Source organism: Phocoena sinus, chromosome 6 (genome assembly GCF_008692025.1).
Source record: "Phocoena sinus isolate mPhoSin1 chromosome 6, mPhoSin1.pri, whole genome shotgun sequence".
NCBI lineage: Eukaryota > Metazoa > Chordata > Mammalia > Artiodactyla > Phocoenidae > Phocoena > Phocoena sinus.
The window spans coordinates 869,321-995,146 of NC_045768.1; the positions used below are offsets into that span (position 1 = coordinate 869,321).

General features: G+C 61.7%; 10 protein-coding genes and 1 long non-coding RNA gene across 16 annotated transcripts; 3 read left to right on the forward strand and 8 right to left on the reverse strand.

Moving 5' to 3' along the window:
- Positions 1-16,192: 16,192 nt before the first annotated feature.
- C8G (complement C8 gamma chain) lies at positions 16,193-18,149 on the reverse strand. 3 transcript variants are annotated; one of them, XM_032635581.1, is made up of 8 exons: positions 17,887-18,149; positions 17,551-17,713; positions 17,334-17,470; positions 17,096-17,166; positions 16,917-17,024; positions 16,561-16,662; positions 16,436-16,474; positions 16,193-16,350 (listed from the first exon to the last, which is right to left on the reverse strand). In XM_032635581.1, the coding sequence occupies exons 1-8, from the start codon at positions 18,018-18,020 to the stop codon at positions 16,337-16,339; spliced, it is 768 nt and encodes a 255-aa protein (XP_032491472.1). In that variant the 5' UTR covers positions 18,021-18,149; the 3' UTR covers positions 16,193-16,336. The 3 variants fall into 3 exon arrangements, with proteins under 3 accessions (XP_032491472.1, XP_032491471.1, XP_032491470.1); XM_032635580.1 differs by having other exon boundaries at positions 16,193-16,662; positions 17,334-17,463; XM_032635579.1 differs by having other exon boundaries at positions 16,193-16,662.
- Positions 18,150-18,318: 169 nt separating this feature from the next.
- On the forward strand, positions 18,319-22,631 carry FBXW5 (F-box and WD repeat domain containing 5). 3 transcript variants are annotated; one of them, XM_032636117.1, is made up of 9 exons: positions 18,319-18,476; positions 19,303-19,518; positions 19,682-19,839; positions 20,198-20,372; positions 20,561-20,709; positions 20,784-21,189; positions 21,388-21,535; positions 21,621-21,815; positions 21,887-22,631. In XM_032636117.1, the coding sequence occupies exons 2-9, from the start codon at positions 19,326-19,328 to the stop codon at positions 22,128-22,130; spliced, it is 1,668 nt and encodes a 555-aa protein (XP_032492008.1). In that variant the 5' UTR covers positions 18,319-18,476; positions 19,303-19,325; the 3' UTR covers positions 22,131-22,631. The 3 variants fall into 3 exon arrangements, with proteins under 3 accessions (XP_032492008.1, XP_032492006.1, XP_032492007.1); XM_032636115.1 differs by having other exon boundaries at positions 18,320-18,476; positions 21,603-21,815; XM_032636116.1 differs by lacking the exon at positions 18,319-18,476 and adding an exon at positions 18,506-18,796 and having other exon boundaries at positions 21,603-21,815.
- A 6,401-nt stretch (positions 22,632-29,032) lies between these two features.
- TRAF2 (TNF receptor associated factor 2) lies at positions 29,033-49,863 on the reverse strand. The gene is made up of 11 exons (XM_032634800.1): positions 49,803-49,863; positions 42,489-42,705; positions 41,953-42,031; positions 41,690-41,788; positions 37,223-37,384; positions 36,348-36,422; positions 34,758-34,832; positions 32,973-33,299; positions 32,314-32,491; positions 31,620-31,768; positions 29,033-30,973 (listed from the first exon to the last, which is right to left on the reverse strand). The coding sequence occupies exons 2-11, from the start codon at positions 42,674-42,676 to the stop codon at positions 30,755-30,757; spliced, it is 1,551 nt and encodes a 516-aa protein (XP_032490691.1). The 5' UTR covers positions 42,677-42,705; positions 49,803-49,863; the 3' UTR covers positions 29,033-30,754.
- Positions 37,383-42,031, forward strand: LOC116755388. The gene is made up of 3 exons (XR_004350354.1): positions 37,383-41,533; positions 41,718-41,810; positions 41,909-42,031. It is a non-coding gene; the product is annotated as an uncharacterized LOC116755388 (long non-coding RNA).
- A 12,039-nt stretch (positions 49,864-61,902) lies between the features above and the next one.
- EDF1 (endothelial differentiation related factor 1) lies at positions 61,903-65,570 on the forward strand. Its single transcript, XM_032636027.1, has 5 exons — positions 61,903-62,089; positions 63,589-63,640; positions 64,007-64,167; positions 64,456-64,549; positions 65,119-65,570. Exons 1-5 carry the CDS (start codon positions 62,012-62,014, stop codon positions 65,178-65,180), a joined length of 447 nt encoding a protein of 148 aa, XP_032491918.1. The 5' UTR covers positions 61,903-62,011; the 3' UTR covers positions 65,181-65,570.
- Positions 65,571-66,025: 455 nt separating this feature from the next.
- MAMDC4 (MAM domain containing 4) lies at positions 66,026-75,283 on the reverse strand. The gene is given in 35 exon segments (XM_032636026.1): positions 66,026-66,699; positions 66,828-67,006; positions 67,384-67,492; positions 67,598-67,725; positions 67,828-67,962; positions 68,142-68,288; positions 68,442-68,532; positions 68,618-68,736; positions 68,848-68,985; positions 69,088-69,307; positions 69,378-69,514; positions 69,653-69,787; positions 69,956-70,049; positions 70,051-70,073; positions 70,626-70,688; positions 70,691-70,756; positions 70,919-70,958; positions 70,961-71,017; positions 71,019-71,047; positions 71,155-71,337; positions 71,429-71,513; positions 71,732-71,905; positions 71,991-72,079; positions 72,170-72,307; positions 72,480-72,605; positions 72,756-72,840; positions 72,924-73,054; positions 73,220-73,328; positions 73,330-73,346; positions 73,426-73,440; positions 73,443-73,598; positions 73,672-73,735; positions 73,738-73,781; positions 74,441-74,591; positions 75,234-75,283. Coding segments are annotated over 34 exon segments (3,414 nt in total). The 5' UTR covers positions 74,487-74,591; positions 75,234-75,283; the 3' UTR covers positions 66,026-66,657.
- Positions 75,284-76,068: 785 nt separating this feature from the next.
- Positions 76,069-77,623, reverse strand: PHPT1 (phosphohistidine phosphatase 1). The gene is given in 4 exon segments (XM_032635308.1): positions 76,069-76,336; positions 76,888-77,012; positions 77,383-77,431; positions 77,433-77,623. Coding segments are annotated over 4 exon segments (378 nt in total). The 5' UTR covers positions 77,544-77,623; the 3' UTR covers positions 76,069-76,243.
- Positions 77,624-78,197: 574 nt separating this feature from the next.
- AJM1 (apical junction component 1 homolog) lies at positions 78,198-83,272 on the reverse strand. Its single transcript, XM_032635429.1, is given in 16 exon segments — positions 78,198-80,126; positions 80,128-80,562; positions 80,565-80,951; positions 80,954-81,013; positions 81,015-81,122; positions 81,125-81,187; positions 81,189-81,449; positions 81,451-81,717; positions 81,720-81,928; positions 81,931-82,048; positions 82,050-82,082; positions 82,084-82,143; positions 82,145-82,293; positions 82,296-82,784; positions 82,787-82,876; positions 82,953-83,272. Coding segments are annotated over 15 exon segments (2,928 nt in total). The 5' UTR covers positions 82,824-82,876; positions 82,953-83,272; the 3' UTR covers positions 78,198-79,874.
- A 2,812-nt stretch (positions 83,273-86,084) lies between these two features.
- Positions 86,085-106,118, reverse strand: RABL6 (RAB, member RAS oncogene family like 6). Its single transcript, XM_032635193.1, is given in 19 exon segments — positions 86,085-86,631; positions 86,634-86,721; positions 86,833-86,877; positions 86,879-86,892; positions 87,679-87,850; positions 88,180-88,402; positions 88,485-88,700; positions 89,588-89,738; positions 89,945-90,066; positions 90,068-90,126; positions 90,128-90,266; positions 92,347-92,450; positions 93,926-94,031; positions 94,604-94,744; positions 94,894-94,985; positions 95,928-95,980; positions 98,261-98,308; positions 99,561-99,695; positions 105,748-106,118. Coding segments are annotated over 19 exon segments (2,142 nt in total). The 5' UTR covers positions 105,878-106,118; the 3' UTR covers positions 86,085-86,527.
- Positions 106,119-106,547: 429 nt separating this feature from the next.
- CCDC183 (coiled-coil domain containing 183) lies at positions 106,548-115,454 on the reverse strand. The gene is given in 16 exon segments (XM_032635145.1): positions 106,548-106,660; positions 107,314-107,410; positions 107,481-107,621; positions 107,677-107,756; positions 107,759-107,844; positions 108,037-108,179; positions 108,798-108,898; positions 109,306-109,387; positions 109,499-109,672; positions 110,783-110,905; positions 113,401-113,505; positions 113,703-113,870; positions 114,075-114,152; positions 114,621-114,742; positions 115,281-115,334; positions 115,421-115,454. Coding segments are annotated over 16 exon segments (1,701 nt in total).
- Positions 115,455-117,598: 2,144 nt separating this feature from the next.
- Positions 117,599-119,560, reverse strand: TMEM141 (transmembrane protein 141). Of its 2 annotated transcripts, XM_032635190.1 has the most exons (5): positions 119,440-119,560; positions 119,096-119,162; positions 118,809-118,892; positions 118,441-118,548; positions 117,599-118,042 (listed from the first exon to the last, which is right to left on the reverse strand). In XM_032635190.1, the coding sequence occupies exons 1-5, from the start codon at positions 119,491-119,493 to the stop codon at positions 118,029-118,031; spliced, it is 327 nt and encodes a 108-aa protein (XP_032491081.1). In that variant the 5' UTR covers positions 119,494-119,560; the 3' UTR covers positions 117,599-118,028. The 2 variants fall into 2 exon arrangements, with proteins under 2 accessions (XP_032491081.1, XP_032491079.1); XM_032635188.1 differs by lacking the exon at positions 119,096-119,162 and having other exon boundaries at positions 118,441-119,095; positions 119,440-119,557.
- Between the last annotated feature and the right edge of the window lie 6,266 nt (positions 119,561-125,826).

Genomic DNA, 125,826 nt, shown 5'->3' on the forward strand with positions numbered 1-125,826 from the left:
TATGCCCTTAGGCAAGAACCGTTCTGAGAAACGGGCGGCTTGTCCTAACCAGTAAACCGCAAAAATGTTGAAACAAACAAGCCTAATCACGCCCACCCCTCCGCACTCCTATAGATGCAAATAGGGTATTCTATAATAAACCAATAAGATTCTATGGCTAAGCTGTAATAAACCAATCAGGGAAATGCACGATATGTTAACCAGAAACTGTAACCTATAAAAGGTATGTAATTTTGCTTCTCGGGCTTCCCCATCGGCCTCCTGCGTGAGGTTCAGGGAACCCCGGTGCATCGGCTCCTAATAAACCTCTTGCGTGTTGCAGCGGCTCTCGACTCTTGGCGGTTCTTGGGCGAGTTGGAATCCCTCGGAGACCGTTTGGGTCTAACATCTGGGGGCTCGTCCGGGATCCCCAACTCGCCCCTGGGTCACAAGAACATCGGGAGTCGGAGGTATCAGGTAGGCTTGAGCCTAATTGTCTGTTTGTCTGTCGCCCGTTTTTTTGCTAGCCGCCGTTAGGAAGAAGCCGTGTGAACCGGCTTGCTGTGAAATCTGTATTGGACTCCTGGCTAGGCAGACGTGCCGATAGCTGGTGTCCACGGACCCCGGGGGACTCCCTGGTGGTCCATCTGGAAGGAGAAACAAATCTTGTCTCTCCTTCATCTGGTTCTGGCAGGTTATACAAGCTGCCATCTGAATTTGAGTTGGTTTCAGTTTTAAGCTTGCGGCGGTCAATGTGTGTCTTCTGAAAGTTTATTGTTTTTCTGTACTATTATCTTTTTTTCGACGGACGACAATGGGACAAACTATGACGACTCCTCTTTCTCTCACCCTAAGCCACTGGACCGAAGTTAGGGCTAGGGCCCACAACCTTTTAGTAGAAGTAAGAAGAGGAAAATGGCAAACGCTGTGTACCTCTGAGTGGCCTACATTTCAGACAGGGTGGCCACCCGAAGGATCTTTTTTGTTAGATAAGGTCAGGCTAGTTAAGTCTAGGGTCTTTAACGCAGGACCCCACGGACACCCAGACCAGATACCATATATCCTGGTCTGGGAAGATCTGGTTCTCTCCCCGCCTCTGTGGGTCCGGCCCTTTGTTTCCTCAACAGGCACGTCTGCATGTGCTCCAGCACGGTGGGAAGTACTGGCCCTAAAAAAAGCCCCAGACGCCGAAAAGCCATTTGCAGCCCCGGCCCACCAAAGGCGATATATCCAGACTTGCAGTCCGATCTGTTTCTTTTCGATCCCCCACCACCTTACCCTCCAGCCCTAAACCCCGTACCGCCTCCCAATCCCCCAGCTCCACAACCCTCCGCACCAGTAGGGCCACCTGTTATGGCAGAAGGGGAGGGTCCCTCGGCGGGCACCAGAAGCCGGAGGGCTGTTTCCCCGGACTCTACCGCTTTACCCCTTAGAGAATATGGCCCCCCCCGATGACCACGGGAATAGGCCCCTTCAATACTGGCCCTTTTCCTCTGCAGATCTTTATAACTGGAAGATTCATAACCCTACTTTCTCTGAAAATCCACAGGCTCTTACTGCTCTAATAGAGTCTCTTGTCTTCTCCCACCAACCCACCTGGGATGCTTGTCAACAGCTCCTCCAGACTCTCCTCACAACTGAGGAGAGGCAACGGGTTCTCCTGGAGGCTAGAAAGAATGTGTTAGGCGCCAATGGACAACCTACCCAGTTGCCTAACGAGATTGATGCCGGTTTTCCACTCGTCAGGCCGAATTGGGACTTTAATACCCCAGAAGGTAAGGAGCGCCTAAAAATGTATCGCCAGGCTCTGGTGGCGGGTCTCCATGGAGCGGCCAGGCGCCCCACGAATTTGGCTAAGGTAAGAGAAGTAATTCAGGGGCCCCAGGAATCGCCAACCGTGTTCCTAGAACGCTTAATGGAGGCTTTTAGACGATTCACTCCTTATGATTCAACTTCTGAGGAACATAAGGCCACCATAGCAATGGCCTTTATTGACCAGGCGGCCCCAGATATTAGAAAAAAATTACAAAGGCTGGATGGCCTGCAAGGTTTCTCCCTCCAAGATTTAGTAAAAGAGGCAGATAAAGTATATAATAAGAGGGAAACGGAAGAAGAAAAGGAAGAAAGAAAGCAGAAGGAACAGGAGGCCCGTGAATTAAGGCGGGACAGGCGGCAAGCGAAAAATTTGAGTAAGATATTGGCCACTGTAGTCAGAGGAGAAAATATTAGAGACAGAAATAGACAGGAAGGATGGGCAATGAACAGAAGGCGACCATTAGGCAAGGATCAATGTGCTTATTGTAAAGAAAAAGGTCATTGGGCAAGAGAATGCCCTAAAAAGAAAAACGGGGGAAAGCCAATCAGAGAAAAAATTTTTACCCTGGAAGAGGAAGATTAGGGAAGTCAGGGCTCGAACCCTCTCCCCAAGCCCAGGGTAACTCTTAAAGTGGAGGGGGAACCCGTCCAGTTCTTGGTGGACACCGGAGCTCAGCACTCAGTCCTCGTCCACTCAAAAGGCCCCCTTTCAACTAAAAGGTCCTGGGTCCAGGGGGCTACAGGAAATAAGCAGTACTCATGGACCACACGAAGGACAGTAGACCTTGGGGTGGGACAAGTAACCCACTCATTCTTGGTCATACCTGAGTGCCCATACCCTCTACTAGGCAGAGACTTACTCTCTAAGGTGGGGGCCCAAATCCACTTTCAACCAGAAGGGCCCACCATAACTGACAACCAAGGCAGTTTCCTAGAAGAAGGTAAGCGTCGGGCGGGAGCAGCCGTAGTAGACGGGAAAAAAGTCATCTGGGCAGCCGCATTACCGCAAGGGACATCGGCCCAGCGGGCTGAACTGATCGCCATGACCAAGGCATTGGAACTAGCAGAAAACAAAAAGGTAAACATCTATACAGACAGTAGGTACGCATTTGCTACCGCCCACATTCATGGGGCCATCTACCAACAAAGAGGGTTGCTCACCTCGGCGGGCAAAGAAATTAAAAACAAGGAAGAAATAGTGGCCCTGCTAGCTGCCCTCATGCTCCCCACTAAAGTCAGCATCATTCATTGCCCCGGGCACCAGAAGGACAATACCCCGGTGACAAGAGGCAACAACATGGCAGATAGGGTGGCACGAGAAGTGGCTCTACGGGAAATCATACTAGAACTATCAGACAAGAGTCCTGGGAAACCAAATGATAGGAGAGCAATTACCCCAGCCATAACCAAAGGAACATTATCTCCTCAACAAGCAAAATCCATGCTACAACAGATTCACAGATGGACGCACTTGGGAACCAAGAAGATGGTGTCCCTACTACACAAGACAGGTTATGATACCCCTGGACTAACTAAGTTAGCTGAACAGATTGCACGAGAGTGCATTCCATGCCAACAGGTAAACTCCCATAAAGGAAAGCTTGAGGTCGGAAAAAGGCTCAGAGGAGACCGCCCAGGAGCCTATTGGGAGGTCGACTTCACTGAAATACGCCCTGGAAGGTACGGTAACAGGGATCTTCTAGTTTTTATAGATACCTTCTCAGGATGGGTAGAAGCTTTCCCGACGAAGAAGGAGACAGCTACTGTGGTGGCCAAAAAGATCTTAGAAGAAATTTTCCCCCGGTTCGGGGCACCAAAGGTAATAGGATCAGATAATGGTCCCGCCTTCGTCGCCCAGGTAAGTCAGGGTGTGGCCAAATACCTGGGGACTGATTGGAAATTACATTGTGCCTATAGACCCCAGAGTTCAGGACAGGTAGAGAGAACGAATAGAACTCTAAAAGAGACCCTAACTCAATTGTCCATAGAGACTGGCGGTACAGATTGGACGGTGCTCCTTCCCTTAGCCCTGTTCCGGGCTAGAAATACCCCCTCCCGCTATTATCTTACTCCATTTGAAATACTATACGGGGCCCCACCTCCTCTTTTTACGCTAAGGAAAATATTAAGTCCTGACTGTCAGAATAACACTGACTTATATGCTAGGCTGTTGGGACTCCAGTTGGTCCAAAAGGAGGTGTGGTCCCAGCTGGCAGAGGCTTACCGACCAGGAACACCAGCAGAGGCTCATCCCTTCCAAGTCGGAGATTCCGTGTACGTCCGTCGGCACCGAACCCAGACTCTAGAGCCTCGGTGGAAAGGACCATACATCGTCCTGCTCACCACCCCCACGGCTATAAAGGTAGACGGCATCGCTGCGTGGATCCACGCTTCACGCGTGAAGGCCGCACCAGCATCTGCAACATCGGAATGGCGAGCCCAAAAGACCAGCAGCCCGCTCAAGCTCAAGCTTCTGCGATCATCAGATTTATAACTTTAACTCTGTTACCCCTACTGACTGAGTAATTTTAGTCCTCACCTGCCCCAGCGTTTAACCTGGCAGGTAATTTCCCAAACTGGAGATGTAATATGGTCTGTTAGCCATACTGCCGCCCCATGGACCTGGTGGCCAGACCTTTTTCCTGATGTATGTAAATTAGCTATAGGGGCACCTGGGTTCAACGGAGACTTATTAAGTTATTATGACCAAAACACAGTTCCGAACCAACCTGATTTTTGGGACCCATGGGGGGAAGGATGTTCTGACCTAGGTCGAAGAAGTAGGCTCAGAGCTCTTCCCTTCTATGTATGCCCTGGATTTCATCGCCCCAGGTCCCTTAATTATAAATGTGGAGGAACTGAAAACTTTTATTGTCGAAGCTGGGGATGTGAAACCACAGGAGATACCTACTGGAAGCCCTCCTCCAGCTGGGATTTTATTAAAGTAATGGCCAATTACTCCCATTCAACAGGTGGATCAGGTTTCTCAGGCCAGGGCATTCCCCTACCTGAATGCTCGAATTGGTGCCATCCCCTTAAGATCTCTTTTAGTGAACCAGGAAAAAAGGATAAAAACTGGATAAATGGCCATTCATGGGGAATTAGGTTTTATAAAGAAGGATATGATGATGGATTACTGATGACCATCAAACTAAAAATTGAAACCCCTACTCCAGTTCCTTATAGGCCCCAATCCTGAGATAGGGCACTCTCTGCTACCTTTGGCCCCTCCCACAGTGCTACCAGGGATAAGAAACCAGACTTCTGGGCCAAAAGGAATAATAATCAAACCCAAAACCCCCCGGGACCGAATGCTCTCATTGGTCCAGGCGGCTTTTGAGGTTTTAAATGCCACAAACCCGGAGGCTACCAAATCATGTTGGCTTTGCTATGCTGCTCCTCCCCCTTATTATGATGCTATAGGATATAATTCTAATTATAGTAATGTTAACACTCCAGATCAACGTCGATGGAAACAAGAAGGAAATAGTAAATTGACCCTGGCCTCGGTATCAGGCAACGGTACCTGTGTGGGAAAACCCCCCCCCCATCACATCAACATCTCTGTACCAACTCAAGCCTCCCACAGGGCTCAGGGTATCTCCTCCCACCTCTGGATGGATGGTGGGCATGTAACACGGGATTGACTCCATGCATATCCTTGGAAGTCTTAAACGCTTCAGCTGATTTTTGTGTGCTAGTTCAATTAGTCCCTAGGCTTATTTACCATTCAGATTCATCCTTTCTAGATGAATACGAAGGCAAAAGAAGGTTTAAGAGAGAGCCCATAACCCTCACCCTGGCTGTACTCCTAGGACTAGGAATGGCAGCCGGGGTGGGAACGGGTACAACAGCCCTCATCCAACAACCCCACTATTATGATGCCTTAAGACAAGCTGTAGATGTTGACCTCCGGGCATTAGAAAGTTCCATAACTCAGTTAAAAGAATCTCTCACCTCGCTTTCAGAAGTAGTAATGCAAAACAGAAGGGGACTAGATTTGCTATTTCTCAAAGAAGGTGGATTATGTGTCGCATTAAAAGAAGAATGCTGTTTTCATATTGATCATTCTGGGGCTATCACCAAAACTATGAACAAACTCAGGGAGCGCCTGGACAAAAGACAACAGGAAAGAGAAAGTCAAAAAGGGTGGTTCCAATCATGGTTTGATAAATCTCCCTGGCTTACTACTTTAGTTTCCACCTTGTTAGGGCCCCTCATTATTTCATTGTTGCTTTTAACTTTTGGACCATGCATTCTGAATCGCCTGATAGCCTTTATTAGAGAGCGCATCAGCACTGCACAAGTTCTAATGCTAAGACAACAGTACCAAAATCTACAAACAGAAGAAACCGTAATTCCATCATTGAAATTAGTTACAAAAACAAAAAAGGGGGAATGTGGGGCCAAAAAGTCCTCTGGGGATTTTCCGTTACTCCACGGTCCTTGCAAAAACAACTTCTGACCCCACTCCCTCCCGTTTAAATAAGGAACTTGTCGATCGGGTACTTTCCAGGTGCATGAAGCCGATATGCCCTTAGGCAAGAACCGTTCTGAGAAACGGGCGGCTTGTCCTAACCGGTAAACCGCAAAAATGTTGAAACAAACAAGCCTAATCTTGCCCACCCCTCCGCACTCCTATAGATGCAAATAGGGTATTCTATAATAAACCAATAAGATTCTATGGCTAAGCTGTAATAAACCAATCAGGGAAATGCACGATATGTTAACCAGAAACTGTAACCTATAAAAGGTATGTAATTGTGCTTCTCGGGCTTCCCCATCAGCCTCCTGCGTGAGGTTCAGGGAACCCCGGTGCATCGGCTCCTAATAAACCTCTTGCGTGTTGCAGCGGCTCTCGACTCTTGGCGGTTCTTGGGCGAGTTGGAATCCCTCGGAGACCGTTTGGGTCTAACACACACAGACCTAAGAAATCCAATAACTTCCTTCAAAACAAAATAGCTCCCGCCAGGGCGTTCCTCCCTGAGCCTCAGTGCATCCCGCCCCCCGGGGAGGTGCGTGAACACGGTAGAGACGACGCTCCAGCGCCCGCTCCCGCCCCTGCAACAGCCTGGGGAACCGGAGCGTCCTCGCCGTCCTCGCCGGGGGAACAAGGTGGGCGGTCAAACCCTCCCCGCGGTCCTGCGGGCGCCCCGGCCTCTTGGTCCCCGGTCTGGTTCCACAGTGGCCGGAGGCCCTCCGCTCAAGCCCACTCCCGTTTCTAGTCTGCCCGGAGGACACCAGAGGTGGTCCCCAGGATGGCTGCCCGGGAGGAGCCCTGGGTGCCCCTTGTCTTGCTGTCAGCCACGGGTGGTGGGTGACACTGGACACCCTGACATCCAGGCCTGGGACAGTGCAGCCTGAGCTCTGGCCGCCGGGCACCCTGGCCTCGCAAGCCTTCTCCAGCAAGGTCACCAGCGAGGAAAGAGGGGTGTGATGGCTCTGGGGTGCTCCAGGGCAGGGGTCAGGAGGGCCCTGCCTGCTGGGCTGGTGGTGCGCCTGTTCTCCCTCCGGCTCCTGGGAACCGGTCAGCTGACAGGGTGGCGGGGCGGAGGGAGCCTGGCCTGTCAGCCCCCGCACTTCCCCTCTGTGCTGGGATCCAAGCCCCTTGGGTCTGGTTCCTTGGCCAGGTCAGAGGGCCTGCAGAGGTGGGCAGCTTGGTGGGGGCCCCTTCCCAGGCCGAGATTGACCCTGGAGGCCTCACCAGCCCCGGTCCCTGGGAACCTGCCCCGTGGACCCGCCTGGAGGTGCACAGAGCCCCGTCCACACAGCGCTTCCCCTTCTCTCTTCCCAGCAGAGGTGTCTGGGCTCCTTGGGAACTGGGAGGACGCATCTTCTGGTCCTCCCCAGGCCCCAGGGTGAACAGAGGGACTCCCCAGGTTACCCTGTCACACCTGGACTGGGTGGCCCCCCAGCCACGTGACACCATCCTCCTCAGGGGCCCTGTGTCCTCACTGTCTGCGTCGGGAGGTCCATTGGGTGACTCTTCGGGAACCAGGCAACCAGGCCCAGGTTACCCTCTGAGCGGGTGCTACCGGGAAAGGTGCTTCCCCAGGGGCCAGAGTGGGCGCTAGGCCTCAGGACCCAGAAGGGAGGGCAGAGGGCAGGGTGGCAGGGGCTCCAGCTCAGCTCTGCACCCACAGATCCCGTTCCCCAGGGCTGACCACTCAGGACCCCGTCACCCTGGCCCACCTTCTCTCTACATTCCTCTTCCAGGAAACAGGCAGCGTCAGCTCTGGAAGCGCCCAGGGGGCTGGTCCTGGGCCCAGCAGGCCCAGATGGTGATGGGGGCTCTGGGGCCAGGATGAAGAGACGAGCCAGCTGCCCACAGGGCCTGAGGCCATGGCTTGGGGCCCACAGCAGGGGCCGCACGGCTCCAGCCAGCAGCTCCCCGGGTCCCATCATAAGCCCCTCAGGGGCCAACATTCCAGGACGAGCTCTGCCTGGTCTGCCCTCCCCCCGTCCAGCTCAGCCACCCACCATGGGACCTGAGCGGGGAGGTGGGCACTGGGGGTTCACACAATCCCGTCCCCACGCCCAGGCCCTCCCTTCCCCGACGCCTGGTCATGGTGTCCATGTACGGGACGAGGGGGGTCAGGCACCTGCCTCCTTGCCCTTTCCTGATGCCGCTTGGGTTTGATGGTCAGGCCACATCGGGTGGGTCCATATCCACTGTCCATACCCACGGGATGCCTTACCTAGGTCCCAGCATTCTGCACAGGAGGGAAGCACGCAGGGTGGGTTCCTGCTGTGGACACCTCCATCCTCATGCAGTCCCTGTCCCTGGAACTGTGGGCTGGCTTCTGAGGACTGATCACAGTGACAGCGGGGGCAGTGCCCAGAGGATGGCTTCTATCTCAAAGGACGCAGGGAATGTTTTCAACCTGGCAACATGCGTATGGTGCCAGGGGGCCAGGAACCAGAGGTGCAGGGGGGATTGGTCACTAACACATTCTGTGACCTACCTCCTGTCCGGGCAGGACACCTGCTGCTCCTTCCAGGGGACACAATAACAGAATTAGAGAAGGTGACTGCCCCCAGCAAAGGAAAGGATTCTCCTATTGGCTACTGACCCCAGGCAGGAGGGGAAAGTGGGTTTCTGTACAGAATGAGGGCCAGGAGAGCCGCGTGGGAGCACGGAGCTCCCTGGGGGCCGCCTGGTACTTCCAGGTCTGCGGGACAGGCTGGTGGGACCATGGCCACCAAAGACTCAGCCGCCTGGGGGATTGAGAGGGGGGATCGTCCATCAGGCGCAAAGCCAGGCGGGCTGCGGGGCGGGCAGGGAAGGCGGAGCGGGCAGCGGGCCGACATGCCTGGGGTGCGTCCACCCGGCCCAGGCCAGCTGGGTTAGAATCCCACCGCGGGGTGTGGGACGCGGTCTGTGGCCCTTGCCCACGTCTGCCCCTGTCTGGCACACAGCTGCCACACTTCCAGGTCTGCAGGGAGGGCTTGGCTGAGAGAGATGGGGGGCGGAGCCCATCTGGGGAGTCGGGTCTTCTGATGTCTCCGTGCCTCTAAAGATCCAGGTGCCAGCGAGTCTGCGTCCAGGGCTTGGCTGGACCACCCGTGTCCTTGGCCTCAGGGCCCCCCGTTTTGACTCTACAGGGTCTCTGCTTGTCGAAGGGCAGAAGGTGGGGTTCCAGGCGACACTGACCCATCCTGGGGACAGGCTGGTAACCGGGCTGCCCAGAGCGTGGGGAGGGATGTCCAGCCAGGCTCAGAGAGAGGGTGCGGGTGGGATGGGTGAGGGGGTGTCCCGGGCAGCCGGCCAGCAGGACAGCTGTGGCAACACTCAGGCCGGCAGGGGTGGGCGGCGTGCTGTTCACGGTGACTGTTCAGGCTGTACTGACGCTGAACAGCTACTCCTTGACTTGGCCAAAGTCAAGCCACTGGGAAAGGCAGGGCCCCTGCGCTCGGAGGACAGGGCCGGGTAGGAGGGTGCAGCGGCGGGAATGTCCCGCAGGGCCCCTGCGCTGCTGTCACTGAGGGCCGGGCCCTCTCCCCCTGCCCGCAGGCGTGGGCAGCTCAGGGCAGAGCTTGCCCTTCAGACTCTTAAACGCGGCACCTCTGTCCTCCCACCGTGACAAATACAGCAGCCGCAGGCCCGGCCGCACGCTTGCGGCATCCTTCTCTGTCCAGCCCCGGCTGTGCCCCGCAGGACCTGGGCGCCTGTCCCCCGCCCCCCAGCCGTCCTCGGGGGTACAGGCCCCGGGTCCTCACGCACCAGATCATGGCATATGCCACTTCCAAGAGGTGGTTTTCATTTAGCGAGAACGTTGCTGTGAAAGGGCTCAGCAGGGACCTGTCTTCTGGCTTGTGGATGCTGCCCGCTAGGCCGAGGACAAACCACTCGCCCTGAAGCTTCAAGGGGCTGGGGGTAGGCAGAGTCTAGGAAGGCCCAGAACCCCCCGTTGCACTAGGCGATGGCTCCCAGGCTGGGCCTGCCCCGGTCACACAGGCAGGAGCCCGAGGCCGCCCTGGGCCTAGCGGGGACGGTGATCCTGGCCCATGGCTGGCCTCTCTGGGCCTCGGTTTCCTCCTCTGCGCAGAGGGACTGAGATGTCTCCACCTCTCAGGGACGGGTGGGGATTACGGAGGGAATCCAGGGTCCTCTTCTGCTGGCTTCAGGGGTGCATGGGGGTGCCGAGAGCAGGGCTGGCCGGGCTGGATTCCCCGCACCCGACTTGGCCGGCCCCCTCCCCCTCCCTCCCAGCCCCTGACCTGGCTTTCCTGGAAGCTCTGCGAAACTGAGCTGGGAACTGTCCGTGGGGGTGAGGTCTGGCCCTTCAGGGCCCTCGGCAGGGAGAGTAGTACCCACGGGGCACACCACGGCCCCATCCCGGCAGGGACGGAGGGGAGAGAAGTGGCCATCAGTGCTGCCGACGCAGGGACTCCCCTTTTATGGGCCTGCTTGGCAGGCGCCCCTCCCTGGGGGTGTATCTCCTGCACTTTCCTCCTCAGGACCCTGGCGGGAGGAGAGGTGGGTGCAGAGGGCTTGGGGGTGGGCTGGGCAGGGGCGGGGCCCACCTCAGCGGGGGGAGGGCATCTGGGTCCCAGCCTGGGGAGGTGGGGTGCCCGCTGGGTCCAGCAGCTCCCAGGGAGGGCCCCGACCTTCCCATTCAGATTCCTGAGAGCCAGGCTCTGCACCGCTTTGGCCCCCATCCCGGGCACCCCACGCTGGGGATCAGAGGCCTGCAGTGTCTCCCCTGCAGCCTCACCCCAGCTGCACTCCACCACCGGTGGAGGACAGAATGCCCCGTCCCAGGACGGGAGCATGACGTTTCCTTGCCCGACGGGTCAGGGCTGGGGCATTCTCGCTGCAGGAACATGGCGCAGAGCCTGGGCCTGCCAGCCTCCACGCTGCTGCTCCACAGTCCCTGAGGCCAAGGTGGGGGTCCCTGCAGTCACAACCCAGAGGGAGGGCAAGGGGCAGGGCAGGCCAGCCTGGCGGGTCCTGGGGACTGGGGGATAGTTGGGGAGGGCGTGGGCAGCCCCCAGAGAGCCCCTTCTCCCCACTGGCAGCGGAGTGCGTGGGTCCTGGGCTCCATCGGATAGCGGGAAGGACCTGTACTTGGCCCGTGGGCTCGTCCTGAGTCACCGCCTCCCGCCCTTGGCCCGGGGCAGCCTGTCCTAAACAGGAGCCCCAGCCAGGCCACTGGGAGAGCCCAAGGCCCAGGGCTTCAGGCCCTGGCTCTGTCCCAGGCCCCCTCTCCTCTGGGAAGGGCCTGGCCCTCGCTGGGGCCCTTCCTTCCCCGGGAGTGTCTCCCCGTTGCCAGCTGGACGGCTGCCAAGGCCTCTCCAGGTCAGCTGCAGGCCCCGGGCGGGGAAGGGCCGGGGGTCTGGGCAGCCGAGCCCCCATGCCTTGACCTCCCCGGGCCTGGCCAGTTAGCACAACTCACCTGCTTCCAGACTCTGGCCACAGCGAGAGAATTCGCAGACAACAAGCTGGTTTTCCTGGAACTTCCCAAAGGACCCGTCACGCTCCAACAGAAGCTGGGGCGGCAGCTCCCCCAAGACCTGGCCTCCACCTCCCACCCTGCAGGCCCCAACGACCCCGCTGACCCCAACGTGATCCTAAACCCCCCCGAGATCGTGCCTAAAACCCGCCCCTCTGCACCCCTCCCGGGCTGGGGGCGCTCTGCCCCCCTCAGGTGGTGCCCTCCCACTGGGTGCTCTGGGGAGATCTTGAGGGGCAGCAGTCGGCCCCTCCACAAGTACGCCCACCCCTGCGACCACCTGGCCTTCCCTGGTCAGCAGCGGAGGCCAGGCGGGGTCCCCACCCCACCCCAGGCCTGAGTGGTGCCCTAGGCCCAGGGATCCCACCCCCAGGCCCTGTTCATCTCCCTGGTGTGCGGCCAGCAGAGCAGGGCAGTGCTGGGTGAGCGCAGGCAGCGTGGGATGACCTCCCTGAAGGCCCCCCATGCGCTGGGGGAGCTGGAGGTCCCCTCTGCAGTGAGGGAAGTCTGGCCCCGTCCCCACATTCAGGGGCCTGGCCCATCTGTCCACTGGAGCTCCTGTGTGGACAGGTGCCCAGCAAGAAGGGCCAAGCAGGGGCTTCCCTGGTGGCGCAGTGGTTGGGAATCCACCTGCCGATGCAGGGGACACGGGTTCGTGCCCCGGTCCGGGAAGATTCCACGTGCCGCGGAGCGGCTGGGCCCGTGAGCCATGGCCGCTGAGCCTGTGCGTCCAGAGCCTGTGCTCCGCAACGGGAGAGGCCACAACAGTGAGAGGCCCGTGTACCGCAAAAAAAAAAAAAAAAAGGGCCAGGCACAGGGAGTTCCCTGGTGGCCTAGTGGTTAGGATTCGGGACTTTCACTGCCGTGGCCCAGGTTCAATCCCTGGACTGGGAACTCCCGCAAGCCATGTGGCAAGAAAAAAAAAAAGAGAGAGAGAGAGAAGGGCTAAGCATAGAGCACCTGGTGGTCCCATGACAGGGCCAGCGATGCACCTGCTGTGGGACCACGGCGCCGGGGGCCTGGGACACGGCAGCCTCACGTCCAGGCGAGGCCAGTGCGCTCCAGGTCAGTGCTCCTTGGGCGTGAGCGGCCCCTCCACGTTCCCCGACTAAGACTGCCAGTTAGAGGGTAGTTTCCATAGAGTTTTCAAGGTTTTTCTTTCTTCTAAGATATTAAAAACCACCTCTCATAATTAAAAGGCCCAAACAAATTATAATTAATAAATATCTTTACATTAAAAACGATTCATCTGGGGCTTCTCTGGTGGCGCAGTGGTTAAGAATCCGCCTGACAATGCAGGGGACACGGGTTCGAGCCCTGGTCCAGGAAGATCCCACATGCCACAGAGCAACTGAGCCCGTGTACCACAACTACTGAGCCTGTGCTCTAGAGCCCGCAAGCCACAACTACTGAGCCCGCGAGCCACAACTACTGAAGCCCGCGTGCCTAGAGCCCATGCTCTGCAACAAGAGAAGCCACCGCAATGAGAAGCCCACACGTAACAAGGAAGAGTAGCCCCCATTCGCTGCAACTAGAGAAAGCCCGCGCGCAGCAACAAAGACCCAACGCAGCCAAAGATAAAAACAAATAAATACATTTAAAACAAAAACGATTCATCTAGAGCTACAATTGTTTCACCCAGTTTTTGAAAATTTAATTAGAGCTTGTTAAACATTTTAGCAAAAGCAAAATGCGTCGCGACGGTAGCCCTCTGTTCCCCACCGCCCCCTCCCATGTAAGGAGCCAGCTGCGGGTGGTGCTGGCCTGCTCTGTGGCCTCGCCCCTTTGATCCCTTGAGAGGTCCTGGCGTGGTCCCTGGGATGCTCAGCTCTGCTGGAAGGACCCTTTATTCCCCAGAAGCTCTGAGAGGGGCCTCTAAGGAGCCTGGCCTGCCCACACCCCAGAGCAGAGGCCCTCCTTTCTGTCTGGGGGATGCGGCGCCAGGCATGCAGTGGTCTCTCTGGGGCCCGGCCAGCTCTGCGCTGCGGCCCATGTGACACAGGTGCCTGTGTGGCCTCCAGCTCTGCTCTGCGGGGTCTTTGTCTTTCCCTTTTCCCACCAGCCCTGTCTGCCCTTCTGGGAGGCCGGTGCCGAGGGACACCGGGTGGGCACGGCCCAGACTGGGGTGTCGGGCACAGTCCCTGCCCACTGTGGACACACCAAGCCCTCCAGGGCTGCGGGCTCCTGCCAGCAACCGCCACCCCAGGCCTCCTGGTCCGGACTGGGTCAGCGGGTGCGGAGGGCAGGTGGGCATGCAGAGGTGGGGCCAGGGGCCTCTGACCCTGCTCTCCGGGGACCAGGCAGCGGTCCCTCCCATTCTGTGGCCTACAGCTCACCCACGGAGGCCTGGTCCTCCCCGCAGCCCAGGGAAAGAGGCTGCTGGGGGCATGAAATGGGGCTGGGGTGGGGGTCCAGCTCCCAGGTGCCCCCTCAGCCTCGCCATCGTCAGGGAATGGTGAGCACTGGACCTCAAGCTTCCGGGGTCAGGAACCTGCCACCTGTGTGCCCAGAGGCTGGCATGCAGTGGGCATTTCAGGAATGCTCATCAGACAGACCCTAAGGCTCCCCAAACAGGGCGACTTGGGGCCTTCTCCCAGGCCTGGCTTTGGCCAAGCCGATGACCAGCTCCCTGACCCTCCAGCCCCGGTCTGGCCCAAGCCGGGGGCTGCCATTTGCCCTGAAGCTCTCCCCAGGTTCTCTTGAGGGAGGCTGCCCCTTCTCCTGATTGGGGGGGGGCACAGTGGGAGGGGGACAGGCAAGCACACAGTGGTCTGGCTGGGCAGTGTGTACCAGGCACAGGCGTCCACAACGTCCTGGAGACAGCGCTGACTGGCCGTGGCTCTCGCCCAGCAGGGGCGGGGGCGGGGTGAGGGAGGGAGCGGGGCGGGCATCCTGGGACCCAACAGGGCGCTGGGTGGGTGGGCGTGCGTGGCGGGCAGCACCCTCCCACGTCCCCAGCGCTGTGGGAATTGGCCGATGTCCTCAGCTGTTTAACAGGACGGGTCTGGACAGGCGAGCTCTCGTGGGCAGGGGCCGGAGCTGAGCCCACGTGGACCCTGGCACCGCAGGCGAGAGCACTTCCCTCCCTACGGCCCCCGGCAGCGGTCCCTGCCGGTGGGAGCCCCAGGCGGACCCTGGCTGGAGGGACGGAAGGACGGCTGGATCCCGGAGTGATTTGCTCTGTACTCGCGCCCTTTGGTCTCTGTTTCTTGGGCATCGGATGGTTGCGACCGCGGATTTTCTCTCTGGCGTTTCTTCCACTGTCAGAGACCCTTGGCAAGGGATGGGCGGGTTGGCCAGGACATTGGTGTGTGGAAGGGACCCGCAGTCTACGGGGGGGTTGGGGGTGTGTGTGGCCCTGTCCCAGCACTCGACCCCCTCCCAACAGTCCACAGTCACTCGGAGGGGCCCCTCCAGGCAGCGGTTGGAGGGGCAAGGACATCGTTTCCAGTCCCCGCCTGCCTCTCCCTGGGCCTCGGAGCTCCCACGTTCCAGAAAGGTCTTCTCGACAGGCCAGAGGTCATCTTGTGGGCCCTCATGGCTGGTGACCTTGGGCTGACACTGGGTGTGGGCTCCTGGGGGCAACCCAGTCTGTCCAGGGGTCCCTCCCTCTGCACCTAGAGCTCCCGTGCTCACCCCAGTACTGGCAGGCCTGCTTCCCCCAGATTGGGGTAGAGACCCCCCCACCTCTCTTTGTGCTTCCTGGCCGCTCACCCACATGATCTCCCCTCAGGGGCACCCGATGCCCGATGCCAGGAGTGGACTCAGCGCCGGGGTGGTCGGTCCCAATCGCTGGCCAGTCTTGTGCCTTGTCTGGCCCTGCCAGCCCCTGTGGTGGCTGTGAGGGGCAGCTCAGCCTCACATCCTCCTAAGACAGATGCCAGCTCACCCCAGGCTCAGGCACCACCCAGGAAATGGAATGGAGCCTCCCTGCCAGCCCCCTTGAAACTGCCTACCCTCCCCAAGGGCCTTTCCTGCCTTGGCCACAGGGCCCCCTGGGACTCTGGGCCCCTGCCTCCCAGGAGGGCGCTCAGTGGTCAACAGGCGACAAAAAGGATCTGAGGGGCGGGTTCCGCATCCCTCTAGAAAAGGCCGACGTGTCTGGACGAGGCGAGTTCAGGTCCTGGGCCCACCCGGGGCAGCCCAGCGAGGCCAGCAGGGCAGGCGTACACAGTCAGGGAGCAGGAAAGACAAGGACAACCACAGCGCGATGGCCAGAGGAGGGGACACTGGGGACAGGGAGTCTGGGCACTCTAGGCCTTGAGAAGGAGCCACTCCCCACCGCCACCTCCCTGGGGAGGGCTCTTCACCAGGAGACAAGCCGATGCCCTCCTGGCCCACCCGGGAAGCAGCCCCACGTGTCCGTGAGATGACAGGTGGGCAGAGACCCCGGCCGGGTCCAGCGTGGAAAGGAAGAATTCAGGAGCTGAGACTGACAGCGTTTAATGAAGGCAGCACCCCGAGCTCCTGGCGGCGAGGCGCAGCTTCGGGGGCGGACGGGAGAGAGTCCCCCGCTCAGCAAGGGGGCGGCCGGTGCCGCACCTCCAGGGCCTTGGCTGCTGGTTGGTGCAGGGCTGCCGCCGGCCTCACCTCCTCACTTCTGCAGCACAGACGAGACCCAACCAGGAGGGAGCCGCGCGCTGCCAGCCCCCTGCCACACCGCCCCGCCGGCGCTGCCCACTCACCATCCAGGACGTGAAACTGGTCCGCGGCCTCGCAGAAACCTGGGGGCCGGGGCTGGGGTCAGGGGTGGCGGGGCCGGGGCGCGGGGGAGGGCGAGGTGGACCGCGGGAGACGCAGGGACACTCACCATACTTGGGGAAGAACAGGGTGTGGTCCTCCGTCAGGTTGGCACCCTGGACCCGCTGCTCAAACACACTCAGGAATGATTCGCTCACGGGGAGCGAGCGGGCTGTGTGCGGGACACACGGGGCTCCTGGGCGCCCGCTGGGTGGGTGCGGGCTGGGCGGGCAGGGCGCTCTGGGAGCTGGGCTGTGTGCCGGGGGCTGTGATCTGACCCCTGCCCCCCACCCCCGGTCTCCTCTCTGTCCCCACATCTGGGCCTAACGGCAAGGGCAGGGGAAAGGGAGGGGAGCGTCCATGTGCCCATCCGGGCCCACCCAGACGGCCCTGCGCGTGTGCAGACCCGGTCCCGCGGGGACGTACCGTACAGCTTCACCGACAGCTGCCGCGCCCGCTCCAGGTACAGGATGGCGAAGCCCCGGTAGTCCGTCTCCCCAACGACCACGTCCACCGCCCCTCGGGCGCCTCGGGCTGGGCGGAGCCAGGTCGGGGTCAGCCTCACCCCCAGCCCTGCACCCTTGTCCCCGTGGCCCGAGCCTCACCTTGGAGCAGAAAGCGACCTGGGAGCCCCGTGTCACCGTAGAGCTGCCGCACCTGCCAGCAGATCCCATCCCTGGGGGTTGGGGGTGGGAGGAGGCACAGCAGGCTTGGGGACCCCAAACTGGGTGGGGCCTCCCGGGACCCTGGTCCCAGGGCCGCAGGCCGCAGCAGGGGTAGGGTTGGGGGCCGGGGTGGGAGTCAGGAGGCTGGGTGGGGGCGGGGCTCCGTGCCGGGACTCACAGCTTCCGGAAGGTGCTGACAGCCATGGCTGCACCCTGAGGAGTCACATGCAGTGTGGTGGCCTCAGCCCGGTGGCCCTGCTCCTGCAGGGAGCGGCACGCAGAGGCCACGGCCACAAGGAACCAGGTCCCTGAAAACTGGAACAGGCCCCGTGAGGGCACGCGGGGACGGGGGCTGCAAAGCTGGGCGCGCGCCGCTCCAGCTCCTCCAAGCCTACCCGCTGCGCGTCGAAGTTGGCCGTGGGCTGGATGGCGCTGATGGGGGACGGGGGCCGAGGGGGTCTCTGAGCCCTCTGACCCAAGGAGCCGACGGCCAGGAGCAGAGTCAGGAGGGATGCCGTCCTGGGGGGCAGCATGGTGACAGCAGCGACGGTGACAGGCCTGGGGGAGGCGCAGGGCAGGATGGTCAAGTCCCGGGTCGGAGTCCACTGCCCACTGCTGCCCAGCCGTCCGGCCCGGGAAGTCTGTGTGCATCCCCCACCCCCCCGGCCCTGGGGCAAGCAAACGGACCGCCCCCTGCCCCTGCCCCGGCCTCCTCACGAACTCAGCCTCACCCTGCACATCTGACCTTGGCCCTGCACTTCCCGGCAGGGCTCCGCCGCCATGTCCTGTGTACAAAGTCCGAGTTGACCTCTGGCTTCTTCCCCACGTGACTTCCAGTGTGGCTGGTGCTCATCCCTTTGCACATTCATCTCCCTTAAACCGCCAACAGCTCCTTGAAGTACGGACTAGTCTTATCCCCACAGCGAAGAACACTTGTGCCCGACACTGGGAAGCGCCGGAGCCGAGTCTCGAACCGGAGATCTCGAGCCTCGCCCGCAGCCCCGCCCACGACCCACGGCGCTCGGCCGCCGCCCCTCCCGGCCGCCAGGGGCGCTGTTTCTGGAGAGAGCGAGCAAACACAGGCGCACGAGGAAGCACCGCCCGGGCCGCGGGGCCTGAAGCGCAGGCGCAGTAACAGCCAACGCGGGCTGCTGGGCTCGGCCCTCGACAGCCATCGATGCCTCGGGGCTCGTGACGTTGGCCTGGCGGGCTCAGTCATAGAGACGCGACGGCCGGAGCGGCGACGGAGGGCGGAAGCGGGTCGGCTGGCAGAGGCCTGGCGCCGGGGCGGGGGCAGCGCAGCCGGGCGGAGGCGGCCGCGGTGAGTGGGGCCGGCCCGGCGGGCGTCGACACCAGCCATGTCCGAACCCCGGCCCGGACCCCAGCGCCCTGGCCCCGGGGAGCGTCGTCACCCCGCCCCGATCCCCGGCCCCCGGCCCCAGCTCACCTGGCAGTGGCCGCACTGGCCCGTCGCCCACCTGGCAGGGCTCTCCTAGGCCAGAGGAGGGCAGGGGCCAGGGCCGGCTGGTGTCCCTGGCGGCGTCTGGGGCAGGCGGGCTGGCCCTCGTCCCGCCGGCCCCAGGTCTCTCCTGAGAAGGATCTCTGTCCCATGTTGACAGCTCCGAAGCCTGGGGCAGCAAGGTCAGAGAGGCAGGGTGCACAGGGGTCACCGACCCTTCGTTTCTCGGCCTCAGAGCGGTCACCAGCCCTGCCAGCCAGATGACTCCCTGGGATCCTGTGGGGGGCGGTCAGAGGGACCCGCCCGGGGCCCCACTCAGGACAGAAGGCCTGTCCTGAGGAGGGGGCTTTTGGGGTGAGGGTGGGTCTGGGGTCCCAGGGCCCGCCGCCAGCCCCGCCTCAGGCTGGACGAGGCCCGGAAGCTGCCTGTTCCGGGGATGACTTGGCCTTTCCGGGGACCCTCAGGAGCGTGGGGTCCAAGCAGCGCGGCTGTCCAGGAGGCTTGCTGAGGCTCTTGCATCCTTGGCCACGGGCGTTCTCCGCACGCGCTTAGCCCCGTGGAATTCCCAGCGGGGCAGGTGGCGGGCTGCCTCAGCTCCACCGCAGGCCCCTGCGCCTCTCCTTGGGCCTGGGGGCTGGTGTCCTCCCTGGTCCAGCTGGCGGCTAAGGGGACCGTGCATGGGTTTCAGGGCCGCCTGGGCAGAATGTCACGATGGACGAGGGGGGCATACCCCTGCTCCCCGACAGCCTCGTTTACCAGATCTTCCTGAACTTGGGCCCGGCCGACGTGCTGGCCGCGGGGCTGGTGTGCCACCAATGGCAGGCCGTGTCCCGGGATGAGTTCCTGTGGAGGGAGCAGTTCTACCGCTACTACCAGGTGGCCCGCAACGTGCCCCGACACCCAGGTCAGCACCTGCACTCCGCCCCGAAGCCCCACTGGTCCTTGTGCTGGTCGAGGACAGCCAGGCTGTGCCTCAAACCGCAGGGCCTGGGGGGAGGCCGGAGGGTGGGCAGGGCTGGCCCCCGAGGCGTGGGGCCCCAGTGCGACACGCCCATACGCACACACAGCGGCCACATCCTGGTACGAGGAGTTTCGGCGGCTCTACGACACCGTGCCCTGCGTGGAGGTGCAGACTCTCGAGGAGCACACCGACCAGGTCCTGCACCTCAGCTTCTCCCACTCAGGCTACCAGTTTGCTTCCTGCTCCAAGGACTGCACCGTGAAGGTGAGGGCGGCTAACCCTGTAGGGAGAGAGGGCCAGGCCACGAGTGACAGCTGGCCCGTCTGCTGCATCCGCGTGGGGAGGCCCGGGACCTGGACCACTGGCCTGGATCACCCGGGCTGGGAGGCTGGGGCTGGGCGGCCCTAACTGCCTACAGAGAAGAGAGGGTCCTGCTCGCAGCTGCTCCAGAGCCGGCCCCAAGCTCCACGTACTCGCATCGCTCCGGCGGTCTGACAGCCAAAGACAAGGGGCCCCCACCAGATGGCGGTTTCCAAGCACTGGCTCAGCCGAGCCGACCACCGGGAGAGGGGCCCCGTGCAGGGCGGGATCACGAGGTGCGCCTGCACGGCTCTCCATGCAGATCTGGAACAATGACCTGAGCATCTCGCTGCTGCACAGCGCAGACATGCGGCCCTACAACTGGAGCTACACCCAGTTCTCCCAGTTCAACCAGGACGATTCTCTGCTGCTGGCGTCCGGGGTGTTCCTGGGGCCCCACAACTCCTCCTCGGGCGAGATCGCCGTCATCAGCCTAGGTGAGAGTGGGCCGAGGGTGGGCAGCCCTCGCACCGGGGCTGTCCCACCCAGGCCCCCGCTCCGTCTCCATCTCTGCCCCGACAACCCCGCCCCTAAGGCCAGCTCCATCCCCTGCCTGGACAACCCCACCCCATCCCTCCAGCCCCGCCTCCCCCCGCCCCCCGCCCCATCCTGCTGCTCCCCGCAGACACCTTCGCCTTGCTGTCCCGGGTGCGCAACAAGCCCTACGACGTGTTCGGTTGCTGGCTCACGGACACCAGCCTTATTTCGGGAAACTTGCACCGCATCGGGGACATCACGTCGTGCTCTGTGCTCTGGCTTAACAACGCCTTCCAGGTGCGCGCTGGGGGGCCCTGCGGCCGGCGGCAGCCCCCAGCAGCCCGTGCCCACCCCTGCGCTCCTGCCCCCAGGACGTGGAGTCGGAGAACGTGAACGTGGTGAAGCGGCTTTTCAAGATCCAGAACCTGAACGCTAGCACCATCCGCACCGTCATGGTGGCCGACTGCAGTCGCTTCGACAGCCCGGAGCTCCTGCTGGACGCCGGCGCCCCTGGCGCAGGCCCCGGCCGTGTCTTTGACCTGAGCAGCGACAGCGAGGACCAGGCGGTCGACCCGGGCCCGGCCCGCGCCAAGGGCTTGCGGCGCGTCCTGGAGGGCCGGGCCCAGCCCCAGCTGTCAGAGTGCGCGCTGGAGACCAAGGCGGCCGAGCTGCTGGCCCAGGGCCACACCAAGCCCCCCGAGCGCAGCACAGCCGCCGCCGGCAACAAACTCCTCATCTTCACCACGGGCTGCTTCACCTACTCGCCGCACCAGATCGGTGAGGGGCCCGGGCGAGGCTTCCTGGGGTGGGGCGGGGCCCGTCTGTGCGCAGAGTCCCTTCCTCCCTTTGCCCTGAGGGTGAGCGCTTGTGCAGCCCGCCGGGGCGCACCTTCGGATCCAGGGGCACAGGGCCCGTGGCGCCGCGGGCGTCTGGGCGCTCCCAGGCACCGAGGCGCTGCCCACCCGGCCCCCACAGGCATCAAGCAGATCCTGCCGCACCAGATGACCACGGCGGGGCCCGTGCTGGGCGAGGGCCGGGGCTCCGACGCCTTCTTCGATGCGCTCGACCACGTCATCGACGTGCACGGACACATCATCGGCATGGGCCTGTCCCCCGACAACAGGTGGGCGTCTGTTGGCAGCCTGGGTGGGGGCGTCCGCAGGCCCTTACTGAGCAGCGCGCCCATGCAGGTACCTGTACGTAAACAGCCGCGCCTGGCCCAGCGGCTCGGTGGTGGCCGACCCCATGCAGCCGCCGCCGATCGCGGAGGAGATCGACCTGCTGGTGTTCGACCTCAAGACCATGCGGGAGGTGAAACGGGCCCTGCGCGCCCACCGCGCCTACACGCCCAATGATGAGTGCTTCTTCATCTTCCTGGACGTCAGCAGGGACTTCGTGGCCAGGTCCGGGGGCGGAGCCGGGTGGGGAGGGGCCCCAGTGGGCGGTCGGGGGCTCATCCCAGGCGTTCTCGCAGTGGGGCAGAGGATCGGCACGGCTACATCTGGGACCGCCACTACAACATCTGCCTGGCCAAGCTGCGGCACCAGGACGTGGTCAACTCAGTGGTCTTCAGCCCCCAGGAGCAGGAGCTCCTGCTGACGGCCAGCGACGACGCCACCATCAAAGCCTGGCGCTCGCCACGCACGGTGCGTGTCCACCAGGCCCCGCGCCCGCGCCCGCGCCCCTTCTTCTCCTGGTTCGCCAGCCAGAGGCGCTGAGGGGCGCTGGGACCCACCGAGGAGGCCACGGAGGCCCATGGCCCTTTTTCGGGGGTTGAGCTGCCGCCCAGAGCGCGCAGGGGCAGAGAAGCTTGCTGCAGAAATGCCTTAGGAGGGGGGCCCCGTGAGGCCACAGCGGGGGACGGCCTGGCCCCCACCACGCTCGTACACGCACACCGCCTCCCACAGCTGTGACGCTCAGCCTTGGGCAGCCAGGGCCGTCTCTGGCTGGCTTGGGCTGCACAGGACACTGGGCCCCCGCTCTTCACCCACCCCCTTCCCCTGGGCCTGGGCTCTGGGACAGTCTGCACAACATGTTCCCCTTGGTCAGCTCTGTGGGGCCCTGGCGGTGTTTGCTGGGCCCAGCCTTGCCCAGGGAGCCCAGGCTCCCTCTTCTGGGAACTTCCCAGCGTCAGGGTCGAGATGCGGGTCAGGCTGCCATGGGCCCAGGGGACCTGCACGTCACTGGTTCAGGGTCTGAATAAAAAGTTGGCAACAGCACAGCGCCGACCAGTCTGTGCGGGGAGGGGCGTGGCATCCAGTGTGTGCAGGGAGGGCGTGGCATCTATACGGGCCCTCTGGACGGGGTGGGTGCCCTAGGCCACACGCTAGGAGCTTCCCCGAACTGGGCAGTGGGACGCGAGTCTGCGTCCCTAGCCGCTGCCCCCACTGCCTCTGTGGACAAGTCGCCGAGCGCAGACTCTGGAGCACGTCCGGCACGTGTGCGCTCCCCGCCAGCAGGGGGCGCAGAGGGACACGGCCTGGCAAGTGCCAGGCACCAGGGACGGCAGGCGGGGTGGGCGGCGGGGGGGGGGGGGGGTGGCCGGTTTCAGGGCTTGGAGTTCTCAAGGGGGTGCCCTGGCTGGGGCAGGGGCAGGGGCAGACCTCTGGGGCCTGGCTCGTGACAATGTGGACACAGCAGAGGTGGCAGCAGAGGGGCGGGGGTGGCCCCAGCTGTACCCTTAAGCCTGGCCCAGGCCCATCCTGGGGGCTCACCTGGCCCGCTTGTTCATCTCGGGACACCCCGGGGTGGAGGTGCAGCCCGGCTGCACGTGGAGCGATGGTGCTGAACTGCCATCGGCTCCACACTTGGCACGCGCCAACGTGACAGTTGAGAAGACACGTGGATGGGCCTTGGGGGACAGCGTGTTTCTCCAGGCCAAAGGCAGCGGTGAGCAGAGGCTGCCCCGGTCGCCTGCGGGGTCGGAGCCAAGCTGGCCGCAGGCAGACGGGCTGGGCAGGGCCGGGTACAGACACGAGGTCGGGGAAGCTGACCCAGGAGGAGTTCGGACTGGAGGGCAAGGTGCCCGGAGGAGCCAGCCGGTGGCACAGCTGCGCCCCGAGGACAGAGCCCCAGCCCCACGGCTGCAGCAGGAAAGCCTGGGCCCTGGGTCTGTCTCCGAACAACTGGACGGGTGAGAACAGGGAAGGGAGCCCAACAGCAGCGGAGCCCGAGCGTTCTGCCTGGGACCCGCCTGGAGCCGCAGCCCGGAACCCAAGCTCGGCCTCAGACAGGAGCCAGGAAACCCCACGGGTAGCTGCGAGGTGACGCGGTTTCTGGAAAAGAGTGGAGATGTGTTTAATTTAAAGCCATCAAGGAAACCTACAAAATCTGTAAAACAAAAGCAGCGGAATCGGAATCAAGAACATGCAGAAATCGAAAAATTAGAAGGGAGCCAACAGAGAAGAGAGAGGTTGATTGGAACTAAATGCTTAACACACGGAAAGAAGGCTGGACCAGGCCCGCCTGGTGTGAGCACTGGGAAGCGGGTGACAAAAAGCAGAGAAACAGAAACGTGCCAGAGGAGCGGGGAGGCCCGGGAGGCGGAGGGGTGGGGGGTGGGGGTGGAGAGCAGGTGGAGGCGGGGATGGAAGAGGACACCCATCCCCAGAGCACACGAGCTGAGGTCTGATTGAGGGCAGCAAGCAGGCTCGAGCCTCCAAGCTCCATGGGAGGTGGGTGCAGGTGGGGAGGCGGGTGCAGGTGGGGAGGCGGGTGCAGGTGGGGAGCCGGCTCGAGGCCCTGCCCCTCCGGAGGTGTGGCCAGAAACCCGAGCAGAGGCCGGGGCAGCCGAGGGCTCCGACAAGGGTGCCATGGCAGGCGGGGCAGGGGCAGTGGCAGCACTGGGGCCCTCAGCACTGGCACCTCTCACCGGTGCCCACCCTCAGTTCCTGGGCCTGCACACAGCACAGCCGCCAGCCTGCCATGGGGTCGGGAAAAGGGACTTGTGAAGCTGAGTGAGTTCGGAGAGGCCGGGTGATCCCCGGGGGCTGTGTGGCCCGAGGCACAGCCAGACTAAGGAGGGGCACGACAGAGCAGGGTTAACGGGAGTGCCAGGTTTCAGGCTGGAGGCCAGACGGGGTGCCAGCAACCAGACCAGAGGGAGCAGCTTGAGAAACAGCCCGTGAAGTGGTTGTGACGCCCAGGACCACCCGTGAGCTGCCGGTGTGCTCCTATAGCTCGGGCCCACGGCTCGGTGAGCTGGCAGAGCGGCACGCAGGACCGGCCGGAAGAGCATGGCTTTCGGGGCTGGGCTGACGTGGGGTCCAGCCCGCGGGTGGCAGTGCGAACGTGAGCCTGGGCCTAACCAGACCCAGACCCGATAAGGTCAACGTCCAGAATCTAATCTACAGTTACCCAGCACACGAAGAGCTGGGAAACGTTCAACTCAAGGGAAGCCAAGGATGCTGGAGTCACCTGACAGAGATAGAGTGGCTCTTGTAAAATGCCTGAGTGAGCAAACACATTCTGCAGTGGATGTTAAGATATAAACAAAAAAGGGAAATAACCCAAAGTTTAAAACTCGAGACAGACTCCATAGCTGGATGGAGAAGTCAGAGGAAAGAGTCAGTGAACTGGACTGAAGACAGGACAACAGAGATGGTCCAACCTGAACAGGCACGCAAAGGTCTAAGCGCAAAAGGAGAGGAGGAAGCGATTTGAAGAAATGATGGCTGAAAACGTCCCCAAATTTGGATATAAACCTACAGATATAAACCTACAGATTCAAGAGGTTGAGGAAAAGGACAAACTCAAGGACATCCACACCCGGACACATCTAAACCGGTGCTGAAAACCGAAGACAAAAGAAACCTGAAAGCAGTGAGAAGATGCACCTCGGCCCCCCGGGGAACAGCCTGTGGTGACTACAGATTCCTCATTAGAAACCACGGAGGCCACAGGAAGTAGCACTTTTTTTTGGGGGGGGGGCGCGCTGAGGGATCTTAGTTCCCTGACCAGGGATTGAACCTGGGACCCGGCAGTGAAAGCCTGGCGTCCTACCCACTAGGCCAACAGGGTACTCCCAGAAGTAGCACATGTTTTAAGTGCTGGGGAAAAGGAAAGACTCAGCCCAGAGTTCTACATCCAGTGAAAATGATCTCCTCTAACAGAAATGCCGATGGGAGCTCTTCCGACAGGAAGGAGACGGTGTCAGGAAACCTGGAGGGTCAGCAGGGAGGGGACAGCAACAGAAACGGTGAACGCTCTCCTCTTGAGTTCTCCGCACACATTCGGCTGCTGAAAGGGAGTTTGTTATGGTGTCATCTGGCGACATGTCCAGCACACAAAGGTAACGGGGGAACCACAAAGGGGCCTCCAGGGTGGTAAGGTTTCTACATCCCAGTTAAAGAGCAAACTACTGATTCCAAGTAGACTGGAACAACCACTAAAACCATAACGAGAGAGAGTCAGTATCACAACAGATGAACTAAAATCGAATACTGGGACTTCCCTGGCAGTCCAGTGGTTAGGACTCCGCACTCCCGACGCAGGGGGCACGGGTTCGATCCCTGGTTGGGGAACTAAGATCCTACATGCTGCTTGGTCAAAAAAACAAAACAAAACAAAACAAAAACAACAAGCAAACAACCCAGAGAGAACCAACAGAAAACAAACACAAAATGGTCAACTTATATCTAGCGTATCAATAATTACATTATTGTCAGCGTGAAACTTAAAAACAAAAAAACCTACAACCCAACTATGCTATCTTTAAGAAACTCAAATATAGTATAGGTTAGTTAAAAGTAAAAGGATGGAAAAATGTATACCACAAAAATACCAGTGAAAAGAAACAAGATGTTAATATCAGACAAAGTAAAGCACATTTCAGAAAAAGTCTGTTACCAAGGAAAAAGAGGGACATTACACACGGATACAAGAGTAAATTCACCAAGAAGATATAACAATCCTACACGTGTGTGCGCCTAACAACAGAGCCTCAGAATACACAAAGCAAGAAGTGACAGAATGAGAGGAGAAACAGATGCCTCTGGAGGTACAGGTGGAGACTAGGTGCTCCTCTCTCTGAAGGTCGAACTAGTCACAGAGGCAGCAACGTGCAGGAGAACTGAGCCCTCCCCTGTGTTGGCTTCCTGGGTGGCTGGAACAAAGTACCACAAACTGGGAAGTTGAAAACAACAGAAATTTATTGTCTCAAAGTTCTGGAGGCCGAAAGTCCAAGGTCAAGGTGCTGGCAGGGCCACTCTCTCTGGGGGAAGCCCTTCCTGGCCTCTTCCTAGGTTCTGGCGTTTGCCAGACATCAGGCGCTCCTGACCTGTAGACGCATCACTGCGACCTTCTGTCTTCACGTGGCATCCTCCTCCCTGGGCCTGTTCACGTGCTCTTCCCTCTGTGCACGTCTGTGTCCATGTTTCCCCTTTTCAGAAGGACACCAGTCATATTGGATTGAGCCCACCCTAATGACCTCATTTTAACTTATCTCTGTAAAGACCGTATTTCCAAATAAGGTCACAGTCTGAGTTACTGAGGGTTAGTACTTCATATCTTTTGGCGAGTCACAATTCAGTACATGACAACCATTAGCCAACTGAATCTAATCGATACGTATGGAACACTCCCCTCACCGACAGCAGAAGACACGTTCTTTTCTCTTTTTATTTTATTTATCTATTTATTTTTGGCTGCGTTGGGTCTTCGTTGCTGCGTGCGGGCTTTCTCTAGTCGCGGCGAGCGGGGGCTCCTCTTCGTTGCGGTGCGCGGGCTTCTCATCGCGGTGGCTTCTCTTGTTGCGGAGCACGGGCTCCGGCGCGTGGGCTTCAGTAGTTGTGGCACGCGGGTTCAGTAGTTGTGGTGCACGGGCTTAGTTGCTCCGCAGCATGTGGGATCTTCCCGGACCAGGGCTCGAACCCGTGTCCCCTGCACCGGCAGGTGGATTCTTAACCACCGTGCCACCAGGGAAGCCCTGACATGTTCTTTTCAAGTGCACATGAAACAGCCACCAACGTGGAGCACAGCCTGCACCACTGAATGAGCCTCAGACACAGGAAGACGAGGGGGCGCAAGTCAGCTGTGAGCAGACAGCACACATGATGCTGTCCCTCTACTTGAAGGTTTCTTTTTTTTTTTGGCCGCAATGCATCCATGCGGGATCCTAGTTCCCCAACCGGGGATCGAACTCGTCGTGCCCCCTTCAGTGGAAGCGCAGAGTCTTAACCATTGGACCACCAGGGAAGTCCCTACTCGATGTTTCTAAATGATTATTTTGTGCGTTGAAAAAATAAGATGGAATTAAATTCTAGGTAACATGGAAGACAAGGGAGTAGGAGGTCAAATAAAGGCATAAATTAAAACTCACATCCCAGTGGGAATGCCAGATGGTGCAGCCACTTCGGAAGGTAACTTGACAGCTCCTCCGATAGTTAAACACACGCCCCACAGCTCCCCTCGGAGGCATCTTCCAGGAGAGAGGGAAACACACGTCCATGCTAAGACTCGTACACAATGCTCACAGCAGCCAAAGGCGGACCCACCCACGAGTCCATTACTGCGTGTCCATCCACACCGGGACGGTCATTCAGCTTGAGGCTTCAGAACCTTGAAAACCTCATGCTCCAAGAAGCAGACGTCAAGGGCCAGGTTGTGCGACTCTGCTTATACGAGTGTCCAGCACAGGCAAATTGGTGGAGACATGGGTCAGTGGTTGCCAGGGGCAGGGGGCGGGGGACGGGAACGTCCTAAACCAGGTTACAAGGCAGCGGCCCGCCCCCGGGTTCCTCCTCTGCAGCTCAGTTTCCCCCTGGAACCCTGGTTCCCTGGCAGAAGTGACTCCACAGCAGCTCACACTCCTCGAGGGCAGGGCCGGCGCCTGCAGTCCTGACTGCAGACGTCCACTCCTCGCTCCATCGCAGGGCGGGCACCTGTCCCGAGCTCCTCTGGCAAGTCCCCCAGATGGAGAGCCTTCCCGCTGCAGTCTCTGAGTCCACGCCCTTCCAGCGCTACCTTCTCCGGACCCTGGGCACCTCGGGGCAGCCACTCCCGTGCCCACGTCCCACCTTCCCAACGAACGGGCTCAAGTCTTCCTTCTGCTGTCACCTTCTTCCCGCTCCTTGTCCTTGTGGCTGAAGAGTACCTTTCTACGCCTCTCATTTTACTGTTCTGTTTCATTTTAAGGGTAAGGAAACAAACTCATTAATCTACTTGGTTTAACCTGAAGTGACCTGATGGAAACACACACACAAACACCATATATAAACAAACTTCAAACGTAAAAACCCAGTATGTTAAAAACAAACAGTATGTTTAAAACTATCAGAACAGGACTTCCCTCGTGGCGCAGGGGTTAAGAATCCGCCTGCCAGTGCAGGGCACACGGGTTCGAGCCCTGGTCCGGGAAGATCCCACGTGCCGCGGAGCAACTAAGCCTGTGCACCACAACTACTGAGCCTGCGCTCTAGAGCCAGCGAGCCACAACTACTGAGCCTGTGAGCCACAGCTACTGAAGCCCACGCGCCTAGAGCCCATGCTCCGCAACAAGAGAAGCCACCACGATGAGAAACCCACGCACCGCAACGAAGAGTAGCCCCCGCTCGCTGCAACTAGGGAAAGCCAGTGTGCAGCAATGAAGACCCAACGCAGCCATAAACAAATAAATAAATTTATTTATTTAAAAAAAACCCAACCATCAGAAGAAAACAGTATTTGTCAGGCTGGTGGGGGCAGGGGGCTGGGACTTCTTGACTAAGTGGCCAGCGGCACTGTCCATGACCCGCATGTGTACAAGCGCTCCATTTCTGTGCCCGCACGTGCTCCACGGCCAGTTTCCGGGAATACTGGGAGCTCTCTCCGACCAGGAGGAAAACAGGACCAACACCCCAGCAGGCAAGCGGGCGGCAGGCAGGGACCCTGGAGGAGCAACAAGCCTGCACGCACGAGCAGCAAGGGCTGGACCGGATGGGACGGGCAGCAGCGGGGATGCTCTGTCCAGGTTAGGAGGGCAGAGCGGGGAGGCACGTGCCCGAGGGAACGTGGAGGAGGGACACCGTCTGTGTCTGCGCCTGGCCCGCCGTGCGGTGCTCAGCACACCAGGCGTTCCCCTGGGGGAGGGGAAGAGGGATCTGCAGAGGACTGGGTACACAAGCCTTACTTGTGGGTGACCACAGAGACAGAAATTCAAACAGAAAAGGATCCAAATCCATGAGGGCGGTGCCTTGGCCAGTGAAGGAGGTGGTGAGAGGGAAAGGAAGCAGGACTTCAACTTTTCTGCAATGTTTCTTTTTAATTAAAATACAGAATTCAAAACGTGTACACGTGTTAATTTTGGACACACGGAGCTTATTACTCTGCGCCTTTCAATTCTTCAACTTCTCAAAACAGAGAAGCGACAGCGTTGTCACGGGTCCTCGTAAGGACTCCACTCTTGAGCACCCAGTCCCGGTCACTAGTGCACCTGGGTGTGGCCAGCTCCCGGCCAGGACGCCGTGCCCATCCTGCAGCCCCGGGCTGAAGCCCTGACTGGGTCCAGCCGAGGTGCAAGCATGTGCTCAGGCTGCCCGGGCTCTGCCGCTGCCGAGGAAACACCTGGAGGCCGGGCAAGTCCTGGTCCTGGGGAGATGCCACCTGTCAGGTCCCAAATGCCGACAAAGCTGTCGGCCACCCTTCCAGGCCGGGGGGCCCCGCACGGAGGGGCGGGGCAGGCCCAGAATCGGGGGCACGCACATGGCACTGCTCTCCAGGGCAGACCCTGGGGAGCCTGAGGGACGAGGAGCTGCCCAGCTAGTAACATCCCAGAAGAGAGAATGGCTGGCTTCACTGAGGCCCGCACGAGCCAGCCTGCAGGGTCAGGGAGCCCACGAAACCACTCAAGGAGCTGGCGACACATGGGGCGTGGAGGCCAGCAGGCCAGGAGGCCCTGGCCAGGGTCACTGATGGCCAGGACGAGAGCCAGATGGACACCACTCACCGCAGAGATTCAAGGGTTTAACAGCAACTCCTCCACACCCAACAGGGAAGCCAACGTGTCTTGCGGAGGCTGGGCAGGGGGATGCTGGACGTGCGCCCTGCACGCGCCACGGGGCAGGGGACACGGGATGCCCTCCCCACCTGCTGGCCTGGTCAGACTGGCCCAGCAGGGCTCTCCCTGGAGTGGCAGCCGGGCCCGAGACCGTCCCTCCTCTCCAGCAGCTCCTCACTGTGGCCCCAGCCGCCCCGCTGCAGGCTGAGGGCTCCACACCTGCACGGCCCACCTGCTGGAGACACACGGGCCTACAGCCCACCCCGATGGCCTTGGGCTGAACCCCCTCCCGGGAGGCGGCCCCTGCCTCTGGGACGTGAGCTCGCAGGTGCCCGCCCAGCACAGTGGCCCTGCTGCCGTGGGCAGCAGCTAGAGCCCTGTCAGGTCCACTATGGCCTTGATGAAGATGGCGTCGTCACGCACGTAGGAATTCTTGGCCTCCATCTTGGAGACAGGGCAGAAAAGCGGGCAGCCACTCGCGATGTTCATGTCGCTGACCGGCCTCTGGAAGGAGGATGAAGTCACGTCGGGCCTGAAGGCGTCAATCACATGCTCCCGGTTGTTCTGGTCCAGCAACATCAGGGTCACCTGGGAGGAGAGCGCCCAGGGGACAGCACGTGAGTCACAGCCTGCCCAGCCGGCGGGAGCCCGGTCTGCAGTCGAGTGCCAGGAGCACGGCCGCCACGGGTCGGCCCGGTCTGTCCATCTGTGCCCATCCCGGCGTCTTCTGTCCACTGACACCAGGATCCGAGGCTGAAGCCCAGGACCCTGCGCCACGTCCATTTGTGCTTTTTTCTGACACTTGTCTAAGGGACGTTTTCTCACCAAAGAGCTCACGCAGCTGTCCCCGCCCCCAGGAACAGCACCCCTCAGGGAGAAGCACGAGCCGGCCCCGCGCTCAGTGACGCCACCTCCTCCACGAGGGCCACGGGGCTGCCCAGCGTCGTCATGGCGTCTGTCCTGACTAGTGCCCGGGCCTCCGATTCCTCCCCTGCGTGGGCTCTGGCTTCCCAAGGGTTGGGCCATGCCCTCAGATCAAGGCCCCCTGGCGGCCCCCCTTCCTTGGGACAAACCCTGAGGCAGCACCACCACTAACTGCTGGTCCCGAGTGGCTGACCAGCGGCATGGCCCAGGAGACAATGGACACTGCCCAAGCACTGAGGCGTGGTGACGCCGACACTGGTCACCCACGGGCTCCCGTGTGCCCGCACAGCCGGGGCAGGGCCTTGCGCACCTTCTGGTTGAAGGGCCAGTGCAGGAGGGCGTCGTGGGGGCCCTTCATCAGAACGAAGAAGAGGGACAGGTGCGTCCCGCGCCCGGTGCCATCTCCGTTCAGGTAGGCACGCAGACACATCTTGTAGCCGTATCTGCTGGTGTAGAAGGCTGTGGGGAGGTGCTGGTGAGTGCCCAGAGCTCAGCCCATGCGGCCACCTCCCCAGGAAACACACACGCGCCACTCAGGGTGGAGGGCACGAGGAGGGAACGTTCTCCTCCAGGCACGCAGTTGGCTGCTCGTGCAAAGACTTCTCTTGAAAATGGAAGTAGTAATCAGACACAGCACTTCTAAGAAACCCTAAATGCGACCCCGCCCTGGCCCCGCTACCAACCGGGAAGGAACCTCAGGGGCTGGACTGAGACTTGAGCACCAGGCAGGGGCTCTGGGCAGACAGGCTGCGGTTGGACTGAGCTGGACCTGGACAAGTCTCATGTCCAACGGGGAGCAGAGGGGGCGACCACGGACACGGTGGGCCTGCTGTTTAAGGAACGAGATGTGACCCTGACATGAGGCGGGTGACTGTGGGCTGAGGAGCTGGCTCTGCCGGGGGACCCTGCTGCTCCCGGCCGCAGCAGGGGACAGACCCCAGCCCAGACATGCAGGGGCCCAGGGTGGCAGCAGCTCAGGGGGAGGGCAAGTTCCAGAAGAACACCTGGGGAGAAGATGGCTGGCGTGCGGCCAGCCACAGCTTCCTGGCGCTTCCTGGCGAAGTCCGGGATCTTCCAGATGAACACCCCGTCGAAGGTGGACGCCTCCATCTCGTGGACCTTCTGCTCCAGGTCAGCCATGGCCAGGTCCTTCAGGCCGATGCTCCTCTCCAGCTGCTGCACCTGGGGGCACGGGGCCCGTCAGGACGCGCCCCTGGGGCGCCGGGCCAGAGGGGCCTGGGGCTCACCCGCCTCCACAGAGACCAGCTTCCCTCTGGGAGGAACACGCTATGAAACGACTCCCGTGCCCAGTGCCTCAGCCTTGCTGGGTCAGCTGCTCTCGGATGGGCTCCATGCCCACGAGACCCCCGACCCCAGGAGGAAACGCGCTCGCTCGTGGGACCCGCATGAAGTGCCAGGCACCTTCCCCACGGCCACCTCTGCCCCCCAGTCAGAGAAGAGGCTCCACCATCGGCCTCTCTGAGCCCCGTGTCGGGCCCTGCGGGGAAGGGGCTCAGAGAGGAGCTCCGTTCAGGCCCAGCGCGGAGAGCCGAGTGCCTGCTGGAAATGCAGGCGCTGCCCTCAAACTCCTGGCTCTGCAGCCCCCTGAGCCCCTGGCACCCGCCCGACGAGGCCTGGGCACCGCGGGCGAGCGGGCACAAACCTTATTACTCAGGGCTTCGATCCTGTCTTGGTCCAGCCGGTGCTGCCGGCCACAGGCCTCGGCAGTCACGGCCACCCGCTCCACCTCCCGGTTCAGCACGCAGACGATGTTCTCGAAGGTGGCCGTCTTCCGCTCCAGGGCCTCGCACCTCTGCAGCAGCTCCATCGCCTGGGAGGGCGCTGCCCCTGGGCCTGGCGTGCTGGCCCCCCAGCCCTGCTCGCCCTGGCTGAGGAGGGGGGGCCCGGCCTCCAGGAGGGCGCCCAGAAGCAGGGCCAGGTGCTCCCGGAGCCGCTGCGCCTCGTGCTCCTGCAGCTTCTCGCCCTCCACCTGCCGAGGCACGACGCCCGCTTTCAGCCCCGGGGGCCCGCGGCCGCACACCTCGCTGGAGCACCGGAGCCCGGCGCGCGGCGGCGACACAAGGGTGACCTGCCCTCTCGCTCGCCTGCCAGCACTGTGTCTGTCACTGTCTGAACTCTGCGACAGTGTCTGCGAAACACAGACCTCCCTACGTGACTCACTCGTGTTTCAGGTGATGGGAGAAACACCGCGAAAGAAGAGGCCGCGGCTGGGCGGGGGGAGGGGGATAGACTCATCTTAAATAGTCCCTACGGACCTGGCTTTGCAGCCACATCCCTTCCAAAGCTCCACAACGAGTTTGAAGGGTCAGACAGCCTCAAAAAGCCGAAAGCGGAGAGAAAGGGACGCACCTCCGCGTGAGGCCCCGCGCCCGGGAGCGCCCTGGGACGGCCGGGCACCGGAGGCTTCCGGAAGCTGGGCCCAGGCCAGCTGGATCCACAGGGTCAAGAGGACACTCGTCCTCACTGGGACGTGAAGAGGCCGTGGCAGCGTGTGCCCTAGGCCCTTCCTCTGGCCTCTAACGTCCCCCAGGCCAGGGATCCCCGGACCTGAGCGGGAAATGACCAGCACCGTTGTTGCCCAGAAGCAGGATGTCAAACACAAACCCAGGGAACGGGAGGGGCACTGCCCTCGTTCACCCTCATTAGAAAAAACAAAGCAGGACACCGAGACCAAGTGTTGCGAAGTCACCAAGTGACAACACCGCCAGGACTGCTGCCACCGGAAATGCTGCTGGGGTGTCGCTGAGAGCAGAGGGCTGGTGTGCCCGTATCTATGGAGCCAGCCTCCGCTTGCAGGGCCTGCACACGCCCAGCCCTCGGGGGCACAGAACAGGTGGGAAAGGAGGGCAAGGGCACATGAGCAGGGAGCTGCCCAGGCCCGAGGGAGCCGCACAGAAGCTGGCAGGTGCGGCGGGCAGACAGGAGGTGGGTCAGGGCCCGGGGCAAGTCAGCGTGCTGGAGGACAGCCAGGCCGGTGACCGGGGTGCGGTGACGCAGGAGGGCCACGCAGGCCACAGAGGTGAGGCGGGGAGGCAGAGAGGCTCCAGGACCCGTCTGCAGGCAGAACGGAGGCTCTTCTGGGAGACTGGATGTGATGGGAGAGATAGGAGGCGGCTCCAGAACGACCACTGCGCTTTTGGCCAGAAGAGCCGGGTGGAGCAAGGTGTGCTTTTCGGGTGAGGTGAGAGGACGGGCAGAGGGGCATCGCTAGACCTCAGGGGGCTGCGCCACGCTGGGGGTTCCCAGCAGCTGGGCGGTCAAGGCTGGGCACCAGAGATCACCTGGGGGACGAGCGGACAGAGCCGGGACACCTGAGGGCCGGATTGGAGGTGGAGTGGAGACCGTGTCCGCACGGCGCGGTCACGTCCGCCGGCCTCTGCTTGGGAACCAGGAGCTCCCAGTGGTCCCGCCGCAGACCTGGACTCACCGTCTCGGGGCAGCCGACAGCGTGGAACCTGCAGGGGACTCGGCATCTGCCACACGTCCTGACGTGGTCCTGAAACTGACGGGCCTCATCAGACACCGGTCCTCCTCTGCTCCAGCCGCTCCCACACCGACTGGGTCAGCGTCTCATCAAAGGACCCTTGCACCCGCCCCACTGGCCTCTGCACGCTCGGGCCGGACAAAACCCCACAACCTGCTCCCAAAGCTGCAGTGCACCCTCACGCACACACGCAAACACGTGCACGTGTGTGTTTGAGGCACGTGGGCCGTCTGGGATCGCCCGCAGAGCCCGTCCCGCGCGTGGGCCTCTGCGTCCCAGAGAGCAGCCCTGCCCACCCCCTCCCTCACAGGCCGGTCTGAGGCCCTGGGGCCCGACAGCCCGGGTTCCAAACGGAGCCAGGAGTGAGACCAGCAGCCTGACCAGGGATCAGATCCCACTGCTGACCCGGCGTGGCGCTGGCCCATGGCCACACTCAGCAAAGCAGAACCCATGACCCAGAGCGTGGCCAGCTGACCCAGCAGTGCCTGGGCCGAGGGAGACACAGCCAGACCGGCATTGCCAGGAGTGTGTGGGGGGGAAGGGGCAGCCACTGGCCTCCACCTGCCAGGGACCCAAAATGTGGGAAATCAGACTTACGCCTGCAGGAAACAGAGAATTTCCTCTGCACCTGGGAGCGGAAAACGATCCCAACTCTGGATCAAAATCCAGAGACAATGAGAAAAACCTTGAAAAGTGCCCCCCAAAACAGAAACAAACCAAAAGTACCATTAACTAAAAGGATAAGTAACTGCAGCTTACAGCCCTGATATACAAAGAGCTCCAAAAACAGAGAAAACAGAGGACAAATGCCCTGCCGAGGAATGCACAGGAATGCTCCCCAGGAAAAGAAACGCAGGTGAAATTCAGGCAGAAAGCTCTCGGTCACGCTCACAGCTTGAGAAATGCCACCTAAACTAGCCTGGATGCTGTCTTCACCCATCACGTGGGAGAGGCGTGCGCGACCGAGGACAGCTCGGGAGGCGTCCGCGCCCCACCAGCTTCCGGAAGCACCCTCTTCCCAGCCCTTGCCCTGGAGCACTGTAACCGCTGGCCGCAACCTCAGAAGCTCAAAAGAAGAGACGAAGGGGCCTCAGCGAACAATCTGCAGCTGCCTCCCCGGGGACCAGGTGCGGGCTTCCCACAGGCACGTGAGCACGCGCCCTCCCTCTCTCCCAGAGCACGGAGGCTGCCTGGCCGCCACCACCGACTCAGCTCCCAGCACAGCCAGGGCGGGCCTGGGGGCCTGCCTGTGGAACCATCGCCACAGCAGGAGCACAGACAAGCCACCGCCCTGTCCTCAGGGACAGAGTCCTCAGGGACAGAGACCTCCCGCAGCGAGAAGAGCCAGGTAAACAGTCCAACTGCCCAGATCCCCGCTCCCTGGGGCCAAGTGGCTCGCAGCTGGGGGGGGGGGGGGGGGGGTGGGAAGAGGAGGAGCCCGCGACCCCACCCCTGGGAACCCCGCCCCCAGAGCAGAGGTGTGGCCTGTCCTTTGAACACCACGCTGCTCAGGGGCATCAGGGGAGCGCTTACTTTCTCGCGTGTGATCTTCTTCTTGCCGCAGCCCTCGCAGGTCAAGGGGAACTTGGGGCAGACCTGGTGGTGCGCCTGGAAGAGACGGGGCAGCCGTCAGAGCTGGGGCCGGGCCAGCAATGCTCCTGAGCCCCGAGGTGGAGACGGCATGCGACACGGGGGTCTGCAGATTCAGGACCTGCCCTCGCCCGGCAGCTGCTGGGGCAACACCAGGAGGAGGAGCGCCCCGAGAGTACTGCCACCCGGGTGCCAGGCTGGCGGACTTCCTGGTGGCGGGGGACCCAAGCGGCCAGAGCACCTCCGAGACCCCTGACGAGATGCGCAGGGTGGGCGCCCCGAAGTCTCGGGCCCTGGGCTGCCTCTAGAGCTGAGCTTCCCGGGCGTGAAAAACACCTCAGGACCCGACCAGCCAAATGCAGACTAACGGCCGGCTACTTCAACAAACAAACGGCAGAGGGAAAAAGACACCCACAGGGAAAGGCTGAAGGTAAAGAGACCTGCAGACACCGGGGCGGGGGGGGGGGGGGGCGGGGGGGGCGTCTGGGTCCCGACCCAGCAGATCCACGTGACCCACAAGGACAGACTCCGGAAACGTGGGCACCGAGCTCACTCGTGACCTCAGGACGCCTGTGAAGCTCCAGACGTGATATAACCCATGGGAAGGCCCATGGGAAGGTGGCCCGCCCTTCACAAACAAGCGACAACTTCCAGATAAAGCCACACGGCGTTTGGGGCCTGTTCAGCGTGAACCCAGGGAGGCTGCTGGCCGAGCGAGAGCGAGGGTGGCGTGGCCGCACGCTGCCGTCCCCCCGTGCAAGCTTGCCCCTGACCCGGGGCCGCCAGGAGCCTCCGAGCCGCCGGGCGTGCGCGCTCACCTTCATGTCGGCCGAGCAGCAGGGCGCCCTGCAGTGCCGGCAGCTGAGGCTTCGCTCCGGGCACGCGTGCTCCAGGTGGTGTTCCTTCTCGCCCAGGCGCACCAGGCCTTTACACGCTGGGCACTCGGTCAGCACGAACGGGCAGTGTCCTTCGTGGCCGCTCTGGCAACGAAGGGAGCGAGGTGTCGGCGGAGCGCCCGTGGGGTTCTGGGCCACTGCCCCGCCGGCCGTGGACCGGTCTGGGTACGTTCTTGGCGCTAGGCCACGGGGGCCACCGCATTCACTCCACTACCCCTGCTCCAGCGCAGAGATCAGGACCCAGATCCAGCCGGCGGCACCCCGCCCTCGGGACACAGAGGGGACAATGAGAGGGGCTGCAGGAACAGGTTCTAAGTGGACGGAGGGCAGAGAAGTGATGCCGTGGGGACCAGAGCGAGAAGCGGATGGAAACACAGGCGCTCACCCGTCCCGACGCCCAGGCTGAGAGTCCCCGTCCCCGCCCTCCTGGAGCTGAGGACGTGCAAGGTGACGTGGCCAGGGAAGCAGGGGCCCAGCCTGAGCTTCCGAAGGGTCAGGCGGGGCCCAGTAAAGCCAGCAGCGCGGGGAGGGCCCGACCTGGACAGGCGTGGCCCTGAGCAGCGCAGCACTTGGGGGGCCGCGGCAGCGGGCTGAGCGGAGGTGGCAGTGGCTGAAGAGGTGAGAAAGGGTGGGACGCGGAAACAGGGCCGCAAGCCTAGGGGACAGACAGAAGCTGTGCGCAGCTCTCAGGAAACGCCGGCCGGGAAGGGGCACGGAGGGTGGGCCGGTAAGCAGAGAATGGGAGATGACCGTTTTTTTTTTTTTTTTTTTTTTTCCTACAGTACGCGGGCCTCTCACTGTTGTGGTCTCTCCCGTTGCGGAGCACAGGCTCCGGATGCACAGGCTCAGCAGCCATGGCTCACGGGCCCAGCCGCTCCGCGGCATGTGGGATCCTCCCGGACAGGGGCACAGAACCCGCGTCCCCTGCATCGGCAGGCGGACTCTCAACCGCTGCGCCACCAGGGAAGCCCTTGCTGTTTTTTAAAAACTGTGGTCAAGTACGCATCACACAAAATCGACCCCTGGTGCCTGGGCACCGAGCACATTCACGCGGTGGGGTCAGCACCTCCACCAAGATTCAGCCTGGGCGCCTGACAAGCTGGGGCAGCTCAGGGCCCCCCACAGAGCTCGCTGAGCTCCTCCGCAGTGACCTTGAGGAAGGAGGAGCCTCACGCGGGCTCTGTCTCCACATGGCCCACAGTCCGAGGCCGAGCGAACAGGCCGGCCGAGTCTCCATCCCATGCAGCAGGCTTGGCTGCCAGGGCCAAAGCTCACCATCTGGGGAGTGAGAAGCGGTGCCAGGTGAACCCCAGAGACATGGCACATGTGGCGCTCTCCCAGCAGCCGGGGTGTGGAGACTTCAGATGTGGGGCCCGTGGCACTCCCGCCTCCTCACAGGACCCCGGGCTCCACGTCTCCCGCAGGGACACACGTCAGATGGAACTCGGCCTTCTCAGCAAGCCTCCCCGGTGACCCCACTCAACCCGACGGGGCTCCGTGGACGCTGCCGCAGAGGCCCGGACCCAGGACACAGACCGGCCGTGCGGGTGGGCAGGACACCACTAGGTACAGAGAGCAGAGCAGAGGGGACACCTTCCCCGAGGGCTTCTGCTCCGGCGACAGCTCCTCAAAGGCTCCACGGCAGCCACGCCCGGGAGGAGCTTCCCTCGACCGCCAGGGCACCCCCAGCTTCCCCAGACAGGGCCCTGGTGTGGCCACACTGAGCACAGCCCGAACAATCACCCCGAGCCACAGGGGAGCCTCGGAAACAACCACGCTCGTGAAACAAAAACGACAGCACCCAGAGGGCACTTGGATCTGATCAGAGCAAAAGAATACGCTCAAGGGTGAGCCCCGGGGCCACTGGACAACTGGAGAGGGACGCCCGCGGCCAGCGCTGAGCACCCGGCCCCACACGGCTCGCCACTCAGCGGGTGCCCCTGGGACTCAGAGCCCCCGAAGCGCGCACCTGGCGCAGGAGCGGCAGCGCCCTCACAGGCTGGCACGGGCTCCGCGGGCTCCCACTGCCACCAGATGGCTCAGGGAATCGACACTTCAACCAGAGCTCAAGCTAAATGCTCAGGCATTTCAACTCTGGATTCCCTGACACGTGAGCACATCCGACCCTGCTCACCTTTCAGCTGCAAAACGTCCCCATAAGCTGGTCCTCCCTCAGGTCCGCCCGGACCCCTCCTCTGAAGCCCGAGGCCCCTTCTCCCTGCTGTTCCTTCCACGCAGCCCCTGCTTCTCGCTTCCAGGAAAGCAGTCCCCAGGGCTGCTATGTGTACTTGGCAGCCACTTCTAACTGAACTGAAGTCTTAATTCACTGAGTTTTTAGAAAATACTAGACATGGCTGCAAAGGAAAAACTTATTCAAAGGCTGACCAGGATTTGCCCCACCTCACCACACTCTCAGGAGCTCAGCCGCAGCCTCAGCATTTCCCAGCACCGCCCCAATTTTGAGCAACCCAAAGGGCAAACGTGTTGGCTCCGGGCTGGGAGCAGGGCCACCGCTGCAGCAAGGTGGCCGCCCCGCGCCCCGAGGTGGGGTCTCACCCCAGCTAGAGAGAGGTTTACCCGACGTCAAAGGCTGCACCGAGAGACCCAAAGCAGAGCCCGTCTCCCACGTGACCAACCCCCAGGGACTTTCCTGAGTTCCCCGGGTGCAGCCAGGGACTTTCCAGCCCGCATGCCTGCAGGGCTGGCGCAGGGCCCACAGGCTGGCTGCAGTCCCAGGCCCTCGGCCAGGGGCCTGCGAAGCCACCACTCGCACCAGCGGCCTGGAGACGGCAGAAACCCCAGAGGACTCGGGAGCTGGGGTTATTCCGCCTGTCCCTGGGGGTCTTTGGTCCCCTCGAAAGGCGACACAGTACCCGCTGCACTCCCTGCTGGGGCTCCCCACCCGCCCAGGAGAGACCCTGCCCCGAGGCCGGCTCTCCGGACAGCGCTGGGCAACAACAGCTCAGGCCCGTCTGCTGAGCAGGGCCTCGGTGGCAGCACCCCCTGCCTGCGCCCCTGCCCCACGGTGGCCCCTGGGCGTCGGAGGCCTCTGTCCACGGACTGCAGTCCTACTCCCCGGAAGGGCACAGAGAGGCCTCCGCTTCCAGGCCCAGGCGCCCGTCAGAGGAAAGCCCAGCTTCTGTCCACCCGACCACTGGCTCCTCCCCAGAGACGGCCAAGCTGTTCCTCTGGCAAAACGCAACCGAGAGCCTGAAGCCCACGAAGTCGAGTCGGTCAAGACCAGAGGACGCCGCCGCGCAGCGCCCGGGACGGGAGCAGGAGGGAGGAGCCCCAGGAACCCAGGACCCCAGTTCCAGAGCCAACAGGCTCTCCCCTGTGTCGTGACTCAGTCACAGCCCGGCGCCCACCCCATGGCAGGGAGGCTGCTCCGTGGCCTGGGCAGCCCTGGGCGTAGGCGAGCCGGGTCCCCTGCAAACAGCCCCTCCAGCCTCGCCAGCCTCGGCCGCATGGGACAGCAACAAGGCCTCCCTACCTTAAGGACCCAGCCCATTACTCTGCACCACTGCACACGACCTCCCGGCCCGGGCAGCCTCCACTCCACCTCCTGTCTCACAGGGCTGGTTCCCGCACGTCTGTCCTCCTCTGCTGGGCTCATCTCACTGAGCCCCCAAAGCTGATTGAGAGTGGCCTCAGCGTGATGTCCCCAAGGTCCGTCCCCGCTGTAGCCTGGGGCGGGGCTCCCTTCCTCTCGTGACTGGACACTATTCCGTGGCAGGACCAGCCCCCATCTGTGTGTCCCGCCCTCTGCCAGGGATACTTGGCTGCCGGGAACGGTGCTCCTGGGAGCACACACGCGCAGGCACCTTGGAGACGGAAGTTTTTAAGGGTGTTTGATCACCAAGAAGAGTGTCTGGAGAGGCTCACAGCCGCAGGTTCAGCTGCCGGAGGCCCAGCACACAGGGACCCCGACATGCCAGCCTCGCACGGCAGAGACAGGCCTGCAAGATACGCACCCGGCCACTGCCCTTGTCACTGGCCAGATGCCTTCCTGTGACCCCAGAATGGACGTGCAAGCTACTCCCGCGTCTTCCAGTGGCAGCGCTATCCAAGTGAGGAAAGACAACGAAGTCCCGTCGGCAAGAAAGCTAGTTTCCTGCCTGCGCGGCGCTCTCAGGGCCGGACCAGGGTCCCCGCACACACCGCTGCTCACCGCCACCGTGCTGCGGCTGGAGGACCGCGTCCACGGACACACCAGGAAACAGCCCAGACAGGGTGAGCACCCCACCCTGGGCCACACACCCGGCTCCCCCGGCTCCAGAGTCTAGGTGGGCACGTCCGGAGCAGCAGCTGCACCCCCTTCCGCGGGAGTCAGGCGGGCTTGAAGCTGCTCTGCGGGAGGGGCTTCAGCCAGCGCAGGGCAGCCCCTACCTCGTACTCCTTCAGGGTCCCCTTCCAGGTGCAGCCCTCGCTGGAACAGACGGCCGGCAGGCTCTCTACCTCCCTGCGGGCAGCATTGTCCGGGAAAGCCTGGGGAGAGAGCGTACCTCGGGTAAGCCCCCTCCCAGACGCCCACCCGCCTGGCGCCCCACACCACGAGCCTTGCGGGGAGGCTCGGGACCAGGGCGCCTCTCCCACGGCCGTTCCCAGGTTCCCTCTCCCCTCGACACCGTCAGCGTGGACGGCTCACTCACCGAGCTGCTCTCCAGGATAGAGACGCCTTCCTCGTAAATGCCCTCGTTCACGCAGGCGGCACAGTTCTGGGGCCCGGAGCTGGTGGGGAGAGGGGGAGGCCGCACTGTGAAACCCGCCGTGGAGGGAGGGAGACCCGCGGCCTCGCCAACACAGGCCCACGCCACGGCTCGGGCTCTGGAGCCTCTGTCGGCCACCAGGGTAGCCAGCGGACACGACGCACCGTGCGAGACACTCGGGGCCCAGCCCCAAACCCCGGCCCGTCTGAACGCGACCCGCGCAGACGGATGCCAGGACCAGGGGCTGCTGTCCTCCTGCTGACGGGCGGGAGGCCCCACCTCCCGACCCCGCAGGGACTCGGGTGCCCGGCGCCAAGGGAGCGGGAGCCTCCAGGCAATTTTAAACTGTCCGCTTCCCACCAGAGACAAGGAGAAGCAGGGAAAACACTCTAAGGAGATGTGTGACTTCACCCACACCAAAGCAGCCCTGGGCCACGCGGGCATCCGCGTCCGCTCCTGGCAGCTCCCGGCGCCCCTACCTCAGGATGTTGCTCAGGCAGAAGGAACAGTAGCGGTGGCCACACTGAGCCTGGAAAGGCCTGCGCAGGACGTTCCTGCAGGCCGAGCACAGGTACTTGTCCTCTAGCTTGGTCCCCAGGAGGGTCTTGGAGAAGCCAGGCTGCAGCAGGTCCAGGGAGCCGGGAGGGGTCGCGCTGGCTGCAGCCATGAGCACCGCAGCCCCACCAAGGCCAAGTCCTAAGGGAGAGCACAGCGTGTCACGGCGGGTCCGGGGATGTGCAAGGCCTGGACCATTGGGCCTCTGAGAGGCAGGACGTCAGCGCTCCGGGGAGCCCAGCGCAGGCGGGGCTAAGGCTGAGACAGCGGGCACCCGCACGCCCGCCGCAGCCCTGGGCCCAGAGGGCTGTCCCTGTGGCCGCCCGGCCCGGGCCTCTGCTCCCAGGCCAGCTGGCCGGGCTCGCATCTGACCGTGATCGCGGACCCCAATCCTTGCGCCCTGCTGTCTCCCCAAGGCTCCAGGTGCGAATGTGTCCTTAGAACACTGGACAGCTTGGCAGGCGATGGCCCCGGGCAGGCCCAGGAGACGGCCGTACCAACCCTCAGCCCCAGGACAGGGGTGTGGCCTGCGTGCAGCTGCTGCTCTGCTTCCGTCCCCACAGCCAGGGTCCCTCTCGCTTCAGAGCTGCCCTTTGCCGTCCACCAGGCCTTGGTAAGGCCGCCACGCAAGGTACCCAGGATGGGCGAGCGGGCGGAGGGCCCCCCACAGCGTTCAGAGGCCTGCTCTTCGTCCGCTACCCTGGCAGGCCGCCCCAGCCCTTCGTGCAAATCCCCGAAGAGCCCTCCCTGCCCCCGCACGCCCCCAGCACACACGCCCACGTCTGCTCTGGGGTCTGGGCATGGTCAAGTCAGGACGCTATGAAACTCTGCCCCTTTCTGGGGCGCGGAGGCGGGGGGTCTGCTTGGGCAGCGACCGTGCACAGGGGGCCACGTGCACCGTCCTAAGCTGGCCTGACACCGAGGGGACAGCACAGACGGTGTCGCCCCCTAGCTGCTGGGCAAAGCCACTCTCAATCAGCTGTGGGGCCCGTAACACAGGAGGCCTTACTCGGAGGGCCCTCTGCAGCTCCCAGAACGTTTCACAACCGACATTCTTGCCTCCAACCACCGACAGAAGGGAAGCTGTGCCCGGGCACCTCGGGAGGGCACACCTGTGCCTCTCTCGCGCTCTCCTCACACTGGCAGGCCTGGCCCCTGGAGGGTCCATCTGTCAATTCGACAGCTGGGGGAATCTCATTCCTTCAAGCCCTCACAACACAGATGTGCAAGCATGAGAGGTGCCTTTATTAGTAAAACCTTTTGGTGGACGATGTGAACAAAAAGTCCCAAGAGCTCACGGACACGCCCCCAGTGTGGGCCAGGGCAGCTCAAGGTCAGGCTGTGGTGGCCACACGCGTGTGTGCGTCTGGAACACAGGCCCGTGAAGGTGCACTCCCTCCCGCCTGAGAGGCATCACGTCCCTAGCTTCCCTCTTTTTCTGGTCATGCTAACTAAACTGATTTCGTAACCTTGATGGTTTAAAATATCGTGGCTCCAAACTACATGAGAAAGAGGAGTTTTTATTTTTGAATTTAACATGAAAAAAAAAAGCCACCTTCTTTAGGTCGAAACCCTGTATTTGTTATAAGGTGTTAAATAAAATGAAATGTGGGAATTCCCTGGCGGTCCACTCGTCAGGGCTTCGCACCTTCATTGCCGAGGGCGTGGGTTCAATCCCTGGTTGGGGAAACTAAGATCCCACGAGCTGCGGCGCGGCCATAAATAAATAAATAGACAAACAAAATAAACAGGATGAAACGCAAAGGCCTCTGTGGCTGCAGCCATGTTTTACACAGGCAGGGCCAGAAAGCAAAATAAAAAATGAAGCCCGTGCAAGGCGTAAGGATGAGGGTGACGCTTTTCTTGCTGCCAATCTCAAACACAGTCTCCAGGGGACCTGTCAGGAGAGAGTTTCTTCTTTTGCGATGACTTTCCGCCCGAATGTGGCCGGCCTGGGGGAAACACTTTTTGGCCGACTGACCACACCTTCTGTGGCAGATTGAGCCCATTTTATTAATCCATGGACCTTTACTCCTGTTGGACATAAAAGAACCACAAACGGTCTCTTTCCTGAGCAATAAAGAAGGAAAAGGCCCCAACACACAGTGGGCCTCGTCTTCCCCGCTCAGCGGTCACAGCTAGCTGGCGCGGCAGGAGGGCGGGCGGTCAGAGGGCACCCCCGCCACGTCCTAGGAGGTCTCAGTGCTTAAGGTCTTAAATGTCTTATTCAAGTCACAGTTATACACGTGAACCCTCAAGAACTGCAATGGAAAACATCAGACAGACTCTAAAGCGCCATGCCCAAACTCAGCGCTGAAGGTCACCCGACCGCCCAAACGTCAGAAGAAGCCTCCGCGTCTCTGGCCCTTTCGGACCCTCCTGGCGCCACACACTCCACCCACCTGCAGTCACACAGGGCTGGGGGCTGGGTGACCGGCAGCCTTTGTACTTAGGGGTCAGATGTTACAAGCCTCCCATATGGAACCAAACCCCCCTACTGGTCCTTCCAAGCTTCCAGTTCATTTTCCAAATCCTGACTCTCAGGTGAGGTGGTAAAAAACAAGAACTACATCCATTCACACGACTCACCAGGGAGTGTGAACGAGTGTTCCCGCACAGCCCGGCCCTGGTCTCACACTTACTTCACTCCCCAAATATGCTCCAGACGTGAATGCACTAACTTTATACAAGAAACTCGCATTTTGTTGAAACGGCATTTCTACTAGATACAAAACATTATTTACAGGATAATTTCAGCTACGTGAAGCTCGAGGATAGGCGAGACTAACCTATGACGATAGAAGTTAGAACAGCAGTTAGCCTTGGGGTTGGGAACTGGGATACAGCAGACGTTGGGTCTTCGTGCTGGTTCTTGGCACAAAGCACCCAGAACCGCTGCGGCTTCCTGGGCCCTGGGGACAGAGGAGCATCTCCACGGTGGGGGGCGGGGGCGGCGGCGGCGACACTGGCCATTGACTTAATCACCAGTGATTCAATCAATCCTGCCTTCAAAACCGAGCCCCGGTGAAAACCCTAAACGACCGGGTTTGGAGAGCTTCTGGGTTGAACACGTGGAGGTGCTGGGAAGGGGGTGCTGGAGAGGGCATGGAGGCTCTGCGTCCCTCCCTGTACCTGGCCCTGTGTGTCTCTCCCAGCGGGCTGTTACGCATGTTTCTCTGAGCCCTTCTAGCAAATTACTGACTGCAAGGAGGGGGTCATGGGGACCCTCAATTTACAGTCGGTCAGTCAGAAGTATGGGAGGCCCCGCCTCCCCACTGGCATCTGAAGTGGGGTGGGGGCAGCCTTGTGCAACCAAACCCTTAACACAAGGGGTCTGTGCTAACTCCAGACGGCCAGTGTCAGAACTGAATTAAACTGCAGGATGCCCAGTCGGCATCTATCAAGAAAGGTAGGGCTTCCCTGGTGGCGCAGTGGTTAGGAGTCCGCCTGCCGATGTAGGGGACACGGGTTCGTGCCCCGGTCCGGGAAGATCCCACGTGCCGCGGAGCAGCTGGGCCCATGAGCCATGGCCGCTGAGCCTGCGCGTCCGGAGCCTGTGCTCCACAGTGGGAGACGCCACAGCAGTGAGAGGCCCGCGTACCGCAAAGAAAAAAAAACAAAAGCCAGGCAGAACTGCTTGGTGTGGGGAAACCCACACATCTGGAGTCAGAAACCCCGTGAGACGTGAAACAGAGAAGCTTTCCACGCGGGAGGGTCAGTGCTGCCTGAGGGATGTGAAGGCTTCCGGTAGGCAAGGCATGACGGTATATGTGGACACAGGTGCATCTGGCTGTACATTTAGGACTTGTGCATTTTGCTGTATGTATGCCTCAGAGATGGAGTTTCTATTCCCGAGAGTCGAGAGAAAGATGGTGAAATCACTAAGTATGGTACACCCATGCACGCTTATCCAGAATAACCCTGCTTCATAATATTAACAATGGCAGAATAACCTCAAAAACCGGTTTTAACACAAAAGAAGCCCCCCCAGGTGGGGCTGCATCTCCCTCCTGCCTCCCCAGCCCCAGGAGAGTGGGGGGCATCTGGCACCCCACCGCTGTTCTGCCATTTCCTGTGCCCCCTTCCCAAGCCCAGGTCCCGCCTGGGTACACAGCAGGAGGACCCAGGGAGCGAGCCGTCCCTGTGAGAAATCACAGAGACCCCGACTGAGCCGGAGGCCGCTGGGCAGCTGGGCTCCACCGTCCTCAGCCCGGTGTGTGGGGGTCAGGGACTAATTCCCAGAAGGCTACGTTGCTGCCCAAACCGACATCACACCAGGTGTCGGAGCACTCGGCTGCCGGGGGCCACCTGTTGCCAGCAGACACACGGGTTCAACCCAGGAGCTTCCCTCTGGGATGCCCCAACGCGAGGACCGAACTCCCCCAAATCCACGCTCCACTGAAAGCTGCCCCTGCTGCATGCCATGCTGGGCCCCCCAGGTCCGAGACTCCTGAAGCAGCTCCCGGGGACCTGTGACCGCACACAGCGTGTGCTCTCGTCCACGTGAACGTTACCGCTGACACTACTTTCATCTTCGTTCAAGCTCAAGGTGATGCCAAGCGGTCTGGTACCAACTTAACGCCCAACAGCCGTTTACACAAAAGCACACAGCAAACGCTGCGCCGTCCCTTCCCGCCTGCGCCCACTCACAGCTACTCGTGCCATCAACACACCCAGATTCTTATGAAAAACTGGGGCCATCAACAGGGAGACGCTGATCAATGACGCAGCGATTCTGCCCCTCTGAGGCCTCAGCCCCACCTCATGCCCACCTCAAACGGGCCAGGAAATCCACTGGCTCTACCCGCTACAAACACCCAGGACCTGACCACACTGCTACCACTGGGCCCAGCCACCGTCCATTGTGACCTGAGTCACCGCGGGAGCCTCCCGAGGCCCTTAAGTACGAGCTGGGGACTTGGGCTCCTCCCTCAGACCCCCAGGCTTCCAGGGCCTCTGCCGCTCGGCTTCCCGAACAACCCTCGCCTCCCCGCACCGTTCCTCGGCCGGGGCAGCATCGCGGGCCTGGAGGCAGGGAGGAGGGACCCGGGCCCATGGGAGGTGCAGGGGTGCCCTCCGTGCTCCCAAGGCTCCCGCCGGTCACTGGCTCCTATATCCATGTCTGACCCTTCCTCCGTGCTGCACCACTGGCCCAGCCGGGCGCCGCCCCACCACAAAGCAGGGCACCCCAGTCCTGGGGCCCGCACTGTAGTCACCTCCACTACTCACCTCCTACCCCCACCGCTGCTGCGTCCTCGCCTCCCTAAATCACAGCCAGTCCCCAAGAACACCCGCCCCAAACGCCATCTCCACCGCCTGCTGGCCCTGCAGGGAACACGGGGGCCAGAGCCAGGGGACAGCTTCCGCGGAGCCTGCCCCCGTCACTCCCCGAGGCTCAGCCGCCCAGGCCTTTGGGAGCGATCCTCACCCATCTCCGTGAAGGAGCAGGCCCAGGACACAGGGAGGACAGGGCAACAAGCCCAGGTGTGGACACAGGAACAGACGGAAGGGGTGCACCCCATTCTCGGCATGATCTGTGGAACCTGTGGGTCATTTTTTCTGTGTTTTCTTCTCTGGACCTTCCTCCCCTTGCCCGTGTGTGCGCTGCCCTGCGGTGGAAACCCACCTGCCGGACCGTGCCCAGTCCACGCTGGTGTGCTGACCATGCGGGCGGGCGGGCAGGCGGGCTGGCGTCTCTCACTGCCAGAGGGGGGCCCACACCTGGCTCAGAACTAAGTCAGAAGGCCTTTTCTTCCCGGAGAAAACATTTTCTCCAGCACCAAGTGATGGCTGTAAATCCCGTGCTCTAGTCCACAGTGTACGACCGCTGTTGAAACAACCCATTTCTTCAGGTCCCCAGAGGAATGACATGCGCGTTTGTCTCCCCAGAGGGAGTGAGCCTGTGATGTACATACGGGACCTGCACTCTGTCGCTCCGCATGGATGTTTCCAGGCTCCTGCTGTGTAGCACGCGTGGAGCTGGGGAGACTGGGCAGCACCGTTACCGATGCGGCCAACAGGCGAGGGCCACAGGGCACAATGCAACCGCAGGTGGCACAGGTCTGGGACGCAGGGGGGACACCGGAAGGGCCCATGGCGCGGCCTGGGTGTGTCAGGAGGTGCGCTCAGGGCTGTCCCAGGCCAAAGGACCAGAGAGCACAGAGGCCCAAATCACAGCTCCGGCCTTTGGGAGCTGCAGCCTCACGGGGGCTGGGCTGTGTCCCCAGGCGTGGGGCTGAGCGGGGGCACCGGCCAGGCTGCGGCCTGGCATCAGAGGGAGCGGCTGCTCGAACGTGTGGGGATGCTACCGCTGAAAGCACTGAAAGCTTCTACTCCTCAGAAAAGCTTCCAAAAAAGCACTGCTTAGGATTTTGTCTGTTTGAAATTCAAGCAACGGTGAGTTTTGCGGTATGTAAATTACACTGCAACAAAGCTGTTAAAAATAACCCAAACGACAATTCTGGGCTGCTTGGGACCCCCACCTAAAGCCAGTAACTGAGTTGCTAAACGCTGTCGTCCTCGCCGGGGACATGTGGTCCCTGAGTCACGCAGGGCCCGGCGTCAGGCCTGGCACGCCCCCTGTTCTGCTAGATTCGAGGCCGGGCGGAGCGGCTGCTGTCACAGGCGCGCAGCTGTCCCTAGCTCTCCCCCGTCCCCACCGTCCGGTCCACGAGGAGCCCGCTCTGCCTCCAGGGAGCGTCTGGCCCCGCACACACAGCAGTTTTCTGAGTCCCCACGCCAGGCTCCGTCCGCCCCGGCAGCTCCCTAGACCCCTGCATCCTCCCCATCCACCTCGGGGCTCGGTGTCACCGTCGGACAAGGCCCAAGCTCAGGGGGGTCGGAGACACGGGGAGAGGGCCCGGGGCAGCAAGCGACAAGCGGCGATCCCCGAGGTCCAGGCCGCCCGCGGAGCCCGTCCGGACCCCGAGCGGGGCAGGAAGCCCCTCGGCGGCAGGAAGGGGTGGGGCGCCGCAGCCGAGGCTCGGGGGCGGCCCGGGGGGCGTGGACCCCGCGCGGACCCGGGCCGGCCGCCGTGGACGCCCCGCCGTTCGCGAACTTTCCTGTGAGGGGCCCGCTCCGACTTTCAGTTTCCGGCTCCGAGAAATCCCCTCAAGCCCGCGCGCGGCGGCGGCCGTGCCTCCCGCCGGGCCTCCTGGCATCGCGCGCCCCCCCCCCCCCGCCCCCGCCCCTCGACCTAGACCCCGAACCCCAACCCCAAACCCCGCGGCGCGACTCACCAACCGCCGCCGCGCGCCCGGAACTGCCTGCCCGCCTGCCGCCGCCGCCGCCGCCGCCGCCCCGCCCACGAGCCCGCCTGATGGACTGATGTGGAGACCTACCAGGAGAGCGCAGGAAGCCACACAGGGCCCCGATTGACCAGCTTTCTCCCCCGCCCCCTGCCTCGGGCCCTCCCTCCTGACGGACTGACACAAAAGCCTACCAAGTGCCCGCAGAGAGCCACAGCGGGCGCCGATTGGCCAGCTTTCTCCCCCGCCCCTCCCACCTCGGGCCCTCACTACTGACTGACTGACACAACAGCCTACCAGAAGCGCGCAGGGAGCCGCAGCGGGCGCCGATTGGGCGGAGCTGACGCGGCTAGGGTACTTAAGTCGCCCGCGGACTCTCTCTAGGCAGAGTCCGCCTTCGCTGGCGCGGCTCACTGGCAGGAGGGCGTGGTGCCGCTGTTCCCGCAGAGGGTTAGCTCCAGGCGCGGGGCACCACGGCGATACCCGGCTCAGGGCTGGGCCCCAGTGTGGGTTACATTTATGAGAAAAAGTACAAATAGACGCCGCTCACCTAAAGGGTAGGAAGGCTTTAGAGGTCTCCTTTCGGAGTAGTGCAATGTTCTAGATCTAGGTAGTGGCGACGGTTGCCCGACATTACAAAGTACAAATGACACTGAATTGTAAGCTTTAAAATGGTTTAAACGGTGAATTTTATCTTATGTGAATTTCACCACCAAACAAAACAATATGCACAGCCTATGGCACATGGACACACACGAGTGGAAATATTTAGAAAGGAAGCGCTGGTCTCGACCAGAAAAAAGGGGCAGCACACTGCCGCTAAGTGTGTGACCTGAGGACAAGCCGTTTCTCATCTGCTAAAGGACAGTGGGGACAATTTGGATTCTCTCCTGTGGAATACAGCTTTCTAAATACCTGAGAACAGCGGCTCATCTGATACCAGCACCCAGAAGTGGGGACCGCTCTCCCCATTTTGCAGAAAAGGAAAGATTACGAGAGGCAAGACTCCTTACCCAGGTCACACAGCACACTGGGCACCCCCGCTCCAGGGGGAGCATCTGAAGCCACGCAGACTGTTCAAGGACAGAGTAAATGACACAGGCAGGCTGTGAAGCCACATGGTGTAAAGGGTCCACACTGTGTCCAGAAGTACTCACATCACACTGCATAAATCATTACTAGGTTTGGAGTCGGAATCCCCTGATCCCAAACGCCACATCCCCGGGATACAGCAGCAAGGCCACTAGGCCTCCATTACAAGTTCCGTGAACTTCAAGGATGAGTTTGCCACCAGCAGCCGTGGAAACCTCCTCAGTCCCCACCTACGCGTTCCATGAGGTTTCCCTCAAGGCCCATAACTAACCGAGCTCTCAGGTGTAAGGAGGTTTCTCCTCCCGGGGTCTGGGGGGCCGAGGCCATCCTGTGAACCCCCTGGCAGCACGGAAGGAAGTGGCTCTTGCTGCAGAGAGGAGGTCCCCCCCCAGCAGCACCCCTCTTTCTTCAGGGTAAAGTGGAAGTTGTTCGCCGGCCTTCTGCAGTGACTCCCTGGGGAGGGTCAGACCTCACTCACCCTTCCAGCATCGGGGACAGCACAGGAGCGCTGGGCTCAGGGCCCCCTCAGCCCACCCTGCATCCCGAAGAGATTTCCTGGACGAAGGTCTTGCTTCCCGGGAAGGAGGCTGCCTGCAGCCTTCGGCACTGACAGGGCTGAGCCCATCTCGAAGGACCTGGCGATGCTTCCAGCATGAAAATGATTTCATATCTCTCAGACTGCCAGTTTCAGAGGATTTTCCTGAATACATTGTGTGTGTGTGTGTGTGTGTGTGTGAGAGAGAGAGAGAGAGAGAGAGAGAGAGAGAGAGAGAGAGAGAGAGAGAGAGAGATTCTGACAACAGGCCCCCGAGTTGAGACTGGGTAGAGGGAGCCTCGGCAGGGAGGGGCTGCTGACTGAGAAGCGGCCAGCCCACCCCCGCCTGCCAGCTCAGAAGGGTGACACCTCGATCCAGACGGGCTGGAAAAGGGATGACTCACTCTGGTCGTCGGGCAACTCAGGGGATTCCCACGCGGGTTCCTTCCTGCCAAAAAGAAAGCAAAACTCAGCCTCTGATGCAGCCATGCAGGGAGGTGGCTGGGACAGCCCCGAGCAGACCCTAGAGGGGGCCTGCGTCATCCACCTGCTCCCTGAGGGCTGGGGTCTAGGGCCTCTGTCCTGTGCCTCAGTGCCCCCCAGAGAGAGGCGTGGGCCTGGCTACAGATCCGGGTCGATGCTGCGGTGGATGCTGGCTTTTCACAGCTCGCCGGCCAGGCAGGAGAGGCCCCATCAGCTGCCCACTGGGCCTGCAGACCCCGGGGGAGGGTGCTGCCGCGGCCACCCACTCTGCCCCAAGGCCCCCTCTCCCAGGCCCCTGGCGCCTGCCACGCCCCCTTGGCTTTCCTCCCTCGGGTCCTGGTCTGCGCCCAGGACATTTCTGAATGCTGGTGGCACCTCCGCTCCCCACTGGCATGGCCAGTCCCCTTGGACATCTCACTTCCCATCCTTTACACACCCAGGCCTCTGGGAGACAGCACTCAGGGCCAGGAGGCAGGAAGGCCGACATGGGCCCCCACGTAGGACCCTGGACATGGGCTGCCCCTCCTGTGCCCGGTGCTGTCCCCAGAGCAGAGGCCGGCACTGAGCAGAGCCAGCCTCCCAGTACAGCCCACTTCCCGTCCTGAGAGCTCGGCCCCGCTTCTTTTCTCGCTTTTCAGACATTTGAAGGTCAACCGGGGGCTGCAGCTTCTGAAAGGAGCTGGTTTCACTCTCACTGTGTAGTCACCTGATGGATGCATTTCCAGAAAGGCCGGCCTCCAGCTCTGCCCAGAATTCCCCTGCCCGGGAGTCAGCCACAAGGGGCTCCCCCACTCCCCCTCCTGGAAGTGCACAGCCAGCACCGTCCCTCCCCAAGAAAAGGAGAAAGACGAGGCTGGTGAGAACCCGCAGCTGATTTCATGGCAGTAGCCAGTGCTCTGGGACCAGGACCGCCCACGCCCAGGCCCTAATGAGGTGCAGAGAGCACGGCGGTGACAGCGTGCACATAGCGCTGCGTCCTCTGTAAGCAAAGGTGGAAAAGAATGGTTTCCGTGTCTGTTTGTACTCTCTGTAGACTTGGGAAGGGTGCAGGAGAAAGTAATCAACGTGATGGGGGCCAAGGAGCAGGCCATGGTCACTGTACACCATCCCACAGTTTTTAAACCACCTGATGGTACCACCGATTCAAAAGCATTTGGTTTTAAGCAACAGAAGGTCATTTCGGAAGCTCTGGAAAACACAGAAAAGTACCAGGAAGAAGGCAAAGATCACCCCAAATTCCCCCACCCTGCCCAGGTTCCCCACTCAACATCCACCTCCCTTCAGCCGATCTCAGAAAACGGACGCCACCCCACACCCGGAACCGAAGGCCTGGGGGACAACCTCGCATGCAGAATCACAGGTGCCCGGGCTTCCCTGGCCAACCCTGGCCTCCGATCGCCAGGCCGACCTGGCCCCAGGGCCTTTACACCGGCCAGTGCCTTGCCGGGACCAGCTCCCTCACTCCCCGGCCGAGGGCTCAGCCTGGGCCCTCTGCAGGTCCTAGGGTCTCAGATAGAGAAGGTCTCTCCTGCTGGCCCTGTGTTAAGTGGGTCCCCCCCAACACACCCCGTGGGACTAGACTCGGTTTGTGTCCTCTGCCAGCTGGGTCATCGGAGGGCAGCGGCCTCTTCGGCCTCATTGGGGAGCAGCGGCGGGTCCGCGCGCGCCCTCTGCCGGCCACATTCGGAACTGCCGCTCTGGCCCCTTGACTCCGGCCGGACCTCCCGCCCAGGCACCGCGCCCCTGCTCCCTGTGGGGACCTTGCTCCACCGCCTCACTTCGGACCCGCAAACCGTAAGATGGCTCTGCTCACACTCGGACCCAGCAAGTGATCACCTGGCCAAGGTCCACAGCTCTGTGTCGGAGAGGCTCGGGGTGGCCCTCAGGGGTCTCCCATCACCCCACCGCAGCAGGCATTCCCCGCCCCACCACTGCCACCCTCTTCCATGGGGCTCCCACCTGTCCAGGACCCAGCATTCTTCAGCTCAGCTGGGATCTCTGACCCTGGTTCTGCCAGCTGTCAACCGTACCTCCTTGCTTCCCCAGACCCCAGGCCCATCCTTGGCAGCCCACACTCTCCAGCCGGCCCCCTCCCCTCCCCCGGCCATCTGTAGAGGCTCCGCACCCGGCTCAGTCTAAGTGGTCCTGCTTTCTGCAGCTGAAGGAAGTGGCCACCAGTGCGCAGGAGAAGCTGGCAGCCTCCTCCACTGCCCAGTCCAGCCACTCCCCGTCCTGGACCACAGCCCATCCTCTCCTCCCGCACACCTGGCCTTTCCAGTGCTCACTGGCGACACCTAGTGGATCTTTTAACTCCCCTTCTCCATGGGACCAAGTATATTCGGTGACAACGACAATGGCTGAAAAGAAAAGCAAGCTGTGAAAATATTTTCTTGTACACAATCATGTGAATAAAAAGTAAATACATTCAATAAACAGTACACAAGAGGGGAAAGTGATGGATCAAAACTTTCTTTACAGTATGTATTTTCTCAAAAACAAGGGGAATACTCACACCAACATATCCATTTTTCACATTAATGAATAACAGTATAGACCAGTGTCTGTTTTTGAGTCTTAATATCTGCAAATTTCACAGTGCTTTTGTCACAATCAGTCCTTTTTCTTCTTGTCATGTTCAATAGAGTATCCGGCCGTATTTGTCCATCTATTTTCACTCGGAGTTGATCAAAGAATACTTCTTATTGACCTTAATAAACTTGTGGTAATTTTCTTTCACTCGAAACCACAGATGCACCAAGTTGGGAAGAACCGTATGTGCCTCCTGCAAGTTGCGATTCTGTTAGTGTCTTTGGTCAAAGCCGATCCCTGGTGCCTTTCAGACATCTCCGCAGTTGAAAAATTGTAAATTCCAATGAAAACTCTGAGTGGCTGTTTAGAACGACAGGGCTGAAGTAAGTCGGGCATAGTGGTGGTGCTAATGTCACCTGCTTTGCTGTTTAAATGCAGGAGCGCAGAGTTCTGCCAGGGCTGGAAGTACACACGACACCCAAATGTTAGGAACGTCCCCCCGAAACACAGGGTGTAGCTGATTTGCATGTAGGATACAAAGTGTGCTGAAGTTTGCCGGTGCCAGCAGCCGACAGGAGACATTTTGAGGAGGAGTATTTGTATTTTATCACTGACATTATTTAGGATTACTACATGAACCTTTAGCTAATTGCATCCTATACGATCTACCCTTTGGGTCCCAGAGTGAGGGGGGCCATCAGAGGCTAGCTGCGCTGGCTCCAGGCAAACCCAGAGGCCCCGGCCCCTGAGCGGGCTGGGCTGCAGGGAGGGGCTGAACACTGTGTAGGGACGGCTGGACCCCAGATCCCGTCTCCAACCCACACAGCGAGGCAACTTCCCTCTCCTCACTGCTATGGAAGGCAGGAGGCGATGAAACCGAGGGCTTTCTAGCCTAGGGACGCCGGGCTCGGCTCTTCCCCTTGGCGGCCACCTGGCTGGCAGTCAGGCTAAGGAGGAAACAGTGGGTTGGCCACGTGTTGCCCTTTGGGACCCTCAGACGAAATGGCTCTGTCCCACCCTGATCACCCCGAAGAGGAGCCCACCCTGGCAAGTCCTGCCACGCACATGAGGCTCCCAGCTGCTCCCAAGGGCCACCCTCTTGGATAAGACAGACAGCCAAGGGTTGGGGCAGTTGCGTGAAAGACAGAGATCAAAACAGATGAAAGGAGGGGGAGGGAGGGTGCAGGTACCTGAAGAAAAAAAACATGACCAGAACTAAACTTGGTAACCTCAGAGGGACAGAGAGAAGAATATGTGGAACAGGGTGCTATAAATCTCAGTGCCGTAGAAGGAACAGATAGACTAGAGCAGGGAGCACTTAGAAAATAAAAATGTGATACCAAATTAAAGAAAAAAGTCAGTGAAAGGGTGGTAAGTTAAGGAAATCTCCCAAAAGTGCAGCAGAAAGAAAAGGAGTTAAAAATAGAAAAGATAAAGGGGCTTCCCTGGTGGCGCAGTGGTTGAGAGTCCGCCTGCCGATGCAGGGGACACGGGTTCGTGTCCCGGTCCGGGAAGATCCCACATGCCGCGGAGCGGCTGGGCCCGTGGGCCATGGCTGCTGAGCCTGTGCGTCCGGAGCCTGTGCTCCGCCACGGGAGAGGCCACAACAGTGAGAGGCCCGCATACCGCAAAAAAAAAAAAAAAAAAAAATAGAAAAGATAAGGACATTCACAGAGGAATTCCAGAAAGTGGAAACAAGCAACGAAGGGAGTTAGTTATTGAGGAAAGAGCACAGGAAAACATTCTCAAACTGAAGGGCCTTATTGTCCAAACTTAGGGGGTCTAGAGTGTGGAGCACATGGTGGGGAAGCACACCAAGGCCATCACCCTGAGGTTGCAGAGAAAGGAGGGTAAGTAGAAGGTCCTAAAACTTCCAGATGGGGGGAGGGGGGAGGGAAGGGAGAGGAGAAGGAGGGAGAGACAGAGACAGAGGCAAAGAGAGAGAGGAGGAAGCCCACACAAAGCAGGTCATAAATAAAGGACTGACAACAAGAAAGACATGGGACTTCTCAACAGTAATATGGAAACTAGAAGAGAATAGAGCCTGACTGAAATTCTAAGAGAAAACATATTCCAACCTGTAATTTGTTGCTCAAAGTATCAATCAATCACCCTGAGAGTTGATGATGGGATAAAGACACTTTCAAACATGCTGTGTCTCAAAAAATTTTCCTCCCATGTAGTCTTGGTCTGAAAGTTACTAGAGCCTGTCCACCAAGATAAGAGTGAAATGAAAGAAGATGCTGACATTGGCTCCAGGAGACAGAAGAAACTCCTCAAAAGACAGTTCCAGGCTCGGGTCTGGACGAAGCCCACCCAACTTTGCTGGGGAGAACAGGCTGCAGAGGATGAGGCTTGGGAAACACAGGGATGGCCAGTCACCTGATGGGTGGAGAGGAGATCTGCAGCCCCGACAGACAGTCTGGGGCTGAATTAATGGGGGTAAATAAAAATGAAGTGAATTAACATGCAGCTAACCAAAAAAATTAGAGACACTTGTCAACACAAGGAAAAAGTGATGGGGGAAAGGAAGTAGAATCCTAATGCATTATGTAGATCTGCTGTGAACAATACTTGTACAGTCATATTCATCAGAATACTAGCAAAGGATGTAACCAATAACTTTTAAGTTAACAATGAGTAACAAGTAGCTTGTTGGTCTGTTGATCCAACCTGACAAAGTTAGCTTCCATAGGGTGTTCAGCCTCTCTCAGCCCGCTGACCACTCCTTTTGCCCTGGTCAGTCCAATTCACTGCCCATACTCCCCTGAGCACTGCCTTCACCCCATGTTCACACCCCCATCCTCCACACTGGCCAGAGGGCTCTTCCCCAAAGGAAAACCTCAGTGGGTTACTCCTAATTCCCAAAGGCTCCTTCTTTTCAGAAAGTGCCTGTCTAGGGACTTCCCTGGTGGTGCAGTGGTTAAGAATCCTCCTGCCAATGCAGGGGACACGGGTTCGAGCCCTGGTCTGGGAAGATCCCACATGCCGCGGAGCAACTAAGCCCGTGAGCCACAACGACTGAGCCTGCGCTCTAGAGCCCGCAAGCCACAACTACTAAGCCTGCATGCCACAACTACTGAAGCCCACGTACCTAGAGCCCGTGCTCTGCAACAAGAGAAGCCACCGCAATGAGAAGCCCGCGCACCACAACAAAGAGTAGCCCCCGCTCGCCGCAGCTAGAGAAAGCCCACGTGCAGCAACGAAGACCCAACGCAGCCAAAAATAAATAAATTAATTAATTAATAAATAAAGTATTTGACTACTAGTGAAATCTTTCCCAATTTTTTTTTTTTTTTTTTGGTCACAGCTTGTGTCATGTGGGATCTTAGTTCCCTGAGCAGGGATCGAACCTGCACCCCCTGCATTGGAATTGCATTGCCTTAACCACTGGACCACCAGAGAAGTCCCAAATTTTTCCCAATTTGATGAAAAACATTAATATATGGATCCAAGAAGCTCAGCAAACCCAAGGAGGATAAATGTGAAGAATGGTATAATTGGGCACATAATAGGAACCCCCTCCCCCCCCCCCCCAAAAAAGAGAAAATCCTGAAACAGCCAGAGATCATGTCACATCACATGCAGGGCACAATGATCAAAATAGATATGAACGACGGATGATTTATCATTGGAAACAATGGAGGTCAGAACACAATGGGACAATATTTATAAAAGACATCCTTCAAAAATAAACACGGCAATTCCTCAAAAAATTAAAACTAGAGTCACCATATGATCAGCAATTCCATTTCTGGGTACATATCCAAATAACTGAAATCAGGGTCTCGAAAAGATATGTGTACATCCATGTTCACAGTAGCACTACTCACTACAGCTAGATTCGGAAGCACGACAGCTAAATCAATGGCTGAATGGATAAGCAAATGTGGTATACACGTGCAATGGACTATTATTCAGCCTTGAAAAAGAAAGAAGTTCTGACACAGGCTACGGCACGGAGGAACCTTGAGGACGTCACGCTGAGTGAAATAAGCTAGTCACAGAAGGACAAATCTTGTAGGATTCCATTTATATGAGGTTCCTAGAATAGTTAAAGTCAGAAAGTCCGAAAGTAGAGTGGTGGGTGCCGAGGGCTGGGGGAGAGGAGGAATAGGGAATTAGTGTTTCATGGGAACAGAGTTTCAGTTTTACAAAATAAAGAGTTCTGGAGATGGATTATGGGTGATGGTTTCACAGTATCATGATTGTATTTAATGCCACTGAACTCTACACTTTAAAAATGGTTAAGATGGTAATTTTTATGTTAAGTGTATTTTATCACAATAAAACATGTTTTTTTACAGAGGGGAAAGGGATGACACAAAAGCTGGGCTGCCAGGAAGTGGGATCCTTGGGGCCACCTCAAGGGCTGTTGGCCATGGTAATCAGGAGCTGCCTTTAAATGTGTGAGTAACCCCTCCTTCGTGAGGTGTACAGACCTTCACATTTGCTAGATTTTACTGGATAGTATTTAGTTGATAACTTTTAATGCTAATTTTCACCAGGGAGGGACTTCCCTGGCAGTCCAGCGGTTAAGACTTCGCCTTCCAATGCAGGGGTTGCGGGTTTGAGCCCTGCTCAGGGAGCTAAGATCCCACATGCCTCGCGTCCAAAAAACTAAAACGTAAAACAGAAGCAATATTGTAACAAATTCAATAAAGACTTTAAAAATGGTCCACATCAAAAAAAATATCTAATTTTCATCAGGGATACAATATTCAAGTTAATATCTTTATTTGGGAAATACAGAAATAGCCATGTTTTATCTTTGTTTTCCAGAAGGCTACAGAATTCTCTTTTCCCTTCTCCATGAATGGAGATGTGTGACACTGGTTACTTTAGTGAAGGCAAGCAGGGGATTCATTAAACAGCAGTGGTGTGGCACCTCAGGGGAGATGTGAGCTGCTCACCAGGCCTCTTGAAGCTGATTCTCCATGCCCCCTGCTGCAGCTTCGCCCCCAAAGCTACTTTCCCGTGAACCCTGAGTAAATCAGGAGCACCCAGAGCCAGGAGGGGGTGAGCATGGGTGACCCGACAGGGAATGGGTCGGAGGGAGGGGCACAGACACCTGTACCACCTGTGCCCTGGTGGTAGCTCGTGCCACAAGGACAGGGGCTGCAGAGGTCTCTGTGGCATCAGACCTGGACTCCTGAACAAGGGCCAGATGTGATGATGGCTATCCTGGCAGACACCTGCATGGACAGAAGACACCAGGGTCTAGGATGCCCCCTCTCTCGGCTGAGCCAACCAGGGCAGATGCTACACCACGGAGCTGATGCAACTTCTCCTTTGGGGATCACAGCCCTCAAGAGAGGGCCTCACTCGAGGGTTCACATGGCCGGGTGTTGCTTAAGTTCCAGGAATAGGATATCTTGACTTAAAGAGGTTAAGACCGCCATCTCTTTCTAAGCAGCCTCCTCTCTCTTCACATTCTTCCTGGGCCCGCTGCAGTGACCACAGGCATTTTTGGGACCCCATTAAGAGGAGCTTGAGTTGGGATGCACTTAGTTGGGGTACATGGGATATTTTTATGCTGTTCACAGTCTTGCTGGCCTGTCCTGGGGCAGGTACGTCTTCTACATCTGCCAACTACTACCCGCACAGCGCCCGGAACTGGAAGTACGCGGAGCAAAGGAGAAACAAGGTTTGTTGTATGAACCAAAAGGGAGTCTGTGCAAAATTTTTAGCAGAGGACTCGGCTGTTCTGACTCCGGGATAGAATGTGTGGATTTAATTACAGAAAACTCAGCCGAAGTTGGAGTCGACTCGGGACTGGCCTGTACGGTGTGCCTTCATGCCTGCCATGCATGTCAATTACCCCAAACAGGAAGAGATCTCTGCCTACATCTTGGGCAGGAAGGTACCTCTACTTACCGTCAGGCAGGAGGAAGGAAACTTCCCTCCACCCCCCAACAGCCCAGCCAATCAGAGACTGCAGCAGTCCAGCCAACAGGAAGCCTCCATTGGACCCCCAGCTCCCCAAACTCTTTGGTTATCACAGCCCGTCCCAACTCCCCCTTCTCCCTATAAAAGCAAGTTCTTCCTGTTCTCCCGATTTGCCTATGGTCTGCCACAGTTTTAATATTCTGAACTGTAATTCCTAAATATACTTGCTTTTGCTGGTAAGATAACTGGATATATATTATTAAAGTGTACACATTTATCAGAATTCCTGTGTTGTGGAGCATAAACCTATAAGAATGCTACAAAGAGTGAGCACATCTGTGCGAAGCGCAAGTATTACCCAAACCGAGGTCAACGCTAACCATCAGAGACAAATTTGATCACACAGGTTAGAAAAATGTCTGAATTGTCTTCCTGTTCTTTCCGTAAAACAATTCTGCAAAGTCATGATGTGACATTCAATGAGAATACAACCAAAAATGTAAGCAAAAGCATTTTATGCATTCCTTAATTCATACAAACGTTATTTTTCTGAATTTTGTGATGTGTGGTGTTTGTCAGTTTTTTAAAATTTATAATTTATTGACTTATTTTCTCATTATACAAGATTATCATAAAATAACTATAAAATATTACAAAATTATTGTAAAATAACTTATTCGCGTTATATTATGGATACGTTATACTACATATTGTAAAGTTATGTATATATTATTCAAAATATACATGTTATACAAAAACATTCTCTTTTGTAACTAATTTTGTTTTTTATAATTTTATATATTTCCTTGGAGTCCTCCCACAAAATATATTTGCTTCAGGCCCCACCTAACCCGCACCCTGGCCCCCATCATCTTTGCATCACGTGAGCAGAACTCCAGAGAAATAGAACTTCCATTTGCGTGCCAGGTGACCAAAAAAGGCATGAAACAGAAACTAACCTCAACTACAGGAAAATCGATGAGGCTACCTTTCCCTTGCATCCAGTTTGCGCGCCCACCTTGCCCGCGAGGGGCCAGGCCAGGCCGGGGCTGCTCGATCCCCATCCCCAAAGCTGCGACCAGGAAGCCAGGTGTGGACCCCAGTCTCCCTCCCCCTACCTGCTCCTCCCCCGAGTCCCCTCTTCTCCCCTTCTCGCCCCGGCGCACAGCACCCGCTACTCGCATTTCCCCTTCCCCTCCCAGTACCCCTCTTCACGTCCTGCACCCCGACCCCGTTCCAGAGCCACCCTGCGCCGCCTCCCCAAGCCGGGTTCCCCTTCCTCCCACCCCCTCATCCTCTCGCCTCCCCGCCTACGGCCCCTGTACCTCTCATTGCCCCACATGCCCCTCATCACCCCGCAGCGCTCCCAACCGCCCCTCCAGCTGCCCCTGGCACCCCCCCCCCCACAACGCCCCCCAGCGGCCACACGCCCCGGCCGCGACTTCTCCCGCCCCACGTCACGCACCTCCGGCGTTTCCACAGATGAGCCGGGCACGGATTGGCCCCGAGCCGCGGGAAGTGCCCGCCCCCAGAGCCGCCGGCCAATGGGAGGAGGGGGCGGGCCCGAGGAGGGCGCCGGAAGCGCCCGAGCGACTAGGGGTCGTCGCGTCGCCGGGTTTCGAGCAGCTGCCGCGGAGCCGCCGGACGGATCCCCAGCGCCGCCTGCCCCGCCATGGCTGAGAGTGACTGGGACACGGTGACGGTGCTGCGCAAAAAGGGCCCCACGGCCGCCCAGGCCAAGTCCAAGCAGGTGCGGGCGCAGCGCGGGCCTCGGGGCCCAGGAGCGGCCGGGCGGGCGGGGCGGACGCGGGGCTGGGGGCGGGGAGTGGGGACTGGAGCAGGGACCGGGTGGGAGCGGAGCGGGGACGGGGGGCGGCGACGGGGCGGGGGCCGAGGGCAGGAGTGGGAGACGGGGGCGGGGTGGGGGTGGAAGGGTCCGGATGGTCTTAGGGCAGTGACACAGGCCTGCGGGCGAGGCGCTGGACCTCTTGGTGGGGACAGGTACATAGGGACTGGAGGGCAGCGGGGCGAGGTTAGCGGGGTGGACCTCGGGGCGGAGATGGGGGATGGAGCGCAGATAGGTGGTGGGTCCAGGGAAGGGATGGGACAGGGGCACGGTTGCCTGGCACCCCCGCCCCAGGGTCTCCTCCCCGCTTCTGCGGGCTGCCGGGTGCCTGGCCAGTCCGCTGCCACCTGTGGAGCCCGCTGAAGCACATTGCCGCTCATAGGGGGTCCCTGGCCCCAGGCTGAGGTGGCCTAGGACCCAGCGTGCAGGTGGACCCTGCGTCCCCAACTTGCAAGGGTAGCTGGCATGCCCTGAGGGGTACTTGGGGCAGAAGGTTCCCTGGCTAGTCCATCCGGGGTTCATCTGTGAGTCGATGTGAGGGAAAAGGGGAAGGGCAGTTTAGTCCCCACCCCTGCTTGTTTCTGCTCTCAGGCCGCCTTGGGCCAGCCTTAGACACGCAGTGCCAGGTCTGGGCCAGGACTAGCTTTGGCCCTGGTGATCAGCATTCATTGACCTGCCCAGGACTTCTCAGTTAGTCAAAACCAAACTCACTCTCTCTTTTTTTTTTTTTTCCAAAGGAAACTTAATAGCCACAAGCTAGGAAACACGTGAACAGCTCTAGAAAGCATCTGTGCACCTGTCACACTGAGAATGTCGCACAGTCATGTCTCTGAGGTGTCAGAAGCTTCAAGAAATACACTACATTAATATTCGGTGACTGTAGATCAGGGGGTGTCGCTGTCTTTGCTGATGTTGGGGACGGGGGCTGCAGGCTTTGTGCGACGTGCTGTCTTTTATCAGGAGCCGAATTGGCTGAGGAAGGCCAGACCAGGTCCTCACTTGACGTTCCTTCCTGCTTTTTGCAGGAGAGTGTACTAGAGAGGTAAATCTATTTCAAGTGTGGTTTCTGAAAGGAATCCATTAGCACATTGTTTTCAGCAGCAAAGATGTGAGCTCTTTCTGTTTTCCTTAGCAGGAGTTTATTGAGAGTTGCCTGGATATTTGGTTGTAGAGGGATTTGTATAACGGGCTTTGGTTTAAACCCAGCATTTGCTGGTCAGTCCTTGAAAAAGCATCAGGTACTAGGCACGTAGCACGGCGCTTAGGGGCATGAGCTCGGAGCTCACGGGCTCGAAAAGCACCAGGCGTTAGCAGTGCGCTGCCTGGCTGACAGCAGCCAAAACTGGTGTTTGCCAAATACTGCAAAGCTAATTTTGACCGAAAAACACTTGCTAATTTTCTAGGCCATCTTAGCAGCTCAGAGACGAGGAGAAGATGTGGAGACTTCCAAGAAATGTAGGTACTCGTGTGTCCACTCGCAAGACCGGGGTGTGCTCTTGGGGTTCGTACCTGCAGATACGTGAGTGCTGCCCCCGGGCTGTCGGGTGGCTGCTGGCAGCGGAAGCCGCTGCAGAGCTGGGCGACGTCAGGGATCTTGAGAGAGCAGCTGTGGTTGGCGTAGGTCAGGAGGGACTGTTCTCCTCCTTAGTCCACAGATTCTGGACTTGTCCTTTGCGTGCTCTTGTCCCCACTTTGGGTGGCCTGGCCTAGCACGTCACCCTGGGCACAGGGCGCCTCTTGGGCCTGGTTCCCGTTCTGAAATGGCTCTCCTTCGGCTTCACTGCAAACCCTCTCCTCTGCTCTTACCTCGTGCCGGTCCAGGGGCCGCCGGCCAGAACAAACAGCATTCGATCACCAAGAACACAGCCAAGCTGGACCGGGAGACCGAGGAGCTGCACCACGACCGGGTGACCCTGGAGGTGGGCAAGGTGATCCAGCAGGGCCGGCAGGGCAAAGGACTGACGCAGAAGGACCTGGCGACGGTGAGCACGGCGGGTCCCCTCCTCCCAGGCCGTGGTCGGGCAGGTGGGAGGCGTGGGCTCCGCTCGCCTGGTGACTTGAGGGCTTCAGTTCGCTCTTGCCCCGGGAACCCTGAGGCCTCTCGGGGGGGCCACGCGAGTCAGCTGTAACTTCCTGAGCTGCCATCCGCTCAGACCCTCGGCCTGCACAGTGCCCCGGGGGTCGGCGCCTGACGCGCCTCACCTGGCTGTGTTCTAGTCTCCCAGCATCTCCTTCTGGAACTGACGTGTGCAAATACACGTTCTCTTTAGAAAATCAACGAAAAGCCACAGGTCATCGCGGACTATGAGAGTGGCCGGGCCATTCCTAACAACCAGGTTCTGGGCAAGATCGAGAGAGCCATCGGTGAGTGTCCCGCCATCCTTCAGTGGGTCTCGGCTGCCACTGCCTGACCGCGCGCGGTGCGGCCGCCCCTCCTGGGTGGGCTTGGTGAGGAGGGGCGCAGGAAGGCCCCTGGGGCCCCGGAATTCTCCGGAGCCTGAAGAAAATTCCCACGAGCACGCAGTGTCTGGGCGCCTCCCCCTTTGGCATCTCCCTGAGCCCCCTGTGCTGTGGGCCTCGCTCTCCCTGCCCCACCCCCAACATTGGCGGCAGCGTGGCTCCCAGAGCGAGGAGGCCTAGTTCTGGGGAGGGGCGTCCTCTGTCCCCACAAAGATGGGCAGGCACGTGCTCTTCAGAGTCAGGCGTGGAAGCTAGTAGTGTGGTGGGCGTGGTGCTCATCGGTTTCCCGCCCCTCCACACACGCGGGAGCCGCGCGGCCCCCCACCTCCAGTGGAGCCTGGGGGCCGCGCTCAAGGGTCGGTGTGGGTGCCGCTGCCCGCTCCGGGGCAGTGGGTAGGGGTGCTGTGGAGCTTCCCTGTGCCTTGAAGACCCAGGGGCGAGCTGCAGTGGTCATGGGCCGGTGGCTCTTTCAGGCCTCAAGCTCCGGGGGAGAGACATTGGGAAGCCGATCGAGAAGGGGCCGAGGGCGAAATGAGCACAAAGCCTCGAAATCAGTGCGTTCCGGCTGATCTCGTCTGGCTGGTTCCCCTTGACCACCAGCGCCAGCGCGGGTCTCCTCACCGGCCGTGCGGAACACAGGGCGGCAGCCCGGCCCGGGAACCCCCTCTACCCGTACCTGCTGTCAAACTAACAAAACCTTGCAGCGTGTTTGCTTCTCCTGATTGTTTTCCTTCCTGTCCCCGTCCCTCATGTGGGGTGCAGAGCGCTGCCTTCCTCTCCCCCGGGGTCTGCCCTGTCACGGCTGTGGCTCCAGGGAGCTCAGAGGGGGGACCGCCTCGCACACGGTGGGCAGCCACCGTCTGGGAGGGGAGCTGCGTGTCCGGCCCGGCTCGTAGAGAAGCTAATAAACGTTTGTCGCCCTTCCTGCCGGTGCTGAATCCTTGCTGTCCGGTCTCGCCTCTTGTGCCTGCAGCTCCCCCTCCCTCTGGCCCCCAGTGTGGCGAAGGGCTGTTTGCATGAAGCACTGTGGGGGGAGTCTGAGGGCCAGGAGGGTCGCTCTGCAGGCTGTTGTTGCTTGTCACCTCTGCTGGGACGGTTAGTGGGCGTCCATCAGCTTCTTGGCACCAGACCCTGGCCCTCCCCTGGCACTGAGTCCCTGGTCACATCGTTCCGTGCAGAGCCCAGTGGGCCGGGGTGGCAAGGTGGAACCACCTGGGCTGGAGTCCAGGGAGTACCTGGCCATGCAGGTGTGGCCGTCACCTCCTCCCCTAGGACAGCCATGCCCGGGGGGCCTTCCAGACCTGGCAGGTGGTGTCTGAATCTCCCTCGTGGAAGACCAGAGCCTGGGACTGTCCCTAGGTCAGAAAGACTCAGCTCCATTTTATTAGATGAGGGTGGCGTGTGGGCGGGGACCTTGACCATGGGAGGGTGGACACGGCGACCTTTATTTGGGACAGGGGACACATCAGGGCATTCCTCCTACAAGTCCAGCTCCATGCCACCTTGGACCCAGTTAAGTGTCTGCTCCTAAGTCTGTCACCAGCAGCTCTGGGGATTTCTCTCCGTCTTAAATCAAATGCAGAATCACCCGGTGAGGTGGGGCCCCTGATGGGCCTGGGTCGGAGTCCCACTAGGCTGGCCGGAGGCTCGCTCGGCCCGGGGCAGGGGCTTCTCAGGTCCCGCTGCGCCTCCCTCCTGGTGCCTCTAGCCCCTGGTGCCGTCTCCGGGGCCTGCCTGTTTCCAGTCTCCTGAGCCACTGAGGCACGTGGGAGGGGCCCCCAAGCACATCCTCTTGGGCAGGTCGGGTTGGGTCTGGGGAACCCCGGGGAGCCCCCGCTTCCTGCTGGCCTCAACCTTGGCTGGCCAGCGGGGGGTCCCTTGTGGGCAGGGCCACTTATTGCTGGGGTATGTAGCTGCGGCCCCTGTGAGGGTGAGGGATGCAGGGACTCGACGCGTCCTGCGGGGGTGGGGAAGGTGTTGGTCCCTGGGCCACGGGGTCTTCTCTGCGTCATCTACTGGTCATTGGTGACCGATGCTGGCAGGGTGACATGGCCCTAGGAGGAAGGAGGAGATCTGTGGCCACCGGGCAGCGGTGGCCCCGCGTGTGGGAGGGTCCTGTTCACCGTCCAGCCGAGTGCAGGGCTCAGGGGCTCCTGCCCGCCGCCCCCCCCAGGGCTCCTACCGCATTGAAGAGAATGTTGTCAAAGCTGGGGGCCACGGTGTCCGTCTCCCACCAGAAGGGGCAGCCCCCCCTGTTCTGCAGCCAGTGCCGTCCCGCAAGTCCAAGCAACACCAGCAGCACGAGGAGGAGGAGGGTGCCGCCAACCACCGCTGGCACCGACGTGGCCACTGCTGTGTCTCCTGTGGGCGCAGGGCGCGTGACCCGGGATCCGAGCCCTCCCCGTCAGCCCCACGCCCGGGCACGGCCGTCCCCACAGCCCTGAGGACTTCTGTGCCCCCCCCCCCCCGCTAAAGGAGGGGCGCCGGTCGTGCCCACACAAGGCTCCCAGCTGAGGCCGGGCCCTGGTGGGCAGGCGGCTGCCAGCTGCGGAGCTGGGGGAGTCGTGGCCCCAGGCGAGGGCCCCACCCCGCCGTTGTCACAGAACAGGAGCAAGCGCTCCAGCACGAGGCTGGCTGTGGTCTCTGGCCTGACTGCAAGTGGGAGCACGCAGTGCAGAGGGAACAGGGGCCGTGAACCACCGAAGCTGGTGGAGGCCCAGACCCGGGGCAGGGCTTACCCTGGCTGGGTGTAGGCAGCTGGCAACGTTGCCCGGCCAGGTACTCAACGTCATCCAGGGCAATGGGCCCCAGGGCTGGCTGGCCGCCCAGAGTGGCTTCAAACACGATCTAACCGGGAGGGAGAAGAGGCTGGGTGGGCCCGAGGAGGAGGATGGCCCCTCCTGAGCTCCTGAGCCCCCTGAGGTCCGCCAGCTCTGGGCGGCCCAGCCTCACCTGGAACTCCTCGGCGCTGGCCACTTCCACCTGGCCTTCCAGCCACTGGTGCCGCAGGTGCCCGCCCGCGCCCCACACGGCCAGCTGACCCCGGGCGCTGCTCAGGAGTACCCTCAGCTCACCCTTGTCTGAGAGCAGGGGGCCAGGGGTGTCAGGCCCCCGACCCGGCGGGAGGCGGGGCTGCCCCCGCGCCCGGTTCCCCCACCACCCTCGCTGCCGGCCCGACTCACAGAAATGCTCAGGAAAGCCCATGTGGTACCAGAAGCGGAGGCAGGAGGCCTCGGTGGCGGGCAGTGGCTGGCTCCGCAGCCAGGCCGCTCGGCCCCCTGGGCCCAGCACGCCCGTTTCGAAGAGAGCAAAGTGGCCTGGCAACGAGAGAGGGCACGGTGCCCCGTGGACCGGATGGAGCCAGCCCCCCCTGACCTTTGGCCTCTGACCCTGGCGGCAGCCTGGCTGGGCTGGCCGGTTGGCCCGGACTGGGGTGAGTGAGGTGTGTGGCCGGGGGTGTGTATGGCGCTGGGGTCCCTTCCCGACTCAGACCCACCTGCCTCTGTGCCCAGGGTGTGGTCCACAGGCGGCTGGGGGTAGCGGGAGGGCGTGCCTCCACTGCTCCAGTCCCAGCTGTACCCGCCCAGGCCAGGCCAGGGCAGATGGTTCCAGCCACACAGACCAGCCTCAAAGTCACAGGAAGCTGCAAGGGACTTGGGCAATAAGCAGTGCTGCCCCCGTCCCCGGGGCACCACCGCTGCGGGGGGTAGAGGTCAGGCCAGGCGTCTCGGGGGAGGCAAGGAGCCGGAACCACCAGGAGCCAAGCAGGTCCCAGGGCCAGGCCACGGGCTCCCACCTGGCCGAGGGCAGGGCCCGTCCTGGAGGAGCAGGTCGTCCAGCGCGATGTAGGAGCGCTCCACGCCGGCGGCCACGGCCTCAAACACCACCTGGGCGGGCACAGGGCGGGGGGGCTCGCTCCTGGTCGGCACTGGATGGCCCTTGGGGGTGAGGAAGGCCCTCCACCCCGCTCACCCTCCAGGCCCGCTCGGCCTGCAAGTCCACGCTACCCAGGCGCCAGGCAAGCCCTCCATGGGCGCCGATGCTGAGCACCTGCCTCTTCTCAGCCTCCTCCACGTGGACCCTCAGGGTGCCTGCCACCCGAGCAGCCACAGCCCCGGTCAGCGGCAGCGGGGCGGCTCCCGAGCGGCCTCCACGCGGGGGCCTGAGGGGACCCATGGGCCCTGCTCCCGGCAGCCCCTCACCTGGGTTGCGGAGGCTCAGGTGGTACCAGAAGGTCAGGCAGGCGGCCTGGGCCAGGGGCCTGTGCTCCTCTGAAATCAGGGAAGCCACGTGGCCACGGGGCAGGGCCTGCGGGCTCGTGTCCACGACCATGTAGTGCCCTGGGGGGTGCCGGCGTCAGCCTGCCGGCCCCCCCTCGCCCCGCCCCTGCCCCCCAGCTCCCCACCCCCACCCCATGCCTCTGCCCCACCCCCTGCCGGCACCCTGAGCCGTCTCTGTGGTGTGGTCTGCAGGGGGGCCCCGGGCCGCCTGGCCCGTGGCATTGGCCTGGCGTGTCCAGAGGCCCCGGCCCCCCGTGGAGAAGCCGCAGGCCGAGTCCTCGAAGGAGCAGCGCTTGGGGGCCCAGCAGGGCCCAGGCCGCACAGTCACGTCGTCCAGCGCCATGGTGCCATGGTACCCGTCCCGGAGGCCCTCGAACAGCAGCTGGGGGACAGCAGGGGGTCAGCTGTCTGGGGCCTTGCCCTGCCCACCTCTGCCGGGCACCAGGCCTCACTTGGTACTTGGCGCTGGAGTCCTGCGGGTGGTGGAGGGTGGCCCAGGCCTCGTGCCAGCGGTTGCCGTGGGTGCCAGACTGCGACCACAGGTGCCTTTCTCTCTCCCCTTCTCGCTTCATTGCCAGGCGCAGAGTCCCTGGGGGAGGCAGGGTTTGGAGGGGACAAGACCCCGACTCCTGCCTCTCACCCCTCCTAGAGCCCCGATGGGCCCAGAGACAGAACTCGGGGCCCCCCGTGGGCCTCCACCACGGCCCCGCCCAGCACGGGGTCTCACCGGTCTGGGGCCCATAGAGGTGGTACCAGAAGGAGAGGCACTCCTGAGCGGCCGCGGGTGACTGGGGCCAGGTGAGCAGGTGAGCACCGGGGCCCTGGGCTGGGGGTTCCGTGGGGTCTAGGAGCATGAAGTGGCCTGCAGGCAGGCCGTGGGGCTGAGCCACAGAGACGCCAGGCTGGGGACACTTCAGCCCAGAGCTCCTCTCTGCCCCCTGGGAGTCCGGTCCTGGGAGGCCCCCGGGGTTGGTCTGGGAGGCCGCTCCGAGTCTGAGAGCTGTCCCCAGGTCGGGGCGCCCCGCCTCACCTTGGCCTGTGGTGTGGTCGTACCCAGGGCCACGGCTCTCGACTCGGTACCAGTGGGCATCTGTGAGGTGGCCAGTGTGCCAGCCGCAGGTGCCCCCGCTCAAAGTTACAGGAGATCTCTGGGGGTAAGGCACTGGGGGTCAGCAGCCCCCGCACCCCTCCTGAGCCCCGAGAGGCGGGGGAGAGACTTGCTCCCGGACTGGGGACTCCCGGGGGTCCCTCGAGGAGGCCTGGGTGGGAGGCCCCTGGGTGGGGACTGGGCCACGGTGGTCACCTTTCTCGGTGACCGCCGCAGGGCTGCAGTCCTTCAGGGTCACGCCGTCCACCCCGGCGCCCATGCTGGCCAGGGCCGTCCAGGTCCAGCAGCCCAACGAACTCCAGCTTCACGGGGGCGTGGGGGACGGGCCGGTAAGTCAGGGCCGGCTCCGCGTGCCCCTCGCCCCCCGCCCCAGGCTGCCCGCCTCACCCGGAAGGGCCGGTGGCGAGCCCCGAGAAGGACTGTGTCCACTTTCCAGCCCCCGGAGCTGCTGCCCGCGGCCTGCCACACCAGCTCACGGCTGCTGCCTTCCACCACGACCAGCTCCAGGAAGCCTGGTAAGGGGTCACTGTGGGCTGGCCCGCCCCACACTCCGCCCCAGGGCTGGGCAGAGGGCCTGGAGGGACAGTGGTACCTTGGGTGTGACTCTGAAAATAGTAAGCCATGTGGAGTTCACAGCGGGGGCCAGAGGGGCCCAGGTGGGTGTGAGGACGCGGGCCTGCTCTGCTAGCTGCCCCCAGGCCCTCTGCACGGACAGGAAGTGCCCTGGGGAAGAGCAGGCCTCTCAGAACTGATTCCTGAGAATGGGGGACACCCCCCAATTCAGAGGACCCTCCCCGGTGAAAAGAAGCAGAGCGGGGACCCTTGTGCGGGTTGCAGTTGGAAGGCAGGCTGCAGACTGCCCTGGGCGGGGCACTCGGGCCTCACCAGTGGCCCCGCTGGCGTCCAAGCCAGGGCTCCCGCTGTCCTGGGGCTTGGGAGACGCACCCACTGCAGCCGCCCCACACTGGCATCCTCCCAGCCCCCGGCCGCGGGGGGACTCGAAGTCCGTGGTGCCTGCAATGGCAGCCGGTGTGAACGGCCCCAGCCCACCACTGCGAGCGGGGGGCTGGTCTGAGGAGGAAGGGAGGTGAGGGCTCCCCGCACCCAGCTCCGCCTCTTACCGCAATTCCTGCTCGTCCTCTCGCCCCCAGGGCACTGCTGCTGAAGTCACCACAGCTGCTCCGGGGGGACACACAGGTCCCCACACAAGAGATGTCCGGGCTCGCAGAAATTCCAGGGCTGCAGGCTGGACAGCTGGGACCGGGGACCAGGAGCCCAGAGCCCAGGAGGTGGGCCAGCCACCTCTGTGGGGGCAGAGCAGGGATCAGGCAGGTGGGTGGGGGCTGTGCTTCTCCTCACGGGGGGCGGGGGGTGGGGGTGCCCAAGCAGGCTCACCTGGGACTGGTTTGCAGTGGTCAGACAGGATGAGGTCATCCAGGCCCACGACGCCCCCCGGGCCCGTCTGCCCGGCCAGGAGGATCTGAGGGCGGAGGCGGCTCTGTCATCCCTGGGTCCCTCGAGCCCTCTCCCCACGACCCACACCTCCGTACCTGTCTATCGCTGGGACGCTCCCATCCCGTCACCACCCCAGCCCTGGCTTGCTTCCTGCTGAGACAGCTGAGGGGCCCAGCCCGGACTCCCTGAGGGGCCCCTGGACCTCCCCACGTCCCTGCATGGTGCTGCCCTCGCCAGCCTCACCCGAAAGGGGTGCTTGCTCTGGATGTCAACGCGGTCTCGGACCCAGGCGGCCCCCAGTTCCCCGTGGTGCCTGCGCAGCAGGACAGCGGCCTGGGGGGCGCCAGCGCTCCGCGTCTGCAGGAACACCTGGAGGCAGCCAGCCTCGGACCCGTGCAGGTAGTGATAGAAGGTGAGCTGGAAGGGGAGTGAGCATGTCAGGGGAGGCTCTCCAGGGCCCAGGCGATCAGGGTGGCCACCCTGTGTCCTCCACCCGCCTCACCGAGCACTTCTGGGGGGCCGAGGCCTGGAACTCGGGGCTGGAGAGGATGGCTGGGGCGCTGGGCTCTGCCACGGACACCAGGAAGGAGCCTGGGGAGACAGCAGGCGTGAGCCGGGGTGGCCTGGGTGCTGTGGCCGAGCGTGGCCCGGGTGGCGGCCGGGGTCCCTGGGGGGCCTCACCCTGCGCGCTGTTCCGGCTGTGGTCACGGTGCGGCCAGGCGGGGTGCTGTGGGCCGCCCGCGCTGTGGTTCCGGGCCCAGCCCTCTGAGCGGTTCCACAGGCCCAGGCCCCTCTCAAAATCGGTGGCCGTGTGGTGGTCTAGGGCGGGAAGCGGGGCTCCGGCTACCACGCGGGGCCTCCTCCCTGGGCCCCCCGCCTCCCCGGGCCTGCGCTGATGGCCCCAGCTCCAGGTGGACAGGAGCTGCCTCACCCCCAGAAGGACCGTGCCAAGGGACAACCCCCGCCCGTGGCCCCGCCAGCCCCGGCTCACTGCAGGTGGGCGTGTCCTCATCTGAACCGTCTCCGCAGTTGTCCTCCCCGTCGCACAGCTGGTGGGGCTCCACGCATGCCTTGTTCTGGCAATGGTGCTGCCTCAGGGGGCAGTGCGCCTGCGGGGCTAGGGTGGGGGAGGGTTAACACATCACCCCACCCCAAGGCTCCAGGTCAGGGCAGCTTGGGGAGAGGCTCAAGGCCGGAATGAGGGGACCACGGGCTCCTGCTAACCCCTCCCCCACCCAGGTGTGCGTTCACGGCCTGGGGATCTTACTGGGCAACCCACAGCTCCAGAAGGCCACGTCGTCCAAGGCCACAGCACCCCTGCGGGTGGCGTTTCGGGTGGCAGAGAAGGTCACCTGAAGAGAGCGAGGTCCCTGGGATCTCAGGCAGAGCTCAGACCCTCCTCGCTGCCCCCACCATGCGACCGTCCCCGTCTCACCCTGAAGTCACCCTGGATGCGGCCGGTGGGCACCACCAGCTCCTGCCAGCCTGGGACCCAGGGCCCCGAGCTCCGCCACAGGGTCAGTGTCTCCACACCGTGGGTCAGCTCTAGCCGCAGCTCGGCCACACCTGCAGTGGGGCGTCCCAGGCATCTCAGGCCCCGGGACCCCTCCCCCTGCCCGGTGGCTGCTGCCCCCCTGCCCCAGGACCCCTGCCCGTCCCGTCCTGGGGGCGCCCTCCCATCTCTGCGGCAGCTCCCCTTCCTTTCCCGGTCCCTCCCCTCGGGACCCGCACCTCCAGAGGCCACGTGGTACCAGAGGCTCAGCTCACAGGAGGGGGCTGCCTCACGCAGGGTTGGGGAGCGCAGGGCTGCGGTGGCCGCCTCTCTCCCACGGTGTGTGCCAGGCAGCCACGTACCAGCCTGGCCGGGCCGAGAGGTCAGGAGACCGGGCGGGAAGCACAGAGGGGAGGGCTGGTGTGGAGACCCGCCCAGGCCTCACCGAGGTCAGTGCCAGAGTGTGGTCCGAGCGCGGCCCTGGACCCTCCAGTGCGGCCCCTGCCCGGTCTCGGAGCCAGCTGTAGCCCGAGGTGCTCATGTCCCGCCAGCCACAGGAGTCCTGCTCGAAGTCGCAGGCGAAGGGGGCGCCCAGGGTGGGTGAGGCCCCGTGGTAACCTGCAGGGCAGGTGGTCAGGTGGGGTGCCTGCAAGCGCCGGCCCTGCCCGCTCCCTGCCCGGCCCCGGCTCACCACACTGGGCCTCGTCGGGGCAGCCCCTGCAGTCACACACGAAGTTGCACACGGCCTCGCGGGGGGGGTCTGCAGCGGCTGGGGCCCCAGGGCCCAGCCTGGGGACCTTGCTGCCAACAGAGAGACAGCCAGGTGGCCTGGGGTAGGGAGACCCCACATCCCAGCTTGCCTGGGACTGTTCCACGGCCCAGAAACTGCTCAGACTCGGGCGTCCCGGGACATAGGTCACACTGCTTTGGGGTCCAGGCCAGCAAGTCATGCAGGGAGGGGGCTGGGTCTGTGTCTGGGGGCCTGGAACCCAGAGAACTGCCACCTGGGGGGTCCCTGTCAGGGCCAAGCAGAGAATGACTGAACCTGGAGAGGCTGCCTGCGTGTCAGGATGGGGGGTGCGTGGGCGAGCGAGGGACCGAGGACCCCTGATGTGGGACACTCCCTGGGGAAGAGAACAGGAGCCCAGCAAGAAACCGGAGGGGCTGCCATCAGGGAGCCCCCTCAAGGCGATGCATCAACGGGTGGCCCAGGCCCCCCAAAGCTCTGTCTAGGTCAAGAGTGGCTGACTACCATCTGCTTTCAGGGCCCTCTCACCTTGGAGCCCAGGTGGAGATTGAGGCCAGGGACAGCAGCACCCTTCCCCGGCGGGGCCACCCCAGGACCCCAAGGGCTCACCTGCGTCCCCCACTGCAGGCCATCCAGGGCCTGAACCCCTCCTTCTCTGTAGGCCCAGCACCCGAGCCCCCGGACGTTCCGGGAGCCAGGCCCGACGACTCACCCAGGAGCAGGACCAAGACGGGCAGGAGGTGGCCGGGCAGAGACATGGTCAGGCCAGAGGGAGGGAGACCAAGGGGGCAGTGTGTACACCGGCCAGCCTGGTGGGCACTTTTCCTGGTTATCGGCCCGAGGCCCCACCGGCTGACTCTGCTCTAATTGGAGAGCAGGGCTCAGCCCCATTTGTACCTGCAGCCCCTCGCCTGGCCCCGCCCTGCGCTGACAAGGACGGGCACCCGGCTGTAAAAGCATCCAGGAGAGGGGCCCCTGGCGTAGGTGAGCTCCCACCTGCCTGGCTCCTTCAGGCCAAAGGTCAGGCTCCGACCACCATGCCCACTGCTGCCCAGCCCTGCCGGGTGGAGGCCCCACTGGAGGACAGCACCGAGTGACACCGGCCTCGGCCCGCTTCTCCTGGGGTCTCTGACCCCACACCTGCTGGGAATTCAACTCAGCCTGGCCCGGGTTGCCAGTAGGAAACCAGCTTGTGCAAACCCCACACCCAGCCCCTGAGTTCCCTGCATGGGTTGGGGCAGCCCTAGCAACCCGGGACGTTGGCCTCCATAACTCAGCCTGTGGGTTCCTCTTTGCTTGCTCTTACAAACGATGGACAGACTATTCGCCAACAAGTGTCCTGAACAGCGTGGGCTGGACGCTGCCAGGCACAGAGTCCAGAGGAACCTAGAGACTCTGGGGCTTGTGGCACCGACCCCCGTGAAGGATTTGGAGCCAGGCTCCACCCACAGTTTACTACCGTGCGGCCTGGGGAGCTTGTCTCACCTGAGCCTCAGTTTCCTCACCTTTGTTTTAAAATTTATTTATTTATTGGCTGCGTCAGGTCTTAGTTGCCGCACGTGGGATCTTTTGTTATGGCGCACGGGCTCAGTAGTTGCGGTGCGTGGGCTTAGCTGCCCTGTGGCACGTGGGATCTTAGTCGAACCCGCCTTCCCTGCATTGAAAGACAGATTCTTAACCGCTGGACCACCGGGGAAGTCTTTCCTCGTTTTCAAACGCGGTCACAATGGTGCCTGCCTGGACAGGCTCCCGTGAGGGCCCTGGAGGCTCACAGGAGGCTGGCACGGCGGGGTCACAGCCTCGGCAAGGGGCACCTCCGCTCCCCACAGCCCTGTGCCAAGAGAAGGGTCTTGGGAGAGGGGCTCCCAGCTCCAAGTCTGAAGCCCTGCCTGTTTACTTGGAGCAGAAGCCTGTGGCTGCGGCGCAGGGCCGTGGGACCTGACCTTGGAGTCGAGGGGTCGTAGACTGCCTGACTCGTGACCTCAGCTGGCAGCTGGCCAGGAGGGTGGCTGCTGGCGCCTGCCCCGCACACTGGGATGGGTCCCCGCCTCGGCAGGCCCGAGGGACTCAGCCCTAGCTCCTTGCGTAAGGGCTCATCAGGTCTCCTCCCAGATGTCCTTGGGGATAGCAGGTGTGTGGAGAAGCAATCAGGCCATAAACGGGGGCAGCAGCCCAGGGGCCCCCCTTATCAGGCCCCAAAGGGCTGAGTGTGCACTGCCACTCCTGGGGCCCGCAGGGGTGGAGCGGGGTGAGGGGCAGCCAGGAGTGACCCGCTGCCCCCACTCTAGTCGGGGGTACAGAGAGGGTGACCTAGGGACAGAGAAGCCAAGACACACAGCATTCAGGGACCAGCGGAGGTGACGATGCTTTTAATTCTCCCCAGAGAGGTAACCCCGGGCACTGAGGCCTGGCCAGGGTGGCAAAGCGCCAGGGGGTGCAGCCCAGCCTCTTGGGAGGTGGCCTTGAGAAGAGAGTTCCAAGTGGGCCGCTGGAGGTGGCTGGCCTCAGGTGGGCCTCAGTAGCCGTCGTCGGCCCAGGTGACCTCGTAGTCAGGGTACCTGGCTTTGATCTTCTCAGTGGAGACGGAGTGCTGGGCGCGACCGTAACCCTGAAGGGAGAAGGCAGCTCTCACAGCCCTGTCCTGGCTCTGGGCGCCCGGTCAGCAGGGACACCAGGGGCCAGCTCGGGAGGGGGCTGTCATCCCCTCCGCCCACCCCAGGGCGCTCTCCTGTGGAAGCGTGGCCACCAGGGTGCGCAGATCTTGAGGGAGTTTCCTTTAGCTGGAGGCCCAGACCCCTCTAGGTGCCCCCGTGTATCTGCTGGTAGCTTGGTGAAGGGAGGGACAGGGGCCTCTTAGTTTCACCCCAGCACTGATGGCCTCAAAGCACTAAAGGATGACGGCCAGTCAGGCCTTTTGGACCAGGAACAGCACGCAGACCGTCAGAGCAGAGGGGCAGGGGGCGGCTCCCTCCCACCCTGTGTGCTTCCTGTGTCATGCCACGTGAGAAATGGGGAGCCTACAGGCCCTGGATGGAGGGTTCTGCCGCTGAGAAGGGCCGGAAGACTGAGCACCCCCAGGTCAGGCAGCTTGGAGGGCCAGGTCTCCCCAAGCCAGGACTGGGGCCCTCGGCCCACCCAGGCCCGAGGCTGTGGGCTCACCATGGAGTAGCCGTACACATGGATCTTCTTGTCCTGGCTCTGGTGGGAGATGCGCCCGCCCCCCAGGCACACGCAGTCATAGCCTTTCTTCTGCATCTCGCCTGATACCTTGTCATAGATGTCCGCTGGGATAGGAAGGGGGGCTCAGCACGCGCCCTGGCTGCCCTTGAAGGCTGAAGGGGTCTGAAGCCCCGCTCTGAGCGGCTCCCTCCCCAGGAGAGAGACCCTCTGGGAAGGGATGAAATGGAGGAGGGGGTGCACCCGGGCAGGGGCGCTGGGACTAGGAGGGAGGAGTCGGGCCATGGCAGCCCCTCGTCTCCAGGACCATCTGGGTACTCCAGACTCTGGGTACTCCACGCTCCTCTGGGCCAGCCAGGGATGAAACCGGGTACAGGATCACCTCCCACTACGCCCCTCGGCCCCGCCCACAGCCGTGGCTAGTCCCGCCCACAGGCGCCGGAGATCCCGCCCCCTGCCCCTCCGCCCCGCCCTCACCGTGGTACTCGGCCCACTTGTAGCCGCGAACGATCTCTTTGCTCTCCCCCGGCCGGGGCCCCGGAGGGCGGCACCGCGTGGACTCGAATCAGCACATACTTGAAGACGCCGTCGGAGTCGATGTCCACGTCGGGGATCTGGGGGAGGTCCGCCGCCGTCATGTTCCCGGAGCGCACTCACCCGCTGCGGCCCGCGGCCCTTCCCCCACGCGACCCGGGGCAGCGCCGACAGTGTGGGAGGCGGGGCCTGGGAGCCCGTGACCAATCTTGCGGGGTCATGCTGCCCGAGCCCAGTGCCTCAGCCAACCACGCGGCCAACCCGCGGCACAGACTGGCCAATCGCGATCCAGCTCCTGCAGCCCAGATACCACGCCGGCTCCACTTAAAGAGAAACTTGGAAACCGGGAGTAGGTGGTGACTCAATGCAGCCCCCCGTAAAAGTTCCTTTCCAGGAGCTTGCGGGGAGGAGGGGGATGTGACAGGCCCATTTGTTGGGGGTTAGGGAGGCCCACGAGGCCCAAGGGACGCGCGCCGGCCCTGGCCCCCTCCCCCACGTGACCGAAGGCCTCCCTTACCCTACCCGATCCCGCTGTCCCTTGGCTTCCCTCCGGGTTCCCCCACCCCGTGCCCGAGGGCCTCCTTCCCCGTCCCCCACCGAGGCCGAGGGCCTCTCTCTCCTGCCTCCCACTCCGCGTTGCTCCATGGTGTCCCTCCCAGGTTTCCGAAGGCCCCCCCCCCCACGCCTCCGAAAGTCTCCGTCCCGCGTGCCACCCACTCCCCCGCACAAAGAATGAGGCAGCAATGGCTACATTCGAGTTTTATTTTCCTTGGTTCGAAAGCGCTCGCCCTCTGGAAATAATCCCGGCCCAGGGTCCTTCCTGGAGGGCCGGCCCTCAGTCGTGGGGCAGAAGGCGGAGGCACCCAGGCCGGGGGCGCGGCGGCCAGTTTGGGAGGCCGCGAAGGCGGGTGGGGCAAGCGGGGCGCGTGGCCGGTGCAAATGCGCGGAGCCGAGGCAGGCGCACAGGCATTTAGGGGAGGAGATGGCGCGGGTGCACGGTCAGGGGCGAGGGCCGGGAACAGAGGCGGGGTTTGGGGGGGGAGGTCCACAGTTTAATTCAGGATCGATGCCCCACCTGGCCCCAATGGGGGACTGGGGGCTGCAGGAGGGCCCTTCCGGGCTCTCGGCCTTGCCCCCTCTCCAGGTTACTCGCCATCCTTGGAGCCCGGACCAGGGCCAGCGGGCACTCCGGGGGAGGGCGGGGAACGACGGACACTCGAGCGTGCGCTCCCGAGGGCCGGAGCCGGGCCCCGTGGCCGCACCACAGGGCACGGCTAGAGCGAGCGCTCGGGGGCGTTTGTTTAATCGCGCCCCCCACCCCTCCGGTGGACCACCGCCCTGGCGAACGTGCTCCCATCCACGCTTTCCCCGCCCTGCTCCAAACTGGGAACGCCCCTCTTCTTTGGTCCTCCCTGTGCCTAGGAATAGGGTCCCTGCTGGACGGCCTCCTCGGCCCCTCCCGCAAATCCATCCTGTGCACCTGCTTCCTGCCTCCCTGTATACCTGCTTCCTGCCTCCCTGTGTGGTTAGGGCCTGCGCTGCCGTTTGCACCCCGGGTCTGCCCTGGCACACGCCTAGGGCCATCCTGTCGGGTGAGGGCAGGCAGCTCGACTCACGCCCAGCCAGGTCTCAGGTCTGGCCAGCGCCCCTACCCATACGTCCCCTCTGCTTCCCCCGTCCAGGACTCCCTTCCCTCTGGCTGGGTGTCTTGCACCTTGGCTGAGGACCCCCGAGTACCCCTTCACTGCTGCTTGCCCAACCTCTGCAGCAGGGCGGGCAGCGCCGTCAGTTTGCCATGGTCCGGCACAGCAGGGATGGGGGCCAGCGGAGACACCACGCGCAGGTCCCCGCCGGCCCTGCCCATCAGGCCAGGACGTGCTTGGGATGCGGACACACCGAGGCCAATCAGGGTGTCCCCTAGAGGGGAAAGGCCTCTGAGCAGGGCGCATCCCAGACCACAGGAGGCGGGTGGGGAGTGTGTTTAAAGGGACGGGACTAGGCTTTGGTCGACTCGGGCTCCTGGACCAGGGCGAGCCGGGGTTGGAGAGGTTCCAGGGAGGCCCTGCAGACGGACAGGGGTCGGACGAACCGATTATGCGCGGTGGGATCTGCAGCAGTGATCCCTCCGCGTAAAGGCAGGGCGGTCTGGTCCTCAGACCCACCCCGCCTCCCAGCGGGGAGCACCAAGCGGCCGACGACCGGCCCTTGGGGAGGCCCGAAGGCGAGCTGGGGGAGGGGGAGCCGGGCGGGACTGCTCTGGGGGTTGGGGGGGAAGGGGGTTCGCAGGAAGGCGGAGGGAAAGGCGGAGCCTGTGGAGAACGCAATGGGGCGGAGCTTTTGGCGAGCTGGGCGGGGACTGTGAACCCGGGGCGGGGCCTGAGTGGACTGGGCAGGGCTCGGGTGGACTGGGCGGGCCCCGGGCGCGCCCTCGCGGCTCACATAATGTCATCCAACAGGTTGGCACTGGCCACCCAGTCTAGCGCGCGTGGCTCGGAGGCGGCCATGATCATGCACATGAAGGGACGGCCTGTGCGCCGGTCCGTGGGGTAGATGGTGGTGGGTGTGAAGCGCCGGTTGGCTTCGACGAACTCGCAGAGCTGCTCGTAGACGCGCGGGAACTCGTGGCGTAGGAAGACGCCGCGGAGCCGCAGCTCTCGCTGGATGTGGATGAAGGCCACCTCGCGTGCTCAGCCGGCCCGCCTCGCCGTCCTGGTCCAGGCCCGCAGTGCCGGGCGGCGGCGTCAGGATCAACGTCTCCATGTCGGGTTCGCGGCCCCGCGCCGGGGGCGGCCGTGCTGGGCTGCCGGCCGCCAGCGCCACTTTGGCGAACTTGCGCACCGTGGGTCCGGGGCTGCGCGGCGCGGGGGCTGGCCGCGCAGGGGCGCCGGGTGGCACAGCGCCGGGCCCACGGCCAACGGACACGCTGAGCAGGAAGCACTCCGCCGGCTCGTAGAGGCGGCCGGCGGCCGCCAGCTCCCGAGCATAGCTGCCCAGTGGCGCCGCGTGCATGGCCAGCTCGCGCAGCGACAGGTAGGTGGGCGACAGCAGCAGCCCCTCGAGGCCGAAGCGCAGGAAGTTGTCTGCGGAGCCGGGACTCGGGAAGCCCAGGAAAGAGCACGCCGCGGCCCGCGCGACAAGAAGCCGACGCGCGCGATGCGCGAGAAGGCGCGGTGCACTGGGCCGCTGTCGCGGCAGGAAATTGCCAACACGTGGCGGCACACGCTGCCCACGCGGGCCGTACACCGCAGCGCGCCTTGTGCGGCGTCCCAGTCCTCGCGGCGGCAGAGGCGCGAGCAGTAGTAGGTGTAGCAGCTGTGGCAGGACTTGAAGTAGAGGCAGGCGTTGAACATGGTCTCGGTGCGCCCGCAGCGCGCATTGGAGCACGTCATCAGGTCGTCCTCGTCAGCGCTGGGCTCCGGGGACGCGTCGGCCGCCTGCCCCGGGCCCGCGGGCTCCTCAGCGCTGCCGGCAGACAGGGGTGGCGAGCGCGGCGCCCGCGTCGGGACCCCGGCGGCCCGAGGGGTCGCGAGTCTAGCAGGCGCCGCAGCTGGCGGCCCAGGCCGTCGGACGCGGGGCTCGGGCGCTTGGCCGGCTGGGGGCCGCGAGTCGATGACCAGGTCGGTGATGAGCTCGTCCAGCTGTTCGAGGCTGCGCTGGCGGCCAGAGGCAGGGGCCATCGGGGACGGGCGGGCGGGGGCGGCCGCGGGCGACTCCCCAGCAGCTCCCAGCTCCTGGCGCTCGGGCGCTCCAGCCGCGCGCAGGTCGTTGTCGGTGATGGTGATCTCCGGCGTGACGTACCAGTTTCGGGCCAGGCCCTCGCCCATACGGCCCTTCTCCGACAGCGACGTCTCGGACAGCGACAGAGCCGCGTAGCGTCTGGGCGAGGTGGACAGGTTCACTATGACGGGCGGGCGCCGGCCGTCGGGGGATGTGCCCCGCAGCTCCTGTGCCTCGCGCCCCAGCAGGTTCTCGTAGCTGCGGCCGCGGCCCAGTGGGTCTTCGCGGCGCGGCGCCGGGCGCCAGGATGTTGTCCCAGGAGCGCGAGTAGTGGCGGCTGTCGGTCGCTAGCCGGGGTGGGCTGGTGCCGGTGCCGCCGTGCCACGAGGCGAGCAACGGGCCGGGGTCCGGGGGAGGAGGCGCCACCTGCAGGGTGCGGTAAGGCCTCGGGCCCCAGTCGCCCCAGGCCGGGCTGCCGCGCGGGTGTGGGTAAGTCCGCGTCAGGGCGTCTCGATTGCGGTACCGCCCGAAGTCCTCAGTTGTAAAAGGGGCGGGCGGCCGGGGTGAGCCCGGGGCTCTTCGGGGGCGTAGCGGGGGCCGCAGGGCGGGCCGTAGGCTCGGGGGGCCTCCCCCGTAGTAGAACGGGAGGGTGGTTCTTGGACGGGGAAGGTGCGAACTTCCCCCGCATAGTAGACGCCCCCGCGTCTTGGACTGGGCCCGGGTGGCCTCTTCGGACAGAAAGGGCCTGGGTAGTAGCTGTCGAAGGGCGGTCAGGGCTGGCCATGAAGCCACCGGGGTGGCCCTCGGGTTCCTCGGTGTAGAAGAATTGGGTGGGGCCCGGCGGGGTGGTGAAGGGCAGACTCCGGCGCTCCGCGTAGTCTCGGGGCCCCGAGAAGGGGCCCATCGCAGTACAGCGCCCGGGGGTCCGGCGCAGTATGAATCACTGGGGTGTGGGTTGAGCGAGAGCCCCACGTGGCGAGGCCCGGGGCACCGTGAGGCCGTGGAGCTGCGGGCGGCGCGGGGCCAGGGGCGCGGTCCCGCTGGCCCGCCAGGGCCTCGAGCGCCGGGCGGCATGCTGCAGCACCGCGTCGTCGGGCTTGACGTCCAGGCGGCAGCGGACGTGGGGGGCCGGCCCGCGGGTGGCTCGGCCGGCGCGCAGCGGGTGGCGGCGGCGCACAGGGGCGCCATGCGGCCCGGGCCGCCCCGCTGAGGCTGCAGCTTGATGGGGTGCAGCTCGTTGGCGAGCGCGCGCAGCGCGGGGTACGCGGGCTCCCGGCGGGGCGATGCGTCGGCCGGCGCCGCCCGCTGGGCCTCCCGGCCTCGGCGCGGCGGCACAGGCGGCGAGGCGGGTGCGGGCGCCAGGCCCGGGGCCGCACGGGGTGCGCTCTTGGAGCGGGCGCGGCGCCGTGGCTCGCCGTCGCGGGATCGGGCGCGCGGCGCGGCGGGCTCCGGAGGCGGCGGCTCCGGACGGGCCTCCATGGCCTCCCGGTCCAGTGCCTCCAGGAAATCGAAACTGCGGCAGTGGCGCTTGTTGAAAGGCGCGGGCGCAGCAGGCCGGGCCATTGGGCGCTACATGGCGGGGGCCCTCGACACGGGCCCCGGGGCCGCCACCTTGATGTCCTGGTACCGGTCGACACCAGCAGGTCCGGCGGGTCCGTGCGGGTCATCTTAAAAGGAGGCCTCCAGGCTGCAGCTCACTCGGCCTTTCGGGGCTTTCGCCCTGAGGGGGAGACGCGGGTCAGGGCAGCCCCTCTGTAGCCCAGGCCCCGCTAACCCCCAGCGCTGGCCCGGCTTACCTGGGGCACAGTGGGCGGGGCAGCCCTGGCCACGGGCCTTGGCCGAGGCCGCAAGCACTTGCTCCATGCTGGCGTCAGAAGCACCTGCAGGAGGAAACCCAGCTGTCCAGCCACTCAGGTCCTGCCCCCCTCATCCAGACCATCCTTTCTGTGCCACTTTCTGTTGGGATGAGGCGGGTCAGCCAGAACAGGGATGTCATTGCAGTGGTTCCCGAACTTCTGCGCCCACTAGTGAACCACTGGGCAGGCTCGGGCAGACCCCCTTTCCTGGGACAGGCCAGCAGCGGGGTAGGAAGAGTGGGGGTGTGATCCCAGGACCACACCGCGGTGCCCACTGCTGGAGCAACTGTGTACTCCTTTGGGGCCTTCACAGACTTCTTTATAGGTGTTGGCTCCACAGCGCAGGTGGCTGAAGCCCCCTCCTTAAGACCCAGTGCAGAGCGAGCCCTCCACTGCTGCAGGGTGAGGTCCGGCCCCGGCCTTCAGCAGCTCCACTCGGTCACCTGACCGTCCCGCCCCACCTGCTGGCTAGCCGGACAGGCAGTCCTCCCCCAGCGCTGTGTCAGGCCCCAGGTCCTGAAGTGGCCCCATCGGGTCCAGGCATGGCATCTCGGCTCGTGGACTTGCCGGCCCCACCCTCAACTCTCCGTGTGGCCCAGGCCAGAGTAATGCTTCCAAAGATCATAGTGGACCCTAAAGCTCCCTTTCCTTGCAGAAACGTCCTTTGACTCCCTCATCTTGGGGTGGCGAAACCCACTAAGATCTTTGGGGCTGTCGTGGAGAGCCCGGGGAAGAGCGACCCCCCATCTTTGCAGTGGGTACACTGCAGCCGGCAACCGGGGCCTGGTTGCAGGACCACGTGGGGGCTTGTGAGCCAGGAGCTCAAGGCTGCCCCTGGGTCCTGAGCAAAGCACCAGGCCAGGAGGCTGCCAGCCGGGGAAGCAGGGCGGTGGGTGGGTAAAGCCCCCGCCGCCCCCGATTCTCAGGCAGGCCCTCCCACAGCAGCTCGGGAAGGCTCCATGGAAACCTGAGGTTCCATGCCCCCGCATGCAGGCTGAGCTGGGGTCCAGCCCTCTGAAACCAGGCTCACGTCCAGGACCTGAGCCACCGGCTTCACTGGGTACCCAGAGCCTGGACAGGCTGCGAGGAGCTCAGACAGTGGTACAGGTCCCCACTTCCTCACGCAGGCTGGGGGAGCGTGCTCCTGGGTGAGCTGGGTCCTCACCTGGTAGGACCTCTGGTCTGGTTGACCCTCTGTGTCCCGGTGTGTGCCAGGCGCTCCCCTGCCGGCAGGGCTGCCCTCCTGGGTCAAGGCCACCCAGGCCCAGTGCCTGCCCCCAGCTCAGCCTCAGGCGCACCCCAACTGCCCCTGGTTTGCAGGACCACCCCCTCCCACTCCCTTCCATCTTAAAGCTAGGCCGGAATTGGGGGCTGGATGACGGGGTGTGAGGCTCCGCCCCAGGGGAGGTGACAGCCCGGCCTTGGTGCTGCTGTGACGAGGAGCTAGACCGGGCGACACCCCTGCCCGTGGGGATGGGACAGTCCGCCCTCGCCGGGGTCCTAGGCCTAATAAGCCCGGCGGGTGGCCTCCCCGCCAAGCAGCCCGGCCCCTGCCCCGAGCGCCCGGGTGGGGGCCGGCGTCCTCCAGGGGCGGCACCCCCATCCTTGCAGGTGCCGCACCTGCGAAAGACCCGCGGGGCAGCGGCCTCGACCCCTTACCTGGGCGGTGCTCCCCCACCTTGCCCCGTGGGCTGCGCAGGCCCGGCGAGCTCTGCCGTCCCCCGCGCTGCCGCCGCGTCCCCGGCACCAGCAGAAGCTTCCAGGCAGCGGCGCGAGGCCGCCGGGCCGCCTCAGTGCTGCCCCCAATGGCGACTGGCAGGACTGCACTTAAAGGGGCCGCGCCGTGGGCCTGGGACGCGTGTGCCCCGCTGGCTCCAGGTTGGGGCTGTGGCTGGGCGCGAGGTGACGGGCTCTCTGCAGCCTCAAGGGCAGGCCTGGGGTCTAACGAGGGGGCCCGGGCCCAGGGAGCACCTGGCCGGTCCTGCCAGCCCCCATCTCCAGGACACCTGCCCAAGGGCAGCTGGTGGCCTGGCAGGTCCTTGGAGCTGAAGCCTGGAGGAAGCCCAAGCCCTGGCCCGCACAGCAGACAGCTCCCGGAATTCAAGCCTCGGTTCAGCCTGGGCAGGAGCAGATGGGCGGCTCCCCACCCTGCTGGCCTCTGTGCTGCAGTGCTGGAGGTGCCAAGCCCTCCCCGGGTACCTGGGTCCAGATGGGCACCACCTGAGTGCCTGCAGCCTCCTGTCCCCAGGATGTCCAGCTTCCCCGTTGCAAGGGCATGCTCTGGCGCTCCCCACCTCCCATGTCCAGCTCTGCACACCCACGAAACTGCATGGTGACAGCCTCCCTCCCGGGCCCCTCCCACACACGATGCTGAGCAGGAAATATTCTAGCTGGCAGAGGGGCAGGTCACCGATGCCCTTGGCTCCGAAGGCTGGGACCTGCCACACTGTGGGTCCGTCAGATGAGGGGCCCTGGGCAAGCTTCAGGTCAGTGTGGTCCCCACGTTAGCAGGTACTACAGGGACAGTCGACCTCACAGACTCCGGGGTAAAGGGAGCCCCCAAGGTATCTGGGGTCCAGCCCCCAACACCTGCCCAGTGACCAATGGCCCACGGCCTCGTGGGTGCGAAGCTCTCTAGGCACGGGAACTGGGGAGGGGGAGGCCCGGCCACCAGGCCCCGCTTCTGCCTGCACACCCTCGGAGGGAGCAGTCCTCTGGGCACCTGTGGGGTTGGGGGCAGGGCAGGGCCCTGCTGACAGCTGGCGGGGAGCGGCCTGTGGGGTTAGGGTTGGGTGTCAGGTGGGAGCAGGGACACACAGCTGCCCTCAGAGGGCTGGACCGGGCACACAGGATGGTGGCCATGCTGGTCCCACTTGGATAGGGCGTGGCATACGGAGGGCTGGGCCTGCTTGAGGCTTCCTACCCCCACGGGTAGTCATCCCTCAGGGGAAAAGGGCTCCAGGGCCCGAAGGTAGGGTGCTAGGACCTTCCTGCCCACCCACGCCGACCGGGGGCTGGGGTCAGGTGGACCCGTCCCAGCCGGGCAGGGCCCCGCAGCAGCATACACAGATCCGCAGTAAAACAGGAGAGCTTTATGGTCCGAGTGGTGTGCAAGGACAACAAAAGAACACGAGCGTTGTGGGCCTCCCCGCTTGGCCCGCGCACGCCCGCGCTCAGGTGCGGGTGCAAAGCCGGTCGCCGTGCCCGGAAAGAGCTGCCCCCAGGGACGCGCCAGCGCCGCCTGCCCTCTGCGCACAGGTGCCCCAAAGGGTCTGGGGACCAGAGGTCTGCAGAGCCGGGGCAGCTGAAGCGGAGGCCGCTGCACGCAGCGGGCCCTGGGTGAGTGCGGCCGGGCGGGCGATGGGAAACAGCGCCCCACCCCTGCAAACAGCCTCACGGGCTTCCTCGGCCTCAGTCCCATCCTGAGAAGCGCTGGGGGCCGGCTGCCCCTCCCCGCAGGGCAGGGCCCAGCGCCCCCAGCACACGCGGAGCGCCCTGTGGTCTGCGCGCCAGGCCTAGAGCTCCTCGTAATCGCCGCCCCCGCGGAGGTGGCCGACCGGGGCCCCGCCCCCCAGGAAGGCCTCCAGCTCGTCGACCGCAGGCCCTCTCTGTGCCCCGCCGCCGCCCGCCGCTCCTCCCGACCCTTGTCCTCCGCCTGGTCCCTGCTCTTCTTCCGCCGGCTCTTCTTCTTCGCGGCCTTCTCTTCCTCCTGGGGGGCGGGGGGGATGTGCAGCGTCACCCGGGGGCTGGGAGAGCTGGGTCCGCCCTGGGGCCCCACGCTGCCCAGCGGCACCCGGGAGGGCTCAGGGAGCGTGTGTACCTCTCTGCCCTTCTTCTTCTTCTTTTTCTTCTCCTTCGAGGGAGGGCCTGCCCTCTTTATCTGCACGGATAAGACGCAGCCTCAGCTCCCCGCGGACCACAGGCCAGGCCCTCCCCGGGCCTCCCGGACTGGTGTGAGCCTGGGAGCGGGGGGGGTCTAGCAGAGGCCCTGAGCCGGGTCCCAGCGTGAGCACAGCCCAGAGTGAAGGCCCAGCACCTCAGGCCTCTGCCCTGGGTCTGGGTGGGGCCCTGGCTACGAAGGCAGGGGGAGCCGCTCCTGCGGACGGGCCGCCACTTCAGCACCAGGGCAGGCCCAGGAAGGTCCTTTCCTCCCCACTTTGGGGACCAGGCAGTTCCAGGACCGGCCCAGGTGACGCTGCTGGGCTCGAGCTGCCCAGGGTGGAGGCTGGGGATGAGGCAGGGCGCGGTGGAGCTGGCCAGGGTCGTCATGGAGCACGTCGGGGCTCGGCAACGCAGGGCCGGACTGAGCGTTCAGGAGAGCCTGCAGCAGCGCTGCCCACGCCGCCAAACGCCTCCCCTGCGGCCACTCGGTCAGCTGCCTCAGCCGCCCATCCTTCCAGCCTGGTCCTGGCCTGAAAGCCTGGGATGTCGTCGGAACACAGCCGGACCCCGAGCAGGACAGAGAAAAAAGAAGGGACTGGGCTTCCGGCCCCGCGGGATGGCCTCGCTGCTTACGCCCCTGCGCCCCTGTGCTCTGGGGCCCCCAGGTTCAAAGGCACAGGTAAGGGGGTCAGAAACACGGCCCCTGGCTGGGACACAGTACAAGCCACCAGTGCCGACGCTGTCGGATGGGGAGGGAGGGGCAGGCGTGTCGCCCCGCAGCTACCTTCCTCGCTGCTCTCCTTGCGGCCTGTGTTCTCCAGCCCCAACCCGAAGAGATCCGAGTCGTTCTTCAGTCTGAAGGAGGGGGCAGGGGGTTTGGGGGGCGGGGGCGGCTGGACAGGGCCGGCTTCCTCATCCGTCACGTCCGAGAGGTCCTCTCGCACCGGGAACTCACCCTGGAGAAGGAGCGGGCAGGTGGGCCGCTGAGCCCCTCCCCAGTTCCCTGCGCCGCCCCCGCACCACGGGCTCACCCAGAGTGACGACAGCCCGAGCGGGGTAGCCGTGACGCCGAGGTCCCCCACCACATCCTCCCCAGAACGGGGGCAGCCTGGGCCTGGCACATGCAGCCCCCCGCGGGGCAGCCCTCCCGGCTCAGCCAGGCTGCCCTGACTCACGCCCCGCGAGACCCCTGCTGCGTTCTCGTGCCTCCCGTGCCTTTCTGCCATTCCCCACCCGCCCCTCGCCCTGGACTCGGAGGCGGCGTGGTGCCAAGATCGGTCCTCACCGCTCTCCGCTGAGCATCTAAGTCACTCTCAAAGTCAGGGTCGTCCATGACGAAGGAGAGCATCTGGGCAGCAATAGGCCCCTCGGGGTCACTTTCTGATGACACCTGCTTGTCCCCCCCGTCCTCCAGCCCCGGAGAGGAGCCCTCGGTGCCGCCTGGCCAGTGGGGCTCTGTGGCCTTGGGAGCTGCGTCCTGGTGTGGCCCCGAGGCCTTCGTGGAGGAACTGCAGGACACACAGGAGGGTCACGGAGCCTGAGGCTGCCCTCCCCCCGCGGGACACCCCTTCCTTCCCACCCCCGACATACCGTTTGGTCCCTGGTTCAGAGCACTTCTGGGGGGCCAGGACGGTGGCCTCGTGGCGCCCTGCCACCACCTCTTCTTCCTCCTCGCTGGACAGAGTGATGTGCTCCCTGGGGATGGGGCCCGTGGGTGGCAGGGGCCTACTAGGCGGCTTATCTTCAAGGTCCACGTCGTCCTGGAAACCCGCCACCATTGGGTTCCCTCCTGGGGCCTCCCCATCACTGCAAAGGACAGGCAGGGCAGTCAGAGGTCACGAGTGGGGTACAGGAGCGCCCACCCTGATCACCAGGCGGCTCTGTGCCAGGCAAGGGCCCTGACGGCGGGGTTGTCCACCCTTGCGTGGACGCAGCAAAGGGGGACACACTTCGAGGGTGGCCTTGGGGGCTGTCCTGTGTAGGGGACCCACCACATTGCAGCAGAGCTGTGGCAGAGGTCGACAGGAGAGCAGGCGTGAGGTGGGCTGAGGAGAGGACAGAGATGCCCCTGTGGGCGGGGAAGCCACGGCGGGGCCCGCGGGTGGACACCTGAAGTGGGTGCCCTCCCGTGGGGCGGGTGGGGTGAGGGGTGTGGGGCCCAGGGTGATGAGGGGCTCAGTGATGCCGGGGCCCTCCCTTGGCAGGGGCACAGTGCTGGCTTCGGCCTGGTATTTTGCACTTTGGGACACGCGGTGATGGTGGAGGTGGAGCGGCGGGCCTCACTCGGGCTCAGCACTGGGAAGGGAGAGTGTGCGCCGGGCCTCGAGCCTCTCCCGTGCGGCCCTGACCGGCCACCTGCTGCGGGAGAAGCTGACAGCAGCTCTTTGGCCCCAGGATTCCTCCTTCCACCCGGCCAAGGCTCTCAAGTGGCATCAGCCCAAGGAAGTCACTGACAGGAAGATGCCGCCGACAGGTGGGTCACCGGCTCCCTGCTCCCTCCCTGCAGGTGTGAGGCTGCCCTTCCCTCAGCTCCTCAGGCCCAGCTCTGCTTCTGTCCCCAGAGCCCAGATGGGGTGCCTGTCCCCTCCGCCCGCCCAGTGCCAGGGAGGCAGCAGAGTCCACACCTGACGGGCCGAGGGCCAAGGCTGAGGACGGCAGCAGCTACCCGCCTGCCTCCCAGGCCCCGCCCTTACCTGTCACTGTCCTGCGGGACCTTGGCTCCAACTTTCTTTTCATCCTTTGGCGGGGCTACGTCCTCCAGGAAGCTGCGGTCAAGACTGTCGTCAGGAACAAAGTCCTCCACGTTCTGGACTCTTGCCGGGGCCTCTGAAGCTGGGGCCGGCTCTGTGGACAGCAGGCACCGACTCTTGCCCAGCGCCCAGCCCAGCCGGGTCCACCCCAGGCTGGGCCACAAGCAGGATGCCGTGTGGCTAGGCTGTGGGGCTGCCTGCCCAGCAGGAAGAAGGGGGACCCCATCCTGGCCGGCAAGGGCTCCCGGGGCCAGGAGACAGGGCTGTGCCCCGCCTCCCGAGGGCTGCTTCTGGGCCTACCTGGGGGTGACGGGGCCACCTCGGCCGCCGGCGAGGTCCCAAACAGCCGCGAGATGATGCTGCGCCGCGGGGGTGCGGCGGGGACCGGGGGGTGTGCAGGGGCTGGCGGCGCCTCCGAGGGGCAGGGGGGGCCCCGGGCAAGCCGAGGAGGCCTGGAGGGGCGGCTGCGGAGCCGGCTGGGGGTGTGCTGGGGCTGGAGCTCCCCGTGGACACTGCACTCAGAGGCACCACAGGAGACGGGGAGCCCGAGGATGGACTCTGCCCGTTGGTGGCCAGCGGGGACGCGTGGCCACGGCTGCGGGCCTCCATCATCTCGAGGAAGCTGTGGGGGCAAACAGGGCAAGGGGTGAGAAAGCCACCTCCCCGCGCCGCCTCCTCAGAGGCTGCTGCTGCCGTGCTGGTGGGGACGGGTGTCCCGCTCTCAGGCTCGAGCCCCTACCTGCCTTTCCAGGAGGTTTCCCAGCGCAGGCTGGTGGCAAACACTGCAAGCGCCCCCGGGGCGGGGGGCGACAGGTGCGAACACAAACCCTGGCTGGGAGTCTCTTCCCGCAAGGGGAAGGGTGCGCGTGTGCGGACAGGCAGGCTTTGCTGTGCCCCCACCCTATGCCCCCTGACCCTGTTTCTAGAACCCACCTACAGGGACAGGCTGCAACCCTCCCAGACAGGGAGGGGCCTAGACCCGGGCAGCCTGGGCCCGACCGTCCCACTGGCTGAGGACCCTGGTGTCACCTAGGCCTGTAGCAGGGCCCTCCTCCCGTGGGGTGGGCTTTCAAACAGAAGGTGTGGAATGGAGAGCCGGCCTGTGCTTGTGGGCCAGGGTCCCGGGGGGCTGGGGCGTCTGGGCCGGCCGGCCTCACCTCTAGGTTGGTATTTGGGCGAGGGGGTGGGGGGTGGGAGGAAGGACGGGCAAGGCACTGGGTCCTGGCGCAGGCTGGGAGTGGATCCGCCCCAGACCTCGTCCGGTCCCCCAGCTGCTCAGGGGAGGTCACAGGGACACCACAGCTGAGCCCCCACATGGCGCCGCCTTCTTCCAACGGCCTGGTCCCGGGGGCTGGCTGGGGGCGGACGCTGTGGGGAGGCTCCAGATGCCACCTCACCAGGGACCCTATGCTTGGTGACGCCGGGCGCCCAAGCTCTCCGTCAGAGGACACCTTGCAGGAGCTGGTCAGCCCCAGGGTGGCGTCCACAGCGAGGCCAGCCTGGCAGACGGAGCAGGTGACCCCCCCCCAGAATAACTTCTGCTGCCCCCACTCTCTCTGTTCCAGGACCAGCAGCTGGATCTTTCTCGGGAGACCCAAAGGCCCTTCCTCGAGTCCCTCTGGGGCAGCTGGGAGGTGCGAGGGCCCTGCCTGGGCCGTAGCCAGAGCCCGTGCTCCAGGCCGTGAGCACAGGTGGGGCAGCAGCCTGCGCCCCACCCCCCAGCCCCAACATTTGGATAATTCAACAAAACAAAGGAAGCACCTGTTTTTAGGGGTGGTTCAGGGTAGGCCTTCCCCCACGAGCTGTGGAAGGCGGACGGGCCTGCTACCTGCTCTGGGCGCCCCAAGACCCTGCAACGGCAGAGGAGGGCCTGCCCGGGGGCTGCTCCCCGCCCGCTCGGCCGTCCTGCTGGAAGTGGCAGGACAACACCCCTTCCTCCACTATCAAGGGCCAGGAGATTTCGTTCCCACCCAACACGCCTTCCCAAGGTCAAGGAGCTCTCTCCACTGGCATCAACCTCGGAAACCTATGTCAAAACAGGGACGGGCCCTCGGCTGGAAAACGCCAGGGTGGCCGGTCTTGCTGGGGCCTGCGGTGGACACGTGGCCGGGTCAGCGGCTCCCCCTTCTGCATGCCATGTGGCCGACAGGCGGGCCGGTCTGGACAGAGGCAGGCGGGGGCCGGGCAGCTAGAGCGCCTACAGCCGCACCGGGCCTGCACGCCGTGTTCCCTCCACCCCCGCAAGGCACGCAGCTGTCTGGGGACAGCAGCTGCAGAAGCACCTCCGTGAACTGCCGGCCACACCGTGTGCCCGTCACACCCGGTTAAAGCAGGCCGGGCCCGAAGTGCTCGGTGGGCGGGGGCGGCAGGGCCCTGGGGTGTCCAACCTCACATCCTCAGGGCCAGCAGGGGCCCGGTATCTGCTTCCCAGGAAGAGCTGAGGCCTGACAGCGCGGCGAGAGCCACCCTCGCCCCATTCCCATGGGGCCTGGGCCACATTCAAAGCTGAAATGACTCGCTTTCTTTGAGCAACACACCTCCACGCGGACAGATCTACCCGGGTGGGTGGCACTCAGGCTGCGGGCCCGCTGAGCGCACACCCGAGCTCAGAGGGAGGTCTGGCCCACAGGGCGCACGTGCCACCTGCCCGCAGAGCCCCGCCTGCAGGGTCTAAACGCTGAGGGCAGCCGCGGCCGACATACATGTCGTAGTTCTGGTCCTCGGTCTCCTGCTGCACGGACAACTCCTCCAGCGTGGCATCAATGTCCAGCTGGTTCGTCTCCAGCTGCCGCAGCAGCGTCTCTCTCTACAGAAAGGAAGCAGACACCTGAGCCGGGACCGTCGCTGCAGTGAGCCACCCCTTCAGCCTGGCGCCCCTCTCGGCGGGCCCTTGATGGACAAAAGCACCTGAAGCTGAGTGCCTGGAGCCGGGAGCCCGCATGGCCTCGCCCAGGTCGTGACGCGAGCGAACCGCCCAGAGAGACAGCGCCCTGTTCACACAAGGTACCCCGAAGTGTAAGAAGCCGCAACACTTGCTGAAAACCACGCGCTTCCTGCCAGCCCCAGGCTCGGCAGCAGCAGCGGCTTCCAGCTTCCATCCTGCCCGATGCCACCCCCACCCGTGCTGCGGGTGTTTTCCTGCGATTCCATCCTGCCCGATGCCACCCCCCACCCGTGCTGCGGGTGTCTTCCTGCGATTTGTGTGCATGCTTTACTCGGACAGAAAGTTAAAGGGACTCCTTCAGGCGACGTGGATCAACACCCAGGAAAGGGTGGCCAGCACGTCTGCGAGGTCTGGACACCCTGAAAACGCCCGCCGCCCTGGCCTGCAGAGGCCTCATCCCTTCAAAAGGCGAGAGGAAAGGAAAGACAGCCGCTCGCCCGAGTCAGTTCTCCATCCTTTTGGAGAAGGGCCGTGGGTCAATGTCCCAGTGACAAGCCGTGTGGGTGACACGTGTCCCCGCCACGTGATGAGCAGGGCAGTCACCTCTGGGGTCTCGCGCACAAAAGCCCGTCACCCATCCGAGGTCAGACAGACCCTAAGCCAGGCACGTCTGAAGAACTGTCACAGCCCGGCGCAGCCGAGGAAGAGTGACCACTACGTGTGGGGTGGGCTGGGTGGGGCCCAGGACAGAGGGCCGGCGGGAGGTGCCGACAGAGCCTGGTTCTGTGGTCTTGATGGGAACACCGTGGAAACGTGAGGCTGCAATCGGGGCACTGAACCGGGGCACGGAACCCTCTGCGCTCTCTGCAAACCTACAACTGTTCCCAAATACGAAGGTCAATAACGCCAAGAGCAAAGGGCTGCACAGTAGGGGGAGGAGGGCAGGGGCTTCTCGGGCCCATCCCGGCACCTGTCGCCAGAGAGGGGCCGGGTCCACAGCGGGGACACAGCGGCACGGCCACAGGGAGGATCCGAGGCGTCCTGATCTGGGTGCCGGGGCCGAGTGCACCTCCTCGGTGAGGACGGACACATGAGGGCCCCAGCAGGGGTCAGCGCAGAGGGTCGCAGCTCCCGGGAAGAACGTGCAAGGACACCCATGTTCTCCTGCAGCTAGTGGGTCCATGGCTCCAGAAGGGCCCAGGTCCCAGACCACCAGGCAAGGGGAGGGGACAGGGTGGGCCATCCAGGGGCCACCAGCACCCGCACACGGCATCCTAACTGATGGCCTCGCTCCAACCAAACCACCAAGCTGCCCGCCCGCTCGGGCCCCGTCCCTGCGCCACAGCGGCCCTGGCAGATCCAAGCCCCACCCCCTGCACCCTGCCGGCAGGGCTCACCTGGAGCTGCAGGAATGGGATGTTGAAGAACCTGTGCAGGTACTTGAGCCCGAAGCTGTTCTTCATGGAGGACTCGGCGTAGCGGAAGTAAGAAGACCCTGGGGGCCTGTTCGTGAAAAGCACGGAGACATGAGACACGGTGGTGGCAGCGGGCGGCGTGGCCTGGCCCCTCTGGGCCGGGCCACCCTTGGCGCCAGCACCCCCTTGCAGGGCTGAGTCGCCTCCTGTGGGTGACGGGCTCACGGTCCACAGGCGGAGACCTGAAGTTCAGAGGGCTCCGCTTAGCCGGGCGCCCACCAGGGGATGCCTGGACCAGGAAGGTGCTGCCTGCCTGCCCCGGCAGGACCTCGATGCACCATCCCCAGTGCCTGGCCCCGGCCTCAGAGATGGAGGGAGGCCGCCCCCACCTGGCACCTGGGACTGCTCAGTGCCAGGAAGCCAGGTGCCCACCCTCGGTCCTGCCCGCCCACACCCCACCCTCCAGGTCTGCGTCCCCATCCCGGAGGGGCAGGGTGCGGGCCAGGCGGGGCGGGGAAGCCGGGAGAGCTGGCGCACCCGGGGAGCCGGGGCCGTGCAGCTGGGTGGGCGGCCAGGGCTCGAGGCAGAGGAGGGCGCAAGCAGGAGCGTCCCAGGCGGACAGGCCGACCGCAGCAGCAGCGCCTACGAGCTGGCACCCACCTGTCCAGGTTGTCGATGAAGTCTCGCGCGTCGTCGGGCAGGATGACGCGGTGCTCGCCCATGTCGCGGTAGTTCCCCAGCACGCACACAGGCACGTGCGTCGGCACTTTGGGAAGCTCCCGGAGAATGTAGTTGAAGGTCCTTGGGAGGCGCACGTGGGGAGAGACCCGCCTTAGCTTCCGCCCCCAGGGAACAGCGTGGCTGAATGGCCGGCGTGCACACTGCCCACGGCCAGCCCTCGAGAAGCACTGAGTGCCCTCCTGGACGCCCTCGCGGGCCAGCGCCCTTACCACTGCTTGGTGATATCGAACATCATGACCACCCCGTTGCAGTTCTTGTACACGTCCAGGAACTCGGCATCCAGGGCCATCTCGGACTCCGCCTAGGGATGGGGGAATCGGGCCTCAGAGATGGTGCCCCAGGCCAGGTCCCACAGGTGAGCACCCGCCAGCTCCTGGGAAAGGCTGAACAGGACTTTTACAACTGAAAAGACAATGGCTATTTTCATTTTGGGAAAAAAAAACATAGACGCAAGGTTATCTGGAGTGGAGGCCACATCGTGCCTGCCCTCAACTGAGGGTCTCCCGCATTGGCCGTCGGCAGTGTCCTGACCTTGGGGCTCACGGACGCTCGGCTGCTGGGACAACTGAGCTGAAGAAATGCGTTGCAGAGCTGAGGATGTGTGTCCCAGAGAACCTTCCAGAGCACACACACCAGGGAGGCTGCAGTGCTGGGGGCGGTGGCAACATGCCCACAAAGACCACACAGACCTGGGCCAGGCGGTCACTGGATCTTCCTATCCTAAAAGGGAACCCGAACGGCTGCCCGCCGTCAGGAGGCCGTCTATGGGCAGGAGGACGCGGAGAGAAGGGCCCTTGGAAGCCGTCAGAAAGCTTTGCAGCTCGCCCCTGAATTCTTTGTGTCGAGGTGGCGGCCGCGGTGAGAGCCCTCTCGGAGCCACGCTCAGGCCCACGTGCGCCTGGGGCCACACCTGAAGGTATGCCTATGCTTTTAATGGCTGAGGCCTTTGTAACACGGATATAAAATTTGGTCACTTCACCTAAATACCTCTCAGGTCACCCCAACTCCGAGGAGGGTCTGGCGGGCATCCCTGACACAGAGCAGCAGCTCAGGTGACCCCAGCCACCCCAACGCGACCAAGGGCAGCACGGGAGTGGCCACTGGGTCCACCTGAGTCCACCAGCACGGATGGAGTCCTCAGGAGGGCCAGGCCAGGCAGGAGGCAGAGGGGTCTGAAGAACAGATGCCCGCTCACAACCCCCCAGCCGAAACAGTGGGCCACGTGGGAACAGATGCAGCTCACCTCCTGGGGTTCATTCTCCATCTTCAAGGCATCGCCTCGCTTCTTGCATTTTCCTTAAGAAAAGACACAGAGTCACGGGGTGGAAATGCTGGGCCCAAGGATGGCCTGAGGGGGTAGCAGCCCCTCCTTGTGTCCCACTGCCCCCCATGTCCCTGCCCCCGCCTCCAGTAGGTGCCTTACGGGCTGGGGTTGGAGCCGCCAGGACCCTAGGGCAGGACACGGCCAGGACCCCAGGGAGGCCACGGAGGCTCCCTGAGCCGGTGCTGAGGGTGGACGAGCTGGGCTTGGGGCCAGGAAGCCGTGGAACCACCTGAGCAGTAAGAGCTCCCATGCCCAGCCTCCCTTCCCTCCATCTCAGACATTTCTGACAGGGGAGAAAGGACCACTCGTCACCCTAGGGTCCCGGGGCCCTCAGTCTCAGAGTAGCGGGCTGGGCGAAACCAACAAACCGGGGTTCGTTTATTAGAAGGGCGCCCTCTGCCTCTTCCACAGCCTCTCCCAGAACCTCTCACCACCCTCTGATCCCGTCTCTGGAGATGCCCCCAGCTCAACAGACGCTGGCCACCTCGCGCCCTCCCAGTGGATGCCTGGGGCCATGGGGTCGCGGCCCGAGCACCACGACTGCCGACAGGTGTGGCCGAAGCCCAGGACGTGCCACCACCGCCCAGCTGCGAGCAGAGCGGAATCTGGGCTGGTGCTCCTGGGGGGAGGGCCGGGCAGCCAGAGTTACGCCGCGCTCACGCCCGCCATGAGGGGCACCATCTCTCAGCCGCTGCCACCCCCCTCCAACTCGATGCCCTTTGCTGCTGTGGACGAGCCTCGGACCGTGTCCAACAGGGGACCAGTCAGGGTGGTAGAGAAGGCACGTTTCCTTCCCACTCTGCAGATTCCCACCCGAGAGGCACCAGATGACGGAGCCGTGGGGATGCTGAACGCTCGTACGGAATGCTGCCCCTGCCCCTGGCCGCCAGCACACGAGCAAGCCTCCGCTCCACGCCGCAAGGAGCTCTGTGGTGAACAGCCAGCCACCCAGGGAACTGTGGCCAGCCCATCACTGCCCTTCCATGGGTGGGAAGTGGGGTGCTTGGAGGTTCCCAGAACAGGGCAGTGCCTGCCTCTGTACCATGAGGCCGTTCCCCCCACTGAAGACACGACATGCTGCTGCATGGAAGGGGTCCCGTCAGCAAAGACAGAGCCCATTCTGGACATGTGCATCCCGTCCCGAATGAGTGCAACCCAGGGAGTCGGAGCCAGGCACGCGGGGCAGGCGTGCGGGATGTGCCGGGGCACGGAGGGCAGCCTGGCCCGAGCGACGGCTCCCCCTCACATCCGGGATGGCGGCTGGGCTGCAAGGGGCTGCTTCCTAGTGCTACCCGGCCACACGCACACAGGATGCAGTGCAAGCACGCTTTGGAGCACGAGGCCCCTCCAGGCCCCGTGGGGTTTGAAGCGTCCTGGGGGCAGTAACCCCAGCATGGTGCACGGGCCCAGGGTAGCAGCACCCTCACCTGGCTCGATGGGTCCTTGGAACCCAAACCCACCTCCAGAGAACGCGGTGTAGGAGACAGCGCGTGTCCTGCACCAGAAAGCGCAAGCTCGTAGAAGACAACGTCCCTTTGTCCCTGAAGGACGGGAGGAGCTATAGCAGGCCTGCGGGGTCCGAGGCCGGGCCTGGGGGTCGGAGGTCAAACCTGCGAGGCCAGACCACAGTGTGCACAGGGCACTGGCCCCAGGAAGGAACACGAGCATCACACAGGAGGGGCCTGTGGCCTGTGTGCGAGGAGGAGATGAATGGGATGAGCCGCTGGGGGTGAACGCGCCACGCCCCCACCCCGGCCCGCCTGCACACAGGCACGGCCGTTTGGGGTCTGTGTGCGCGCTGGGGTCCCCAAAAGCTCAAGCCACCTCAGAAGCCAAGGACCCTTGGCCCTGGGCCCAGGGGCAGGAACCAGTGGGCTGCTACACCCACGGTGCCGCAGGAAGGGCTCCCTGAACAGCCTCACAGGGCCTCTGGGTGTGGTCCGTGTCTGCCCTCCACGGTCACGTGCTCAGCCCAAGTGGGTGGGACAGGTGTCTCAAGAGCAAAGACCATGGTGCCCCGACTGGTCAGCAGCGGGCGCTCCGTCCTGGACCACACACCCAGAGCCCGACGGCACGGTCAGCACAGAGCCAGGCCTCCGATGGCCCCTGTGCCCAGGAACCAGAGTCAAGGGAACGAGGTGCCAGGAGGCGGCAGAGGAGGGGCCGCAAGCGAGGGAGAGAGGACAGCTGTTCTCCACAGCACAAGCAAAGCTTGAAAGAGAAAAGCACACTCATAGAAGGGTCTGACTTACCTTTGTCAACTACATCCCAGACTTCAACTTTCACGATATCATCAGTGGCTAAAACAGGGGGGAAACAGTAAGATGAGCATCCAGTGTGAACTTCCGGTTTCAAAGACGGGCCGCGCGACATCACTGTCCCCACTCGGCGTCTCCCCAAGGGCCCCTGCTCCCGCCCAGGCTGGCGGGTGCTGTGCCCAGGACACCCCCTCCCTGGAAGGCAGGGAACAATCCGGACACCACCTCCGCTGACACGACCCCGTATCCCGAAGGGTCCCTGGGGCAGTCTCGCACCCAACCTGAACCCGGCCCCCGCTGGCCCCCCGGCTTCTGCGGGAAGGCCCAGTCCCAGTGATTCCGCCCTGCTCCTCGGCAGAGGCCTCTGCTCCGCTGCTTGCGGGGGGCCAGGGCAGCAGGCTCTGGGATGGGCCAGTCTGGCGTCAGGGCCTGTGCACATGCCCGGGCCGTCAGCGGGTCCACCCACCACCCCAGGGATTCCGTGGGGAAAGGGGAGAGGCGGGCAACTGCCGGGCAACTGCCGGGCACCTGCCACCAAGCTGCAGGGCACAAGAAGTGCGCTGTCCCCGCCGACTTCACCCCAGACCGGGAAGGGGTGCCCTAGGGGGTGAGGCTTCCCTGTGCAGCTGGTGGGCAGGGCAGCACGAATCCACACAGCTGTCCTACGTCGCGGCCTGGCCGTCCCTAGGAGCGAGTCGGAACTTCTACAAAGGCCCGTGTGTCCTGCTGTTGGCCCGCTGGATTGTTTTTTTCAACGAAAAGGAATGTTTAAAACGGCTCAAAGGTCGTTTGCTTTCTGGCTCCTGAGCACGCAGAGTGGATTCTCTCCCTCCCAGCAGGGCGCCCCGTGGCCGCTGTCCCCCAGGAGCGGAGTGGAGGTGCCTGCCATTCTGCCTACGGCCGGGTGGCCGCCAGGTGTGTTCTGCCCATCAGGCAATCTCGCCAGCAAACCCCCTCCCAGGACCCTGTGGGGACTGGCACTTCACAACTGCCGCCAAGAGCCGGGCTCCAAGGCCCAAGGGGCCTCTGTCTGCCGGGGCCCAGCACGCGCTGTGGCCGGGATGGTCCCTGCCCGGAGGCTCTGCCCCTGGGACGTCCGAAGGTCCGGGCCTCTGGCCCCGCTCCCAGGTGGACCGAGTCTCCCACGGGACAGGGGGCTTCAGGGCCACCCCAAAGCGGCTTTGATGAGCCCCCGAGTTCACGCGTGTGCGGTGTTCCAGGGACGACCCCAGGCTGGGGAGGGCGACGGGAGGAAGACCCCTACCCAGCAGGCCCCGCCCCCCGCCGCCCTCACTTTTGTAGCTCCAGTGGATGCTGGTGACCTGGATCTCCTGCGTGGGGATGTACTCCTCCACGAACTTCTTGCCCTGCAGCCGGTGCCACAAGGCCGTCTTGCCCGTGTTCCTGTCCCCTCGGATAACGATCTTCACTGCGGGGAGAGAGCACAGGTGAGGCAAACAGTCAAGGCAAAAGGCAAACTTTCACCCCCGAGCGAGTCCACGCATGGCTTCTCGCGCACAGACGTGGCCAGTGTGGCTGGCGAGCCAGGAGAGCTGGGTGAGGCGGGCTGGCCGGGAGCCCCCGGAGGGACGAGGCCATGGGCACACGTTCGCTCCCTCGGGGCACCGGCAGCCCTGCTCTCCCCCAGGCCCCCGACGGACTTCCTCCGGGGCAGGTGGTCGACCTCGGGACTCAGCACTCGGGAACGCAGTGCTCCAGAGCTGGGTGCCCGTGGGGCAGGTCGGGGCAGGCCGTGCTCACCTCTGCAGGCCCCACGATTCCCACGTCCGCTCTTACCCTCCTTTCCCAGAGCCCTGGCATCTTCGGGGCAGGATTCTGCAGGACGCGGGGCTCCTCAAGACCACATCTGGGATGACAACAGGAAGCCTGGATTCTACTCTGCTTGCTCAGCCGGTGTTCAGGAGCGTGTGCACGTGGAGGGCTGGGGGCAGCGTCTCCCCCACTGGCACCGGGCACCTGGCAGGGCCGGCGTGGACTCCATGTTTCTCACCCGGTCATCCTCTAGGGCGCCGTCTTCTAAGTGTTCAACGTCCGGCACAAAGTCATCCGTGACATTGTACGTTCTAGACCTCGAGGTCGCCGCTGTGCGCTCTCCATCCTCCCGGATACTTGTCTTGTCTTTTTAATTAACCTTCCCCGAGGCTCGTCTACCCGGCCAGTCGCGCACGCGCCCTGTGTGTTTTGCTGGAGCCTCCACTGACCCTTCCCAGAAACCACTTGCCCCTGCGTTTTTCTTTGTCATTTACTTCCTTTTACTTTCTTGAGGTTTATCCTGTTCTTCTCCTGGGTTTCACACCGTATTCTCGGGTCGACCAGCACAAGTATGTGGGCTGTTCATTATCACTGGATTACAGATACTTCTCTGACCCATAAATTACTTAGAAATATTTCTAAGTTTCCCCCGAAAAGTTGTACTTTTTTGTTATTCCCGTCCAGTTTTACTCACTGTGGCCACAGAATGTGGTTTTTATGGTACCTATCCTTGGGTGTCTGCTCGGACTGTCGGTTTTAGGAACGCTCCTTGGTGTGAGCGGGGCTGGGCACAGACACCTGCTCTTCACTGAGCCTTTCTCTCGCCCGGCTGGCTGTCTGACCTGCACCCAGTGTGAGTCCCCATAGCTCCGGCACGAGAACCCCACGGTGTGGCTTCCTCATGGCTGATACTGACCCACCGCTTGGTTCCACGACCCTGCTTTCAACCTTTCAATGCCATCGTGTGTTGGACGTGTCTCTTACACATCACACAGCCAGAAAGAAATCAAATCGCAGTCTCTCTTTCACTGGTGCGTCTGCCTGTTCACATTCCCTGGTTGCCAACAGTGGCGGGTAACCCCCTCCACCACGTGCGGTCATTTCCAGTCACTGCCGGGGCTCCCTCCCCTCTTTTCTGCCTCTTCCACATTGGGTGAGCGCCACGCGGTCATTTCCAGTCACTGCCGGGCTCCCTCCCCTCTTTTCTGCCTCTTTCATGTTGGACAAGGGTTTTTTTTAATTCCCCTTTTGCCTGGTATTTATTTGGAGGGTTTGAGATCTATTTCTATTCTTAAATCTTTAACACACACCTTTGCTGCAGTAAAGTCTGAAGTTAACACCTGTCCTCGGCTCCCACTTAAACACACTCTGATCAGCGCCATCGTGGGTTCCACGCTGATTGCTAGCGTCTGGCTCCTCCTTCTGCGTTCCCCACGGTAGTCACGATGCTTGTTCACCCGATGCTTGTTCACCCATTTCCGTGCTGACCTGTGCCTTGCAAACCTCCTCCATCTCCCGAGCTCCCTCTCCATCTGTCTGGAGTGCCTCCTCCGGGATTTATTTCAGCAGGAACCTTCGCACAGAAACTGTCCAACTTAGACCGGAGAGGGGTTTAATCGCACTCACTTACTTGGTGTAGATTTCTAGGCCGACCAGGATTTCCCCACAGGAACGTCTCCACCACCATCACTGTCAGCGTGTTGTCAGGCTCTTGGCTGTCCCTCTGCTTGCACTGGTCGCTTCTACAACTCTCTTCTTTGACTTTGCTGTCCTGAAATTCCCATGATGTGTCCAACTCTGGGAGTTTGAAAGCTCTGGCCTTGGGTTTCTTGGAGTTTCACGTACTCCGGGAACTCCGGGAACTCCGGGAACTCCTAGCCTGCAGTTCTGCAGTAACTAACTACCTCTTCTGCACCCCTGCTATTCTTTCCTTCTGAGACTCAGATCACATGTGTGTGGGCATCGCTCAGTTCTGGGCCCGCATCCCCCTGCCAGGTGCCAACTCCACCTTCAGCTATTACGCTGCTTCGCCCACATGCCGGCTTTTTGTTTGCGTGACCCTGCTCTTTCATTTCTGGAGGGTATCTTTGGTTCTTTTTTCAAACACGGCTTGTCTGTCCAGAGTCTTGATATAATCTCAGAACTGCTTCCTTCTTTTGTATCTTTACCAATTTTAACATGTATTGATATTTGTTTTCTATTCTGCTTTGAGAATGAAAAGTCTTAATTTTCTCTCTCTTCAACTGAAATCCTTTTAAAATTTGAAATTTACTCTTCAAAAAAGTTAATTAGAAGAAACCGTACAACGTCAGAAATAAATAAAATGACCTGCCTTCATCCATTAAAAAAAGGAATTGGCCTCTACTTTTAAATTAAGAAGTCCAATCAATCTCAGAACCTTGGACACTGGCTCAGATAACCTAAGTAAGTGATCCACTGAAAAACCTGTAATTAAGATTCCCCCAAGAAGCGATGAGGAGCCCTTACTTAGGAAGCACGTGGCGCTTTACGCCAGGCGTTTTACTAAACAGAATAACTCTATTTCTATTCTACGTCTTTTCTTTTATTCTAAGTAAAGCTACAACGCAGAAGACACAGGGATCTACTACAGGACCCAAGAATCTCTTCTACTCCCTGATTCAACAGTAATTCACTCACACTGCCACACATTTCCTGCAAGATAGGGAATCTCGTTTTTGTGTTTTCGTACAACAAAAAAAAGTATGGTTTATCTTGGATGCAAATGATGCAATCGATCGCTCTGTAGGAGGCACAACTGAAATTCAACGATGCCCTTTCTCCGTACCACCAGCAGGGGTCACTAGACACACGCCCAGCTGGCCACCTCCTGCTGGGCAGCCCCTCACCCCCACCGCAGCAGTGGCTCCTCTGCTCAGAGCCCTCTAAGCTGTCCCGTTCACAGAGTCCCCAGGATGGTGTGAGGGCCGCACTTCTGCGGCTTAGTCCCCCGTGCTTCTCTCCTGACCTCGCTCCGCCGTGACCCCTCGGCCCTTCTCCACGAGGCCGGCTCTGACCTTCTACGTAAAGTCCCAACCCCAGCCCCCACCCTGCTCCATTCCTCCACCCTTCAGATGGGTGATATGGTTACCGCCTCATCATGTTTAGTGCCCACAGTCTGCCTTTCTACCCCCACTAGAATGGAAGCTCCACAAGGCAGAGACTGCCGTCTGGGTTTTAACTGATCTACGCTCAGTAAATATTTGCTAAGTAAATGAACGCGAGGGAAAGAAAACCTATAAATGAAAACGTGGCAGATCACGGGCAGCAAAGGCTCGGGAACTTGCAAATCGGCCCTGCTGGGGCAGGTCGAATAGTTTGCCAAACACAGCTGTTTATTTCCGAAAGAAAAAGCTCTCTTACCCAGAAACCAGCCTTTCAAAGGTTTCTTGGCAAGGAAGTGTTTAACTCCATTTTAAGTTCTAGCACTAAAATCCGACTGGCCAGGACTCTGGCTGTCCCAGCGTCTGGAGGCTTTCTCAGTAAGGAATGCAGCCTGGAGCAAGGGCACTCTGGACGAAACGCACAAGACCGGTGCCTCCTCACTGGACCCAACACAGGTAGAAAGAGCAGACCAACACAGGTAGCATCCTTCCACTTAACACGCGAATGACTTCCAAACCACGGACAACGTCCAATGTCTCATTTGGGTTTTGATTCTAAATGGGATGTGTATGCTGGGACTCTGCATGGGTGTCACTTCTCATCGTCATAGCAATTTAAAAGAAAACGACTTATCTGCCCCAGGAGGACAAGGTTCTGTAAGAGACAATCATCAATTCTTACCCATAAAAGTCCTGAGTCTATATCATATTGCTGGTTTTCTCTCCTAAGTAAGATGTTTTGGGAAATCAATATTAGAAATGTTCTATTCTACTGACTAATAAAAAAATTTTAAAGTTTCAGAATTGCAGTATTAGCCAACTACAGGGGCAGCATCACCCTGAAATGTCCTGTGGGCACAGCACCCCGTTTCTCTCAACTGCACCACCTTTCATTCATTTTGTTCCAGATCAGAATCTGTCCCCCCTCTCCCCAACTTCCTGAGGTGGGTCTCTTCTCTGGAAGGACTCCAATGCCCTTTCTACTTTTTTTTTTTTTTTTTTTTGCAGTATGCGGGCCTCTCACTGTTGTGGCCTCTCCCGTTGCGGAGCACAGGCTCCGGACGCACAGGCTCAGCGGCCATGGCTCACGGGCCCAGCCGCTCCGCGGCATGTGAGATCTTCCCAGACCGGGGCACGAACCCGTGTCCCCTGCATCAGCAGGCGGACTCTCAACCACTGTGCCACCAGGGAAGCCCCATCCTTTCTACTTTTTACTCCCGCCCACCCTGGACCAGGGGGTGTGCCCACCAGGGAGTGCTTTTCCGAAGGTGAACATTTTTCAGGTCCAGTTTCCAAAGGACTAAGCTTAAGTTTTAAAAAATAATACCATAAATAATAAAATTAAATAAGGGAACCAAAGGTGGATTGTAAAGACTTGTGTAAATGAGTACTTTGACTTACTATTCTCTTCTTGGAATGTGAGAGAAATACACACAAAATTGGGTAAAATACATGCAAAACGATCCCTCTTTTAAACCCAAAGTCTTTCCAATCAGTTTCTTAATATGGTACATTGTTACCAAAATCTGGGTCATCACAGAGACTGAAAGGCTCCCCTGAAAGTAGCAAAGGGAGGAATGTCCAGTATCTTGTAGCAATATATGGAAATACTTAAAAACAATTTAAAAGCAGAGAACAACATTAAAAAATCTTTAAATACTGCTAGCAAAAAGACAGCAAGATGGAAAAACTTTAAAGAGGTCAAGAGGACAGTCAGCCTCTAGGAGCTACACAATTTACATAATTTATAACTGAGGACTGGAAACGACCTGGGCTTTCGGGGCATCTGGTAAATAACTCCTCTTTCCCGTAGGAGAAAAGAAATCTCTACAATAACAAGTAAGAGAGTAAAGCCTGTGCCTTCTGGAGCTTTTCTAAATATATCCCTTACAAATGCTTCTTTAAAAAAAAGGGGGAGGGGGCAAGAACGTGCGGTGTAGCTGGCATTCCGTCTTCAAACGGGGTTCGAAGTCTACAAAGAAAAATCCCATAGTTCAAACTACCGAAGCCGGCGGAGTCCTCCGCTGTCTTCTCTTGCGGGTGACCCCACAGTTCATGGATGGAGAGCTCCACCACCCACTTTAAGAAGCGTCATACACCACAGACTCTCCCCACGTTATGTAAGAATCCCTCTTAGACGAGGTCACCTGGGCCAATGAGGGTACCGCAGACACACCAGGAACCGCCTGGACCAATTTCACTCGAATGTCCCACCGTACCAGCATTCCTCGGGAATGACCCACCGGTCAGAGGGGAGCGCCGCGGGCCGAGGAGCCCACCTTCTGGCCCTGAGGTCCTCTAGGACCTCCTCTCCGGCCCGCATCACCTCCCAACCCCAAGGGAACGCCCCTGGGGCACCTGCAACGTGCCCGGCACAGGTAAGGGCTCAGCTCACCTGCACACAGACGGCGAGGCCCTCGGAGCGCGACGGGGCCCCCAGCGCTTCCCGGGCGAGGCCCGCCCCGGTTACCACAAGTCCGGGACGGCGCGGCTGGGGCCTGCGGACCCCGCGGGACGGCACCCGCTGCACCCGTGCCCCCACTTTCCACGTGCCCCCGCAGGAACCCCACGCCGGGCTACACTCACTGTTGTACTGCACCCCCTTGGCGAAGCGCCTCTGCAGCGCCTGGTTCATGGACTGCAGCCCAGCCGGGATGTTCTTGTCGCGGCCCGGAGCCTGCTCCGACCCCACCAGCTTCTTGAGTGCGGAAAACATCTTCCCGCTCCCACGTCCGAGCCCGGCGCGGCTCCCGAGTTCAGCGGCAGCGGCGGCGGCTGCGCGGCGCGGATCGCACCATGTCCCGGGCCCCGGCGACCGGGCGCCTGCCTCGAGGGCGGCTGAGGGGCTCAGCCGCGGAGAATCAGCTTCGTCCCCCGCGGACCCCGGCGCGGCCGCTCTGCGCTCGTCAGCGCCGCCATCTTGGCGCCGGCTCGGCGGGGCGCGCGGCTACGGGGCTCCGCGAGGGCCACAGGAGTGCAGCGCGCGGAGGGGTGCGCGTGCGCAGAGCGCTGCGGTCTCTGGGCGTGCGGCTACGGGGCGCCGCGAGGGCCACGGGCGGGTGGCGCGCGGAGGTGCGCTCTTGAGCCGGGCGGTGTAGGTGCGGGGCTTTGGACTCTGCAGTCCCGCCTTACGAACTGCCCCCAGGGTTTCAGCTCAGCTCAGACCCCCGTCCGCATCCCCGCCCGGACCCCCTACTCACTCTTACCCCTGCACCCTCGGGCCCAGATCCACACCGAGCATCCCACTTCGCCAAAGACTTCCCAACGCTGTCCCCCACATCTGCGTCCCCTCAGGTGCCCCGCAGTCCTGGAAAATTGTTTATTTGTGTAACCAATGACAGCATGGGGGCGGGGTGTGCTGGCGAGGTGGGTTCTTCCTCTTCCGGTCACTTCTTCTTGGCTACCTTGAGCTTCCCCTCTATCAGCCGCTGGCCCTGCCTCTTGATCTCGGCCCGCGAGGGCATGTAGCTGTGGTCCACGTCGGCGAACTGGAAGGTCTCTGCAAAGGAGCGGGGGAGGGCAGCCGCGCCCGCAGCCCGTCTGCCCCGCGAGAGTCCCCAGATCCTGGATTGTCCCTTGGCGTCCGTTCACCGCAGGGCCAGTTGTACCAACGACGTATATTTCTTCCTTTCTGTGTCCCTGGTGCTCTGGCATTTGGGGTCTCGCACAGCCGGGGAGAGAGACAGACCAGGGCTCACCCAGCCCTTCCAGAGCCCACACTCGACCACCTCTGTCTAACGCACACCCCAAGCCTGAATCACCCAGGGCCAGGTGCCAGGCAACTGGGGACAGCCCCTGTGCCCCAAACCTGCTGGAATTATTTGAACGGGCAGATCTTAAGCGGTGTGCCCCCTGCCTTGCCCTTCCCACAGAAACTCCAATAAACGCCCTGACCAAGGCCTTCCCCCCTGCCTGCCTACCGGCACTGGTGCCTCCCTGTGTCACAAAAGGTGGTAAGTTCTTTCAATGGCATTAACTTCACCAAGTCACCTCCATAAATTAAAAATCCTGTGGGTGCAACTGACACACCCTTTCCATCCCTTTAGCCCCCACTGTGCCTCCAGGCCGCCCTGGTCAGATGCAGCAAGCACCATCCCCAACCTCTGCCTCTGCACAGCTCAGGCCCACCACCAGCTGCTGGGCGGCCCGTACCTATGACATCCTCCCCCATCTCCTCAAAGCTGATCCTGGTGTTCTGCTTCTCCTTCAGGGCCGAGGACTCCAGGGCATCCCTCACCTTCGTGTGGACCTGCAGGGCATGGGGACTGTCAGCTCTGAGGGCACACAGGGCGTGTGGGCACCCCCCGGGCCAGGGCTACCTCCTCTGTCCTGGGTAGCATCTGCACTCGGTCAGCCAGGTACAGCAGCTTCCCCTTGCAGTATGCCAGCTTGCTGTACACATCCAGGGTGTCGGAGGGCAGCGCTTCTTTCAGTGGCCGGGAGGAACAAGTCGTCTCCCTCTGGCCCCTCCAGGGGACCCTCTGTACTGGGGGCTCCTCCACGCTTCCCTGGCACCTGGGCCGTGGGCAGGGGGACGCCAATCAGGCGGATGCGGAGGTTGTCGATGCCAGTTTGGATGGCCAGCAACAGCTCTGGCTCTTGGCCATGTTGGCGTGGGCCAGCTGCAGCCGGGCTTCCTCCTCCTTCAGCATGTCCTTCATTTTCTTCTCAACAGACTTCAAGCTGTTGAGGATGAGGGAGGTGGGTAGCGGACTGAGGGCAAGGTCGCGGAGTCCCGAGCTGGCGCTGTGCTGAGTCAGGCTCAGGAGCTCACACGCGGGCACTTGGGGCCCCTCGGCAGTGGGTGCGCTCAGCTCCGAGCCTGGTGCCAGCCACGGGCTGTCAGTGAGGAGGAGGTCAGGGGCTCCCGGGTGCCTGATGGAGCTGGGCATCACGCCCTCCGTCGCCAGCTCCTTCGTCGCGGCCTCCAGCTGCGTCCTCCTCCCCTCACCGCCCGCCACCTGCAGCGCCAGGTTCTCCTCCGTGCTCCTCTGAGCCAGGAAGCAGCCGGTGATGTCCTGGCGGGGCCAGTGGGGCGAGGAGCAGGTGTGAGCCAGGAGGGAGCTTGTTCTTCTGGCTCCCGGTGGTCAGTAACATTGACCGTGGCTGGGTGTTGAGGACCTGTGAGGCCCTCTGTGTGTGTCACCCTCGTGACAGGCAGAGGGGCCAAATGACCCCAAGGAAGAGCCAGAGAGACCACCGCCACGAGACTGCGTGGCTTTGAGTCACTCGTCCAAGGGTGGACAAGCTTACGTCAGGACCATGGACAGGAGCTCAAGGCTTACTGATAATAAATCCAGGGCGGATTAAAATAAAGGGGGTAGGGCGGAGAGGCAGCTGCTCGTCCTTATGCTGTTGGTTTGGGAAGGGGAAGGAGTTAAGAGGTGAAGGCCACCTCCTCGGGGTTTGAGATCCTCAAATTCCAGCGGGCTCTGTGCAGCCCCTGGAGCACGGCTCGGATTTGCCATCTGCGTCCCTGGAGTGCCTGCTACTCTGAGCTGTGGGGCTGCTGCTTTGTGTGTCCATTCATGCAGAAGCTGTCTGCAGAGCCTGGCCCAGCTCAGCTGGGCCTTGGGCTGGGGCAGGGTCTCCACCCGTCCTTCTGCCCACACCCCAGGAGTGCTAGGGAGCAGTACCCAGAGGTGAGAGCACCGCACAGCAGTCTAGACTTTCTCCACCAAAGCCGTCACGTCCGTCTGGTATTCGATATCAGCCTTGGAGGTCTCCCTCCTCCTCACTGGGTACAGCAGAGGGGAATGTCAGCCGGCATGCGGGAATGCTGTGGGAGCTCTGCGCGAGGCCGTCGGATGCCCCCATACGTCGTCGGGGAGGCCACCCAAGAGCTGGGTACCCGTCAGAGTCGCCTTCACCTTAACTGGCTCCCTGCTCGGCCAGCCCTCGAGGGATGCCCCAAGGCAGCTCCATCCACAGGAGGACCAAAAGCGGCCTGGCACAGTGGGGCTTAGTGGGGCTTCTCAGAGGCGGCTCAGGGGTGCATTTTACAGCTGAGAAGCTGGGGGCTCAGCCACCCCTGGCCAAGAGCCCAGAGCCGGCAGCAGCACCTTGAAGCATGCACTGTGACTGTTGGTGTGCACCGGTGCAGGTCTATCCAGGGAGGGGCCGGGGCTCGTCGGTCTCCCTCACCCCGGCCCCCGCAGGCTACCCCCACCTCACGGTGACCCACCTCTCGGGACCCTGGCTGGGGCGGCGGGAGCTGAGCGCTCACCTTTCAGTTTCGGGACCCATCAGGCTGGAGGAGAAGTGCTAGTCCCGCCGGCCCTGAGCGCGGAGGGGGAGGAGGTGAGAGGTGTCCTCTGTGGCAAAGGGGCTGCTGTGCCTGGCGTGGCCAGCGGTATTTCTCGCTGGTCTCCTTGGAGTGGATCTTGTCAATGAGCTGCTTCTGCTGGTTGAGCCGGTCCTCCCATGCCTGGCGTTCCTCTGCTGGTTCAGCCGGTTCTCCCGTGCCTGGCGTTCCTTGATGAAGGCGGCCTCCCCTTTGCCTCATGTTCATCTGGGGACACAGGAAGGGGGCGGGGGTCTGTCCCACCAAGGCCACCCGGGGTGCTGACCCAGCGTCAGCGTCAGTCCCCGCCTTCCCGATTTGGGACGCTCCGCCTGCGACCATCACCCTCACCCTTGCGTTCTGCCCTCCTCTGGGACGCCCCCCTCCTGCCTGGCCTCTGAGCCTTCCCTCGCGTTACGCCCCTCCAGCTGGGGTCGCTCCGGCTACAGCCATAGGCTCAGGGACCGCCTGGGACGCGCCTCACAGATTTCTCTCTCCAGCCCCGGTCCTCCGCTCCTCTGCCAGCTCCCCTTAGCGCTCACTAGAGTGGATTCCACATGTCTAAACACAAACTCATCATCTTCCCCCAGACCTCCTGTCTCCCGGCACATCCTGCTTTGGTGGCTAAGTCCACTGTCTGTCTGGGCCTGCTCACGCGTCCTGGATGCCACGCTCTGCCCTTGTCTGCACGTCTCACTCGCCCCGCCCCTCATCGGGGTGACCTCTTAAAGGCTTCTCGGCTCCATCCGAGTTCGGCCACCCATCTCCACCACTGGTCTGGCCCAAGTGACCAGTGTCTTGGCCCTGGTCCCCTCCAGTCTCTGCAGCCAGAGCACACCCGTTTGGAGACACGAATCTGATCCCGTCTCCCCCCATCTCCTCCCAGCGCTCCAGGTTAGGAGGGCCGCCACTGCAGCCCCGCCACCTGCTGCCCACACAGGCTCCAGCCCCCACGCCTCCTTTTAGCCCTGTTACACCCCAAGACTGTGTTGCCCAACCTCCACCCCCCAGAATCCGCCATTCACTGCCTTCCTGAGAAGGTCCGAACCCCAGGGTGGCCCCACTTCATGAGGAGGGGGCAGGCTGGCCTGGCAGGGGCCTCGGCACACAGTGGGTGAAGGGGTGGCACCTGCCCCGTCCAGGTCAATTCTCTGCCGTCTCTGTCTGCCTCTGCCCAGGCTCACAGGTGGTAAGGCAAGCAGGCCGGCAGGGCAGCCACTGGACTCCTCCAGTGATGACGGGGGGTGTGGGCATGGGGGTGTCCCGACGGACCCTGGGCCAGACAGGTTCAAGAGATAGCCCTGCAGGGAGGGCCCCCAGCCTGGGACCTGCTCTCACCTTGACCTCATCCGTAATCATCATGGCATCTTGGGACATGACTGTCATGTCCGACAGTTCCGACCAGTAGCCAACCACGAGATTCTGCAGCTTGTCCAGCTCTGTGGGGTATCCTGCCAGCTTCTGCAGCAGAAGGGCAAGGGCAGGGGGGCACAGAGCCTGACCGTCCAGGGACTGCAGGCCAACCACAGGCTCCCCTGGCCCCTCCCTCATTCTCTTCTGGCCCCCAAAGTGGAGCACGTCTACTCCCCACCCCTCACCCCGGCCTGTGCAAGCCCAGGGGACAAGTATAACCTGGGCTGTGGCCCCAGCCGGGCCCAAAGCAGGTGAAAGGACATGTTTGGGGAAGGAAGACAGCAACTTCCTGGTGGATTCTCTCACTGCCCAGGGCCAGAGTCCAGAGACACTTCCAAAAAAGTTGTGATGGGATGTCCCACCACGTGAGAGGTGACTGTGAAACGCCGGGAGGCTGGCAGCTGTCTGAAGTGAAGAAGAGGGTCTCAAAACACTGGTGTGGGGTCAGAGACTCAGGACTCAAGGCCAAGGCTATAACCTGACCAGCTAGCGTGGGGCCTTAGGAAAGCCTGGGTTTTGCCATATGTAAAGGTAAGGTAATAATGGCTCTTTCAGGAGGTCGCTATCAGGATGGATTGAGAAGGTATAATGATGTATATTTAGCACAGGGTCAGGTTCATAAATGTCCAATATATCTTGGGTCTTAGTATTTTGTTGTTGATAACTACAACGTAGAATCTTCACTTTTTTGTTGTTGTTGTTTCGGTACGCGGGCCTCTCACTGTTGTGGCCTCTCCCGTTGCGGAGCACAGGGTCCGGACGCGCAGGCTCAGCGGCCATGGCTCACGGGCCCAGGAACTCCGCGGCATGTGGGATCTTCCTGGACCGGGGCACGAGCCCGTGTCCCCTGCATTGGCAGGTGGACTCTCAACCACTGCGCCACCAGGGAAGCCCTTTTTTTTTTTTTTTTTTTAATGCAAGGGAGACTTCCCTGGTGTTCCAGTGTTTAAAACTCGGTGCAGGGGGCACGGGTTCGATCCCCAGCCAGGGAACTAAGAACCCGCATGCTGTGCCATGCGGCCAAAAAAAAAAAAAATGCAGATGACCACAGGAGTTGTTTTTTTTTAGTGCATATGTTCTGAAAAGATAAGCAAGTACCACTGGGAGGACATGACGCATACAGGTGAAGGAGGGGCTGGACCCCAGGGTGCAGTCGGAGTGGGAAGGGGTGTGGGTAGGAGGAATGGGCCCGGGAAGGACACGTGGGCAGGGCCACAAGGTGAGTCTCCAGGACCCGGGGCCTGAGGCAAGAGGGACAGGCTGGAGGACAAAGCTGCGTGCTGCTGGGCTCTGGGCACCGTGGGCAGGATTTGGGGGGCATGACCCCAGCTGCGAAGAGCTGCAATGCCCACCCATCCCACACCCTCCTCCAAACACATTTCTACCTGTCACCCTCCTGGCCACACTGCCCTCCAGGGCTTCCCCTCCACCAGCCCCAGCATGAAGGTGGGGTCTTCCCTCTCTCTCTCGGCGCCCCCCTGCCAAGCTGCTCCTCTTTGCACCCTGGCACCCAGCCTCCAGCCCTCCTCTCCAACTGTCCTTGTCCTCACCATCTTCCACCACCTGGCCTGTGGCGGGTGCCTGTGCTCTTCTGTGTGGGGGCCAAAGGGGGCCGCCAGTGAAGGGGGTTGCCTCACAGCAAGGCTCACGGCCCCTGGGGGCTTCCCCCTGGCCTTCTCGGCAGGGAGCAGGGTGGCTGGCTTGGAAGAGGTGGGCAGCAAGCGGAGGTTACTGACCTGCTCAGAGGCAGCTTGCCCTGGATGATGTTAGGGGACTTCTGAGGGTGCAGGACCCATCTCTTGGCCTCAGAAGCCAGGGGATGAGAAACGATGGGGCAAAGTAAAAACAACACTAAACCATCAAATAAGAACCCAAACAGGACTTCCCTGGTGGCGCAGTGGTTAAGAATCCACCTGCCCATGCAGGGGACACGGGTTTGAGCCCTGGTCTGGGAAGATCCCACATGGCTGCGAAGCAGCTCAGCCCATGCACCACAGCTACTGAGCCTGCACTCTGGAGCCTGTGAGCCACAACTACTGAGCCCGCGAGCCACGACTACTGAAGCTCACAAGCCACAACTACTGAGGCCCGCGCACCTAGAGCCTGTGCTCCGCAACAAGAGAAGCCACTGCAATGAGAAGCCTGCACACCGCAACGAAGAGTAGCCCTGCTCGCCACAACTAGAGAAAGCCCGCACTCAGCGACAAAGACCCAAGCAACCAAAAATAAATAAGTCAATAAATCACTAAATTTATAAAAAAACAAAAAACAATTCTGATGTAGCACATGATATGCCTTTTTGGAACAGCAAATAAATTCTTGAAAGAACGTTTCCCACCTACAAGGTCCCGCTGCTCAGCTTGGTGCCCAAAGCTGGGCTCAGCCTTTCTCGGGGTCACCCGGCCTGGAGGAGAGCTGCGCGCCTGCGGGGCAGCCTAACCCGGAGGGCACGCCCCCGCCGAGATTCCCGCCCTTCCTGGCCAGCTGGGCTCCCTGGGACCGGGATGCGGTCTCGGCCTCCGGGTGTGGGTTGAGGGGCTCACTTGTTTCAGGTGGTCCGGCAGGTCCACGTACAGCAGGTGGATATTCTGGCTAGTGGTGATCTTGACCATCGTCTTTTCTATGTTGTTCTCCAGCTGACGGATGACCTGGGCGGGGAGGAAGGGCACATTGAGAGTGCGTGGGGACAGGCCACCTGGGAGTGCAGAGGCCGGCGGGGGCGGGGCTGGGCTTTCTTCCAAGGGGGCCTCATTCATCTAGCCCCGCCCTCCCACAGAGCCCCGCCCCGCCTCCTGTGGCCCCGCCCCCATCGCACTGGAGGCCCCGCCCCGCTCCCCGCCGCCACCTGCAGCATGCGCGGCTCCTCCTTGGTGGCCTCGGGCTGGTCCTTAAGGCTGGCCAGCTCCAGCTGCGTGCTCTCCAGCTTCTGCTCGCGCCGCCGCCCCAGGTCGATCAGCACGTTGTGCATATTCACGCGGTCGAAGACGTACTTGCGCAGCTTCTCCCGCGCCACCTGGGTCGGGGAGGGCATGGCCCGCGCGTGGGTGCTCAGGGGCCACGGAGCGCGCCTGCATCTGGGCGGGCGGGGAGGGACCCGCGGCAACGCCGCACGGACGCTGGGGCTGGGAACTCGCTCTGCTCCCCACCGGCTCCACATCGTAGTTTAGTTGGGGTGCACTGGCTGGGCGGGGCTGACGGGTCCCCCCTGCTGCCTTACCTCCGTGGTGCAGCGGCTGTGCGCCAGGCTCATGGGCACGTCCTTTCCGCAGGCCTTGGAGATGGTCCGCTGGTCATACTGTGGGGCGCGGCGGCTGAGCTGGGGGCTTGGCCCCTCTGCGTTGCACCCCCACCCGGCCGCCGACCCCTCCAGGGATTCTCCCCGGGTTTCCTCTGCCCTGTGCTAGCCTAGCAGCAAGACCCCAGCTCCTGGGGCCACAAGGGGCAGAGCGCTGAAGGACTCCATCCAGGCCATCCCTGCTCCGATGTGATGGAGGTCCAGGGAGGCGGGTGCCTGGCTCCCCTATATGGCTGCTGCAGGGGGTAGCCCAGGAAAGGGACCTCTGTCGGGCCCCTGGCCCTGCCCTCTGAGGTGGGTGGTGGGGAAACCGCCCCCCTCCACCCAGTTTCAGAATGGTTGGGGTTAGAGTGGGGAAAGGAGAGGAGGTGCCAGCTGTCCACCTGTGTTGGGGGAAGGGCTGTTTCAGCACGTGCCCCGCCCCCCCACCCCCAGCCAGCAGGTAGCAGGGAGGGTCTCGCTGTCCACCTTCTTGGCCAAAGCCCACTCGTGGGACCCGCGGCAAATGTTGCTGCGCAGGACGGCCAGCGTGGCCTTGTTCTTGAACGTGGTCTCCTTCACCGCCTGTATCTGCAGCGCCCGACATTGCTCTGTGTGGAGGCACAGGGCAGCCAGGATGTAGGCCAAGGGCCAAGGGCCTGGCCGGGGTTCCCGGGTGGGGCAGGCTCCACGCCGGGGAGGACGGAGGTGGGGGCGTGAGTTTGCTGTCTCCAAGGCCGCGCTCCTTCCTCCCAGCCTGCATGGGGGCCAGCTTCACTGCTCAGCAGTGCTCATCTGGACGGCTCTCAGTGGACAGCAGTGCTGGGAGGTGGGGAGGGTGGGATGCAAGTCAGGGACGGGCAGGCCTGTGATTTCTTCCAGACCCTCTAGCCACAGAAGTGGGTGGATCCCCTCCTGTCCCCTCTGGCTTTGAGGCCAGCGTGCTCACAAATCTCCTTGAAGCCCCCAGCTTCTGTTCCCCCTGCCCCCTGCATGGCAGACCCCTCCGATCCCTTCCCCCAGCTCTGTTTGGGGGTGAGCAGTAGAGTGGCCCCCAGTCCATATGCCCTGGACCGTCCGTGTGTTAAGATTGTAAGTCCTGCCCCCAGGAGCCCCGGAGGCCCTGGGTCACCCCAGCGGCAGCCACACCCTGGAGCCGAGTGATAGCCTTCAGCTCCTGGATCTGCCTCCACCTCCGCCTCACTACGGATCTTCACGGCGGCCCACGGCGCCCTCCAGGGCCCATCCGCACCCCCCACCCTCTCTGTGCTGAGCCTGCCCCGCAGAACCACAGTTCAGATTGCTCCTGGAATCTCGGCCCATTGTGACGGGGGCGGAGGTTCTCAGCACCCAGGGAACCCGGGAATTCCTGGCCCACCCCGACGACCCCACCCTCTGCCCCCAGCCAGCCTCGGGGTTGCTCTCCTGGACACGAGTCTCGTGGCTGCTCTCCGAGGTGATTGGCAGTGGCACCGCACCCCACGGTGGCGCCACTGCACCCTCCCCATCCCCCCACACCCCCAGTGTCCTCCACTGAGCCTCCTAAAACTTCTGACCTCTCACTGCCTACAGGGTCTCCATTCCCTTACCCCACTCCAAGTTCAAACTCCAACCCTGGTGACCTGGCTCGTGAGACCCCCAGCCTCGGCCCTGACTACCCCATCTCTCCCTGACCTTCCCTGCTCCACCCCCACTTCCCTGGGGAAGTCCTGGGTCCAGCTTTAGCTGTCACTTACTCCAGGAGGAGTCAGTCCCCTCCCTCTGCACCCCCAGCACAAGCTTCCCTTACAGCCATGTGGCCCAAGCCTGGGATTCCAGGGGTGCACATCAGATGGGTTACTTCTTCCAACCTGCATGAGTTTGCTAACAAAGCACCACAGACCGGGCAGCTTAAACAACAGAAATTTATTGTCTCACATCCTGGAGGCTTGAAGTCTGAGACCAAGGTGTCGGCAGGGCTGGTTTCTCCTGAGGCGTCTCTCCCAGGCTTGTAGACGGCTGTGTCCTCGTGGGGTCTTTCCCCTGTACTCATCTGTGTCCTAATCACCTTCTCTTATAAGCACACCAGTCAGACTGGATGAGGGCCCATCCCCATTTTAACTTAATCACCCCTTCAAAGGTCCTGTCTCCAAATGCAGTCATATTCTGAGGTCCTGGGGGCTAGGGCTGCAAACTGTGAGTCTGTGGGAGACACAGTTCAGCCATAACAACAATCTTCACCCATGCGCTGTTACAGCACCCATCTTTCTCTGTGACCTCTCAAACAGATTCTTTACTTTTCTGGTCACTCTCTTTTTAAAAAGTGAGTCCAGTTCCCTCTGAAACTAAAAGTTCTCCCTCTGCCCTCCCTCTGAGCCCAGGTCTTTCCCTCAGGGGGTTGGGAGGGCCTGCCGTGGGCAGGGTCTATTCCCTTGATGCCCGTGTTCTCCCAGGGTGTGAGGCAGAACCTGTGCCCCAATACTGGTTCTCCTTTCCTCAGATGGAGAACCCCTGAATTTTAGTGGGCACGAGGCTGCCCAGAGCAAGCTGCCCTCCTAGGTGCCTTTGCACTAGGCGTCCCACGTGACTTAGTTCTAGCCAATGCAGTGTTCAGAGAAGTGAGTGAACTGCCCTCCTCCTCCCCCTTTCTCTTTCCTGTTGACAGGGATGAAGACCTGATGTCCGGAGCCAGCACAGCTGCCTGGGACCATGAGGTGGATTTGGAATGAGGGCCGTTACAGCACGGAACACGCTAAAAGAAGCCTGGGTCCCTGACTCCATACAGCCCCAGACCACCCACTTGAGCTTTTCCATGAAAGGAAACGAAAACTCTAGCTTGCTTATGTCATGGTTATCTCGGGCTTCCTGTCGTTTTGCCTTCCCACGAACAGATTCCCTGGTGCACAGTGAGCGTGCAGTAGACGTTCTTTTGCGGGACTGGCTATGTCAGCAGGCGCAGGGGCGGAGCTGGGGCTGGAGCAGCGCGGCCCTGTGTGCCTTCAGTGTTACCAGGAAGCCTGCTATAAAGGACGGTGGATTTGCCCAGGTGTTATATAATCTCTGCCTCTCCTTCTGTTGGGGGTGGGTGAGGTGGGTAGTCTTGCCCACCCAGGAACACTCCTCCATGTGGACAGAGCTCCAGTAAGCTGACTCTGGCCTCCTGAACCACTCACTTCCTCCTCCCCAGGGGAGAAGTGGCTTAATCTGATAGGTGGGTTGGGAATGATAGGCAGGTGGGCGTGGCCACTTCCCGTCCCTTGTCTCCTGGAAGCTGCACACCGTCTGCTCCGCTGCTCTGTGCCAGGCGGTACAGAAGCACCCCCGCATGGAGGGCCCATGGGGGCTGCCCAGAGTGTCTAATCCTGGGGTTCGGTGTTAGGAACTGCCCTGGCACCTCCTCCAATCAGCTGTATGGTACCGAGGTGACCTTTCTCTCATCTTCTTACTGCGCTGACTTGTTTCCCAACTGCTTTAGAACTCAGGCGGGAAACGGGAAACAGCAAAAGGTGTTTATTAGTCCCACAACCCCCAGCGGCAGCTGTCAGCTCTGACTGGGGTGGGCGGGGGGATGCAGGGGTCAGAAAGGGAGTATCAGCAGCAAGAAGTGCAGAAGGCCCAACCGCCACCCCGGAGCTGCCGCCCCCAAATATGCATGAGACAGGCCTGGTCTTCTCCAGCTCTGTGTCCACCACGTTTCTCACTGCCCTGCAGGAGGCCAGCCACCCAGGGGCAGCACCTCCTGGTCTGACCTGGGCATCCAGGCTGGGCAGGAGCAGTTTGCACAGGTCTGACAGAGTTGGCCATGCATGTGTGCAGGGGACATGGGTGTGGGGAGGCCAGCCTGGGGTGCAGAGGTGCTGAGGGCTGTGTTCTAGAACTCTCCGGCCCCAGGTCCTCTGTGCCCTGGCTGGAGCTCTCCTAGCTGTGCCGATCTGTAAGAAGCAAAGGGAGACAGCTAGAACCACACCCCAAAGCTGTGCCCGGTCCCTGTGCCCATTTTACCGGGGCAAAAACTGAGGCCTGTAACAGGAGGGATGCAGGCAGTGGAGGCCAGGCTTGAGATCAATCAGCTTGATGTCCAGTGCGGGGCCTCTCAATCCGGCCGCTCTTCTCGGGGTGCCCACCCTCCTCACTCTGCACTCGCCCCTCCCAGGGCCACCCAGCCCCTCCTGGGTCTTCCTCCTGCACAAGGGCCTGGAAGTTCTGTCTGCCGCAGGCCCCCTCCCTCCCGCCCCCACCCCCATGCGCGTGTCAAGGGGACAGGCCTGTCCCGCCTACGCCCGGGGAATGGAGCCTCGGTTCCGCGTCCTGCTGCCCCCGGGACCCTCACCTGTGTCCATGTCTTTGGGGAGCTGCCCTGTCTCCAGGAAGAGCCAGAGGTTGCTGCATTTCTGCGACTCCACTCGGGTCACCCAGTAGCTGGCCACTGAGCCTGCGACTGGGGAGAGGCGGGCAGGGGCCAGTGGGCAGGGGGGCGGGGCCTCTGCACTTGTCAGGGGAAGGGAGCAGGGTGCAGGTTTCTTCCTGGGAGCGGTGGGGTCCAGCAGGGCTCCCACTGAGAACTGGAGCCCCATCCCCGGAGGCAGGGATGCCCGGAACCACAGCCCCCCACCCCTAGTGGGATCCGCTTCTGCTGAAGAGCCAGCGGCAACAGGGGTGCATTTCAGGGGCGCCAGGCACCAGTCCTGGAGTACGCACCCACGGCCACCAGCACGTTCCACTGAAAGGGGTACGGAAACTTCCTCTGAACGAGCATCTGCAGGCCGACGGTCGCAGCGGTGCCTGCCAAGAGCCATGGTCCGCATCAGCCAGCCCGTCCACGGGGCTTGCCAGGGGACCACGGGGCTCTCGGCCTAAGTGCTCGACACCTGCCAGGCTCCGAGCACTGCGGGCTGGCGACCTGGCGCCACCTGCTGGGGAGTCAGGGTGAGACAGGAGGGTGAGGTCTCTTCACACCCCAGGACAGACACCTGGACCCAGCCTACCTGTGACAAAGGTGAAAATGCCCTTCATGAAGGCGTTCGACTGGCACGCGGCATACTCCCCGAGTCCCTGGGATGGGGGAGGGGGTTGAAGGCTCAGTTCCCCGTCCCTCCTTTGGGCACACTCCGGCCCTGGGGTAGGCGACCGCTCATCGTGAGGCCCTGGGGGCCTGGACACATCCCACCTGCCCCCATGCCCACCCAGGATGCCTCGATCTCCACAGCAACAGGGTCCCCCACCTCTGTCCCCCGTCTCTTCCCTGATAAGGGCACTCCCACCGAGGCCCCCGCCCCGCTCAGGTCAGCTTCTGAGGTCAGGGGCCCGCGTCCCAGGCCAGCCTTCTCACCGGGTGCTTGCTGGCCACGGCGTCGTCCACCCGGGACAGGCCCAGGTTCACCATGGCTGGCGGGCCGCGGGGAGCCGGCGGGGCAGAGCGGCGCCGGACCGGGCGGAGGGGCGGGGCCGGATGGGGCGGGGAGGGGCGGGGCCTGGCGGGCGGATGGGGCGGGGCGGGGCGGGGCCTGGCGGGCGGAGGGGGCCGGGAGCGGAGCGGGCCGCGCGCTCCCCAGGCCCAGCTCTGTGACGTTGGGTGGCCAGGCGGCGGCGCGAACGCGGCTGCCGGCTAGCGCTCCTCCCCGCGGGCCCGGCCTGGGTCGTCCGCCTCATTTCCAGGCTCTCAGGGACATAATGATTAGTTAGTATTATTTGTGGGGGTGGGGCTTCGCTTACGGCATTACATCTACTTAAAACGACCACGGAATAGTGTATCCAAAGATGATATAGCGAGTTAATTCCAAAAATACCGTAAGCGCGTACTTGGTGCCAGTTCTGTGCTAGGAGTTGGGGGTCCCACGGAGGAGTCAGAGCTCCTAGCCCTCATAGAGCAGACAGGTAAACAGACCTGGGAGGAGGTCAGGAAAACAAAATGGGTAAAGCGTATGGAGAGAGGCCAGGGCCTGTGTGTACGTGTGTGTGTGTGTGTGTGTGTGTGTGTGTGCGCGCGCGCGCGTGCGCCCGCCCTCAAGGAGAGACCTGCGTGGGAGGGTCAGGCAGACCCTCAAGCTTCAACCTTGAGCTGCTGTGTGGGACTAAGCGTGGCCTATTTGCATAAGCTTCAGGAGGCCCATGTGGCTGGATGTGAGGGCGAGAGGCAAGGGGTTGGGCTGTACCTTGAAGCCTGGTGGGAACTTCAGTTCCTCTGATTGCACACAGCCAGGCGCAGCCAGGGATGTCAGCTCAGTGGACATCTTGCTGTCCCTGCACGGTGCGGGGCCAGCCTTCCAGGAGGGCAGCTGCTAAGGTTTAGAGAGTGTTTCAGCAGTGGAGCAGGGAGGGGTGCTGTCATGGTGCAGCCTGCTGTCAGGATATCGGGGGCTACTGGGGTGCAAGAGCGCTGTCAGGGTGCTCTTGGGGTGTGTTTGGAGGCTGCAGTAACAGGCCTTGGCATTGGGTTGGAGGTGCCAGTGAGGAAGGAAGGGGACCCAGGCTGGCCTCCAGTGCTTGCCCTGAGCACAGGTGGGCACAGCAGTGCGGGGCTGAGGGGAGCTGATGGTGTGGGGCACACTGGGAGGTGGTTTGGGCTCTGTCGGGTCTGAGATGTCTGGAGACAGGAGAGTGGGATGTGTGAATTTGGAAGCCAGTGGGGAGGTCAAGGTTGTAGTTAAAAATGCTTTCTCTAAAGAAAAATTTATTATTACTTGTTAATGAAAATAGTGTATATTCCATATAAAAATTAAAGCTGGGCAGATGCTCCTAAAGTAAAACGCACGTCCCCCACCACCAACGTGGGCGCTGGCCGGGACATCCCCTGTGCAAGTGGGGGATGGGGGGGATGGGGGATGGGGGGAGACGTGGGGTGATGAAGAGACACAGGGTGCAGCCGTTCCCAGCGCCTGCTCCTTCCCAGGGCTCTGGAGAGAAGTGCCCAGGGCGCCCTCAGGGCGGGCTGGAGGGGACAGGGCGATTTCACCAGGTGCAGTGTGATCCGAAGTCACCACTGCCTCTGTGACAAGGTGTGGCTGGTTCACTTCTACTCCAGTTAGACCCAAAGTCGCTGCTTGTTAGTGGGTGTCTTTGGAAGTATCACCACGAAGTGGGTCAACAACTTACTGCTGAAGTCACTTGAGGAAACTGGCTTTCAAGCCTAAGCGGAGGGTGCAATGCTCTCTTAGTACAGAGTCATCGGGACTGACCGGCAGCCGGTTCCCACCCTCGCTGACGCTTTGACAGTCTTAGTATTTAGTTTCTCAGACAAGCCACCTACAGACTCCTGTGGATCAGCTTTGGAAGTCTTAGAATACGTGAACTCAGAAAGCCGTTTCATCTTCTCTTGTGTTGAAGAGACAGTGCGGAAATTCTACTGACATATCAAATATTCTTTTGCTTCAAAATCTATTGCCTTGGGACTTCCCTGGTGGGCAGTGGCAAGGAATCCGCCTGCCAATGCAGGGGAAGTGGGTTCGAGCCCTGGTCGGGGAACTAAGATCCCACATGCCGCAGGACAACTAAGCCCCCGTGCCACAACTACAGAGCTCGCATGCCGCAAACTGCAGAGCCCATGGGCCACAACTAGAGAGAGAAAACCTGCACGCCACAGCTAGAGAGAAGCCCACGCGCCCCGACGAAGTGCCCACGCGCCGCAACAAAAAACATCCTGCATGCCTCAACAAAGATCCCGCGTGCCGCAACTAAGACTCGACACAGCCAAAGAAACCAAAAAACACACAAAAAAACTATTGCCTTTCCCCAATTCCCTTTTTGTACCATTCATCTCTTCTTGGCTCCATAATCTGAAGGTGGACTGAATTGTTGAAGTTTACCATTTTCTTCGAACAGCTCTTTTGACTTACAAATAGGTCAGCGGGCTGGGGCCTGGGCCTCTGCCCTTCTCAGGGAAAGGGCACAACCGATACATTTCAGGCTGAACCTTGCAGAAGCGTTCCTGCCAAATGCTTCATCTTCAGGAAGAAGCCCCGCCCAGATATCGCTAACCTGTCCATGTGCCACCAAGCTCCAAGGAACAGACACTTGGAGTCACGCGTCACATCTGAAAAAGCACCAACCCCTGACTGCCGCTGCATACCATCTGGTGACCTGAAAGTAAAGATTTCCAGGAATTAAAGCAGGTGACATCTGACCTGACAGCTTTCCCAAGATGTCTGGACCAGGCCTGTGCGCCCTTTTCTCACTGTTGCTGCTTCTCTCTCTCTTTCATGGGAAGACAACACCCTTGTCCACATTTCCCAAACCCTTGTGAAAGGGGGAGACCTCTTCTTTGGATTATGGCCTTTTGGAAACAGCCTTATCACGATCCCGTGACAAATTAATCTTTTACTTGCCTTTTGGGAAGCGTTAGACGGTTCAGGATTCACAGTCTTTATTTCATCTGAACTATTAACTGACTCTGGTTCTTATCTACACTCTCTGAATTTGCAAACTTACAGGCTGTATTTTTCATAATATAATTGGTTCCAAACGGTTCTTTTGAGATAACGATACTATTTTTTTTTTTTAAGTGTTTTCAGCCATTCTCTAATGTGGTTTAATTAATTAATTAATTTATTTTTGCTGTGTTGGGTCTTCGTTTCTGTGCGAGGGCTTTCTCCAGCTGTGGCAAACGGGGGCCACTCTTCATCGCGGTGCGCGGGCCTCTCACTATCCCGGCCTCTCCCGTTGCGGAGCACAGGCTCCAGACGCGCAGGCTCAGCAGTTGTGGCTCACGGGCCCAGCCGCTCCACGGCATGTGGGATCCTCCCGGACCAGGGCTCGAACCCGTGTCCCCTGCATCAGCAGGCGGACTCCCAACCACTGCGCCACCAGGGGAGCCCCCGATACTATTTTTAACAGCTCTTTGAAGTTTTGCGGAGCTCATCAGCTATTGCTTCACGTTTATTTCTGTGCTGTTTCTTCCCAACGTACTCAGGTAATTCTTTCAGTTTGAGTGTGCTCCTTCTGTATTTACTGTTCTATTTTCTCCTCATAACAAAACGGAAGCCTCCCATTGATCCACTTTACTAAACCTTCATGGCTGCCTAAGTGGGTACTTCCAGGAGGCATATTTGACTCCAGATTTCCCTCCATGGGGACAGCCTTGTTCCCTTGGGTCAGAGTAAGTACCAATGAAAAATGACCAGAAAAGTGGAAACTCGGGAATTCCCTGGTGGTCCAGTGGTTAGGATTCAGGGTTTCCACTGCCGGGGAGCCCAGGTTCAATCCCCAGTCAGGGAAATGAGATCCCACGAGACACGTGGCACGGCCAGAAAAAAAAAAAAAAAAAAGTGGAAGCTCAACTGCACAGAATCAGGCATAGCTGAAAGTCTCACCTGCCTCTCTGTGGTCCTTTGATTTGTTCAGTCGGCCACCTCCAGGCATAAGGTCCATGTTTGGAACCATCACACAATTTAGAGTTGTCGTGTTGCTCTTAATTCTGTTTTGTATGAACATTTTAAATTCTGCATTTTGTTGCCTGTCAAACTTTTGTAAAAATGATGTATCCTGGGACTTCCCTGGCGGTCCAGTGGCTAAGACTTCACCTTCCAATGCAGGGGGTGCAGGTTCGATCCCTGGTCAGGGAGCTAAGATCCCACATGCCTCAGGGCCAAAAAACCAAAACATAAAACAGAAGTAATATTGTAACAAATTCAATAAAGACTTTAAAAATGGTTCATGTCAAAAAAAATTAAAAAGAAAACAATGTAGCCAATTAAGTGATACTGGCTCAACATTTCGAAATAATCTCCCCTGGCCTTAATAAAACAGCAACGTGGGTTTATTCGGGGACAGTAAAGAACTACAATTCAGGACAAGCAATCTAGGGCAAACCACAAGCAAGTGCAGAGAACAAAGGAGAGGAAACTCTTTTATAGAGGAGAAGGGGGGGTTGGGAGAGGCTGTTCTAAACAAAGTGTCCGTTGGAGGAAACTGAGAGTTCGCAGCGTGGTGACTTTTCATCGGCTGAACTGTGATGGTGTCTCATTGGCTGGGCTGTTGCTGGGTGAGAGAAAATCTTCCCTCCTCCTGATGGGCAGTAAGTAGTAACCTTCCCGTTGGGTCTGCAATTGAGGCTGCGCGGTAGGGTGTGAGAGCTCCCCCTTCTGGCCTCCTGACTGCAGTTTACTGAGGGTTCCCTTTATTAATTTTCACATAAAGGAGAGGCCTGAGGGTCCAGAGGGAAACCACCCCATGCCTCCGAGAATGCTGCAGCTCCCTGGCTCCAGACCTGGACCTCCCAACCCCACCAAGGGACCCTGCTCACTAACGAGGTGCAGGGATGACCCCGCCCCTGCCTGGCTGGGCCTCCCATTCCTCACAGCTCAGCTTTTCTCCACAGAAATGGAACCCAAGTCATGTGCAAACACACCACTTCCCTGACCTTGGCTAGCTTCACTCATCTGTGCCCCAAGACCCTTCTCCAACAGGAGGGCAGGCACCTCGCCCGACCCCACCCAAGGTGCTTCCGAGAATCACGGGCAGCTGGACACGTGCCCTGTGACAATTGGCCCAAATGGGCAGGACTTGAACGATAACGAACAATAATTTCTGTCCCCATCTTCAACTCAGGACCAACTGCAGAAAGACAAATACGCCCCCTAAACAACCACAGGGGATGCCTGCTTGTCCTCATGTGGGTGGTCTTCATTTATTTCCACTGTTGTAATCGGTCTTTTATGTTTTTCATCTTTTTTGTTATTAAAAAAGAAATTCTAAATATTCCTATAGAAAACGGATTAATCTTTATCAGGTTTACCTTTTCTGGTTTTCGTAGACTTGGTCCATACCAAATTAAAATTTTTTTTCCTACCAGCACTGTTAAATTTCACTTTTATGTGGAAATCTGATCCATCTGAAATGTATTTTGATGTAAGGAGTGGGGTGGTGATCTAGCTATGTATGTATTTTCTAAATGGTCCCTAGTGGTGACAGTTTTGTTGACTGCGTATTCAAGTTTTCTCCACAGACGGAAACATGTCCTTCATCGTATGCTGAATTCCCCTGTCATTCGTGTCTCTTCCCATTGTTTCTAGATTCTTCTGTTATTCTATTTATATTCTATTCTATTTACTGATATATTCTATTCTATATTCTATTCTATTCTATTTACTGCTCATGATTTTATAACAGGTTTTCATGTCTTGTAAAACTAGTTGCCTGTGTTTATTTTTCCTTTGTAGGGGGTTCGAGCCCTGGTCGGGGATGGGAGGGGGAGGCGAGCGGCCGGGCAGCTGGGAGGCGCAGGGCAGCCAGGTCAATCCCAGCTCACCCCCTATGCCAGCACCAGGCTGACCGTTGCCAGTGCCCTGAGTGCAGCTCCTGCCCTGAGGGGCCCTCCCTGGCCTGGCGTCCACCCTGTCAGTCCAACCTCCCCAGCGAAGAGTGCTGGGAGGGGCTCTGGTTCCTGCCTCCTAGGCAGTCGTCCTTCAGTCCCTGCCCTCTGGTGCCCTGGGCCTCTTCTATGGAGGGCGTGGGGAGCCACCCCTGCCCCTGGCGGGCTATCTGTGCCTGAGGCCCTGGCCCCTGGGTTTGTCCGCTTCGAGGGCCCTTGTGATCTGAGCTGGAACAGGGTGGGGTGGGGTGGAGGGCTTCGTGTGTACTTTTTTTTTTTTTCCTGAAATTAAGTCTCTGGCACTGACAGCATCACAACTTCTGTCCTTAATGAAAAGTGGGATAGTAGTTGGCAGTGGGCTTTATTTCCAGCAGCCTTATTGAGATTTAATCCAGGGACCGTATAGTTCAC

Excerpts from the sequence above, each read along its gene's own strand:
- C8G (XM_032635579.1), bottom strand. The coding sequence starts at position 18,020 with ATGTGCAAAGGGATGAGCACCAGCCACACTGGAAGTCACGTGGGGAAG. Across the intron at positions 17,471-17,550 it reads CCAACTTCGACGCGCAGCGG|TTTTCAGGGACCTGGTTCCT; the intron begins GTAGGCTTGGAG and ends GGCCTGTTCCAG. Across the intron at positions 16,663-16,916 it reads GCTGTCGGTGAAGCTGTACG|CCCGCTCGCTCCCCGTGAGC; the intron begins GTACGTCCCCGC and ends TCCCGCACACAG.
- FBXW5 (XM_032636115.1), top strand. The coding sequence starts at position 19,326 with ATGGACGAGGGGGGCATACCCCTGCTCCCCGACAGCCTCGTTTACCAG. Across the intron at positions 19,519-19,681 it reads CAACGTGCCCCGACACCCAG|CGGCCACATCCTGGTACGAG; the intron begins GTCAGCACCTGC and ends ACGCACACACAG. Across the intron at positions 20,710-20,783 it reads GGCTTAACAACGCCTTCCAG|GACGTGGAGTCGGAGAACGT; the intron begins GTGCGCGCTGGG and ends TCCTGCCCCCAG.
- TRAF2 (XM_032634800.1), bottom strand. The coding sequence starts at position 42,676 with ATGGCTGCAGCCAGCGCGACCCCTCCCGGCTCCCTGGACCTGCTGCAG. Across the intron at positions 33,300-34,757 it reads CTGTCGGCTGCCCCGAGACG|GTGGAGGGCGAGAAGCTGCA; the intron begins GTGAGTCCAGGT and ends GTGCCTCGGCAG. Across the intron at positions 30,974-31,619 it reads ACTGGCCCTTCAACCAGAAG|GTGACCCTGATGTTGCTGGA; the intron begins GTGCGCAAGGCC and ends CTCTCCTCCCAG.
- EDF1 (XM_032636027.1), top strand. The coding sequence starts at position 62,012 with ATGGCTGAGAGTGACTGGGACACGGTGACGGTGCTGCGCAAAAAGGGC. Across the intron at positions 62,090-63,588 it reads CCCAGGCCAAGTCCAAGCAG|GCCATCTTAGCAGCTCAGAG; the intron begins GTGCGGGCGCAG and ends CTAATTTTCTAG. Across the intron at positions 64,168-64,455 it reads CGCAGAAGGACCTGGCGACG|AAAATCAACGAAAAGCCACA; the intron begins GTGAGCACGGCG and ends CGTTCTCTTTAG.
- TMEM141 (XM_032635188.1), bottom strand. The coding sequence starts at position 118,915 with ATGCGGACCATGGCTCTTGGCAGGCACCGCTGCGACCGTCGGCCTGCA.